Source organism: Microtus pennsylvanicus, chromosome 15, assembly GCF_037038515.1.
Source record: "Microtus pennsylvanicus isolate mMicPen1 chromosome 15, mMicPen1.hap1, whole genome shotgun sequence".
In the NCBI taxonomy this organism is placed as follows: Eukaryota; Metazoa; Chordata; class Mammalia; order Rodentia; family Cricetidae; genus Microtus; species Microtus pennsylvanicus.
In genome coordinates, this window is record NC_134593.1 from 7,950,761 (window position 1) to 8,094,939 (window position 144,179).

A 144,179-nucleotide genomic window follows, 5' to 3' on the forward strand; every position below is an offset into this window, starting at 1 on the left:
AGCCAAGTCCTCCAGAAGAGCATCTTAACCACTGAGCCAACTCACCAGTAGTCCCATTCTTTTTGTGCCTGTGGCCAATGAAATACCCAGTATTGTCTCCTACCGTGGGGGGAAGGGAGTCTCATCCTACCTGACAGAGAAAATTCAAACTGGATCCACAGATTAGAGTTGTAAACAGGAAGTTAGCCTTCAACAGTGATTTAAAGGGGAGTCAGCCGATATTTCCAGGCATAAGAGACTTCCATCGCTCCAATACTGCCTGTCCCTCTCTCAAAAGCTGGATGTCAGCAAGTAGAATTGGCCTGCATCACACACACACACACACACACACACACACACACATCCTGGGCCCTTAAAGTCTGCAAAACATTGCTCAGGGCTTTGGTACTATTTCCGCAATGTAAAGAAATGGTTTGGGTCAGAGATGTGCGCAGGCGCACCCAACCCGATGGCTAGTTCGGCAGAAGGTAGTAGGAACGCAAACTAAGGTTGAAGGAAGTCTCTCTCGGGTATTTCTCGTCCTTTATTCTCACCCAGATCCCAGACTTGTGGTGAATTCAGATAAGCTCCTGACCTTTGTGGGTGATTATCCAAAGTCAACCTTCCTGTGTCCGGGGGTCACCTGTAACTCATTAAGCTCAGCCCCGTATTGTTTTGCAGCGATGTCTGTTCCATTTAAGATAGAAAACTCCTGTGCAGATAACGTAGAGGGTTAACGCACTCACCTTTCATTCCTTGATTACTGAGTTCAAACCGAACTCAATTCTGTGTGCGTCAGGATTACATTTTGATATGTTCTCTGTCCACAGGAGCCATTTGTCTAAGGGGCTTGAAACCCTAAAAGGATGCTGCAGACGTCAGCATCCACTTCAGGGTCTATACAGAAGACGCCAAGAAACAGAATGGCCCAGAGGTTCCCGGGTCAGGACTGACCTGAGAAGAAAGGACTGGGGAATCCTGCTGAATGCAGGCTTCTGAGGGCGCTAATAGGGTTTTTAAACTCCGCGGCCAGTACTCCAGAGGAGACCGAAGCCAATAGCACTGTTCCAAGGTGACACGTTGCTTTATTGGAAACCTTCCATGGGCATACTGTACTGTACATGTGGGCCAGCGTAGAGGTGCTAGGAGTGGGCAAAAGGGGAGCAAATGGGAGGATGTCTGTCTGTTTTGTGTTGTGGGTAAAGCCTAGGGCTCCACACATGCTAACAAAGGGCTCTACCACTCAGTTGGTCCTACATCTGCAGTTTTGTTTTGGTTTTTTTTTTTTTTTTTTTGAGACAGGATTTCTCTGTGGCTTTGGAGCCTGAAACTAGCTCCAAACTGGTCTACAGGCTGGCCTTGAACTCACAGAGATCCACCTGCCTCTGCCTCCCAAGTGTTGAGATTAAAGGCAGATTTTTTTTATTCTACTTTGTTTGTTTGTTTGTTTTAAGGCTTCAAGCATCCCAGGCTGGCCTCTGACTAGGCCATGTTGTCAAGAATGACCTCAACTTTCAATTCTCCTGTCTTCACTGTCCAACTGCTCTATGTTGTACTTGCAAGAGATCTGACTCAGGTCTTTGTTTCTATCTATCTCCCCCTTCAGTTTTTTTGAGACAGGGTTTCTCTGTGTAACCCTAGCTGTTCTGGAACTCACCCTGTACACCAGGCTGGCCTTGAACTTGGAGATCCTTTTACCTCTGCCTCCCAAGTGCTGGGATTAAAGGCGTGCACCATCACTGAGGCGGCAGTACACGTTCTTAATTGGACCATCTCCTCAGCCTCTTGTTCTATTTTTAAATATACTTCTAAGCATTATTTTACTTACATTAAATTTCATTCTTTCTCCTGGCCGTGGTGGCACACACCTTTAATCCCAGCACTCAGAAGGCAAAGACACAGAGAATCCCTATTTCAAAAACCAAAACCAAACAAAAACCCCAATGAACGGGGAAAAAAAAAAGGAAATAATCTCTTAGGACTAGCAAAATTTAGTCAAAGCCTAAAATCCAAATTTGGTCCTGTGAGTTTCAAGGCTAGCCTGGTCTACAGGGAGAGTTCTCCAGGACAGACTCCAAAGCTACAAAGAGAAACTTTGCCTTGAAAGACAAAAAAACAAGCAAAATATTTCGTTTCCTCTTCCATCAGGAAATATAAACGTACACCCTCTGAGCAAGCAATCTGAAATACGGAATCTAGAAGAAATGCTAGTCAGGCTTCTGACCCGACTGGACAGACGTAAGTCTCCTAACAGAGAGCACACTAGCTCTGGATTCAGGCTGAGCTATGTTCTGAGCCTTCTGCTGGAGGCCTTAACCACTTCCAGCCTCTGTTTCAACCACTGCAAGATGGAAATACCCAAAGCACCCCCACTGAGTTATGATAAACACTAGATAAGGTGAGGGGTGCGCAGACAGTGGCTGGCACATTCCAGGCGCTCAGGAGGCATTACTTCTTTGATGCTTAATTTGTCTAATTTATGCTATAAAACCAGATGTACTAAAAACAAAACAAAACCAGAAAGCTATGTCTACCGAGGTCTGAGGACCCCTTTGTTAGCTGGAGACAGGCTGGCTCATCAGCTTCCGACCCTTTCTCCTTGGTCACCTTTCTGTCACTGTCATTCTGAGTCCCAACCAGCTGAAGTACAGGATGGCTCGAGTGAGGACAGCGTGGGTAGACTCGCCTAGTTATTTTATCCAACTCCCCGGCTGCAGTGCTGCCGATGTCTCTCCTATCAACATCAGTGTGAACTGGAGAAATCAACGCACAGGGCCAGTTTTCCTTCCTAAAGGATATATATATATACACACAGATCATCAGTGTCCATGCTCTGGCCTGTTTTTCCACCACGTTCTTGGGGTTTAAGAACCACTGACATGTGAGTTCGAGACCAGCCTGGTCTACAGAGCTAGTTCCAGGACAGGCTCCAAAGCCACAGAGAAACCCTGTCTCGAAAAAAAAAAAAGAACCACTGACAAAAGGCTTGTAGCTCTGAGGCCCGAGGCAGTATAAGAGGGTGCTCAGCAGTGGGGAAATAGAGGCAGACCAAGATCTACGGACAACAAGAATACTTGAATCACAGCACTGTGAAGTTGTGCTGATGAGTGCCTTGCACCACTAACTTGCTTTTCATTCTTCTCAAGAACTTGAGAATGACGGGAATCCTCTGTCACTGTCTGGATGGGAGGGCTGGAAGAGTTTGCCCTCACTTCCTAGCTGGAGTGAGTGCCTAGCAGAAAGGCCTAGGACAGGATGGAAGGAAGACAGGCCTGCCCTTGAGTCTGTCTGCTGTAGCTGCTAGGATTTACGGGGACTGTTTTGTAGGATTGAGAGTTTTCTTCTTTTTCTTTAAAAATAAATAAAGCTGGGTGTAGTGATTAATGCTTTTAATCCCAGCACTTAACCAAAATAAAATAAAACAATTAAGTTGTATTTATTCATTTATATTCATAGGGGTGGTGGGGCCCATGTGCTGTGGAGGTGGATTCTCTCCTTCCACCACGAGGACAGAATATGGATTTTAGGCTTTGACTGCATTTTGCTAGTCCTAAGAGATTATTTCCTTTTTTTGATGTTGTTGTTGTTGTTCATTGGGGTTTTTTGTTTGGTTTTGGTTTTGTTTCTCTGTGTAGCCCTGGCTGTCCTGGAACTCACTCTGTAGACCAGGCTGGCCTTGAACTCACAGACATCCTCCTGCCTCTGCCTCCAAAGTGCTGGGATTAAAGGCGTGTGCCACCACCACTGCCAGCCTTTTTAAAAAAAAAAAAAAACAAAACAGGAAAGGCATTTCAACCTGTTCTGTAACGTTCTTTTTAAAGACTAAGGGGAAGATAGGGTTTGAATTGATTCTCCTCAGTTTGCTTTGAAGCTTCAGACTCCATAGTCTCAACCATGTGTTTGAGGCTTTCTCCTATAGCTTGATTTCCGTCAAGAAGACCATTCCATTAACGGGCTAACAGAACTAGAATGGTACCGGGGAGAAGGAATCACATCCTGGTGTTTTCAAGGCTTCATTTTCAATTTCATCCCTTGCTTCAAATCACTGCATGCGGTAGTTGTGGAGGGCAAGTCCTCTTTCCTAATGCTCCCCTTGTCTCTAACCCCAGCTTTTTTATACGGGGCCTCCTACAGCCCAGGCTGGCCTCAAACTCACGAGTAGGCAAGGATGAACTTGAGCACATGATCCTCTTGCCGTCACGTCCAAACGCCGGCAGGGAATGCACGTCTGCCATGTGCAGCTCGGCCTCCCCCATTTGTGTCCCTATACCTCGGTCTCAATGGCTCCTTAGTGTTCCCACAGCAGACTGTGCGGTCATGCCTGAGCTTGTCTCCCTGCCTCCACACTCCTCCCTTCCTATCTTTCCTCATTAAAATGACATTTAAAAAGCTGATTAATTAAGAAAACTACACAGTTGATTCTAGTATTTAATTACACAGTTCTGTGTCCTAGCTCAAATTTTCTTTCATCCATTGCTTAGTACGCAAAGCTTCAGCAATGTGCCCTCGTCCCAGGCTGCCTTCAGATGGTGTGAGGGGAGCAGACGCTCTTCCCTGTGCTATGCTGTAAGACAGGCCCAGCCTCTGGTCTGTCATTAATACCTTTGTACACAGCAGTCTCTTGTTTCCCTACCAGGTAGTCCCCCACCATCCTTCTGTAATCAAATTCCTGTTATCTTAGAGTCTAGTTTCTCTGTTGTTTGTTTTAGACGTGGTTCTATGTAATCCAGGCTGTAGAGATGTATGTCTGCACCACACGGGTGCCTTGTTCCCACAAAGGCCAGAGAAAGGTATCGCATCCCCTGGGACTGGAGTTACAGCCGCACTGTGAGTGCTGGGGATCAAACCCAGGTCCTCTGGAGGGTGAGCAAGTTCTCTTAGTCACTGAGCTGGCTCTACAACCCTCTGACCTTGAACTTTTAGGCCAGCTTGGTGGCACAAGCCTTCAATCCCAGCACTGAGAAGGTGGAGACACCGGGCGGGTGAAGATAGGGGCAGGTGGATTTCTATGAACTCCAGGCCAGCCTGGTCTACAAGAGCTAGCTCCAGGACAGGCTCCAAAGCTACAGAGAAACCTCGCCTCGGAAAAAACAAAACAAACAAACAAACAAAAAACCAAAAACAAGAACAACAAAAAGAAGGCAGAGACAGGTGGATCTCTGAGTTCAAGGCCAGCCTGGGTCTAATTCCAGGATATTAAGGGCTACATAGAGACACCCTATTTCAAAAAGGAAGGGAGGGAGGAAGGAAGATCTTTCAAAAATAGTACATTATTGCTGCATTTTTTTTGTCCAAAATTTCTAAAACTTAGAAAAAGCAGTCACATGTAGACAATATCTGATGTGGCCCAAAGACCAAGTATGCTTATGTCATACAAGTCTATATCTGTGGAGAAGGAAAGGGGAGTTTCAACAAAAATGAAGAGCATCAGTGAGCTAATGCTTTGTTTGTTTCCCTGGGCTTTAAAATTTGTTTTGTTGTAGTATGGTGCATGTGTGTCTGGTGTGTGTATGTGTGCTGTGTGCATGTGTGTGTGGGTGATGTGGATGTGTGATGTATGTATGTGTGTGGTACATGCATGTGTGGGTGATGTGGATGTGTGGATGTGTGTGTGGTACATGCATGTGTGTCTGGTGTGTGGATGTGTGCTGTGTGCATGTGTGTGTGGGTGATGTGGATGTGTGATGCGTGTATGTGTGTGTGGTACATGCATGTGTGTCTGATGTGTATGCATGGGATGTGTGCACGTATGTGGCGTGTATATTTGCGTGTGTGCCGCATGTGTGTGTATCATGTGTATGCGCACTTGAATGTCTTAGATGTGGGTGTGTGCTGTGTGTGCATGTGTGTATGATGTACATGTGTGATGTGTGTGTGAATGTGGTAGGTATGAGTGCCATGACATCCCTGAGGAGGACAGAGGTCTGCTTGTGGGAGTCAGTTCTCTCCTTTAACCCTGTGGGCTCCTGAGAACTCAGACCACCTGCCTGAGACCAGTGCTTCCGCACACAGAGCCCTCTTGCTATCGTTGTTTCTCTCTTTCACAGCCAAAGCATATGAACTTTATTTTAAATCCTATTTCAAACAATTACTGAGGGAAAATTGGCAAAGCTGTGCATATTGCAGTTGTACGTGGTGATGTTTCCATGCATGTCCACATACCTTGTAAAATGACTTCACAGGACGATTAATTACCATAACAACAGCCAACCAGACTTAGCTGCTACTGGGGGTGGCACTTAAGATCCATTCTCTTGGAGATTTCTAGTGTACAGTAAAGATTGTTTTTTTTTTTAAAGACAAGGTTTCTCTATGCAATAGTCCTGAATGTTCTGGAACTTGCTCTGTAGACCAGACTGGCCTCGAGCTCAGAGATCCGCCTGTCTATGCCTCCTGAGTGCGGGGGAATTAAAGGCGTGCGCCACCACTGCCAGGCCAGTAATGAATTGCTAACTACAGTTTTCTTGCTGTTTGTATTATTCAGGGTTATCTATAGAAACATAAGTTATAGCATGGAAGGGGCGGGAGCTTACAGGCTGTGATACAGCTAGTACAATAATGGCTGTCTACCAATGGAAGGTCCAAGAATCCACAAGCTGCTCAATCTACAAGGCTGGATGTCTCAGCTGGTCTTCAGTAGATGCTGGCATCCCAGAGAAGTAGGCTCTAATGCCAGTGAAGGAATGTACTTGCTAGCAAGTCGAGAAGAAGCAGGCAAGGAGCAAACCCTTTCTTCCTCTCTGTCCTGACATAGGCCTCCAGCAGAAGATGTGGACAGATCAAAGGCCTGTGTCCTCCTAACTTAAAGGTTTAGACTAGAAGCAGGTTCACCCACTTCAAACCAAGCAGAAAACCCCTCACGGTGTGCCCCTCCCCCGTTTCTGAATTTCAGTTAATTCCAGATAGAGTCGATTAAAAACCAGAGCCATTACGTTGTACATTGGGCCTTCAGAATTTAATCAGTTTCTGAGTAGCATCTACTCCCACAGTCCATCTCCTGCCTCTAGCATCCAGCCTTTTCCCTTGTTCTCTTTTAGTGAGAAGCAGGGTACTCTTGAACTCACTCTAGTCAACGATGCTCTTGAACGTCTGATTCTCCCATCTTTGCCTCCTCAAAGCCAGGATTAAGAGCAGGTGCCATCTCATCCAGTTACGTGGTGCTAGAGATTGAACCCAGGGCACGTTAAGTACATAGTCTACCAGCTGAGCTATAGCGGCATCCCTGTTCCTACGGTGTGTGCGTGTGTGTGTGTGTGTGTGTGTGTGTGTGTGTGTGTGTGTTTCCACTGATGGACAGCTGGGCTACATTCGTACCTTGGCTACTGTGAGCGATCCTGATGTCTCTCCCATTTCCGCTGGATATACACCCCAAAGTACGATTACTACTGGGCTACCTGGTAATTCTTCCTTTTGTCTAATTCTGGAGGTCAAACTATTTTTTATTTATTTTTTATTTTTCAAGACTGTAGCTTTGGAGACTGTCCTGGAACTAGCTCTTGTAGACCAGGCTGGCCCCAAACTCACAGAGATCCGCCTGCCTCTGCCTTCCAAGCGCTGGGGTTAAAGGCCTGCACCGTCACTGCCCAGCTCACCTCTTTTCTTTTCCACAGTGGCCATCCTGTCAGCTATGAGGTGATTACTCACGCAGTTTTGACTTGTCATTTCCTGGTTAATGATGCTGACCGGCTTTTAACCTGTTAGACATTTGTTTATCTTCTTTGGAAAATACCTGTTTGGGGCTGACAAGATGGCTGAGTGGGTAAAGGTCCTTGCTGCTAGGTTTGACCACCTGAGTTCAATCCCCAGACCCTACTTAACAGTAAAGAACCAACTCTGGTTGTCCTCTGGCCTTCAGATGTACACTGTATTAAGAGCACAGATAGACATGCGGGCACACACACTTAGCTAATAAATTAAATGTAGAAAAGTTTAAGAGAGAAATATTTAGTACTTGATCCATTTCTCCTTTGAGGTATTTGGTACATAATAAATTTAAAACATATCAATAAAACAACATAAAAATTCAGAGAGCCTAGCATTTGTGAGACTGTAGGTTGGATGCCCTGCACGGAAAAGTAAAATAATAAATAAGAGTAAACAAACAAGCTCCTCCCAGATTCCAGAGCAGATCCGAATATGTTAGCTTCCTAAAAATTCTTCTAATGAGTTTTATTTTCAAGAGGTTTGCTCTATGGTATTCAAGAGCTCCTGCACTTAAGGAACTATCCCCCTCCTTCAAAAAGGAAGAAATCGGAAGGAAAGGCTCATTAACAATCAATGAACTGGTGCTGGGAAGATGGCTCAGAGGTTAAGAGCACTGCCTGCTCTTCCAGAGGACCCAGGTTCAATTCCCAGCACCCACATGTCAGCTCACAACTGTCTGTAACTCCAGTTCCAGGAGACCTAACATCCATGACAAAACACCAATGCACGCTCACCAGAAAAAAATATTAAATAAATAAAAAATAAAAATATAATCCGAGGCTGCAGAGCCCAGTGGGAAACTGCTTGTCTACAAGGTGCAGTGTCTTGGGTTCTGTCTCTAGCACTGCAGAGACTGAGGAGGGGGAGCTGGGAGAGAGAAGGAACATAAAATAACTTGCATTGTTTTGCACATTGTAGCTGGTGGAACCTATTTCAGCATCAAGCAGATGGGCGAGTCCCACTGAGCATTGCACCATTTCTGCCAATGCTGGAAATAAAAACAAACAATAAAACTAAACAAATAAGTAACGTTCCTTCCTTTACTCCTCTTGATCCAATATTTTCACTTCTAGGAATTTATGCTAAAAAATTATTTCAACCAAGTAAAGAACCATGTGCGTGAAATGTGGCACATGTGGTGCGTCTGAAAGCAGAAAGATTTCCACCCGTGGGGCTGGGCTGTATTGAGTCTAGTTATAGCTTTGCAGGTGTGAGGGCTACTTCAAACCACAGAAAACCACATTCTAGTTCTTCAGATGTGTTCGGGGCACCACAGCTCACATGTGGAGCTCGGAGGACAGTTTCAGGCAGGTGGTTATATCATTCCACCGTGGAATCTGGGCAGCAAACTCAGCCTGCCCCTCTAGAAGACATTCTTCAAATATTGAATTAATTCTAAACTATACTCCTCAACTAAGATTTTATGTCTCACGTTTCAGACCAAGGCAGGGTTTTTCTTTTTTCTTTTTTTCATTTTTGTACAAACTTTCAAAAGAAAAACAAATGCTTTCCCACAACTTGGGACAGAACAGTGGTTTCAATCATGTTCGTTCAAAATATGTACTTTTAGTTTTACATGGCGCACAGAGAGGTAATGTGTCTGTTTCATTTCCTACTCCACAAGGAGGAAAAGAAGCTTGCCTAGAATATTACACACCTTAAGGCTGGCACACGGGGGTGTCGATGTGTATCTAACAGAAGAGACATCTTTAAGGAGACACCCTTTAAAAAGGGTGTTGGCAAGCCTTGGAGTTGAGTATTGGGGTGTGAGAGAAATATGCGCACAGTTCTCGGCCCACCATACAGGCTTCCAGTGTGTTTCACCGTTGGTTTCATATCTTTCTCATCTTTTCACATTTGAGTGTGACTTTGAGTGTCAAAGAATACCTTCTCAGGCACAGGTTCTGAACCCCCTCAGTCACAACTCCCTCCACAGGTCAACACGATGCCATCGGCACTCGGGACCCTTCTGTTTCTTTCTAGATACAAACACTAAGGGCTCCTTGCACCTCAGCCACTATGCGGTTGAGGATTTTGAGACGCCGCAGATCCTTGTATCTCTTTACAAACAGAAGGATTCTTTCAACCAGGAGCTAACTAGAGCAGTAACCTGCTTGTGCAGACATATTTCAGTGTAGAAGGCGGCCTTGGACACATTAATGTTTAAATAATACTATATTCGTTGCCATGTGAGCCATGTTTTTTGGCTTTAGCTACTATAAGCTGTCAAATAAGTTTAAACTTGGATCTCTATTTGTGTTCAACGGCAAAGAAAGACATAATGCTTCAGCCAGCTCACGCTTATAACCTCAGCACTTGGAAAGCTGAGACAGGAGGATTGCTGTGAGTCTGAGGTCCATCTTAGCTAAGGCCTGTTTCAAAACAAAAGAAAAAAAAAACAAACAAACCAAAGAGAGGGCCCGCTGATGCATCTCAGTGGGCAGGGTGCTGACCTAGCAAGCGGTAAGCAGTAAGTCAGATCCACAGCGCCAACACCGCATAAAGCAGCCTAGGCTATAATCCTGCACTCAGGAAGGCGGGGGCAGAGGAAGCAGCAGGTCAAGGACGGCTTCAGAAACTCGGTGGATTTGAAGGAAACCTGGCCTATGTGAAACCCGACTGAATAAATAAATAGACGCCTCAAAGCCAGTAAACAAACAAGGGGTTGGGGTAGAGCCCTTGCTTAGCACATGGAAGTCCCTGGGACTGAGTCCCTAACACCGTGAAATAAGTAAGTAAATAAATAAATAAATAAGAATAAACCCCAGTAAACAGGAATTTACCTCCAGGCTTCATAATTAACAAGGCGTAGGGTTAAAGCCCCCTATTATGGGAAAAGGGGGTGGGAGTGCTATGCTCCTTTCGGACTAAATGGGGCATTGCAGAGCGCGCACACCCCAATACTCTCCTCTTTAAAATGAATGTCACTCAGATTACAAATTAAAATAATAACCTATTCCACCCAGGTGGATAATTGTTCGCACAGTTGTGCCTCTCATTTGGTGTTTATGGGAAGCACTTTAGAATTACTTAATATGATTTTAATGGCGGTGGGAAAAGACGTCAGAGCGCTCAAAGAAAGGAACAAAGGCAAAAGGAGGCCAGGGGCCACAGCCACTACTGCATCGACTGGCACTGAGCGCCTCTGCAGGTGCATGCGATGTGGCCAGAGGCTGGAGACAGCCCTGCATGGGCTGTGAGTCACTCTAGTGTCCTGCTTTTCAAAGGATGCAGAATGTGCCTTTCCCAAGCCCTGTGTTTAAGCTGTTTAAACAACTGCATAGACAAGACTTGCAGAAATCCGGGTAAGAAAGATCCACAAGCACTTACAGCAAACAGTCATGAAAAGTGTGAGGAGCAAGCCTGGGATTATGGTGCATGCTTGCAATCCCAATAGTTGGGAGGTGGAGGCTGGAGGATGAGGAAGGAGTTCAAGGTCATTTTCTGCAGTGCAGCAGGTTCCCCACAGGAGACTCTGCCTCAAAAACAAATAAAAAAAGTGTAAGTAACTTCATAATATACTCTAACATTAAGAAGGAGCAGGGCATGATAGCATTTGCCCCTAATGCCAGCACTTGAGAGGCAGAGGCAGGCAGGTCTCTGAGATCAAGGCCAACCTGGTCTACAGAGCTAGTTCAAGGACAGCCAAGACCACGGAGAGAAACCCTGTCTCAAAACAAAACAAAACAGAACAAGGAGGAGAAGGAGGGAGGGATCACTACCCCCAAAACACACTCATTTATTTCCATACCATTTATGCAACAGCTATTGTATGGTAGCTCTGAGCCGGATGGAAAAAGCTGGGATTATTTCAGCGAATCTATCAGTCTCTGCCTCCACAGTAGACTGTCAGACAGCTATATTGTGACGGGCAGCATCCTATGCAGTTTTGAAGCACTGGAGACATATGCAACACCTCTTCATTTTGATGGCTTCCTCATTTGGTCAGGCTAGATTTAGAAAGATCCTGCTATGAATTCAGGCACAGCCTTTGGAAGAACACACATCACTTTCTTCTTAACAAATCTAGATGACCTGCAGACTTAGTCATGTGCTCCGGAACTGGTGTTTGGGATGAGATTATACCCAAGAGCTGTCTTTCATTGCTGTTGTCTAATATGTGATCAATACTCAAAAAAATGTTTTTGTTTTCTGTTGTTCTTTGAGACAGTGTTTCTATAGGTTCCCTAAGGTAGCCTCAAGTTTCTGGGCTTGCATGATCCTCCCACACTCTAGAGTAGCTTGAATTACAGATGTACTCCATTGGCTGATCACCAAAAAGCCATTAAATTAATATTAATTAATTGATTGATTGATTCTAGAAATTTAATATGGGCCTCATGCAGTTAGACAATTATTCTACCACTGAGCTACATGCCCAACCCTTTTTATTTTGACTTTTTGTTTTGAGACAAAATCTCACTAAGTTGCCCAGTGTACCTTGAACTTGCTCTGCAGCTCAGGGAGGTTTAGAACTTACAATATTCTTGCCTCAGTCTCTTGAGTAGCTGAGGTCACAGGCCTGCACCAACAGGCCCATATTGAATGTGTTTTTTGTTAGTTTTTTTTTTTTTTTTGGTTTTTCAAGACAGGGTTTCTCTGTAGCTTTGGAGCCTGTCCTGGAACCAGCTCTTGTAGACCAGGCTGGCCTCGAACTCACAGAGATCCGCCTGCCTCTGCCTCCCGAGTGCTGGGATTAAAGGCGTGCACCACCACCGCCCGGCTTGAATGTGTTTTTTAAAAAATGAATGAACACACTTTAAGAATTACACATTCAACCCTCAGGAATGTGGCAGAGGCAGGAAGATCTCTGTGAGTTCTAGGCCAGTCTGGTCTACCAGAGTGAATTCCAGGACAGACAGAGCTCCACAGAAAAGAGAAACTCTGTCTCTCACAATAAAACAAAACAAACAAAAAGAATCACACTTTCTAGACCACTCCTTTGGGGAAAAAAAAGTTGTTTGTATGGGTGTGTTGGGGAGGTGTGTACGTGCCATAGACATCAGAGGGATTCTCTCCATCTACCTTGTAGATTGTAGGAATCAAACTCAGATCATCATGCTTGACAGCAAGCATTCTACGTACTGAGTCTCTCACAAGCCTTCTTGAACCCCTAATGTCAACCATTTTGGCATCTGGTCTGTTTTGAAGTTGCTTAATTATTTCATGTGCATGTCAAATGAAAGTAAGTTAAGCTATATACTACCATTGCAGAACACACAATAATACACAGTTGGTACAAAATCCCTCAACAAAAATTTCATAGGTGGATGCACACCCCGGTTCTCACTGAGGGCCCCTGGCATCTCCATTTCTGTGCCTGTCTGGCTTGTGTTCAGCCAATCGAATGGGGTCTCTTGACTGCACTGTGTATTCCTCTGCCCATGCCCCTGTTCCTGCTTTCTTCCTCACTGTCTTCTCTGTCCTCCACAGCCCGCCATGCTCATTTAGTTTTTACCCATTAAGGCCCAACAAAGGAGTACCTGCTTCCTAGGGGTCTTCCCTTCTAGGACAACTCTTGTCATTTGGTGTTGACATCTCTGGTATCATCCTATTTTGTGGCTAGCTTCTTTCCATGAATGCTTCAAGACAGTGTTCTGGGAATGTCTTTTGCCCTTCGAGGGCAAAATCCTTTATCCTTCTCCACTCTGCCCTGTACAGTGGGATGCTGACATTGGTAGATTCTGGGTACCCTTGCTTTCAAGTCACTGGCTGAAGTTGGTCAGTGAAAGCCACAAGCAAAGGTAACAGGATGGGAGGAAGGCTGCAGTGTTCACTCAGCTCTATGTCTGCCCAGGACGTACAGGGTCAGCCTCTAAGCATACAGCCACCGGCCCTGTCATGTGGCTTTATTCTACTGCACAGCTACAACTAGCTGGCCGTGTCTCACTTGGACTTCCATGTCTGCTCCTTCCCTTAATTTCTTCAGGGCTTTTGGATTATTTTGTATGTGTGTGTGTTGGGGTGGGTGTATCTCCCCAATGTCACCGGTTCCTTGTATTTCCCCATCCTCCATGCCTCCCTTATCCTTGCCAGCACATTTATAAGTAGCCCCTTCATTAAACTCCTTAATTGCCATGCTGGAGAGTACCATATTCCCTGCCAGGCCCCTGGCCGATGAAGGAAGCAACTGTAGGGTTGCCTCTGTGTATTCTCTCTTTGTAGCCCCCACAAATGTCTGGCTCATTGTGGGCGCTCAGCAAACTCTTGCTGAGGCAGGGACCAAAGCCAAAAGTGAGCACCAGTACCTGAATTAACATTTTATAATTAACAGGGGGTGTTTTTATGCACTCAGTTAGGAAGAAGATCCACCTTACTTGAAGTGATGGCTCATGCCTGTAATTCCAGTACTAGGACAGTATGGGGAGGGGGTTCAAGGCCATGCTGGGCTACATAGTGAAATCCCATCTTAAAACAAAGCAAGTATGTATATATGTGTGTGTGTGTGTACATATACATATATATTAGAAGAGCTATATAAGTATATGTATGGGACTATATATAACTAGATACAGGAAATAATATATAGTATATATCTAGTATATACATATACATATATTTGAAGAACTAAGTAAAAGATTTGTCTCATTGGTATTTACAAATAACCAAGTACGATACTGACCATTGCCCTATTCCCACAACAGTACTTCCTGACTTGTCTTTAAAAGGTTCATATGTATGAACACATTTGTTCTTATGGGTGAACTCAGGTAATTGGGTTTGTTGAACTGAAACTTTTGCCCCTTTCCTTGTTCTCTGTTTTCAGTGGCTTTTTAAAGGACTCTCTTTGTTGCCCCTCCTCACTCCTGGTTCTTTCTTTAGATATGGTTTTGTATATTTCAGTCTGATCGGTGACAATATCTGTTAAGTAGACAAGTGTCAGTGTCTTTGGAGATGTCTCTGTAGCTGTGTATTTACCTCCGATTCTACTGGACTTCCAGGATACTGCCTGACATTTGTCTGTCACATGTGGGCAAGAACAGAAGAGGGTTAGCACTGTGAACTTGATAAGACAGGTGTACACAGACAATACCAAGAACAGGCTAGCCAACTCCCTGAGCAGTGGCTTTTCTCAGGGATGGAGTTATCCCTACACTTCCTGCAGTGAACTCAGATACACTCTTTCCTCTGTGGGCTGCTGTAACTTTCTGCTACCCTTAGGGTAACGGGATGGCCTGTGACTGTGAAGGAAGGCTTTACCCCTTGAACGTCCTTTGCTTGAGCCACCCTGCTCTCTGGTGCCCACCCCCTTAGCATTTACTGTTTACCAAGATTGATGATGCAGTCTGTGGGTACTCACGAGTTATCCTCGAGGAAGTACTGTTTAGAAGTTAGTAGTCAATGAGGAATAACAGCAGGCCCCTGGTAGTGGGACTGGTAGCATCCTGCACACCTAAACTCCAAAGGACAGGGTGTATAGCCAGATCAACAGTCACTCCTTTGCTTTGAGGGACTGAAAAGAGGCAAATTTATTTCAGCCAAATGAGTCATCATTTTTTTTCCTTTTGTGGGGGAATTAATGAAAATATTTATAATGAATTAATCTATATATATTTATTTATTTTACATCCCGGCTGCAGCTTCCTCTCCCTCCTCTCCTTTCCTCCCTCAATGAGTCATTATTTTACTCATTCTAGAATGAGTCTGTCAGGCAGACTCAAGCATCTACCTTCCTTCACCTAAAAATTCAGAAAGAAGGGGAAAAATATGTTGAACTAGTTCTAAATGTTTTAATTTATTAAAAGAAATATGGCTAGAGAGATATCACAGTCAATACAGAGTCTGTTGTGAATGCACAAGAACTTCCAAAACAAACAAACAAACAAACAAACAAATGTAACCGATCTAGAATCTGGCAAGCTCAGGTCAACAAAAGATTCGGCAGAAAGAAAGAAAGAAAGAAAGAAAGAAAGGAAGGAAGGAAGGAAGGAAGGAAGGAAGGAAGAAAGAAAGAAATTACACCTAAGGTTGACCTCTGTCTTTTTCATGCACATATGAACGTGCACACGCACCCACACAAACATGCCTACACATACACACAGAAAGAGGAAATGTTTTATCATTAATTAATGGCAAAGAACTGCACACCGATTCATCTGGTGGTGTATGTAGTGTTGCTTCTACGTTTTCCCAGGATGAGACTGTGAGGTAAAGCCAGGTGGGTTTCTAAAGGTAAATAAAAGAACCACTGTAAAATGGAGAGGACTCTAGTCCTCTCTCCTTTCTGACTTTTATTGAGTTTTGACTATTTGGAGCTCAGATGGTCTTAGCCTTTCCACCCTCTAGAGATAAATAAATAATCAAATGGCCCAAATAAAATTTAGTCCCAGAAATAAGGGGATGGAGACGGCAAACAGAAGAGGCAGTGTGCTGCAAGGCCACCCCCTGGCTTTGTTCTTGAGGAGACAGGCTGGCTGTCTCCCTTCCGCTCCACTTTACAATCCAGCAGATGACAGCCACGCTGAAACCATGTCTTTATGACAAGCAAAACCGATAAAGAAACATTTTACAAACCGAGCAACCACAAGCAGCTCAGGTTCACCTCAGAAACGGGGAAGTGTGGGCAGGATTTCGAAGCCCTGAGGAAGTCTTTGAGTAGTGTAATTGAATTAGAGACAGCCAGCACAGTCTTAGGAAAGTAATACCTTGTGTACCTTACTAGTTGGAGTGCTTTAGAGGGCATTACTGTCTTAGGAAGAAAATGGGACACAATGGATTTCATATCATTGTTAAAAAGCCATTGGATGCTTTAACAATGAAGATTGTTGGCCGAGACCACATCTATTGTGTCAGGTAAAATAGCTTGTTGGATTAAAAAAAAAATTGTTCAAAACCTGGAAAAGTGAGCGAATGTTAATGGTAATTTTTTTTTTTTAGAGTGGTTATCAGTGAGGGTGAAATAATAGCTTTGAAAGCAAATGAGTCAAATTGGAAAAACACGCACAACTCGACCTCATTACATTGGGCTATTATGGCTTCTGCTCTAACAGCACACACCAAAGTTCCAGGTATTGTAAAGCCTATTATGTTTACTGTCTTATAATAACCCGCTTTTCTGAAGAAAAGCTGGAAAGAAAGGGAGGCATTTAACAGAACGCCACTCGGTGTGTCGGCTGGGAATACTGAAGCACAAAGCCTTGGTTGTTTCCCCTCACCCCCCAACAATTCAGCAATCACAAAATTACACATACATATTTCATCTATCTATAAAGATAGCTTGACCAGAGACTGGTGAGGTGGCCCAGCAGGTAGAGGTGCTTGTTACCAAGCCTATGGCCTGAGTTTCATCCCCAGGATCCACACGGGAGAAGCAGAGAACTGGGTCCTGCACATCGTCTCTGCCCTGCACATCGTCTCTGCCCTGCACACTGACCCGCCACAGCACAAAGAGCACACACAACAACAAGGAAACAGATAGACAAGGCGGGGGAGATTGCTCAGCACTGAGGACAAGTAAGCACTCCACTGCAGATGTCCCAAACTCAATCCCATGTCAGGCAGCTCACAACCGCCTGTAACTCCAGATCTGGTGCCCCCTGCAGCCTCTGAGGATACTTGGGATGCTCACACTCCCACACAACACATAACTAAACATGATAATAACAACAAATATTTTTAAATTTTTTTTTTTTTGGTTTTTCGAGACAGGGTTTCTCTGTGGTTTTGGAGCCTATCCTGGAACTAGCTCTTGTAGACCAGGCTGGTCTCGAACTCACAGAGATCCGCCTGCCTCTGCCTCCCGAGTGCTGGGATTAAAGGCGTGCGCCACCACCGCCCGGCAACAAATATTTTTAAAAGGAATACATTTAATGTTTAAAACTTAAAATGGCACAACCAAAAAGCAGAACTGTCTTCCCTATGTCACCTCTCGCTGTCTGTAGAAACTCTACTTGGGCCAATCACTAGCGTGTTCTATATCAGCACACATGCAGGCAGATTCTATGTTGCTCATAGGTCTGAGTCATCATGCTCTGTCACAAAGCGTCTGCATAGAATATTAGTTCCTAGCTGAAACTTGATGCAAGTGAGAACGAACAAAACTTTGTACTGTAGCCAACTCGCTGTCAAACTGAGGGAATGTCCAGATCCACATTTCTGCCCCCGAGGGTAGTGTTTTTTTGTGGATTTTGAGTATAGTTAAGGTAAAAGTAAGAGACTGTTTTTGTTGTTGCTTTGGTTCGTTTGAGACAGGGTTGCCCTGTGTAGCCCTGGCTGTCCTGTAGACCAGGCTGGCCTTGAACTCACAAAGATCCACCTGCCTCTGCCTCTCTGAGTGCTGGAATGAAAGGTGTGCTCCACCACCTGGCTTTTTTTTTTTTTTTTTTTTTGGAGACAAGATCTTACTATGTACCCTGGCTGCCCTGGAACTCACTCTGTAGAACATGTTCGCTTGAGCTAACAAATGCCCACTTGCTGCCTCTCCAGTGCTGGAATTAAAGGCAAACATTACCATGCCTGGCTCTTTTCCTAAGGAGCCTTTTTATTAAATGGTATTTATTTATTTATTTATTGAGTGCATATGTGTGTGTATACATGTGGTCAGAGGATGATTTACAGGAGTCAATTTCCTTTCCACCACGTGGATCCAGGGAATTGAATTCATCTCATCAGGCTCCAAGCCAAGCATCCTTATCTATTAAGGCATCTCTCTGGCCCTCCTGGGCAAGCCTTAAAGAAAATAAATAAATAAATAAACAAACAAACAAACAAATCTATTTATCTATCTTAACCAGGCCAGATTCCAAGCCAAATCGATGAATGAAAATACTTTGCTATATGTCTTATTGTAAATTCATGACATAGCTTAAATTAGAATTTAAAATCTTAACTCTTTAAAGTTAGGGAAAACTGTTATTCATATGGATACAACTAAGCACAAATTTCAGCTGGATGTAGTGGTTTGTGCCTTTAATCCCAGTACTTGTTAGTTTGATGGAGGAGGACCATGGGTTTGAGATCAGCCTACATTAGAGATACTGTTTTTCTGTTGTTGCTATTTATTCGTGCTTTTGCTTGCTTTCATTTGTTGCTTTGCTTTGATGTGAGGTCTTGTTATGTATCGTTGGCTGCCCTAGAACTCCCTACATAAAGGAAACTAGCCTCTAACTGATCAGCCTCCTAAGTGCTGGGATTAAAGGTATACCAACCACTCCTGGGCACATATGCATACCCTGTCTGTAAATAAACAAGCAAAATAGGCTTGCACTATTCTCTATTAATAATGAGTATTCTATTGGTAATAAGGAACTTTAAAATTCATTTGACTATAATAGGCTTGATTCAGCAACCTAAATCTTTTAAGAACAAAGTAAGTCCCTAGTTCCTTCTTGTTATCTATTTATTTATTTTTATTTCTTTCTTTTTAAGACGGGGCTTTGTATAGCCCTGACTATCCTGGAACTTGCTCTGTAGACTAGGCTGGCCACGAACTCACAGAGATCTGCCTGCCTCTGCCTTCCCAGTGCTAGGATTAGAGGCATGCACCACCACTATGCAGCTGCATAAATATTTCTTACTCCACAGTTTTCTGGTAAATGTATTCTTTTTTTTTTAAAAGATTTATTCATTTATTATGTACACAACATTCTGCCTCGATGTATGCCCGCACACCAGAGGAGGGTGCCAGATCTCAGTACAGATGGTTGTGAGCCACCATATGGTTGCTGGGAACTGAACTCAGGACCTCCGGAAGAGCAGTCAGTGCTCCCAACCTCTGAGCCATCTCTCCAGCCCTGGTAAATGTATTCTGATATTTGTTTTCGCCGAAATGAATTCATTAAACATCAAAATAAGCGGAGTTCAGTGGCAGAATGTTAAAGATAGAAAAGAAGCCAGGCGGATTTCAATTTTTCTTCTGCTTCCCTGAACATAGGCAACACTGGGTTTGAAAAAGAAACCAGAGATAAAGGGCTTAAATAAACCATGTGTCTTACTGCCTGTCTTGGTCTGCACAGGTTGCTCTAACAGAATACTACAAACTGGGTCATTTAAAAACAACAGGAAGTCCCTCCTTAGCTCTCTGGAAAGAGATTAGAAAGCCTGAGCTGAAGGCAGTCATGATGCAGTGATTGACAGCTGCTCCTGAGTGTCACTGTGTTAGCGTACACAGCCAGGCAGAAGCAGCAAAAGCCTCTTCCTTATCTCTTACAAAGCCTCTGATTTGTAGAGAGCCATTGACTGAATCACCTTAACAGCTCTTAGAACTGTCACCATTCTCCATTTTCCAGATTTCTTTTTTAACAACAAATACAGAAGAAGTCCAAGGGCTGGTTGATTCTTCAATATGCTGAGCATCTAGTTGCTCCTGTACCAGCAAAGGAAATTAGATTCAGTGTTCTTGTTTTGCAAAGAAAAAAAGAGGAAGTGTTGTGGGACAATGCTCTTGTACACTATAAAGATTTATCACTCCTATTAGTTTAATAAAATGCTGACTAGTCAGCAGCCAGGCAGGAAAGTATAGGCAGGGCAAACAGACTAAGAGAATTCTGGGAAGACGAAGGGCAGAGATTCAGTCACCAGCCAAATGCAGAGGAAGCAAGATGAGAATGCCTCACTGAGAAAAGTTACCAAGCCATATGGCTAAACACAGACAAGAATTATGGGTAATTTAAGTTGTAAGAGCTAGTTAATAATAAACCTGAGCTAATAGGCCAAACCGTCTATAATTAATATAAGCCTCTGTGTGTTTCTTTGGGACTGAATGACTGAGGGACCAGGTGGGACAGGAACTTCCATTGACACTGATTCCAAGAAAGCTACACCGTCAATCTGATCACCTCCCAAAGGTCCCAAATCCCAATACCATCATCTTGGGGATTGTGATTTCAATATGTATATTTCAGGGGGAAACACATGCATCCCATAGCATTTCACCCTAAAACTCAGTATGCACAGGTTAACACTCAGTACATCTCAGTAGTTCTGAAGGCTGTTTTGGAACTCGCTCTGTACACCAGGCTGTCCTCAGACTCAGAGATCACCCTGCCTCTGCCTCATGGGTGCTAGGATTAATGACTTGCACCCATGCCCAGAAATAATTAATAATAATAATTCATTTTTCATTTTTAAACTGAAACACAACAAATAGACAGATAAATAAGAAAATAGATAGAATAAAATAATCTTCTTTGGCTTAAAGTTTTGTTCTTTGGGCCCCTGGAAACAGTTCCTGCTGCCTTTGTTTTGTTACCCTAGTACTTTGGCTTATCTGTCCCTGTGGATCTGCTGGGCACCGACCATGCCTTAGTTCTCTTAGTTTAGGATTTACAAGCCTGTGCTGACCCCCTCAACTGTGGCTCTATGGATATGTAGTCGTAGGAGTGCCCTGTCTGTGGACACTGCCCAGTGGGGTTCTCTGTAGTAGCCCTGCTCCGTGGTTCTCCTGGCTCCATGGTTCTAATCACACCTTTATACAGACTGATGGGTTTGTTCAGTCTGCACATGTTGGACCGTGGTTTGCCGGAGCCACACTGGGATGGCTGAAGAACACAGGAATACAGGAATGCTGGAGAGAGCCAGCCATGGAAGGTGGACCTGAACATCGGCAGTCTTGTCCTTTTCTTTTTAAATCTAATTGCGTATGTGTGCGTGCATGTGTGCACATGTGTGTGATAAGTGATATGAATCATGGAGTGGAGGCCATGGGATGACTTTCTTGAGGTGACTCTTTCCTTTCGTCTTTCTACTGGGATTTCAGAGCTAGAACTCAGGTCATAGGACTTGCTTAGCAAATGCCTTTACCCACAGAGCCATTTCACTGGCCCCTTCTTTGAAATCACTCTGCCCTCCAGGTTCCTATACTCTAGATCTGTGCTGGGAGGGGTAGTACCATGACTTCTGGAGTGACTTTGGGGTCATCTCTTCCTCTCCTGAGCAACCATTCCTTGTTTCTGCCTAGATGGCTGATTAATATGTCTGCTGTGCTGACCACAGCAGCTTCCTCTGAGACACTCCAGCCCTGTGAGAGGAAAACCATGCGGCAGATGATGGCACTGCCCAAGTAAGTCTCTCTCAAGCAGGGGCTTCAACCCAGTGTAACTGCACAGTAGTACAAAGAAGGAAGACAAAGTAGAGGAAGACCAACAAACTCACACATACCAAAGCAGGCGGACTTTGAGGAAAAAGATGAAAATAAGATTTTCACTTTTCAAAGAAAGTTTGGAAAGAACGGAGAGAGAAGGAAAGGAAAGAGATTTAAAGTCTCCCAGGTAAAAGTCAGCCTCTGTGAATTTAGAGCAGATCAAGTTCCTCTAGGGGAAAGAAATGAGAGAATTCAGAGACCCAGAAAAGCTGGAAGGCAATAAGCAAGGTCCAGGATCGATCAGTCAGTATCTGCACAGCATTCAGAACGTGTGTCCCTGGCTTTTCTCCCAAAGTTCTAGTGGAAGACTCAGCCGGAGTCAAGGGAATCAGACCAGGGGATTATAGGGGGAAGGAGGGGTTGTGAGAGTTTCCAAAACCAAGCGGTGGCGAAGACTAAAGCTAGGCTCAAATAGAAAGGGGACCACAAACAAAGGGAGGAGATAGGGGTGATGTGGACCTAGAAAGCCTCACAAAGATATCACCCAAACACCCCCTCGACCCAAATGAAGTCCACAGCAGGCATTATGACTCACACCTGTAGCTCCAGCACTCAGAAGGCTTAGGCAGGAGGATTGCCATCAGTCCACAGCCAACCTCCAACTAAAGCTAACAGAACAGAGGTGATGACACACACCTTTAAACCCAGCCAAGGCAGAGGCAAGTGGATCTCTGTGAGTCCAAGGCCGGTCTGGTCTACTTAGCAAATTCCAGGATAACATAGAGCTATAGAAGAGAGAAACCCTGTCTTAGAAAGAAAACAATAAGTATCCCAGGTCTGCACACAGGTCAGGTCTAGCACCTTCAATGCCACATTTAAGAATTGCTGTCCACACAGCAAACTGCTGAGAACAAACTAAATGTTTACTTGCAGGGGCAGCGGGAAAAGCGGTCATCTACCTTAACCGTGACACGATGAAACACCATGAAGCTGTCCAAGAACAAGACAGGACTATATACATAATTAGGGACTTGCCTCCAAATTATATTATTAAACTCATTTACTTTAAAAAAAAAGATTTTCACTTTTCATACAAATAGTGACAAATAGTTGAGAGGCCACACCCTAATCCTCTCCCATGTAGACAGCCTCTATTCTTTCTAACTTGAATGTTCAAAGACTTGCCAAATTTTTGAGTTCTGTTTTTCTTTCAATCAGTCGTTTTATCTTTTAATCATCCCTTTATTGTTACATCTTAGTGCAAGCAATCAAAAGGAACCTGCTTAGAGATGTCTTGAGTCAACCAATGTTTAGTGGGCCAGTAATGGTGCACACCTTTAATCCCAGCACTCCGGGAGGCAGAGGCAGGAGGATCTCTGTGAGTTCCATGCCAGCCTGGTCTACAGAATGAGTTCCCAGACAGTCAAGGGGAAAAAAAAAGTCAGTGTTTTGCATTCATCAATCATACTTTTCACGAGACACTAGATACAACATGAATCAAACAAGTTCTCCTATCATTATTATTAATTTGTTTATTTACTTATTTTTGGGTTTTAGAGACAGGGATTCACTAAGTATCCCTGGCTGTTCTAGAACTCACATTGTAGACCAGGCTGGCCTTTAATTTACAAAGATACATCTGCTCCCTAGTGCTTGGATTAAAGACACGTGTGCCACCACACCTGTCCCATAGGCCTCTTTATAAAAGAACACTAATTTTATCTGTGAGGACACAGCCCATGGTGACATAATCATCTCTCCAAAACCTTATATTCAAATTCCATCCTAACCCTAGGATTCCACCATAAATTATGGAAAGATAGAAACATGCTAACCAGATGCCAGTGAAAGCCCACAGTTGCTCAAATAGTTATTGAAATGTACTTTATTCTATTAACTTCCATTTTCCTCTTTGTTTGGACATCTTGTTTATACTAGGTGGCTCTGCCTTCTGGCAAATTCTCCAGATCCTTGTGTCTGGCTTCATTCACTCTGTGCTGTGCCTCCCTGCGAGACACAGACCCATGGACCACTGTAACTGCCACCACATTCTCCCGAGCGGCAGGATCCACTCATTTTAACTGAAGCCAAGAGTTTTCTACTGAACAACCACATGAATACCTATTGGTTGGTTGGCTGCTTGCTTGCTAGGGTCTGCTTGCTTGGCTACTCTGGAACATGCTATGTAGACCCGATAGGTCTCGAACTCAGAGATCTGTCTGTTTCTGCCTCTAGAATGCTGAGATCAAAGGTATATGCCACCCTGGCTGACTGAAAATACCTCTTAGAAACAAAGTTAAAAACAAAAACTCTTTTTTTCTCTTTCTCTGAATTAGTATCATATTCATAAAACAAGAACGTATTAACTTAAGGCTCCTGCCAACTCATTAAGATGAAGCTAACTGTATGATTCACCAGCTGAAGTAAGGATGAAAAAGAAACCATACAAAGTAGAGTGTTGGTTAAAAAAAAAAATCAGCTCATACCTACAATCCAAGCAGTTAAAGTAGAGACAGGAGGACTGGGAATACAAAGTCAGCCTCAACTACAGTGTGAGTTCACCGTCACCCTTGACTACCTGAGATTTTGTCTCTAAAAAGAAAATCATTACACCTGATGAACAAGAACCTGAGACTAGAAAGGTCCTGGTCTAGGGGACAACCTAGCACATTATTTTGCTAAAGGAACACAGCAACAAAATGACTCGTAGTGACGCATGTACATAGATCAGTGCCTCACTCAGCCTCCATCAGAGAAGCTCCTTCTTGCATTGACACACAGACCCACAACTGGACAATGTGCAAAAAGGGAGAGACTTTTGAACCTTCTGTCCTAAAAGGGATGTTTTCATCAAATCCCTCACCTCAGAGCTCAGGGATCTATGCAGAAGAGGAGGCCCAAAGATCGAAAGAGCCAGAGGTGATGGATGACGCCCAGGAGACAGTGTCTTCCAGACACCAAGGGACTGACGCACATGGAGCTCCCAGGGACTGTGGTAGGGCACAGGAGCCTCACAGGTTCAAGTCTGACAGCATCCCAAAGCTGAGAGGGAAAGGTGGAGTGCGGTCCAGTCTCTAACCAAGATGCCGTTGGCAATTGATAGCAAGTCCACACCCAGGAATTGTTGGTTGCCAACACAAAAGGAGCACCATGTTTTTTTTGTTTCTGTTTGTTTGTTCATTTATTTATTTATTTATTTTGGTTTGTTTGTTTATAGGTGAGAGGAAGACCATAAAGTTGGGTGGGTAAGGAGATGGGAAGGGTCTGGGATGATCAAATTTGATCAGCATTAACCGGGCGGTGGTGATGCATACTTTTGATCCCAGCACTAGGGAGGCAGAGACGGCCGATCTCTGTGAGTTCAAGGACAGTCTGTTCTACAAGAGCTAGTTCCAGGATAGGCTCCAAAGCTACAGAGAAAGCCTGTATTGAAAAAACATAAACAACAACAAAAAACATGATCAAAATACATCACATGAAAAATTAATAAAAAAATAAAGAAATTCACAGCTGAGCATGATAGCGCACACCTTTAATCCCAGCACTCAAGAGGCAGAGAGAGGCGGATCTCTGAGTGTGAGGCCAACCTGGTCTATAGAGGGAGTTCCAGGACAGCCAGGGCTACATAGAGAAACCCTGCCTCAAAATACGAAAAAAAAAAAGGAAAAAACAAAATTTTAAAAGAAAACTATTACATAAAGTAACAATAATATTAATGTTTTATGCGTTGGTTGTACGATCCCAAACATGAAGAAATTTTGAAAATAAATGAATGAGGGAGGTTTTTTATCTGAATTATTGACACTATTTGTGTATTGGTTATCGTATCATTTTTCCAATATTATTAATATTTTATCTGTTATCTAGTTCCATCATCAGAGTGTCTTTGCCTTGACACTATTGTCAATTAGGCCAGCAATTCTCTGCTATGGAGAGCTTCTCCTCTGTATCACAGGCTGTGCAGCAGCCTCTCTGGTCCTTACCCAGTATATCGTAGCTGTGGCAATCAAACATACCTCCAGGCCCCGCCAACTGTCCCCAGGGAGGAAACAAAGTCACCCTGGTGGAGAAACACCATTCGCTATGAAGTTACTGCTACCCAAATATTTTGATTCTGTTTGTAACTATTGCCGACTACTCTGACGGCATTAACCATGCCATGATTCAACATGGATCACCATGATTAAAGAAATTACATATCCATTCTGGCTCTCAGGCACTTCCTGCCAGTCTATTAGGTAAAGACGGTGAATATTCAGGGGGAGAAATTCCTATAATTAGAAAAAAAAGATTACATGAAGGATATCAATTTTAGTTGTGGATGGGGATCAAATTACACTCATTTGTTGAAGTGGACAGAAGGACTCAAAGACAGTGGTTATTGTTTTCCCGCCTGCCACACAGCAGACACTAGCGTGGGCTTGGAAATGGAAATGTTCCCATTTACTTGTGCTGCGGGAGAAGAGATGCAGGGACTCGCCACACACTGATCAGCCATGATCGCTTCCCTTCCCTGTCAATAATAATTTTTTCTTACTGCCTCTAAAAAATAATCTAAAACACACATTCAGTGACACCCACCACCAAAATGTCACCGTGAAACTAAACACATATTCAGTGACACCCACCACCAAAATGTCACCGTGAAACTACCATTAAACATCTCACTTCTATTTCATCTAAATAAACACTAACAGTGGTTATATTCAATATCATAAATCATAAAGAGTTTCTGTACCACTGTTCCTCTAGAACGTGGTGATTTTTACCTCATCACCATGGATGGTAGACAGTCTTTTGTCTCTTCTGAATGTCCCTGTCCATGTGGGATAAGATAATTAAACACTACCCATAAGTAACATTAAGTTTTTAGAGGACCTACTTTTCTAAACACTCGGTCTTGATTTGTAACTCTAGTCACCAATTTTTCTTTTTAAATTTTGGAAAACAAAATGTGACTTTTTAAACTTACTTCATTTGAAATGCCTCAAAAAAAGGAAAGCAAAGAAAAGACTATGGAGGGTTGCTGGGATTGCATTCATCCCAGCATGCCCCACCACTGTTCCTTGGATGGCAATCACAGGACCCAGACATCAAGCTGTGGAAGAGACTCTTCCAAGCTACAGCATCTGGCTCTTTGGCAGACTGAACAGGCAGTTGCCCTGGTGGCTTTGGAGTTGCCTCTGGGTCTGTCACAGAGTATGGCTGCTGATGGAGGATCTGGATTCTTGTCCCCGTTTTCATTTTGCCATCTTTCTTCTATACCTTTTGGGCATCAGAAGCTTCCCGCTTTTCCATAAGCAAATGCTGCCCTCAGAAGCCTGATGGGTCTTTCCACTGACCCAGTTGTACTTGGGGAAGTATTTCCTTTCCACTTCTTACATCCCTTACAGAAGTAGAAAGATAGGCAAGCATCTTGGCATCAGTAAACCAAGCTTTCTACTTCATACCCCACCTGCAGAGAGAATCAGAAACTAATGTTCTGTTCTCAGTCCTGAAAGTCGTAAGCCTGTGTTTTCACCATCTTTACTCCCAGGAGAATGCCTTTGCCAGTTACATTTGATAAATTCGTATTTTCATTAAGAATATCTAGCTAATCTCAAGGAAATTTTCCTTGTTCATTCTGATGATTGTACAGTCTAAGCTGGTAAGGGGTTTTAAGACCATGGGGGCCTGAAGGATCCATGAGCACCTATAAGCAAGGCTCTTGGGAAAAAGCAGGCACCGTCATCAGCTCTAGAACCAAGGAGCTCTTAAGTCTCTTGGATCTGAAGGAAACTTAAGGCCAAAACTGGAAAGTAAAGAATGAGGGTTTCTGTTTTTTTGTTTTGTTTTAGCGACAAACAAACCAAACCCCCTCAGCCTTCTGATTAAATTTCATGAAGAACATTAATCAATTCCCCCCTCTGCCGCCCAAGACTATGCCTGGCTGCTGTGATCAAAAGACAGTACAGCTATGGGTAAGGACACAGCTCAAGGTTCTCCAAGATGCCCAGGGATATAGGCAAGCAAGATTGCTCTAGAAGAGGCAGAAGGCGGGCATTATAACACTGGCCACCTCTAAAGAGACGCTGCTCAAATCTGTCGCTTGACCACCATAGCCAATATCTCCTCACCTAAGGAATGATAACCATCATCATATCTGTTCTATACACAGAAAACAAGTAAAACAGGAAGGGGAAAATCTTGATAAGAAAAATTGTATCAAATGCAAGTTGTTACATGGGAAATCCTAAATTTAAAAGAAAACAAAACAAAACTCATGAGCTTCCAAAATTGCCAAGTAGTTGAAGGTAAATATGTAATAACCATTTCTAACTGAAATAGGGAATTTTAGAAATCACAGCTGTCATTATTTTGAACAATTTTTGTATTCTTTAAAAAAATAAGTCTATAATGGTGATAAGACATATATTGGACCCATAACCAACTGGTTTTAGTCCTAACTAAAAAATAAAAAAATAAAAAACTTTTGTTGAGGAGCACCCAGTCTCTCTGTACACATTCATACTCAGTTGCCCTACCTGAGGTTTTAAAAGACAACAAACTTGCAGAATAAGGGTCCCGCACTTTCCTGAACTGGGAACAACTCTACAGCTTCCCCTCACTGCAGTGAGAGAGCAGTGCCCGCCCTCCCAACCTCAAATGGGGGCGGTGATTCGTCTTGCAAGCACAAGGTCCTGGGTTCAGTTCCCGGCCCTGGAATAAAAGAACAAACAATTCTTGACAGTTGCCTAATATATAGTAGCTTTCCAATTGTGCTTACTGAATAAATGGATAAGTGTGAATTCATGTTATAATCCACTTTTTAAAAAAATGTGTGCTCTGGAGACCTCTTGGATTGATAATCACCATATTTAGATAAATTGGGGATTTCAGGGGAAATTATTGCATGCAAAAATAAATATATCCAATCTACCAAGTGAGAATAATTTTTCTATTGAGCCAAATACACAATCTCATTTAAAGACTTTTTTTTTTTTTTTGGTTTTTTCGAGACAGGGTTTCTCTGTGGTTTTGGAGCCTGTCCTGGAACTAGCTCTTGTAGACCAGGCTGGTCTCGAACTCACAGAGATCCACCTGCCTCTGCCTCCCGAGTGCTGGGATTAAAGGCGTGCGCCACCACCGCCCGGCTTTAAAGACTTTTTGGAGAGCTAGCAAGGAGGCTCAGAGGGTAAAGGTGACTGCTGCCAAGCCTGGCAACCTGAGTTTGATCCCCAGGACCCATATGATAGAAGGCGAGAACCAACTCCCACAAATTTGTCCTCTGACCTGCATGCATGGCACATACATGCCTAAGCACATGCCGCACACACACAATTTTGTAAAAGTAATAATAATCATAGTGAAGATGTAAAGTTGTGCGTAGTGTTTGCACGTGATCCTAGTACTAGGGAGACCAAGGAGAACTGTTGTGAATTCAAGGCCAACCTGGGATATATAGAAAGACCGTCTCACAAAGCCAAGAAACAAGAAAGGAACACTGCGTAGAAAATGCTGCATAGCCTAATGTTAAGCGTTTGGGTCGTCATTTGGAGTCTACAATTGACTAACACAATTACATCTACACAGTGCCAAGCACCAAAACATTTAAACATACTTCTGAAATCTTGAGCATAATGGGATTGCTTGATTTATAATAGGGGAAAGCAAGTAGTGTCCACAGATTCTCTCTTTGTTGGGGAAACTTACATCTAAGAATTTGATACTGCTGTCTAGTTGCTGAAACACTGGGAAAGGACCATGCCACATCTTCAGACCAGCCTCTTTCTTCTGTATTTCTCTGATGTGTCTTATGCATCAAGAGAGCAGAACCAAAAGGAAGCTGCTTTCCCAAGAACCATCCAAAATACAGCACCAACACTTTGTGTGACCTGTGTGTTCCTTCAGTGATGCTTCTAATGTTCAGGTGTGGGAGCTGAGACCTGGAAGCAATTTTACCTTTCACTGTTTTGTTTGTTCATTAGTTGAAGAAGCTGCCAGGAAACCGCCTTTTAGGATACGAGTTACTGTCTGTTGCTGAACTAGCTTAAATGGTATTTCAGAAATTATTTAGGAATGTCATTATTGAGTAGCTATCCAAAGTCAGTCACATATAAAGATGCTTTCTAACATCCATGGGTTAAATGGCAAGAAAATACAAGTGAGGGTTCAAACTATCCCCTAAGAGAGAAGCATTACCCACTAGTCCAGGACGCTAGTTCCCTCTTACCCAACTGATTCTCATGGTCTCCTTAAAATCAGACACTAGGGCTTCGTGGCAAGCAGCAAGTGTCAGAGGACTTTCACTTGAAGAGCATGAAAAATGAGTTTGAAAGGATGAGGGAAAGCTCTGGATACATTGTGCGTGCGGGGAGGAGAGGCTGTTCACAGACTGATGTGGGGAAGGTGGAAAGAAGGTTCCTGCGTAGTTGAACAGGCTTTCACTCAAATCTGGTGACAATGCTGAATCCCACCTGCCTGGCCTAAGAGAGGGAGCAGGGTGGCTTGGGCGGGGGAAGCTGGGAGGGAAGCCAGGCCTGATTGTCTTCAAAAGCTCTGAGAGCCTGCCTAACCCATGGCCAAAGGAAAGTCTGCAGAAAAGTGCGTGGAGAGAGAGAGCAGGACGTATTTAGAAGGAGCATTCCGGTGACGGTTCCCTTCAAGGGAAAGGAAGGGAATGTATCCTTTTGGGCCTTAGAGAATGGTCCCTGACTTCTCCAGGAGGCTGGGTGTGTACCAGTGCTTTAGGGCAGCTTCAGAAGTCTGTCTGGTCCTTTTTTTTTTCTTGGACTCACGCTCCAGGTCCCAGCTCTACACCTCTCCCCTATACTGCAAGTGACTGCTGGAAATCATAAGCCTAGGGACTGCCACCGAAGATTCAGGCTGTCCAGCAGACCCTTGATTAGGAAAATGATGGCCTGGCTGCTTCTATGGCCTGTAGCTGCTCCCTGGTCCCCATCAGGATAACAGTGGAAGGGGGGGGGCTCCACTAATGGGCGCTCCCCCTCTCATCTGCCTAAGCCCTAAGCCCGGGGTAGGAGGCTGTGCTTGAAAAGGAACTTGGGGCTGGGTTGATTCCTGTGGCTGCAGGAGGGCTCTCCAGAGAACATACATTCAGAGTCTGCCCCTCTCCCGGTTTATCCTGTGCCCGGCCCAAGGGCCAGGGGACTGGGAATACAGCTTGAGTCCCCGATTAGGAACGCTGGTGGTGGCGGTCCCAGGCCCCGGACTCAGCGTCGTGTTCATTCCACGCCAACTCGCCAGTCAGGGTTCCCTTCCTGCCCTGGCTCCGGGAGACCCGCCACCCTAGCTCCGGGTGCAAATTCTCAGTAGGCCTGCCTCCCTTCGTCCTCGAAGGCAAAGCTCAGAGCGTGCCGCCGTGCCTTACTAGCCCCGAATCCGAACGTGCCAGGGTCTAGGACAGGTCGCGACAGCCCCCTCAAGAAACCCACGCGCGACCGCGAGCGCAGAAGCAGACACAGAACCAGGTGCTCGTACACGCACACATAACACGCTTGCTTTGCTTCCCCACGCCGGGGAGCAAAACTTGCAGCTTTGCCCGGGTGACCGTGTGCGCTCAGACCTTTCTAGCCCAACGCTACCTCGGGTGGACAAGATTTCCCCCGTAACTTCTCCACTCAGAAGGCAGCCCAGCCTACTTAGTTAAACTCCTCAAAGTGCACCAGGTGGCTTTCGGGCCCCCCAAATCCAGCAGATCACCGGGCCAGCAGCCGCCCTCATCCAGCTCTGAGCGCGGGCGCGAGGTTTGCGCCACATTCGGACACCAGAGTGTCTATCCCGGAGGCGCTACCCGGTACCCAGAGGCACCGGGACAAAGTCTCTCCGCCGCCGCGCCACACAAGCTGGGGGAAAAAAAAACGCCAGACCGAAGCTGAGCCTGGGCCTTGCATCTTAAGAAACCCCAAGTAAGGGATTGGGGAAGTGGGGAAGAAGGGAGTCTGGGGAGATTGCACCGAGTGCCTCAGGTAGGAGCCCTTCTCCCGGACTCTGAAGCAACTGCATTAGAGTTAATGGCAGCCGCCTGCTTCTCATTATTAATTGTCTTTGTGTTTGGATAAAGTATGTAATCTTCTTCCCGACCACACCATTAAAATAGGTCGCCTTTTCAATTAAGGACTATTGTGAGGACAGCAGTCAGTTTTGCTAATGAAGACACATTATATTTTCCCTTAAAAAATTGAAAGGAAGAAAATCCTAGTTTTTCATTAGACGTGATTATGGATAAATACATGAAGGTTTCCCTAAAATTCGTGCAAACGTGTAGTACATTAAACGGCAGGCTTTTAAATAAATTGAAGTGTCTGCAGATAAGAGGAAAACGTGGCTAGCGAACAATTTCAAGTCCACTTCGTTCAGATTTGTAGAGGCAAATACTGTGAGTTCATTTTTTTTTCAGGTGCACTTAAAACAGATAAAACAATTTGCTATCTGAAAATACGTCTGTGCACTTTGGGGCGGGGGGGGGTGCCCTCCTAGCTTACGGATGAGCTCTGAAACCTAAGCTGCGAATACTGAGGTCTGCAGCCTTTCCATGGATACCTCAGCTCCATCACTCACTAGCAAAGTGCGTGGACTATGCCTACAATTAATTTTTGCTTCCTTCCTTCCTCGACCCCCCCCCAAAGCAAATGGAAAACTAATAACTATGATGGAACTGCTTAAAATTCTATCCTTTTGCAACAAGAAGTTCTCTGGTGTTGTAAAACATCAAAAGTGACAAAGTTCTAAGCTCAAAGTTTGAACAAAAATTGGACATCCGCCTCCACAGATGTGAGGGTAGAAAGTTTGGATCCTTGAAAAACTGAAATATGTGTGTCAGCCACTAGCTAGTCTGCAAACTGGGGACTGTACGATGGAAAGGACCTATCAAGAGTAATGTGTTCTTAGTTGGTTTTTAAAAATAGAGTTTTTTTGGTTTTTGGGTTTTGCTTGTGGAATACTGTTTCAAATAAATAAGTCTCTGCCTCATTCAATGTGAGAAGTCTGATAGGAACCACATTGAGACTAGCATTTGAAGGAGAGAGAGAAAAAAAAAACACGCCAAATTCTTCTAAGCAGAAGAAAGAAGTCCCTACGAGCAGCCGGGCTTTCCTTTGTAAGGCGACATCAGTGGTTTCTTGCACACATGATTTTTTTTTCCAGGTTTGGGGTGTTATGTCTTTTAAATATTGAACTCTCTCTCCTTTTTTAATCAACTAGCTCCTTAAAATGATCTGCAAAGAGTGGGAAATTAGATTTTCGATTAAAACCTTATCCCATCTCGAAGGATTACTTTATATTGATTCCTAAATATGGCTACAATTGATGGGCTCTAATTAAAAATCCAAAGAAAAAGTCTGCCATGCCCATATAAAAGGAGCTTTTCATATAGGGAAATAAAGCTTGAAACAGGTTACAAATAAAAGATTAGAGTTTTATCCAAACTAGTTTAAAGCTTCACTGTGCTTTTCTTTTCTTCTTTTTCTCCTTTCTTACAAAACCAGTCCTGGGTCTTTTTTCGCCCAGTTTTAAATGAAGTTTGCAAACAGGCGATATATTGGCGTGTAATGGTTATTTTGCATCAGCTCTATAGCTCAAGACTGCTGCCTGCATTAGAATTGATTTCAAGGAAACTTTAAGACTAGCAGATGAAAATTATGTAAACTGACTGCCACCATCCTTTATCAATCTATTCACACACACACACACACACACACACACACACAATCTCCCACACTCACACAAGCCACACAAGCCTTTACTCTCCCTCACCCTAACCCTGCCCTGAACACACCCTACCCTTGGTCCTCAAACTCCCTGGACAGGCGCATAGCTCCTAGCTCACACTCAGCTCATAAATGTCTCACAGCCCACACCTCCCACTTGCCACACAATCTTAATCCGTTACATTCCGGAACAACATGGCACTCTTTTCCTCTTTCTTCCTTTTCCATTTTTTTTTTGCATTTGGAGTTCGGCTTCTGCTCTTTTATCAACTGCACACACAATTCTACCTTTGAAGTCATTTCTTTTTCCTTTACCATCTTTTCTCAAGCAACCTAAGTACAGGGTCTGAATGACCCCACCCTGCCCACATTGCCAATCTTAAATCCTGTATTTTTTCTTTAAAAAAATAATCAGAATTAAGTTTGGCAAGTTTTAAAATAAAGTCACATCTAAAAAGCTAGTGAAGAATTACTCCTTTTTCATGGTGATGTTTCTCGGGCAAACTCCTTTTTCATGGTGATGTGTGGCCCCCTTCCAACTGTCCACTGAATTGTTGAAAAGATTTGAAATTAATCTTTATATTTCGGAAGTTGGTGTTCAGGGAGTCTAGCTGCCCCCCTCCAACTGTGCTCTTGTGAGATGTGGGGTTTCTTTTTTAATTAGCCGGGAAGGCTCCAGAGATGGTTTTTCTCCCCTCCCCCACCCACTCCCATAGTTAATAAACTTGGGGGAAAGTTTGGAATATTTTAAACTAGTCTGGCATTTTTGAATGAAGAAAAATAAGCCCAGTTAGCGATATACCTAAATCCAGACTTCAAAACCTGAATATCAGCCGTAATCTGGTAAGTGCATACAAGCCTCGACAAATAATTTGATTCCCCGCGCATAGCTTCTTTCCATTTAGCTTCTGAACCCCTAGATCGCATCTGTCTAGCAAGGTAATTGCACACATGGCAATTAAAACCCACCCACTTGTTAATGAGAATTACTGAAAATACAAAGCATGCCACCATTAAGTCAGATCCACAGACAAAGCTTTTGTTTTTTGCTTTTTTTAAATGTGAGAAAAGTTAGACTCTGGGTAAAGGAAATACAATGAATAGTAAGTATATTGGAGGCTCAAGAACTTACTGAACATCAAGAGACGTTTCCTTCCAAGGAGTCTTTTTCTCCCATCAAGCTTCTAAGGTTTTCTGTGAAACAGCCCAACCTCCCCCCCCCTTCCCCCAAAGCCAGTGGCTTTTGTCCTGACCTAGAATAGAGTTTGTGGCAACGGTACCTGAGCCGGGCTGTCTGCAGTTTCCAAACTGACAAGAAGAGACTGGAAGATAAAAGCGTGTTCTTACAGGTGAAGAGCAATTTCGCAACTTTTCCAGGCGACACAGGAGAAAGCTTGCCTGCTACCAACTGCTGGAGAGTCTGGGCAGAATTCCTCTAGAAAGAAAAAGAAAAGTCTTTTCCCCCTTCCCTCCCTTGTCTACATCTCTGTCTCTGGCTCTCCTCCTCTCTCTTTCTCTTCCAGATCCAGTCTTTTGAGAGCTGCAGCACATTGCTAGGCTAAAGGGAAATTCTCTTTGATAAAGCGGTGTTTCCAGCTTCGGGGTTTTAAAACCTAAATCTATATTCAAATCTGGCTGAAGGTGTGTTCTGGGATTTATGAAAGCCTCTTAAAGGGGTAAATTTACCAAACCGTGACAAAATCATCACAATCTTACTTTAGACATCTGAAGTGGATGAGAATTTTAAAGAGACCCTTGTTTATTTAACACTGTCCATTTCCAACTGGTGGTTTATTGGCCCTGTATTTCTGCAAAGTTATTAGACAGCGGGCAAGGGAAGAGCGGGGGCTGCGTGCTGCCAGTCGCTGAAGGGGAAAGCCCTCCCACGCGGCATCCAGCAGAATCCTCCGCTGGCGAGAGCACTCGGGAATTTTCAGGGAGGTTCGGCTGCTTTGGGTCGTCTCGGGCGACAGCCCAAACCTTTATTTGGAACTTGAGGTGTTCTCAGTATCTGGACTTCTACTGCAGATGGATTCCTCTTCGATTTTTTTTTTTCACTTGGAGAGACTCACAAGTCTTCCCCCTATTTCTTTACCGTACGCCACCTCCACGGTCCCCGAGGCCTTGGTCCACCTCATTCACAAGATTCGTTTTTTTTTTTTTTCGCCCTTTGATGCTTTCAACATCGTTTTTGATCAAACTGGGGAGAACTCTTTTCTCGGGTGAGAAAGAAACTCTTCTTCAAGAGATTCTTGTGAACATGCCCTTCCGTCATCCAAAGCACTGTGGCTGGGACAGAGAGCTAGGACCTGCCTTCCCACAGCCAGCGCCACGCGGGACAACCGCCTGGGACCCTTCGCCCCCCATGAAAGGCCTTAGGGACAGACGCCAGGTGTTTCAGCACAATGGGGGCGGGGTAACAGGGAAAGGTCCGTACTCACCCCCACCCCCTACAGCCTAGGCCCCCACAAAGTCGTGGCTCCAGGGTATGCGACAACCAGGAGTTTTCTTCGGGATGGACCTGCTGCGAAGTAGCCAGGAGGAGCTGGACAGGCCCGGGGGCGCTCCGGGGTTCGTGGAGCCTCCGGGACCCAAAGCTCTTAAGACACACCTGCAAGTCTGCTGCGGCAGCCGAGTGACCAGCCCCAGGCCGAGCCGGAGTCGAGCCTAGCCGGGCTGCGAGAGCTTGCCGCCTCGTGCGCACTCCCGTAATTCGCTAATTGCTGTAAATCCCAAGGACGGCCACATTTGATTACACATACAGTATAAGAACCGACAACAAAGCGACGAATTAATTACCGACTTCATTAACATAGGTCCCCAAATTAAAGGCAACGAGCTGTTTCTTTGGGCCCACTAGCAGTGGTGTCGGTGGTGATTGAGGTAGTAAGGGGGTGGTGGGGTTTGGGTGTTTTTTTTTTTTGTTGTTGTTGTTGGGTTTTTTTTTGTTGTTTTTTTCCTTCAGCGTTGGGAGTTGTGAGGGAAACCTGCTCTCTCCGCATCACTCCCCCGCCTACCCTCCATTCACACACTCTCAGCAGTGGCATTTGCCCCCATCCCCTAATACTCTGTCCAATCTCCTTCTGCACTTCTACAAAACTCAAGCGCTAGTGAAAGCTGCCGGGTTCTGGATGCGGACCTGACAAGCTGAGCTGGTTTCCTGGTCCTGACGAATCCGCGTTCCGGGGTTTGAGCCTCAGGCTCGGGCGTCTCCATCCTTGTTAGCTCCAGGCCCAGCAACAGCAGGAATTTGTTCTTATGCAGAAACTGTTTCCAGTGGGAGCTTTTGCCACCCAACTTTCACACCCGAGAGATTTGAAATAGCCCCTCTTTGGCCCACAACCAGCCTTGGGGGTAGATTTGGGAGTTGGCGATTTTTTTTCCCCATCTTGCTCTGGGCTTCTCAAACTGAAAAATCAAGCATGGAAACCCAGAGCTCCGAGACCGGGAGTTATTCGTAAGGGGTTGAAGAACACCGAGGATAGGAGGTTTTCAAATAATTAGTTCACAGCCTTGTGGATTTATCTCTGTCTTCACTGAATGTCCACACCTCAGTCCCGGCTTCCTTCCTCATAGGCTTTTCTCTCGGCGCCGTCTAGCCCTGTTTATGGGGACACAGTCGTATTTTTAAGCGTCAGCCTGAGTTTGAGGGAACCTGCTAATGTTGGAGTCAAAAATCGGTTACCTCCCCTCCCACCCTTTCCGGTTTTGATTTAAATCTTTTCATTTTCCTGTTTTACGTGGTTTTGCTGTCCTTCCCCTAAAATAAAAACGAAAAAAGAGGACAAGAAAGGGGTGTAAAGGAAAAGACCGAAGGGGAAGGCCTTCCTGTCCATCGTGCTAATTATACAATTAGTTCACATGCTCCGGCCCATAACGTATATTTTAAGGGCAGCCCAATGTTTTTAAGAACGTTCTGGTAGTGTCGGAGGCCTGGATTTGTTGCCTGCTCTTCCCCCCGTGCAGCAGCGGCCTGTTTTCCTCCCCCTGTTGTGTGTTTTTATTATTTTCCCTCTGGCTTAGATGTGTCAATCATTCTCTCCCTGCCATTGGTTGGAGAGTTTGCGTCAAAAAGTTGCCAGAGAGGCGCTTTCTCAGCAAATCTCCCTGAGAGCGGAACCTTCCTCAGCTCCAACTCAGCCTCCACTGTTATTAAAAATAAAAAATCGCTAGAGCAGCTCGGTCGCCACGTCTACTTTGTACGTATCGTAGACGGACACACGCTTGTTTACAACTCTCATTTTCTCTTCTCTAAAAAAAGGAGTACTTTTTTTTTTTTTGCTTATGTTTGACTTTTTATGGAAGGGTGAAGACTACAAGGTTTTTAACTGAATACTCTTGGTTTCTTCTAGGATAGCTGGCTATTTGGAATTTTGAAGGATAATTTGATTTTTTTTCTTTTCTCGCCTCCAATGCGGCTGTAAGGTAAGTGTCCGTCTGTCTTGTCTATGGCGCTATCTTTGTGTTCCCCAGTCTGCAGGGACTCCCCGCACCTCCAATAGACGTTCTTGTGCAACTCTGAGGATGTAAAGTTCCTCTCTAGCTGGTGTATTTTTTTTTTCTAGGAGAATTTTAAGGCGAAATAATGGCCATCAGGAAAATTTAAAGATCTGTAGAAGAGGGCGGGAGTGGGAGGGAGCGAGAGCGCGTGCTTCTGGGGGTCACCGCTGCGGCGGAACGTCGTGGAAATCCTACGAGTCTAATCTGGGGTGTTGGGGAGGGGTTTTGTTCTTATGACCACGCTATTCATGGCTTCTCCTCGCGAGCTTTGTATTTTGGCCCCTAGGTTAGCTGGAGTCCTTAGGTTTGATCCCAAGGACATTTTTAGAGTCTGCGACAAAATGATCCTTGTGCACGTACCTAGGTTGGTAAATTCAAACAATGCTAATAATGTGGGCGCTTCCGAAGGCCGGTGAGCCGGAAGCCTGGCTCCTCGGTCAGTCGGCTGGGACCTCGCGGGTTGCCTCTTGAGCCCCCAGTCAGCTGCCCGTGCCGAAATCCGAGCGGATAACCGAGGCGGGAGCGCGGGCGTCTGGTTACTCCCGCGCTGCCTGAGCTTCCTTCTTTCGTCCCCTCTTCACCTAGCCTAGAGCAGCTCGGCTCGGCGCCTCTTAAAGCTTCTAGGGCTCTTCAATTCTTACATCACTCCGTCCTTATCCCTCGGGGTGCAGCTCCCCCACCCTTGGCACTGCACACTGTGGTCGTTGTCCCCGGGACAGATCACCAGGCCGAGACCACTAGTTAGACAGGGTTTTAGATGCGACTTTGCCGGGGGTAGTTCAGGGCACGCGCGTCGCAGCCTCTGCGCGCACCTAGGACGGTCAAAAGTGGGGGTGAGCGCCTGACTGCTCCCAGTCAGCAAGACCGGAATTCCTCCTCTGAGATCTGGGCTTCTCGGTCGTTCTGGATTTGGGGTAGCGTCGTGGGCCGCTGCGCCCTCACGTAGTGCGTTCTCAAGCTCAGGGACAATAATGGGGGTCCTGGGTCAAGGCCGGCCTCTGCTCTCGGCCTGCCTATGAAGAACCATCAGAAGGTCCCCACTAACACCCGGCCTGGCCGATGACGGGTCGCGCGGCAAACTCCGAAGAAGTGGCGGTGTTTGATGCGTTCAAGTGACTATTGAAAGCTAGGGCCCGATTTCGCGACACTTTTTTCTGGAAACCCTAGAGCCCCTATCGGGACACGTCCTTTATAGAGAGAAGCAGTGTGCGGACAGAAGGCCCAGACGCGTGGACCTGCGGTGGTTGGTACACCACTTGGGGAGGGGACCCAGAGAGGAGCTTGAAACTGTGTCCTCCAACTCAGAGCTTTGGGAATGGGTCAGGATTTCGCCGGCTCACTTCGGGTCTTTTTCTGGTCACCGAAAGTTCTTAGCACAAGAGTGGAGTTGAGCAAACTCCTTCACCAAAGTAAGGTAGACTTCCAGGCCTCTCCTTCCAAACCTAGCATCCGGGCTTCTCCAAACTGTAATTAATAATCAAGACCAACCATTTTGGCACACCTCTTTCTCCTTCCCTCGCGGATGGTGAAGTAGTTGATTCCCCGAGGCCAGAAACTCTCACTCGAGTTAACCCGGCAGAGGCAAGCGCCGGCTGTTTTCCAAATGTCCGCGTACCTCTTTTCTTCCTCCCCCCAGTTCTTGGTCCTCTTCCCTGCCGCAGGCCAATCACCAGTGCACGTAGTTTTGTTTCCTCTACATCATGCAGAAAATTAATCAGCCAGGACGAGAAGCAGAGCTGAGCACGACCGCCTGTAATTAAGGGACGTGTGCCCCTCGGATTATCTCGTTAGTTTATCAAGAAAACATTTATTATAATTAATTCTCGGACGAGGTAATTATTATTGAGCGAGGAACAGCAACTGGTAGATGGGCTTCTTGGAAGAAAAAAAAAACACTAAGGAGGAGGGGGTACAGAGGGGGAAGCGACAGATTGCACGAATTGACCGTTAGATATAAGGCTGCGCAGGCCGGCGCAGGCAGTGGAGAGGGACCCTGGGCGTCAGGGCTGTTGATCTGCGGCGCTGCAGGGCAGGGACGCCGGACCTAGTCGCTTGGAGGTGAGGGCACTCGGGGACTCGCCACGCTACCGCCGTTTCCTCCTAGGTATGCGCTCTCAGAAGCCACCTCGCCTCGCGGTCACATTAAGTCTTAAGTCTTAGAAGGGCGTCCCCACCCCCACCCCTCTTTGCACTGTGCGTGGAGAGGAAGCTGGGTGGAATCCTTACCGGACTGAAAGTTAGATGGAAGGGCCCGCAGCCGTCTTCTTCCGTCTGCGTTTATTATCTAGGTTGGCTGTGAAGAAGTCCCCGCGGTTTGGGTTTTCTCTCCCCTTTTTTTTCCCCCAGGAGGAAAAGTGAGAACAGGTTACCCTGAGATTGTGAACCATTTTGACTCTCCAGGAAGGATCTCCTTTATGGTGGAACGTAGATAGGCGTTTATCAAAAGATGTGTTTAGGCATTTCTAATTGGGTGAAAGCTAGGCCTGTAAATACATTTCCCCATCTTAACATCAGATATGATTTTTGGTTCCTATACTTTTGGTTCAGAACTTTTTCAAGGGGGTAAGGATGTTTTCAAAGAACTTCCACTTTAGAGTAGAGACCATCTAAATAAGCAATGACTGTTTTTAAATAGTGTTAACTTTCACAGCCCCAAACAGCTGGCTCTTAGGAGGAGGAATATAGTGTTGTTGTTGTTTTTTAAGAGCAACTAGCTGTGCCAGTAATAATCCAGTTCTTTAAGGAGGACATTTAAGAAATCACATTTTAGGGTGGGAAAACGTGACTTGTGTTCTGAATTTAAATCAGGAAGAAGTCGCAGTTGTTGAGTTCTGTTTGAGAAACTTTTGCCTTGGTCTGTTAAGCGAGGTAAATATGAAAATCTACCGTCCTTAAATTTATTATTAGGATTTCATTATGAAGGTGAAAAAAAAGATAACTCACAATCTTGTAGCCGCCATTTTAAGGAAGTTTCTAAGAGTGTCAAAGTTTCCAAGCAGAGATTTTGGTAAAATAGGTGCTGAATTTTAGGAAAATAAAAGCCAGTCTTGGATGCTGCCTGCCTATATTAACATAGCTCTGGGGGAGGGGACTCAGCAAAGGAACAGAAATAACTTTTCCTTTTCTTTCAAGCTCTTTTTTGTGTATAATTATAGGAACCTTGGAAGGTAGAGAGAAATCTTATTAGTCTCATAGGATTTGAATGTTTATCTATTTTGAACCTAAAATGTGGGAAAGGCAGCTCCTTTTAGCAGGAATCTGGTGCAGCCTCTGAGAACCCCAAATCCCCTAAAATCTGCCTCCCCCAGGATCTGCAACTCCTTATCAAAATCAACATGGAAGCAGCTTGCCCTACCAAAGTATCCCTTCCCACTTGCAAAATGTGGGGGCCTACTGTTTTTCTGATTGGTGTCTAACTTCAACATTTCTGGCAAGCCCCATTCCAAGCCTGAAGACTTTTTTCCCCCCAGTATGTTTAAATTAAATATTTGATGGGTGTCACTTAAAAGTTAAATACTTGTTTGTTTAGCTATAGTTCTTTAGACACATATAATCAAGGTCCTACAAAACCCTAATAAATCTGTTACTTACCTCAAAATCTAATTATCCAGACTACTAATTAGGTGAAAATGGTTACTGGAAATGACTTCAAAAGTGGAATCATAATGGTCGGGCAGTTTTCTCAAGTTTGTTCTTCAGCAAGTTGGTATTTTAAATGTTAAATGAATTTACATTTTAGATTCACAGCAGTTGAAAGTGGTAATAAAAAAAGCTAAGATAATTAAAAATCTCTGCCAGGGAAAGGCAACTGTCTGGGAAGAGGTAGATTTCTTGAATTGTTTCTTTGTTTCTCACCAATGGTCTTTGTTATCAGCATTATTTATTTAGCCAAAGAGTTCTTTGTCTCTGCAAATGGCCCCAATCAAGTTTTGTTTGAGACAATTAGCTAGTGCCAGCCAATGAGTCCTATGCAAATGTTGGGATAGGAATGTAATGTGTGCATTTGGAAGCTTGGGGTTTTGTTCTTGGGGAAGGCAGATTGTAATTGCTTTCCTTGGGTCTTTTTTTTTTTAAGTTTAGGGTGGGGGTGGGGAAGACAGGTTTATCTGGTCTCGCTCCAACCCCTCTAGTTTTGGAGTTGCTGGGGGCTGGGGGGACGGCGGGGGGCGCATCTGCAACTCCTTTTAAAGCCAGTGTCTAGCGTCGCCCTGGCTCTTTTTAGTTAGTGATGGAACGCGGAGGAAGCTGCTCACTCACAAGCAGTAAACCAGCACCTCTGTTTGTTTGCTTTGCCCTCAGTTCCATCGCTTCAAACCCACCCACCAAGGACCCTGACCCTGTCCACTCCAGGCGAATCGAGACCGTCCGGCTGGGTCCCCCCAATTTGGGCCGACTTTGCACCTCCAAACAACCTTAGCATGATGTCTTATCTAAAGCAACCGCCTTACGCAGTCAATGGGCTGAGTCTGACCACTTCGGGTATGGACTTGCTACATCCCTCCGTGGGGTACCCGGGTAAGTGAGTCCCGCGGCATTCTCGACGCCCTTCCCCATGCTCGCCTCCCAGGAGCTCCGAAGTTGGAGGGCTCACTGTCCTCACTCAAGCTCCACTCTTGTTTTCCTTGTCACGAAGCAGCCGAGAGCTACCGGGCATTTACTGACCCAGGAGGGAACAAGAGGCTGGAAAGAGACGAGTCTGGGGTCCGAAGCAGTCACAGAAAATCTCACTGCTCCATTCTTAATTAGAGTGGCTTGGGGACACTCATTGGACAGGGTCGTGGAAGGTTGTTGACCTTGTCACTTGAGCATTCTCTTGCCTACTCTGCAGGCCCAGTTCCTAGCTAGTACCGCCCGGGGAGCAATCGAATTTTCTCCCCTACGGTCCTCTACAGTTCTCCAGGCCTTGCCTGGGGCTTCCGGTACCTCCAGGCCCCCCTCCCTTTAATCCTTAGAGGTGTGGCTTCCCTCCAGGTGCTAGCCATTTTCTTTCCCGGGCACATCGCCCCGCACCAAATACTCAAAAGTCTGAACTATTGTCGCATTTTAAAGATGCATGAACAAAGGTCCTTGCGGCGCTAAAATACCGTGGGAACTGGGAACTGGCTTCACTATTGCTGCGTCATTTCCAGCCGCTGGTCCTTTCAGAGCCTCTAACTTTATTAGACAGCCGTTTCTGTTGATAGTATGATCCGGCGGCTGTTTCTTGTTTGTTTGTTTCCAGAATCGGACGTGGGAGTGGGAATTGTTTTACTCAGTTTATTTTGCTAGCTCTCCAAGCGTTGATTGCAGTGTGCTGCGAGGTTCTGGGGTGGGGGTCGGGGGTCCTTGGTAGGAATGCGGTGGGAGGTGGAGGTGTGGGAGTCGTGACCCAGGCAAAAGTGCTGTGACTGAGAAACTGCTCCCCCACCCTAAAGGGCCCTGGGCTTCTTGTCCTGCAGCCACCCCCCGGAAACAGCGGCGGGAGAGGACTACATTCACCAGGGCACAGCTGGACGTGTTGGAAGCTCTATTTGCCAAGACCCGGTACCCAGACATCTTCATGCGAGAAGAGGTGGCGCTGAAAATCAACTTGCCCGAGTCCAGGGTACAGGTAGGGTAGATGTCGAGACGCTGTCTTTCCTGAGCCTGCCCTCTCTGAAGTTTGGTGTGTACTGGCTACACACTTTCAGGAACTAGTGAACTATTCTCCTTTTGCTTCCCGTCCGTGCTTAATTCTATTACCCAGGGTCTTCTGGCCTGGTTGCAAGGTAAGAGTAGCAAATTCAGCTGCAAACACCAAGTCCTAGAACCTTTGGGGTTCAGAGTCCCCTGAAGTTCCAGGTCCAGTCGAGGGCAAATTTCAAGGTTAGTCGTGTGGTCCTTGTGTGGACATCCTCTTCTTGAACTTTGTGTGTGGGAAACGGCCGTGGAGTAGAGCTCCTTAACAGTCCAAAAGAAATTTTTTTTTTAAGTACATGGAAAAACTAGCAAATGAATATGCGTGGGGTTGGCTTACTGAGGACAGGACACAGTTTCTAGCTCTGTCAATTAACAGATAAAATTTTATATTCTTACTATCTGGAAAGATATCCCCATTTCTTGCTCTAGCTCCCTCCATATTTTACTTGGAAAGGGAGAAAGATCAACTCCCTCTTGACTGGAGAGTAAGTCCTATATGGAACTCTTTGGTGTTTGGCACCTCATCTACACACACAGGACACTCTCCTTTGGGTAGGACATGTTTTTGAAATTGTCAGATGTCACTGTGAGTTCGAGACCAGCCTGGTCTACAAGAGCTAGTTCCAGGACAGGCTCCAAAATCACAGAGAAACCCTGTTTTGAAAAAACAAAAAACAAAACAAAAAAAGAAAAAGAAAAGAAATTGTCAGACGTCACTGTGAACTACAAAGCAGAAAACAGGAGTTTTCAAAGTGGGCTGGAAAAAAATTTAGCACTTTTAATTCTTGACCCAAAGCCTTCCCTGAAAACAAACTGACTCAGGGTGATTAGTGGAGCTGAGCTTGGCCTTGGGGGCACCGCAGTGACAGCAACGTGCAAATGGAGAACCCCTTCAACACAGAGTAAGCAAGGACCTGTAGCCAGTGCCATGCTTTTAATCCCAGCACAAGGGAGATAGACAAGTGGATTTCTTTGAGTCCCAGGCTAGCTTGGTCTACAGAGCAAGTTCCAGGACAACCAGCCCCCTCCCCCTCAAGGACCTTTAGCTAAGTCAAACGCCAGCAGTTTCTGTCATAAGTTCCTGCCTTGCAGAGGATGCACAAGGGTGGTAAAGGGAATTTTCAGAGTGGCAGAGTTTTTCAGGTGAACAAATCAGTGAGTCGATGTAGCGAACAGAGTGTGCCGGGTGTGAATGAAGGCACAGCCTCGAGTCTTGAAGACTCATTTTGAGGGCTGCCTTTGAGTTCAAAGCAGAAGCCACACAAGTCCTTTCATTCAGTACAAAGTGTCTTTCAGCAGACACTGGCTCAGATCTCCTCCCCAGGAGCATGTCTTCTTGGAGATTTCTTTCATGCGTCTAAGAGAGACAAAATGTTAGGTCGTGGAGCCAGCCTTCCTGTTAGCTGTTGCTTCCTGGACGGTGCAATGTATACTGATTGAACTAAAAGTCTGCTCTTGGTGGCATGTAGCACCAGACTGCTTCCTTCTGAAAGACATAGATATCGTCTATTTTGAGGTCATCCCAAAATACAATTAGGTCTCTCTCTTCTCTCTGTGCAGAAGAGGTGAAATAGGAAAGCAAGGTAGAGAAGTTTTAGCTCACAATTAAGAATGATTATCTTAAATTCTGGATGATTAGGTTGTGTTAGGTTGACTTTCCCTCAACTGGGGAGATGTAGGTGGAAGAACCTTGTGAGTCAGTGGTCTCTAACAACAAAGGAAATTGTCTGATCATTTGGCCATGCAATCTAGGACCACTCTTGACCTTATGGAGTTTTTATGACCACATTAAAGAAGTTTCTTTCTCTTTCAAGGTATGGTTTAAGAACCGAAGAGCTAAGTGCCGCCAACAACAGCAGCAGCAACAGAATGGAGGTCAAAACAAAGTGAGACCTGCCAAAAAGAAGACCTCTCCAGCTCGGGAAGTGAGTTCTGAGAGTGGAACCAGTGGCCAGTTCACTCCCCCCTCTAGTACCTCAGTCCCAACCATTGCCAGCAGCAGTGCTCCTGTGTCTATCTGGAGCCCGGCTTCCATCTCCCCACTGTCAGACCCCTTGTCCACCTCCTCCTCCTGCATGCAAAGGTCCTATCCTATGACCTATACTCAGGCTTCAGGTTATAGTCAAGGATATGCTGGCTCAACTTCCTACTTTGGGGGCATGGACTGTGGATCTTATTTGACCCCTATGCATCACCAGCTTCCTGGACCGGGGGCCACACTCAGTCCCATGGGTACCAATGCAGTTACCAGCCATCTCAATCAGTCCCCAGCTTCTCTTTCCACCCAGGGATATGGAGCTTCAAGCTTGGGTTTTAACTCAACCACTGATTGCTTGGATTATAAGGACCAAACTGCCTCCTGGAAGCTTAACTTCAATGCTGACTGCTTGGATTATAAAGACCAGACATCCTCGTGGAAATTCCAGGTTTTGTGAAGACCTGTAGAACCTATTTTTGTGGGTGATTTTTAAATATGCTGGGCTGGACATTCCAGTTTTAGCCAGGCATTGGTTAAAAGAGTTAGGTGGGATGATGCTCAGACTCCTGATCAAAGTTCCCGAGAGGCATAGAAGGAAAAATGAAGGGCCTTAGAGGGGCCTATCAACCAGCCACCTGAAATGGACAAACCAATCATAAGATTCTGTCATAGCTCTAAATCATTGGTTTTTCTGATTTGCAAATGATTGATCAAATATATTCTAGTCACATGCAACCAAACATCACTCAAAATAGAAATATCAAACCAAACTAGGTTATGAGGGAAGGGAGAGAAGGCCCAACCCTTCAAAGCCAGAGGTGTTTTAGCCAATCCTTGGTGGAATCTCAGAAATGGACAGTTCCCAGACTCATTCACGGTTCATGACCAACTGGTAGCTGGCACTGAAAACCTTTTCAGGGCTGTGTGAATTGTGCGACTGATTGTCCTAGATGCACTACTTTATTTAAAAAAAATGTTCATAAGGAGTCAATATGTAGTTTAAGAGACAATCAGTGTGTGTCTTATATAAATGGTACATCTGTGGTTTTTAATCTGTGCTAGACTTCAAAACTGTGATCTCCTGTTATTGTATGCAACCTTGAACTCCACCTATGCAGGGGTTCTTCTGTGATTAAATAGGTTATAATTGTAAGCAAAATTCAGAGCAACTGAATACTGTTGTAGAAAGATTAACTTTGGCTGGAGGTGATCTGCCCTGCTGTCTCTGGTCAAGGATCGAGGAGAAGCAAAAGGACCCTGATTCGTCCGTAATTTAACGTTGGTAAGCCTGGCAGTAAAAAGACATTGATCAATTGCTCTGACCCTGATGAATTTTAAACCGAGATCATTGTCATTTATGCTTGCAAATGTTAACTGGAAGTTATATATGCATAAACCCTTTCGCCCTGGAATTGGCAGATATGTATAATTATATTAAAATGGTTCTAGCACAACACTGGGTCTAGTTTAATTTTATACCATTGCTTATGAATGAAAAGCCTGTATTCAGCCTTGCCTTCTTCTGTGTTTATTGAAATCAGTGACTTAGTTTCCTATGCTTTCCCTTTGGCTGAACGACATGGTTTGTGAGCTGACTTCCCTCAGGATTGCTCCACATGGAAGTGGCGGCTCCCAATCACCCTGTCCTCCCTGCAGGAGCTTGAGTCATTTGGTAGGCGCTTGGTTGAGGTGTTTTTTAGATTAGTTTATGTGTGTGCGTGTCTGTATGTTTAGGGAAAAACTGGAGTATCTCAGAAAAAGAGAATGTCAAGAATTTCTTGTTTCAGTTCTCTAAGGACATTTTTTTTTTCCTTTAAAAAAAAAAGATGAGGTGAACACGAGTGTAATCAGAATCTGAAAGCAACTCAGGCAGAAATGATTTCTGAACAAAAGAGTTTCAGAAAACTTTAAAAACCCATAATTTCAGTAGTTGAACACAAGGCATCCTGGTTAGTGTGTGTGCGCCCTGGGGAAAGGGGTCCCTTTTTTTTTATTGTAGGAGTTACCAGAAAAGATAAATGGCCAATGATTGTGGTACTCCTTGGGTTAAAAAAAAAAAAAAACTATTCAATTTCATCTTAAACTTCTTACGTTCTTAAAATTTGATCAAATTCAATGACTCTTGATTGTAACTCTATAAATGAAGGTTAGCTGTTGCAACCCTTTTGTTTTCTGGTTATTTAATTTCCCATCTCCGCCTGTACTCTTAAATCTCACCTAATCTTGGCCTAAAGAGTCAAGTCGTTTTACTGCTAAATAAAACAGTATTTTGCAGCCATCATAACTGTAGAGCTGGATAGCTAGATCCTCCTGGACCTGGAGGTAATTCATCTCTGTAGTCTTCCCTGAAGTGATATTGGGGACCCAGGGTCTTTAGGTTTCCCAGATCTAGTGTTTTGTTTTTTGTTTTTTGTTTTTTTTTTAACGCTGCACGTTTTTCCGTGCAATAGTAAAGTAACTGCTAAGGAACCAATCTCTCAGATTGCCACTGGTTTTCAGGAAATCTTAGCAAGAACAGGATGAGAATCTGGCAAGCTTAGGGCTTACTCAGCAATGACTCGGTTTCTTCAGGGTCTGAACACGAAGTTAAAGGAGGTCTCTAAAACCAATTTTTCCATCACTTCTGCACAACTTCGTTTAACTGAGACCACACAGTTCAATTGCTTTGAATGAACTCGCAAAGTAGAAAGGATTTCCCACGATCAAAGGGAAACGGGAGAGAATGGGAAGCTAGCATTGGCTTAAAGATATCCAGAGTTCTGATCGCCACTCCTAATCAAGACTGGGTTTAATGAAGTTAATGAAGTCCCATACTGCTTGATATTTGGTACTGAAATGACTCGCCTCCAAATGAGTCAGGGAGTCGCTTAATCGGAAGCCAGCGGGCGATACGACCTTCATTTGGGAGGGCAGAGGTGAGGTGTGGGGGACAGACTGGCTTTTCAAACCTGTGTCCAACCTTTCTCGCTCTTACAAATATGCCTAGCCCTTTGGATTTCACCTTGGTAGTGTTCCCTTCATAGATAAGAAGAGAAATTCAATCAAGCTAATTAAGTTCTGGCTTTCGAAACCTCCAGGTTTAGAAAATGGTCGTTTCCTCAACTCCTCCGGGCTCCTAATCGCACTTCTGTGTCTGCGTGTCCCTACCCACCCCTCCACTCAAATATCCGGAAAGAACAGCTGCGGAGGCCGGGCGCAACTTCCAGAAACAGCCTGGTGCCCTGGTTGGTCGAGGCAGCCCACCGAAAGCCTCGGACCCTCTTTCTTCAGGGCTGCCCTTCCCAGCAACAGTAGCTTGCCAGGAAAATCGTCCCAGCTGTGCCCGGGGGATCAGAGTTGGGGCGGGGGCTCTGGGCTGCATTCGTCCCTGCTGGTGTTGAAGGCTCTGGCCTAGCCAAGTGGCTGTCTTTTCTCGTGGGGCTCCCGTAAGGTCCCGGACTTCACTCCAGACTAGCAGGTCCCTTCAACCCAGTCCCCATACCTGGAGAGCACGAGGCGTCGCCGCCAGGGCCAGGGGGAACGCGACCCTGCCCTGCCACGCCCGCAGCCACTGAACCCTAGTGGGGTGGGTGTCGTTGGGATATTTTAAGCCCAGTGAAGTTCAGGGGTCAAGGCAATTTCGGGGTTTGGAAAGCAATTTGGGAGGCAAGCGTTCTGCGTCCGAGCGACCTGTATTCTGCGTACCGGAGGCTGGCGAGCGGCGTTCATCAGGCCAGCACTACGGAAAGTCGGTCTGGAGGAGACCGGGGATGGCTGGCTTTGCAGGGTTCCGGGGATGGGGGTGGGGGCTGCCCTGCAGGCGACTTGGGAGAGGACAGCTGCTCCCGGAAGCTTGGGGAAAGTTGGTCGCTCGGCTTGAGGGCTCCAGTAGCGCCTCGGACCGGACCGGGGCGCCCAGCTGTGTCTGCCCTTGGGGAATTTCAAGGACAACCAGGTGTTTAGGTAGTGATTACACTGACTTCGAGCCCTCTTTTGATAGCCCCGTACTGACTCGGAAGCTTGAGAAACTCATTGGCACTCAGCCTCGTTTCCCCACGAGCGTTGGCTGGTTTGGTTTGGGATCCGGTGCGGCAGCCTAGAGGGTCAGAAGCAAGTTCTGGAATGGGGAAGCGACTCCTTTCGGTGTCATGGATGTCGCCGGGTTGCCAATTCGTCCCATTCCAGTACCTGCAGTGCAGAGGCCTCACACAAGTGCTGGTCTCCAATTAATCAGAAACCGCCAGTCGGACAAACGGAAGTTCAAAGCCGAGAACCTCACACCTGGTGAGAAACTCACTATTGTTATTAAGACAACGCTGTAACCCAAAACCAGGTATACTGATGTTAGGTGGGGTCTCTTGCAAGCAGAGGTGTGTTTTAATCATGCAAAAGACGTACACAAAGAAGACGGGCATCTCATACAAATAGAAGTAGAAAACAGGATGCAAGACGCTGTGTTCTGTTGGTCCTTGACCTGTGCCTGCATCCTTGCCTTCCTCCTAAACCATCAGGAGGACAGCAGCCCTTTTTATGCCCCTATCACAACATCTGCATACTCATATCTATGAGCAGAGCACTAAGGACCCCTGCTTTTCTAATCCTCTCTCACCCTGTCAGGGCAGGTTGCCCTGATAAACCTGATTCTCCCAGAAACCCCATTTCCACCCTTGGGTTGGTGGGGCATAAAAGTCCAAAGACCATCTGTTCTACTCCTGCAAAACCCCTAAGGAGGGCTACCCCGACATTTGGGGGGGGGATTGGCTGTGCAACTACTGACGATAGGGTTTATCTCAGAATTAACATTACTAGTAAAGCTGTTGTTCACCATGATATTGAGAAACGTGTGGAATTGCTTGGAGCTTCTCCTTCCAACTGCCTGCCAATAGCCATATGACTTGGAGAAGTGTTTTTTAAAATTGTTTTATGCTCAATTCGAACAGGATGTATACAGTATTTGGAAAAGGTAGTTTTGTCTGGTGGCTGCTTTTGGAGGAAACGGAAGCAAGTAACTTGTGTCTGCGGAAGTGGCTGGAGAGGAGGAAGCAGGTAATGCATTTGAAAAGCCTTTTGCTAAGCACCAGCCCTCCCAAATGCTAAAGAGACTCCGTCAGACTTCCCCTCCTGCCAGCACCATGTTTTATGTTTAAGACCCAACCCGCTGTTGACTGCAAACAGACAATAAAGCAGATTGAAATAAAGGAGCCCTACGAGGTCCAATCCATTTAGTCAAAGATGACTGTAGGTGCCAGGGCAGCTGCGCCACCATCTTCTGGGGAGGGCAACTTCAAAATGTGTTTTTCTTCTAGAGGGAAAGTCTGACGGCATGGGGTCTAGGACTTAACTTTTACTCCCCAACTTTGTCCACCCTCTACCTCCAGTCCTTAGTGGAAACAATGTTTGAAGAAAACAAATAAACAAGCGGAATAAAAAAGAATCCCATAGCAAACACAATGGTAAGCTAGTAAGGTCTGAACTGCCCTGTGTTGGCTCCAGGAAGGGAGGATGTTCCTGAATCAGATGGAATCCCTTGCCACCCTCCCTGTAGTGTCAGAGTCTTAACTGGCCTCTTTGCAAGGATGGGAAAGGGATTTAGCTACTGAGTCTACTTGACGTCCCTGGGGACCATTTCCACCCTGAGGGCTTCCTTAAAAACAAGGTGTCTATTCCTAGCAGGCATTGGGTGCGGTTACTTCCCTTACCCCTCCCCACACACATTGGACAGCTCGTGAAGGGACCAACAAATATTCCCTGGGAAACACTGTCCGAGAACCTTTGTTCCCACATCCTCAGGTCACCACTGAAGGGTAAGCTCTTAGCGACTGGTATTGGGTCCAGTGAATGCCCATCCCAATCTCACGACCTTAACCTCCATGTAATGTAGCCTTAGACTACATTACAACCAGATAATCAAAACTCGGAGTTATTAAAATGTTTCCAGAACTGCTGGTCACATTTTAGGATCATGAACCATTAATAAAAATCTCCTTAACATTCAAATGGCTGCAAAACGTGTTGATAGTGGATTACTGGGGCCTAATGGGTGTTATGTGGTCACCTGCTCTCGAATAGTGAGGTTGGGGAAGGGGTGTCTGACCACTACTCGATTATCAGCTTACAGCTAAATCACCCCCCCCCACACACACACACACTTGCGATGCTCTTAAGAAAAGGAATTGTTCCCAGCAAAGCCTGGGCATGTGTTCATCATTTAACCTCTGAACAACCAGTACTGTTCTGAGAAGAAGAGGGTAAACCTGACTGTGGGCATAAGGTCACCTTCAGATGTAAGGAGGTGGTTTCTGAGCCACTGTCCCTCCCTCCCCTGATTGTTTTCTTTTAATATGGAGTACTTCATGAATTTGCCTAACATCCTTGCACAGGGGCCAAACTAATCTTTTCTGTAGAGTTCCAATTTTAGTATATGTGCTGTCAAAGCGAGCACCCGTTCCCTGGGCTTAAATGGAGTTCTTTTTGAAAGACCGGTTTTGGAAGTTCCAAGCCCTTGTGGGGGTTGGGGGGGGGGAGGGACATCTGCGCTCTTGGGTCTTTCTTGGGCTAGTTAGCTTAGAGCTCAACAAGACTGCTTGCTCCTTCCCCGAGCTCTCCGGGAGGGAGCTTTTGAGCGCTGCCACGGTGCGGAAGACCTGATGGAGGAGGCGCGAAGGAGTGGGTTCCGGGGCTTTGGGGGAATATTCGGCAAAAGCACCGCTTTCCCTTTCTCCACCCCCACCTTTCACTCAACAAGCCACCTCTGGGAACAGTGCAGACCGCCAAGTCACCTCTGGCTGCAAAGTCAACACTTGCACCCTCCTGGGGACATCCCTTCTCCCCCCCCCCCCGCGCCCCTAAATGACGCTCTGGTCATTTGGAGAGTCTAGAGACCTTACCCAGGGATGGTAGAGAAATATTCAAGTGTCTGAGGGGCAGTTCTCTGGTCAGCTGCATGGTATACTAAAATTATGACCCTCCAAACCTGAGCCTCTGACTGGCACCTTTCTGAGAAAATGGCCTCAAACCGTTAGCGACCTAAACCCCTCTGGCTGCACGTGGTCTACCGGGGCGGACATTCATGATGACTCCACGGAGCAGAGTCGAGAGATACTGCCCTTGGAGGAGTCCGAGAGCAACACGAACCGGGATGATCCGGGGGTGGTGGCAGGACGGTGACACCCCCGGATGTAGTGATTTTCTCATCCTGCCACGTGGGCCCCAGTACTTTGTGCACCTTAGCACAACCCCAGGCCGGCCGGCTAAGGACAGGCTTCCTCCCTCGGCTCCCTGGGGTGAACAGATGCAGGAGCTGAACTAGGTTTGGTTTCAGGGCTCCAGGCCTGCATTGCACCTGCATCCCAGAACCAAGTATTTCAGGGAGGGAGAATACAGTCAGCAATGTCCCTAGTCCTTGCGTAAGTGCGTCCAGCCCAACACCCAGGGCATAGAGGCGCTTGGCCGTGGCTTCCGGTTCCAGTCGGTGTATGGAGCTGCCTGATATCCAGTGCCAGAGCCCATTTAGACGGCTGGTTTAACGAATTGGCTTAAAACAAAATTTGAGTTAGTGTGTTTGAACAACAATGCGCACGCAGGCCCATTGCTTCTCTCCTGATAATCCAAGTACATTTGTTCACCTTTTGTATTGCTTAGTAGTAGGAACATTTTAACACGCAAGGGAGATATCTGGGCAACAATGTGATATGTGTGGTGTTCGAGGTTATAATAAATTTCCAAGTGAGGCCACAGCTCAGTTGTGGAACATTTGCCTTGCATATGAAGTCTAGGATTGATTCCCAGTACTGCCATAAAAAAATAGGAAGGGAGGAAGGGAGGGGCAGGGAGGAAGGGAGGGAAGGAGGGAGGGAGAAAGCTACATATTTTTTTAAGTCAATGATAGTCTAGCTCTTTGGTTGATAAAATTGATTTTATTTCGAATTCTTGTCTAAGCTGTCACTTGAAGCTTTAGAGGGCTCATCTATTGGTTACTCACATTTAATAAAAGCATGAATTTTAATTAGTCTTAAAATTGTCCATGGGCTAGGTTCCTCTGATTTAGAGATAGAGGAGGAATAGGAACTTGGCACAAACAGGCATTCACATTTTCAGTTACATATAATTTAAGTTGACTAAACCACTAATTGATTTCTGATCACTTGAAATAGGCGCATAAACCAGGCATGATGGTGCTTCCCCTTTAACTCTAGAACGTGGGAGGCAAAGGAAGGTGAATCTCTGAGTTTGAGGCCAGCTTGGTCTATAAAGTGCGTTCCAGGACAGTCAGAGCTATATAAAGGAGAGAACTTATCTAAAAAATATAATAAAATGGGCACAGAGCCTCATCGATTCACCTCCTTTCCCCCTTCATGTGTATACATGAAGTTGTCGAATAGCAATGTAGACTTTAAATAAAAGATACCCAAGTGGCGAGGGAGTTGGTTTGGTGGGTAAAGATGCTTAAGATGCTTGCTGCCTGATGCCCTCAGTTCCAAGGGCATATGCAGGAAGGAGAGACATGGTTCCTGCAAGTTGTTTCCTTACCTCCATATGTATGCTTTGGCATAGACGTGTGTGTGTGTGTGTGTGTGTGTGTGTGTGTGCACGCACAAAGAATAAAATAAATGTAATTTTTTTTTCATTTTCTTCAAGACATGGCTTCTCTGTGTAGCCTTGGCTGTCCTGGAACTTGCTCTGTAGACCAGCCTGGCCTCAAACTCACAGAGATCCTCCCGCCTCTGCCTCAAGTGTGGGGAATAAAGGTGTGTGCCACCACCACTAAGCAAAAGATTCTTTTTTTTTAAATTTATTTATTTATTAAGGATTTCTGCCTCCTCCCCGCAACCGCCTTCCATTTCTCTCCCCCTTCCCCGATCAAGTCCCCCTCCCTCATCTGCTCGAAGAGCAATCAGGGTTCCCTGACCTGTGGGAAGCCCAAGGACCGCCCACCTCTATCCAGGTCTCCTAAGGTGAGCATCCAAACTGCCTAGGCTCCCCCAAAGGCAGTAAGTGCAGTAGGATCAAAAACCCACTGCGATTGTTCTTGAGTTCTCAGTATTCCTCATTGTCCTTTATGTTCAGCTAGTCCGGATTTATCCCATGCTTTTTCAGACCCAGGCCAGCTGGCCTTGGTGAGTTCCCGATAGAACATCCCCATTGTCTCAGTGTGTGGGTGCACCCCTCGCGGTCCTGAGTTCCTTGCTCGTGCTCCGTCTCCTTCTGCTCCTGATTTGGATCTTGAGATTTCTGTCCGGTGCACCAATGTGGGTCTCTGTCTCTGTCTCCTTTCATCGCCTGATGAAGGTTAATATTCATGAGGATGCCTATGTGTTTGTCTTTGGATTCACCTTCTTATTTAGCTTCTCTAGGAACATGAATTATAAGCTCAATGTCCTTTATTTATGGCTAGAAACCAAATATGAGTGAGTACATCCCATGTTCCTCTTTTTGGGTCTGGCTTACCTCACTCAGGATAGTGTTTTCTATTTCCACCCATTTGTATGCAAAATTCAAGAAGTCCTTGTTTTTTACTGCTGAGTAATACTCCAATATGTATATATTCTATACTTTCTTCATCCATTCTTCTGTTGAAGGGCATCTAGGTTGTTTCCAGGTTCTGGCTATTACAAACAATGCTGCCATGAACATAGTTGAGCATATACTTTTGTTGTATGATAGGGCCTCTCTTGGGTATATTCCCAAGAGTGATATTGCTGGATCCAGGGGTAGGTTGATCCCGAATTTCCTGAGAAACCGAAACACTTCTTTCCAGAGTGGTTGCACAAGTTTGCATTCCCACCAGCAATGGGTGAGTATACCCCTTTCTCCACAACCTCTCCAGCAAAGGCTATCATTGGTGTTTTTATTTTAGCCATTCTGACTGGTGTAAGATGGTATCTTAAAGTTGTCTTGATTTGCATTTCCCTGATCGCTAAGGAAGTTGAGCATGACCTTAAGTGTCTTTTGGCCATTTGAAGTTCTTCTGTTGAGAATTCTCTGTTCAGCTCAGTGCCCCATTTTATAATTGGGTTGATTAGCCTTTTACGGTCTAGTTTCTTGATTTCTTTATATATTTTGGAGATCAGACCTTTGTCAGTTGTGGGGTTGGTGAAAATCTTCTCCCAGTAAGTGGGTTGCCTTTTTGTCTTAGTGACAGTGTCCTTTAAGCAAAAGATTCTTAAAAACAAAACAAAAAGCACCTGATTTGATACCCTTCTCAGAGATTTTTATCCTGTGGTCAGGTACCTTTGACTACAGAATTCCTAGAATGAACAGCTTCCTTTAAGCAATTTGTGGAATATTGTTTCTGCTCATGTATGCAGTATAGGTTTTCTGGGGAGTAGATTTACCAGCTTCATCAAATTTACAGTAGGATCTATAACCATCCAGAATGAACAGCCACTTGTCTCTGTGGGTGCATGCATACTGTTACTGAACGGTGAACTTAAGAGGTGGAACCTTGCTTTTCAGCAACCACCAGACAAGATGGCAACCCTGTAAAAGGCAAATCCACACTTACTTTTTTTTTTTTCTAGACAGGGTTTCTCTGTGGTTTTGGAGCCTGTCCTGGAACTAGCTCTTGTAGACCAGGCTGGCCTCAAACTCACAGAGATCCATCTGCCTCTGCCTCCCAAGTACTGGGATTAAAGGAGTATGCCACCACTACCTGGCTACATTTAACTTCTTAAATGCTTGTTTTAGCTCCTTTGTTTTGTTTGTTTGTTTGTTTGTTTTTGTTTTAATTTTATAATTTTTTTGAGACAGGGTTTCTCTGTGTAGCCCTGGCTGTCCTGGAACTCACTCTGTAGACCAGGCTAACCTGGAACTCACAGTGGTCTGCCTCTGCCTCCTGGGTACTGAGTGCTAGGATTAAAGGTGTGTACCATCACCACCTGGCTAAAAGCTTGCTTTAGTTTTAAACAAAATATGAGAAGTTTGTTGGAAGGAGGCCCGCTTATTCGTCCCAGCTGTCTGGCTAGCTTGGCCCCAAAATAACCACACAGAAACTGTATTAATTAGATCACTGCTTGGCCCATTACCTCTAGCTTCTTATTGGCTAACTCTTACATCTTAATTTAACCCATTTTTATTCATCTGTATATCACCATGAGGTTGTGGCCTACCAACAAAGTTCCAGTATGTCTGACTCTGGCACTGCTCCATAGTATCTCCTGACTCTGCCTTCTTCCACCCAGAATTCAGTTCCATCTTCCCCGCCTACCTAAGTTCTGTCCTATCAACAGGTCAAGGCAGTTTCTTTATTCATTAACCAAGAAAAGCAACACACCAGAGAGAAGGGCCTCCCACACCAGAAGTCCCTGCATTTCTTTTTTTTATTGATATTTATTGAGCTCTACATTTTTCTCTGCTCCCCTTCCTGCCTCTGTCCTCCCTCTATTTCTTCTTTCTACTTCCCATGTAGATTATATCTGTATAAGTCTCTCCTAGTGTCTTCATTGTTGTCTAAGTTCTCTGGGATTGTGGTTTGTAGGCTGGTTTTCTTTGCTTTATGTCTAAAAACTACCTATGAGTACATGTGGTAATTGTCTTTCTGTGTCTGGGTTACCTCACTCAAAATGTTTTCTAGCTCCATCCATTTTCCTGCAAAATTCAAGCTGTTGTTAATGTTTTCTGCTGTGTAGTACTCCATTTTCTATATCCATTCTTCAGTCAAGGAGCATTTAGGTTGTTTCCAGGTTCTGGCTATGACAAACAAAGCTGCTATGAACATAGTTGAGCGCATGTCCTTGTGGCACAATTGAACATCCTTTGGATATATACCCAAAAGTGGTATTACTGGGTCTTGAGGAAGATTGTTTCCTAATTTTCTGAGAAAGCGCCACACTGATATCCAAAGGGGTTGTACCAGCTTGCATTCCCACTAGCAATGCAGAAGTAAGTGTTCTCTTTTCTGCACAACCTCTCCAGCATAAGTTGCCATCAGTGTTTTTGATTTTGGCCATTCTTATCGGTGTAAGATGGAATATCAGAGTTGTTTTGATTTGCATTTCTCTGATGACTAAAGATGTTGAACATTTTCTTAAGTGTCTTTCAGCCATTTGAGATTCCTCTGTTTAGGTCTGTACTCCATTTTTTTATTGGATTATGTGTTCTTTGGTGACCAATTTCTTGAGTTCTTTGTATATTTTGGAGATCAGACCGCTTTCTGATGTGGGGTTAGTGAAGATCTTTTCCCATTCTGTAGGCTGTTGTTTTGTCTTGTTGACCATATCCTTTACTTTACAGAAGCTTTTCAGTTTCAGGAGGTCCCATTTATTAATGGTTTCTCTCAGTGTCTGTGCTGCTGGGGTTCTATTTAGGAAGTGGTCTCCTGTGCCAATGCGTTCAAGTGTACTTCCCACTTTCTCTTCTATAAGGTTCAGTGTGGCTGGCTTTATAGTGAGGTCTTTGATCCATTTGGACTTGAGTTTTGTGAATGGTGATAGATAGGGTCTATTTTCATTTTTCTACATGTTGATATCCAGTTATGCCAGCACGACTTGTTAAATATACTTTCTTTTTTCCTCTGATGTCTTTTGCTTCTTTATCAAAGATCAAGTGTTCAAAGATGTGTCTTCTGGGTTTTCTATTCGGTTCCATTGGTCCTCCTGTCTGTTCTTATGCCAATACCAGGCTGTTTTCAGTACTGTAGCTCTGTAGTAGAGTTTGAAGTCAGGGATTGTGATGTTTCCAGGAGTTCTTTTATTGCCCAGGATTGTTTTGGCTCTCCTGGGTTTTTTTGCTTTTCTAAATGAGGTTAAGTGCCATTCTTTCGAGGTCTTTGAGGAATTTTGCTGGGATTTTGATGAGCATTGCATTGAATAAGTTCCTGCATTTTCTAAGTCTCACCTAGGTAGTCCTGGTTTGAATGGTTTTTCATGAAGCTCTTTATTTATAACAAACTTTAAATTAATAACAGGCCTGTGGTTTGAAAGAAAATGGCTCTCAAATGGAGTGGTCCTACTAGAAGGTGTGGCCTTGTTGGAGGAAATGTGTCACTATGGGGGAGACTTTGAGGTCTCTTTTGCTCAAGCTTCCCTTAATGTGACAGTCAGTTGACTTCCTGTTGCCTTCAAGATGTAGAATTCTCAGCACCAGCACCATGTCTGCCTGCATGCCACCATGTTCTCTTCCATGATGATAACGGACTGAACCTCTGAAACTGCAAGCAAGCCCCCACAATTAAATTTTTTCACTTATAAGAGTTACTCTGGTCATGGTGGCTCTTCACAGCAATAAAAACCTCAGACAGGTCAGGTGGTGGCAGCGCACTCCTTTAATCCCAGCACTTGGGAGGCAAAGGCAGGTGGATCTCTCTGAGTTCGAGGCCAGCCTGGTCTATAAGAGCTAGTTCCAGGACAGGCTCCAAAGCTACACAGAGAAACCCTATCTCGAAGAATCAAAAATAAAAACCTAAGACAGGCCTAAACAGAAGTGAATTTGGTTAATAGTTCTAAATAAAATGCAAAGAAGAAAATTTGGGCTGGGGTATAGCACAGCAGTAGAGCTCAATGTACAGTCTACCATAACCACACACATGCACACACACACACATACACACACACATATGCACACACACATACACACACACATATATACACACACACATACACACACACACATACACACACACACACACACTTGCGCATGTGAGTAGAGTATTTTCATTTAGACCATAAGGACTGTTTAAACAAAACGACCAAATAATTATTTAACCCTAATTAACAATTTAGAACATTTCAATTGAATTGTTATGTTATCTCTTGTTGACCTCTAGTGTCTTGTCTCTACCCCTCCATCCCCTCCCTCTTTCTAATCACGTGTCAGCTACCGAATCTTTCTGTTGAGATATATTTCATTTGTTTGTTTTGATTTAATTTGAAACATCTTAAGACAGTATCTCTCCATGTATCCTTACCTGGTTTAAGATTTGCTGGCCTGGAACCTGTTGTGATCCTCCTGCCTCATCTTCTTAAACATTAGGATTAGGGACATGCTTTGCTATGCCCAGCTCTTTTGAAAGTTTATTTCCTTTAAAGTTTGATGACTGTTGAAGTTGGACAAAGTGGTAGGTAAAGGATGACATCAGGAAGAAGATGTGTCTGCACTGTCGGGATGCGATGAGAGAGGCAAGGGTGGAATTAAACACGCACAGGCCCGATATTCTCCATCTACACACCCTGCCTGTCTTCCCCGACCCGAACTCCCCAGCTTACTGCTGCCCTTGTCTGAAAGGCTATCTTCCATTACTGCAAGAAGAAGTATAATCTGTAGGTTTATTTAGCATTTGATCCGTTTGCAGAGGTTTCCATTAGAGCCACCATTGCAGTCCAGATTTGGATCTGGTCCTGAAATAGTCTGAACCAGGTGACCTCAGGCAAGGAGACGCAAGATACTAGCAATTTATTTCATATCAGCTTCCAAGCCACCATCAGATGATAACAACCCTTGGACACTGTTAATCTCTGCTTGATTCAAACTGGTGACCGCAAGGTGAACGGCAAGGGTGTTATCTCTGAGTGACTCATGTGGCCTTCCATAGATTGCTGGTTAGACCCGCACAATTGAAGCCTCTTCTTCAGTGGTTACTTTAAAAAAAAATTTATATCCAAAGTCTTTGGTCTTTGTTGGACTGAAAGGTAGGAGGGCTTTATCGAAGAAAATGCCCAAGAGCTAAGATGTGGGAGTTTAGAATCCAATACAAATTTAAAAGGTTGGGAAGGCGATTGCATGTTCTCTACTCAATAAACTGTGAACAACATGTCTGTAACTAGAAAACTTCTGGACATGATTGGGTTTTGCCCCCACACTCCAACACACACACACGCATACATGCATATATACGTATGTATGTGGGTATATTTATATGTATATATGTGTGTATGCATATAGGTGTGTTTACATTTTAATGTGTATTATATATGAAGATATGTATATATATAAATGTAAATATAAAATGTAAAAAGCAAGTCTTGGAACTGGTTTTATGGCTTGATGGGGAATCTCCTTCAGCCAATGGCCTTTAAGAGGCTGGACCAGGTTGGGGCATGACTTTTGGGTACCCCAAAAGCCACAGTCCCGCCCAGCTCAGCCTCTACTTCCTGCACTCCATACTTTGAGGTTGGACCCATGTTTCTGTTCCGTGAGTTTTCTCTCTTAATAAAGAAAAACTTTAAAATGCTCTATTTGGGGTTAGCTTGGGATTATTTGACTCTCATACTCAGCATCAACTGCTTTAGAATGGTTCAATGTTTGGAAGTGGTAGGGCCATTACAGACCACCATAGACTAATCTGGCGGCAGCTCAAGGCTGAGGAAAGCAATAGAGATGAAGTAAAGGTTGTCCTAGTCAATAAGAAGTGCTCCGTGTGGTGATGCCCCAAGGAAGAAGGCCAAGTGGCTGTGGGGAAGCAGTTCTCACATATGTAGAGGAAACTGCCCCAGCCTCGTGTCCTGTGGTTCTTGGCTCTAGTTTGAAATCCTAGAAACATACTTTTATTGTTCTAAAGGAATTTTTTTTCCTCCCCTATCCCAGTGCTCTCATTAAATGGTTATTTGATTTTACAAGATTTCTCTAGAATAGTCTGATTTTATATATATATATATATATATATATATATATATATATATATATATATACACACACACACACACACACACACACACACACACATATATACACACATATATATACACACACATATGTATATATGTATACACACATATTTTATTTTTTATTTTTTTGGTTTTTTGAGACAGGGTTTCTTTGTAGCTTTGGTGCCTGTCCTGGAACTAGCTCTTGTAGACCAGGCTGGCCTCGAGCTCCCAGAGATCCGCCTGCCTCTGCCTCCGAGTGCTGGGATTAAAGGCGTGTGCCACCACCACCCGGCCACACACACACACACACACATACACACACACACACACACATATAATACACACACACACATATATATATATATACATATATAATCAGACTATTATAATTAAGGAGGTCTCAAACTAATAAAGGTATTTTAATAATATGCCTTTTTCCCCCCTTGGTTTTTCGAGACAGGGTTTCTCTGTCTAACAGTCCTGGCATGGCTGTCCTGAAACTTGCTTTGTAGACCAGACTGGCCTTGAACTCACAGAGATCCACCTGCCCTGCCTCCGAAGTGCTGGGACCAAACGTTACCACTGCCTGGCAGGCTTTAATTTTTAAAAACTTCGTTCATTCATTTGTTTGTCTGTTTGTGTGGTAGTTGCACGGAGGTAAGAGGACCACTGCAGAAGCCGTTTCTCTCCTCACACTATATAGGTCCCCAGGACTGAACTGAGGTTATGAGCACTGGCCACAAGCACCTTTACCTAATGAACCATCTTGCCAATCCTAATAATATGTTTTTCTTAAGTTTTGTGTGTTGGTGGTGGTAAAAGTAAAAATGTTAGTTAGGGTGTCTTGCAGGGTTTCAATCCCAGCCACCAGTGACAGAGAAATGGATATGCTCTCCCACAGTGCCGTGATGTCATCCCTCCAGCTTTCACATGCTGCCCTACTTTTAAAGAAATAATTGTATTTGCAATCCACTGTCTCGTGTCTTCTCCAAGGAAATGATGCTGCAAACAAATACGCACTGTAATTACTAGTGAGGAAACGGGGTAACGGCAGGGGGATATATTATATCCGGCTTTTAAAGAGACACCGCTTATGGAAAAGAAAAAGTGGTGCATTTCAGAACACTGTAATCCTTTGTATGATTTGTGGCAAAGCAGCACATGAAAGAAATATTGAAATATGCTTCTGCCCACAACGTGCTGGGATTAAAGGTGTGTGCCACCAAACCCTGGCTCACTTAAATCTTAAACTGGTAAAAATTAGACTAACTGATTTTGTCTCTCTTTCAAGACCTAGCCAGGGTCTAGAGAGATGCTCTAGTGGTTTAAGGGCACTTGATACTCTTTCAGAGGCTTTAGGTTTGGTTCCCGGCACCCACATAGGGGTGGCTCACAACCACCTGTAACCTTAGTTCCAAGGAATCCCATACCCTCTTCTAGCCTCCTCAGGTACCTGCATGGTGAGGGAGGGCCTTCTGTCTGTGTGTTGCTTTGATGGTTAATGAATAAAGAACTGCTTTGAGCCTATCGCAAGGGCAGAAAAGAATTAGGTGGAGAAAGCTAGGCTACATGCTGGGAGAAAGGAGGCAGAGTCAAAGAAAAGTCATGGAGCCACTAGAGAAAGAGGCTGGAAAGAGGCTACTAAGCCACAGCAACGTGGTGATACACAGAGTAATAAAAATGGGTTAAAGTAAGATGTGAAAGTTAGCCAATAAGAACCTAGAGCTCATCGGCCAAGCAGGGATTTCATTAGTACAGTTTCTGTGTGATTATTTCAGTTCTGGGCAGCGGGAACCAACAAGCGGCCCTCTCCTACACCTGCAAACCTGCATGTATGGTATACAAACATACATTCATCCCCACGTTCATACACACAGGTTAACATAATAAAACAAATCTGTGATCAGAGAGAGAAAGACAGGAAATGTATTGCTTCTAGCAATGGGTTTTCATTTCGTGTCTCTCTTCCATTTGTTTCATTGATCATTTGGACAGATCTGGGGACAAAGGAAGTCTCTGCTTCCCCTGTACACTCATAGTTAGCTCATTCTGAAAAATCTTATTTTTTTCTGAGTTTTGGTTAATTTTCCACAACCTCACCTGCAAACTGATTTTTTTTTTGGGGGGGAGCATCTAACCTCTAGACTCCCAAAACTGTAGAAACCTTATTATCTAACATAATTTAATAATGAGCTCTACAAGCAGGATTGGAGGCGGGGTGGTTCCTACCTGTAATCCCAGCATTTGAGGGATTTGCCAGTTTGAAGTTAACCTTGGCCACAGGGTAAATTCTAGTCTTCAAAGGATCTTGAATTACCTAGGAGACAACTGCGTTCACACCAGGAAGGATTATCTAGATTAGGTTGGCCTCTGGGCATGCTGTGAAGGATTATCTAGATTAGACCAGTCTCTGGGCAGGCCTGTGAAGGGTTACCCATTGAGTTCCGTTAAATGGAAGTGGGAAGACCCATCTCAATTTCGGGGAGAGGGACGTTGTTCCATGAGCTGGAGCCCCAGACCTAAAGAGAGGAGGTTAACAGCTAGCTAAGCCTGAGCGCTAGTCCCTCTCTGCCCCCACTGCAGACTCAGGGTGAGCAGCAGCTTGCTACTCCTGGTCTGACCATGCCCTCAACCCCTGAGCCAAAATAGACCCCTTTCCCTTGAGTCACCTTCATTGGTTATTTTATCACAACAACTAGAAAAGTAATACACAAAACACAATTTTAGTTGTATTAGAAAATGTAAAACCAATACACATATTATATTTATTATATAATAATTATCATTATTATTTAAGAGATTGGTCCTGAGTTCAACTAGGGAGTACTTTAGACCAGCAATTCAGCACTTGCCTCTAGACATGGCTGCTCTTGGTTACATCCAAGCTTCTCTATGCCATGGTAGATCTTTTAGGCTTGAGGATTAAAGAATTCAGCTCGGTGTCTAGCAAGTGGAAACTGCACCATAAAAGTTTCCTGTAAGGCCTGGGCCAGTGGTGCACTCCTTTAATCCCAGAACTCTGGGAGGCAGAGGCAGGACGCCTCTGTGAGTTCAAGGTCAGCCTGGTCTACGGAGCTAGTTTCAGGACAGTCTGGACTGTTACACAGAGAAACCCTGTCTCAAAACACAAACAAACAAGAAGGCTTCCTATCGGTATAATTAGCATTATCACTGTTGTTATCCCTGGGCGGTCAAAACAGTCAACAGCTTTGAGTTGGTACTGACTGCACTTGTTTTACCCACAGGACAGGGATATGGATGTAGTAAGAAAAATTCAAGGAAAAGCCATAAAGCATGCTGCATATATATGGGTTCAGTTTGGATTGTATTTGGGCCTCTCATGAACAGTCTATTTCTTTTCCTCAGCCATCCCTCAGAACATGGGGATTTTAATCCACAAATACGTTTGGAAAGAAAGAGGAGCGAAGATGGAGCTGGCAAGCAGGGGCCCCGTTGTCGTGAAACAAACCAGCCCTGCTGTTTTACATAGTATATTTTATCCTCGCCATCTCAGGCTTAAACTATTTCTCCAACACTGCAAGTGGTTTCTCAGCTTCAAGCATTCCAAATGCCCACCTGTGTTCACCATCTTTATGAATGGTACTGGCATCTTATTACCATATGATGTGGGTTAATTCCTCGCTAGGAAGACTGTCACAACATGGTTTTAATTTCCTTCTAACCACGGCTCGCAGAGAGCTTCCAACCCATCCACACTCCCCCTCCCCCAAACACTGGCAGCGTTTAATAGGAAAATGAGGTACATCAGTTTGGTAATAGAATAATGAAGAGCTTATGAACTGTGCTCTTGGCTTTAAAAAGAAGTAAGAAAATAACTGGGAATAGAAAAAAAAACACTTGGCAAATCAACTAGTATTGATGGTGACAGAAAGAGAAGAGAATTTGGTGGGGAACTGGTTCAAATAAATTTACTAAGGATGTCAATTTAGCTCTCTTAGGATTATCAGAGGAAATGAGTAAGCCAATAGAACAGCTGGTATCCCAAGAAAGCCTGAACAGGCAAAAAGAGCCACACCTACAAAGAGCGAAGCATTTCTCAACATATAGGTCTTGCAAGCAAGCAATTTAAGACTACATAACACCAATGTGTCTCAGGGAGAAAGTTCTTTGTGAGATCTTCCATGGAGCAAGCACCTGAAGAGACCTACCAGTGCCTAAAGAGGTTTAACCTGCCTGACAGGCAGGATTTGGCTTGGCTTGGCTTGGGTCGTGCAAAGGACTGATTTCAGTTAAAGGGCATGCAAATAAGACATCTCAGTCATGAGAGGACTGTATAAGAGACCCTCAAAGACCGCGGGAGATGCTCACTTTAAACCTTATAGGCTGGCCTGAGGAGACGGTTCATTGCCACTCAAACCTAGCACCTATCTAATATCTGGGTACAGTGGGCAGTGTCTGTAACCACAGTGTGTGGGAATTGAAAGGGTACCACAAATTCAATGCCCCTTAACACTGCAGCGAATGGAAAGAATTTCTTTCCTTTTTTAGGAGTTAAACAAGTCCTCTTAATGGAGGGGATGGGCAGAGACTGGTGAATCGTGGAGCTTACAGTGACCAACATGACAGAGGAAGATACCCAATGTCAAACTAGTGTCTGTGCGCGTGCACACACACACCCACACACTCCCCAAAACATGTAAAGTTAGGGGAGGAAGAATACTTACTCTCTATATAGCTGAGGCTAGCCTTGAACTTCTGATCCTCCCGCCTCATTTTCCCAACCACCAACACGTTGGGACAAAAGGCACACTATCACCCCCCCGCCCCCCCCCCCCCCCCCCCCCCCCCCGCTCTCAACATCATATCCAGCCCAGAGTGGCCTCAAGTTCTTGCCAATCCTTCCCCTACATTCTCAGAGGGAGGTTAAAGTGTGTGCCCTCTCTGCTTGGCAGTCATAGCTGCAGATCTGCTTTGTCCTACAGGAAATGAAGTTACTTAAGAAGAAATCCCTTGCTGGCAGTGGTGGCGCTTGCCAGCACTGGAGGAGGTGGGCAGAGGCAGGAGGATCTCTGTGAGTTCAAGGCCAGCCTGGTCTACAAGAGCTAGTTGCAGGTCAGCTAGAGCTGTTACACAGAGAAACCCTGTCTCAAAAAAAAAAAAAAGTGGAAGTCCCTTTGCCAAGTCAGCTTCTTTAGGAAAGGACAGAGGACATCAAACAAGCACATTGCCAGCTTCCTGTCTGCTGTGCTTCCCTTCAAACAGCAAACACTGGCTGTACACTAGCAATCAGCAAATTAAAACAAACAAACAAACAAACAACAACAATAACAAAAGACCCATGAGGCTTTTGTGGCCCTGGAGGTATAAGATAGAAGGGAAGGGTTATTGTTGTAAAACAAAACAACAACAACAGAAAACAAAAGCGGTGTGAGAAAAAAAGACTGGATACGGCAGAGCTCAGGTGGAAGGGTTTTTTATTGGGGGAAAGTGAATGGGAAAGGGGGAGAGGGGAGAGGGGAGAGAAGAGACTGGTCTCTGCGGACAGGAGTAGGAGAAGAGAGGAGAAAAAAGGAGAGGAGAGAGGAGGGGAGGGAAGAGAAGGGGAGGAGAGGGAAGGAGAAAAGGGTAGGGAAGGAAAAAAGTAGGGAGGGGAGGGAAAGGGAGGGGAGAAAGGGGAGGGGAAGAGAGGAGAGGAGAGGAGAGGAGAGGAGAGGAGAGGAGAGGAGAGGAGAGGAGAGGAGAGGAGAGGAGAGGAGAGGAGAGGAGAGAGACAGACAAATGGAGAAAGAGATGGGAAGTGGGCAGGGCCCATGCACAGGGCACAGGAGGTGCTCTTAGTGGTTACAGCTGAGGACGTCCACCTCAAGGTCAGGCCAGTACAAATGCCTAAATACTAACAATTATCAGGGATATAACTTACCCCAAACTAAGATTTTCTTTAAACTTTATTTTGGATTTAGGCTAGCACAATTGATAGAGTGCTTGCCTGTCACCTAAGCCAGACTCGGTAGCACATACCTGTAATCCCAGCATTCTGGAAGTGGACACAGGGGGATTAAAAGTCAGTGTTACCCTCAGCTGCACAATGAGTGTGAGGCCAGCCTGGGCTACTTGAGACCCTGTTTCACAATCCCACCCAGTAAGAGGAAGAAGAAAGGAGAAGGAGGAGGAAAGAAAGGGAAGCGGGGGCAGAAGTTACAGAGACAGCTTCAGCGGATAGTGGAGGGGTTTCTCTGCCCCCACCCGCTCCTGGATCTGGAACACAGAGCTTCTGCTTCCATACAGCTCATGTTTATAGTTAAGTGAGAAGGTGATGACAGGTGGTGGGCACAGTGGACAGTCCAGGCAAAGGATGGCACTGAGGGTCAGAAAGAGGTGGTGGGAATGGAAGGACACCAGAGTCATTGAATGGAAATTCTTTCTTTCCTTGTTTGGTTCTGGGGACTGAACACAGGGCCTCATGCTTGCTAGACAAGTGCTCTACCACGGAGCTAAATCCCTGCCCCGCCCCCAAACTCTTTCAAAACCCCTTCGAGCAGGACATTCTGCAGCACAGAAGCACCTTTTGTGGCAGTCTGGGTGTGCTGGGTGTGGAGAGAATGCATAATAGTGCTTTGCCCTGAGCATACACTCGGGTCTTAAAGCTGGTGGCCACTGAAGCTCCATATGGTGTCATGTGTCCTGGCCTTGTTGTGTGAAGGTTGCTGCCAACAAGCTTGGCTTTGGTTTGAATGTCTTTGAAACTACCCCCTTCCATACCAATTGCTTCAAACATCTCAGGGAAAGCGGGGTGGGGGTGGGGTGGAAGCTGGGGTGGTTACAGGAACTGGGCAAAGTGTAACTAAAATGGGCAAAAGCAATTAATGTTTTGGACAACGTACTGATTGTAAATTAAAGAAAGGCCCTTTTGGAAAAGACAGTCCATTAAGAAACCACTTAATGTCTAATTACAAGTGTTTGGAAATTCTGCAATCGAGCAGCCTAGCCAAATAGGTCATCAAAATCTAGGCAGACACAGTGACTGATGCAGGTTTTCTTCTGAGCGCCAGGTAGACCCAAGCAAACACAGAGACGCGTATTCTCACACTCCCAGCCGCTGGACCACGTAATTATGACTGTCCCTGTGGTGAAACGTGATCTTGGAAAATACCATAAAAGAATTCCTCCCAAGTGTCTGTTTCTTTACTCTTCCTCCTCCTCCCCAGTTTCCATTTCTTGGCTCCAGTTCTTTCTTGTAGTAGCCTTTCTCTCTCTTTCCTGCCTCAAGTGGTATTGTGAGGTTGAATTCACCAGGTGCGCAAACTTCCTCCCTCATCTGACACTTCTTTGGCAGAAAGTACAGGTAGCCCAGCAGGTATTGTCAGGGTCAAGTTAAAAAATAACAAAACCTGCCAATGTAGATTTCCTTCTAGCGGCGCCCGGCATGAATGGCTTCTCAAAAAGGCTGCTGTGGGTTGAATATTTCCCTTTTTGCAGCTGGTGTCAAATTGGCAGTCCATGCTTAGCTCACTGCCTTCCTCTTCCATGTTTGTCGGGAGCCAAGGATGGCCAAGCCATCTCCACCAGTGCAGGGAGGCGAGGGCAAGGGCAGAAGGGACAAGGTTGTATTTAGAACACATTCATTGGAAAAGGGACTGGCTTTCAGGCCCCATTTAGCCTCAGAAGTGAGCCGTCTTTGTACAATGTTGAAGGTGTTTGAGCTAGAAGAAACCGTGATGATGCAGGTAGTGGGTTATAAGGAGACAGCGAGGCTCTTACACTTCAACCTGGAAACTAGTCAGTTTTGAGAAGAAAAGGATCAGTTTTTTTTTTTCCTTTAATTTTTGTGGCCTAATAGCAAACCCTAGCAGATTCTGTTGTGCTACCAGGAAAACAATAATCCTACTAAGAAAAAAAATATGTGGAAAGAAAAGTATAGCAGGCATGCTATTGAATTTGGACGCTTTGTGTAGTTTCCCCAGCCTTCTGGACTCTGTCTCACAATGGGAGATCAAAAGGACTGGTGCTCATGACACACTGTCACATGGTAGTGAGATGGGATGCTACACATCAGCCACAATTTCCAGCTACATGTTAAAAAGTAGCGGGGGAGGGGTTTCAATTTTCCTTTCTGTTGGTTCTTGTTTTGTGACAGGGTCTCTTATATAGCCCTGACTGCCCTGGCTCTCATTCTGTAGACCTGGAATTCACAGAGATCTGCCAGCTTCTGTTTCCTGAGGGCCACCACACCCAGCTTTTTTTTTTTTTTGGTCTGTTGTTGTTCTTGTTTTGTTTGTTTTTGTTTTTCAAGATAGGGTTTCTCAGCACAGCCCTGGCAACTCACTCTGTAGATCTGGCTGACCTCAAACTCACAGAGACCCGCCTGCCTCTGCCTCCTAAACACTGGGATTAAAGGTGTGCACCATCATGCCCTGCTCATTTTTGTTTCGAGAGAGGATCTTACTTGTCTTAGACTGTCCTCAAATTCTGTGTAGCCAGCATGATTTTGACTTTCTGGTTCCTCTTGCCTTTGCCTCCCAAGGGATTACTGGCATGCACCACTATGTCTGGTTTTTGTGGTACAAGGGATGCAACCCAGGACTGCTTTCATTGTCTGAAAGCACTCTACCAATTGAACTGGAGCACCATGATGTAGCCCAGGCTGGCTTCCAGCTCACTGCAGTGCCCCCTTGCCTCGGCTTCCTCTGCTCAGCGCTGAGATTGCAAGGGTATGTCACCACACCCAGATTCTTTGCTTTAGTGTCCAAACCCTTGTTGCTGCTGCTGGGCTGCTCTGGAGCTGGCCTTAGTCACATTTGTCGCCAGTGAGGAAGGTCCTAAAGAGAGGAGAGATGCGGATGGCTGGCTGGCATCCACACAGCCTAGCATCAGAACCCAGCCAAGCTAAAGAAACCGAGGGAGAGAACAGGAACAGGAAGTGGTGGTGTGGGGTGAGGTGGTGTGGAGGGGGTTGGGATAGTTAGAATTTGAAGCTTTAAGGCTAGGTGAGAACGTGGGGATGGAGTGCTCACCTGAAACCTGCTACTCTGCAGCTATGCTGTAGTCTTCTCTGTTCCTGGGCCCCTCAGGAAGTATGAGCTGTCTCCACAGCCTAAGGTGCTATGGAGTTACTTCTGATAGTTTTCCAGTATAGCTGATACACAGCTGTGCATCATTCCAGGCTCTCAGGCCCCTGCTTGCCACTTACAGCAACAGTAAAGAAAGCACCAACAGAATACATCAGGTGGCAAGCACGACCAGGAAGGGGATCTTCTCGCAGGGAGCAAATACAATGTTCTGCCAAGAAAGAAAGCACTTGGAATATTAAATGCTACTAATTCACTGAGTCATTAAAATGTACATCAAACATCTAGCCATTATTCTCTTTAAAAGTATTCTTGTTTTGTGGGTATTCGTGTTGGTTGGCATGTGAGTCTGTTGCCATGTGCTTCCCTGGTGCCCGAGGAGGTCTGGAAAGGGTGTAATCCCAGGAGCTGGAGTTGGAGGTGATTGTGAGCCCCAATGGAGGTGCTGGGAACTGAACCCAGGTCCTGTGCCAGAGCAGCCAGTGCTCTTAAACACTGTGCCATCTCTCTAGCCCTCTGGTAAACAATTCTAATATTAATAGAGAAGAAACAGCCTCCAACCAACCTTTACTTTTTTTGTGGTATCAGGGACTGAACTCAGGGCCTGTGCATGTTAGTCAAATGCACCACTACTGATCTGTTCCCTGCACTTTCTTCCATGACACGTGGTGAAGGCTCAGTATTTTACCCTGCTGCTTGGGGTTCACAACAGTGTTTGTCAGACCTCAGCAAATGCATTAACACCTGATTGTTGACTGAGGTTTTTCTGTCCTGCCGGTCATGCAGTCATTAAGCCCCAAAGAAATACACAGAGGTCTACATTAATTATAAACTGATTGGCCTAGTACCTGAGGCTTCTTATTATCTCTTTATTTATTTATTATTATTATTATTATTATTATTGAGACAGGGTTTCTCTGTAGCTTTGAAGCTTGTCCTGGAACTAGCTCTTGTAAACCAGGCTGGCCTCGAATTCAGAAAGATCTGCCTGCCTCTGTCTCCTGAGTGCTGGGATTGAAGACCTGTGCCACCACTGCCTGACATTCATATTAACTCTTATAATTTATATTAGCCCATAACTCTTGTCTGTGTTAGCCACGTGGCTTGGTATCTTTTATGGAGAGGCAGTCACATCTTGCTTTCTCTGTATCTGGGTCACGACTGCAGACTGAAACATCCCTCTTCCCAGAATTCTCCTTGCCCCGCCTCTACTTCCTGCCTGGTCACCCTGCCTCTACTTCTTGCCTGCCTCCTGGCCAATCAGCATTTTATTAAAAATAATACAAGTGACAGGATATAAAAGATCATTGTCCCACCATGCTACTGGGAGAGAAAAGAATAAAAGGACAAAATCCTTAAAATATAAAAGAAAGAAAGAGGGTGGTTGGCTGTGGTAGCATACAACTTTAATCCCAGCACTTGGGAGGCAGAGGCAGGCAGATCTCTGTGAGTTCAAGGATAGCCTTGTCTACAGAGGGAGTTCCAGGACAGCCAAAGAAACAATGAAAAACCCAGTCTCAAAAAGCCAAAAAATTAAAAATAAAAATAAAAGAAATAGAGCTTAAAATAAAGCCACGTAAAGATGGAAAACACACAGAGAATCTGGATACTGTATATTATTATGTCCTCTTTGAATTGTTTGAATGCTGAGAAAGGAGAAAAAGCTACTAAAAGACATTTGAGTATAAATACTGCTTGATTAATCATATATATATATATATATATATATATATATATATATATATAATGCTTTGACTTTAAAATTTAAGTCCAAAGATATGTTACTTTGGAGAAGAGGTTTTGCTTTGTTTCCACAAGAAATGAGGGACTGTGGATTCATTCTGCATTAAAACAAATCAGGTTTGACCAAGGAAGATCCCCTGAGAAATCTCTGATAGGAGGAATGGCCCAGATGTCTGAGTTCTACATCCAGAACAGTTCAAAGACTGATGCCTGAAATGATCAAGCCTCACAAATACTCCAGTCAGGACTTGATCATAATTCTAAATTTCCTTTAGGTCCCCATAAGATTATCAGCACCCCAATCAGCAGGAAGTAGCCTGGAAAACTATGCCCACATTCCATAAAAACAGGACTATGGATATTTAACTTTGTTTAGAATGTTGGTTACACGTTGTTATGGATATGGTCAGGAGAAAAGCTAAACAAAAAATATTAGATTCAGAGTTGTTGTTTTTTTTTAAAGGGGGGAAGTGCTGTGGGACAATAGTCTTTTATCCTGTCACTTGTATTATTTTTAATGAAATGCTGATTGGCCAGTACCCCAGCAAGAAGTGTAGGTGGGGCGACCAGGAAGGAAGTAGAGATGGGACAACGATAATGCTGGGAAGAGGGAAGCACAGTCTGCAGTCCTGACCCAGCTTCAGAAGAAGCAAGATGTGATTGCCTCGCCAAAAAAGGTACCAAGCCACATGGCTAACATAGACAAGAATTATGGCTAATGTAAGTTATAAGAATTAGTAAATAAGAAGCCTGACAGAATTAACATAGTAAAAATGGCAATCTTACCAAAAGCAATCTACAGATTCAATGCAATGACCAGCTCCCAGCAAAATTCTTCACAGAACTTGAAAGAATGGTACTCAGCTTCATATGGAAAAGCAAAAAACTCAGGATAGCCAAAACAGTCCTGTACAATAAAAGAACTTCTGGAGACATCACAATTCCTGACTTCAAACTCTACTACAGAGCTACAGAACTGAGAACAGGCTGGTATTGGCAGGCTGGACAGGAGGACCAATGGAACCAAACAGAAGACCCAGATATAAATCCACACTTCTTCAAACACCTTATTTTTGTCAAAGAAGCAAAATATCAAATGGAAAAAAGAAAGGATATTTAACAAGTCGTGCTGGCATAACTGGATATAAATGTGTAGGAGAATAAAAATATATCCATATCTATCACCATACATAAAACTCAAGTCCAAATGGATCAAAGACCTCAACATAAAGCCAGCCACACTGAACCTCACAGAAGAGAAAGTGGGAAATATACTTGAACGCATTGGTACAGGAGACCACTTCCTAAATATAACCCCAGCAGCACAGGAACTGAGAGAAACAATAAATGGGACCTCCTGAAACTGAAAAGCTTCTGTAAAGTAAAGAACATGGTCAACAAGATAAAAGAAGGCAGCCTACAGAATGGGAAAAGATCTTCACTAACCCTACATCAGACAGAGGTCTGATCTTCAAAATATACAAAAAAAAAAAAAAAACTCAAGAAATTGGTCACAAAAAGAACACATATTCCAATAAAAAAAATGGTGTACAGACCTAAACGGAGAACTCTCAACAGAGGAATCTTAAATGGCTGAAAGATACTTAAGGAAATGTTCAACATCCTTAGCCATCAGAGAAATGCAAATCAAATCAACTCTGAGATTCCATCTTACACCTGTAAGAATGGCCAAGATCAAAAACACTGATGACAACTTATGCTGGAAAGGATGTAGGATAAAGGGAACACTTTTGTATTGCTGGTGGGAGTGCAAGCTGGAACAACCCCTTTGGATGTCAGTGTGGCGATTTCTCAGAAAATTAGGAAACAATCTTCCTCAAGACCCAGTAATACCACTTTTGGCTATGTATCCAAAGGATGCTCAATCGTGCCACAAGGACATGTGCTCAACTATGTTCATAGCAGCTTTGTTTGCCATAGCCAGAACCTGGAAACAACCTAAATGCCCCTCCATCGAAGAATGGATAAGGAAAATGTGGTACATTTACACAATGGAGTACTACACAGCAGAAAAAATTAACAACAGCTTGGATTTTGCAGGAAAATGGATGGAGCTAGAAAACATTATTTTGAGTGAGGTAACCCAGACACAGACAATGATCACATGTACTCCCTCATAGGTGGTTCTTAAACATAAAGCAATGAAAACCAGCCTACAAACCACAATCCCAGAGAATTTAGACAACAATGAAGACACTAAGAGAGACTTACATAGATCCTATCTACATGGGAAATAGAAAGTAGGAAAAGACAAGATCTCTTGAGTAAATTGGGAGCATGGGGACCTTGCAGGAGTGTTGTTGGGAGGAAGGGAGAGGCCGGGAGGGGAGCAGAGAAAAATGTAGAGCTCAATAAAAATCAATTTTTAAAAATGCCTGAGCTACTGAACCAATCAGTTTATTAATTAATGTAGACCTCTGTGTGATTTCTATGGGGTTTAATGACTGTGGGAACCGGGCGGGACAAAAACCTCTCTCGACACCTGGGAGTTTGATGAAAACAGATTCTGAACTAGTAGGACTGCGGGGAGAGTTTAAGAATTTCCATTTCTAGCAATATTGCTGGAACCACCCTTAAAGCACCATTTGTTGTTACTTTTGGTTTTGTGTTTTAATAACACTTGGCCTAGATGTTAAAGCAGTTTGGCTCCACGCCCATTTCACTCCCCAGCTCTCCCCCTACATTATAACAAAAATATCTTCTTTGGCATTTGCTGGCAGCGCTCTGCAGAGTGCTCAGCTTCACCTTCTCTTCTTTCCACGGGTGAAACCATTGTTCATCCTTCCAGACAGCTCAGATATCACCTCTCTGTGAGCCCCGTCCACCCAGCCAGCTGCCCTGCCTCCTTCTGTCTACCCCATTCTCGCAGCTTTTTGCAGGGACTGATGCTTAGCACTTATTACAAGTTATCATAATTGTTTGTTTACACGATTGTCTTTCCAGCCAGACCATGAGCTACACAGGGCAGGGGGCCAGGGTTTATCCATTTTATAATCTCAGCCCCAGTATATAACCGAGCACACAATAGTTTCTTAATAAACATTGCAGGGTTGGACTAATCTCTCAAGACCAGTCTTTTGCAGAATTCTTTCTTTTCAGTGTGGGAGTTCAAAACCAGGGCCCTACTCTGTCACTGAGCTAAATCTCTAGCCCGAGCAGAAGAATCTTAATGGCAAGTATTTTTAGATAAAAATATCTTAAGAGAAGTCTGTTCCTTCTGCCCAGTTTTATTGTGATCCTGAAACTGATCTGTCAAATAAAGCCTCTTATAAAGAATTTAACCATAATCTTGGTAGAGTTGAAATTTCAAAACTTGAAGATGTTTTGAGCACCAAAATAATGTCACAAGTGGAATATTTCATATTGTCTTCCTACATATGTGAAACAATTTTCAGACTACTGTGTATTGGGTGTAAATGAAACAAATAAATTTTGTGTTTAGACCTGAATTCTGTCCTAATATAATGTGTGTGTGCATGAAAATATTTCAAAATCTGGAAAAATCCAAGCTCTGAGATACTTCTGATGCCCAACATTTTAGGCAAGAGATAGTCAACTCATGATATACCACTTACTATAATATTACAATTATCATTAATAATATCTATACTTGTCTGGAGAATGCCTACTATATAGAGGGCACTTGTGGCGGACTTCTCGACCAGCGAGAAAGAATGACCACATCAGGATTCCACTCAGAACACGCTTTACTGGAGTGAGCGAAGGGGAAAGGTGAGAGAGAGCATAAAGCGAAGGGGCGGAGGGCACTTAGGCAGCCGCTTAAATAGGGAATTGGCACACGGGTCGCCCTGTGATTGGCTGCCACCAACAGCTGACACCAGACCGCATCGGGATAGGCTCAAGGATCCTCATCCACCGCGCATGTGGGAAGCGGGACGGACGCGCAGCTCTCAAAGGCAAAGCCAAATATGGAGTGGTTTATTTCCAACAAGACAGGATGTTGGCGCCATCTTGTAATGGCGATCCTGTCCGGCTCACTACAGGCACTTTGCTAATTAGATTTTTTTAAAGGTTCATTTAATTTTTAAAACCACTGGATGACACCTGCCTGTAACCCTAGCACTTGGAAAGCTGAGGCAGGAGGATTGCTAAGAGCTTCAGATCAGTCTGAACTACACAGTTAGATTCTGTCTCAAAATCCCGCAAAACTTCATAGCCACTTCCTTTTTCAGAGAGTGGAAGACTCAGACCTTAGAGTTAGATCTAGTATTAATCCCTTGGAAATGAAAGAGTTGGGGATCTGGAAGCTGACCCTCAGGTCCAGCCAGGATCTTAGCCCTCGTTGGATGCTGGAACAGGCCCTACTCCGTAGCGCTGTTAGAGGCACCTTCTTACCAGTGGAATTCACCAGCGAGTCACGAGCTCCCTAGCTCCTTCAGCACTATAGCATACTGTCCATGACAGTCTGGTGTGCTCTCCAGACTCTTCAGAGTTATGTTCTTAAGCCAACTGTACTGGAATATAGGAATGATAAAAGTTGCTATATATTGCCAGGCGGTGGTGGTGCACACCCAGCACTTGGGAGGCAGAGGCAGGTGGATCTCTGTGAGTTCAAGGCCAGTCTGGTCTACAAGAGCTAGTTCCAGAATAGGCTTCAAAGCTACAGAGAAAATTTGTCTCAAAAAAACAAACAAACAAAAAACCAAAAAAGTTGTCATATAGTAATAAGTGCCTTGAAGATGTTCACTTATTGTTTATTTTTGTGTATGAGTGTATGCCTGCATGAGCTTATGTATACTGCATTCAGGCAGGTGATCTTGGGAATCAAAAGAAGACACCGAGTCTCCCGAAAGTACTACTACTACTATTACTACTTCTTTTTCCTCTTCCTCCTCCTTTTTCTTTTTGAGACAGGGTCTTAGTACGTAGCCCTGGCTGTCCTGGAAATCATTCTGTACATCAGGCTGGCCTCAAACTCAGAGCCCCGCCTGCCTCTGCCTCCCAAGTGCCGGGATTAGTGGTTTGCGCCACCGCTGCTGTGCAAGAGTAGGCGTCAATCTGAAGGGTTAATCCCAATGTGCACCTTTAAACCAGCAGTTTCAATCTGAGAAATGTAAACAGCTTGTATTTTTTTTTTGAGACCAAAGTCTCTAACTCTCTAACCTCCCACGCCCTATGTAACCTTGGACTTCTGTCCTTCTTGCCCCCACTTCTCAAAGCCTCCTATTTAAAGCCCGTGTCACCACACACAGTTTAGATACTGATAGGGACTGAATTCAGGGCTCTCTGCACTGTAGGCAAGCATTCTACCAATAGTCTCATCCCCAACACCGAGTCTACACAGTATTTTAAGGTATAAGGAGCAACTGAAATATGACAAAAGTGTCTTTAATATCTCTATTCAAGACAAAACCCACATACTTTAGTGAAAACTTTGTTGTTTGTTGGGTACAGGGATACGCCTTTGCAGTCCAGTTGCTTGGGAAACCAAGGTGGGAAGATTGGGAGTTGGAGGCCAGTATGGACAATATGGTAAGTAAGACTCAAAACACAAACCAAGAGGGCTAGCAAGATGGTTCCATGGATAAAGTTCTTGCTGCCAAGTCTCATGACTTAAATTCTATACCCTAGAACCAGGAAGAAAGCTGGTTCCTTTAAGCTGTCCTCTGATCTTTTTTTTTTTTTTTTTTTTTTTTTTTTTGAGACAGGGTTTCTGGAGCCTGTCCTGGAACTCACTTTGGAAACCAGGCTGGCCTTGAACTCACAGAGATCCACCTGCCTCTGCCTCCTGAGTGCTGGGATTAAAGGCCTGTGCCACCACCGTCTTCCTCTAACCTTTTTTTTTTTTTGATTTTCGAGACAGGGTTCTCTGTAGTTTTTTTGGTGCCTGTCCTGGAACTAGCTCTTGTAGACCAGGCTGGCCTCGAACTCACAGAGATCCGTCTGCCTCTGCTGGGTGGGTGCACCACCACCGCCCGGCCTCTCCTCTAACCTTTGTAAATGAATTTTAATAAGTCTCCCACACACGTCTGTGCATACAAAGTAAATAAATAATACAATAATTAAGAAAATACATTTTTAATTTTTATATGACTATTTTGCTTGCATATGGGTGCTGGCAATTGAACTCAGATCTTCTAGAAAAGTTATTAGCACTCAGATTTTGGGATTAGCTCAGTGGTAAATTACTTGGCAAGATATACGAGGCTATAGGTTCAGTCCCCAAAACTGCAAAAATAAAACTAAAAGCAAGAAAGTAAAGAAGATACTAAAGTGTTTACCATGGAAGAAAATGCTAAATTTCTCTAACAGGTAAATGAGTTACTAATGTTTTTAATTTTTTATCCAAATTCACAGACCCCAGAATTCTGTGTGGAGAGCCTGGATGTGTGTGGGGGTTATAGACTGTAGCTGAGCACTGGGCTGCAATCCTATGCTCTTTAAAGTGAGCTTGTCTGGCTTTTATGGAGACATTGCTGGTGGGTAGAAGTCAGTCAGGTGTGCTTCATGTGACAGAAATGAACGAAGCCAGCACCAGGCGTGGCACAGAATGAAAGCACATAAAACAGGAGAAGAGGGGAAGCTGACGTTGAACTCACATAACCCTCCTACCTCAGCCTTCCCAGCGCTGGGCTACTGGGTGGGAGCCGTCATTCCCTGCAGACTATGCGTTAGGCAGAAGGGGTGTTCACAGTCTATAGAGAGAGGCTGGACTACACGGTATTGATGATACCTTCCTTCTTGAAAATCATCAGTTTCTGTCCTCCAATGATGCCCTTTTTACAGATGTCTCTGTGCTAAGGAAGCCCCTGGAGCCCCTTGCTGTACCAGTGTCTCAGAAGGTAACGGACTGGACTGCTCTCTCTCTAAGGATTCTGGTATATCTCTACAGGGTTGGTGTCTGGCACAGAACATTAGCATCCAGTAAATGATCGTTGAAAATTGAATAAATGAAGGAATGGATGTACTCCAGGTTCAACTACTACAAAACTTTGGTCCAGAGAGCTAACACTGGGAACATCATTTTGTAAAGTTGCCTTTAGTGGGAAAATCGGAATAAGAAAAAATGCGCTTTCTTGCTCTTTCTCTGTTCAGCCTCACTTATCAGAAATATAAGGGAATTAATTCAATCATAATTGAAGTCATCTTATCTGTAAAGTCAGAACATGCTTTTAGGGCAGCAGAAAAATCAAGAGACTTCAAAGTTTCATTTGCCTTTTATTTCATTAATAAAAACACAAACAGACAAAACACCAGTGGCTATGAACTGCTCCAGAGCTACCATCTAGCAACCTACCTATGGGAAAGAACAGCATGGAGTCAATTTACATAGCTTGTGAGTTGGTGGGCATCACGTGATCACGCATTCCTAGGAATCATCTGACATCCGCAGGTGGTTCTCCCAAAAGATCCAGTTTCTCACCTATGCTTTGATATTATTTGTGCACTGATTAAAACATCTGTTGTCAGTCTGCATTAAGACAGACCCGCTGAAGTTGCATGGAGCTAACACGGCCCCAGGCGGGGCATGGTCCAAAAATGGCTAAAGCTAATGGGGTCAAGAAAATTAATTTGGAAGATGTTGGTTCACCTTCAAAAATCCATGAAAAAACTTCTAATCAGCCCGTTCCTTCTGTGTGGCCCCATGTCTAAAGGCTGTGTTTTAACTTTAGCTTTATGCTGGAGTCAGTAGGGAAAGGACACTGACTTAGAGCTGAGAGCCCCCATAGAAGCCACATATCAGATATCCTGCAAATCAGATATTTACATCCCAATTTGTAACAGTAGTAAATTTACTGGATTTATGGCCGGGGGGGGGGGTTCGTTACCACAACACGAAGAACTATATGAAATGGCAGAGCACTGAGAACCACCAGCGTGGAGGAAAGAGAAGGTACACTCAAGTCAGTGTGATGGATGTTGATCAGTGTTGACCTAGAGATAACACAGCTACGGAGAGAATTATGACATCAAAGGTGACCCCTGGTGATTGATGGGAGCGATCATGAAGGAAGAAGGAGGCAGTTACTGCAAATGTAACGATTTCTCATCTTAACAACTTAATAATTGAATCTATGACTGAGCATGAAGATAAACACATCCTCGCATTAATAATGCTATATTCACAGACTGAACGGAGGTTGAGTCAGTGGTCACTTGGTTAATTTTCCATTAACAATTAATATCTCTGTGTCTAGAGTCCTGGACTGTGAATACATCACCCTTGTTGACACTACAGCGGGACCCGTCTTCTCTAAAAAAATTCACTGCAACTTGCCCTATAATAAGAGCACAAGGCTGTGTGTGTGTGGTCTGTGGAAGTGTATGCATATGTGTGTCTGTAGGCTATGCAGCCCATACAGCGTGTGCATGCGTGTTTATGTTTGAGGGATGCTGTTAACTGTGTGAGACATGGTGTGAAAAGCTCCAATTTCAGTGTACCGAGGGTTACATAAACGGAAGAACATAAACACTGCAATAGCAGCTAAAGCATTTGCCACGCTTGTGCTTAGTGGTTTTCACCAGTGAAGCCAAAACAACACCCGCTTGAGTGGAGTTTCCCTTCTCCTGCTCCTCCCCCAAGCTCTGCAGACAGAGGATAAACTTAATTCGCTCAGGGGTTTTTCCTCCGTGAATGTCTTCTTGTACATTAAGGAGTTTCAGAAAGCAGGGGAGCTTGTTTCCTCAGAAAGCAGGGGAGCTTGTTTCCTCACCTTCCTTCCTTCCTTCCAGCTTTCCTCTCCCCCTCCCTCCCTTCCTCTCTTTCCTCTTTCCTTCCTTCCTCCTGTCCTTGTACTGGCAGGCCAACCAAGGGCCTTGTACCTACACTAACTATGCTAAATCCCTAGAACTTTTAGTCTGTTTGTTTTGTATCTTTGTTTTTCCAAAATAGAGTCTGAGCCAGGCACAGGTGGATCTCTGATTTCAAGACCCAGTCTGGGCTACATAGTGAGTTCCAGGGCTACAGAGATCCTGTCTTAAAAAAAGAAAAGGCTCATGTAGTTTTGGCTGGCTTTGAACTCCCAATACTTCTTCATCTTCTGCCTACCAAGTGCTGATCAAAGGTATAAACCACCTTGTCCAGTAAACAAGAACACTCTCCCCCGAGAGAGAGAGAGAGAGACAGAGACAGAGACAGAGAAAGACAGAGAGAGAGAGGGAGAGAGAAAGAGAGACAGAGACAGAGAGAGAGAGACAGAGAGAGAGAGACAGACAGAGAGAGAGAGAGACAGACAGAGAGAGAGAGACAGACAGAGAGAGAGAAAGACAGAGAAAGACAGAGAGAGAGAGAGAGAGAGAGAGAGAGAGAGAGAGAGAGAGAAAGAGAGACAGAGAGAGAGACAGACAGACAGACAGACAGACAGACAGACAGACAGAGAGTATAGATGGCTGTGGAGGCAGAAGCATCAGCTTCCCTGAATCTGGAGTTACAGGAAGTCGTTAGCCACCTATTTTGGTGTTGGAAACTGAACTCAGGTCCTCTGCGAGAACAGTATGTACTCACTTATAACTGCTGAGCCATCTCCCCAGGCCTGTTTAGCAATATTTCTTATTGGTCATCAGTCAACTCAATGAAGCAGTTAATAGTTAAGTTGGTGAAGATATTTAATTCTGAAAACTAAGGACCAAACACAATGGAATTCTTTTTCTAATAAAATTCCCAAGATAGTTACTAATATACAAATCTAAGGTCTAATTAAGTTCATTGAAACTGCGAGTGTATGGGATAAAAAGAATAACTCTAAGGGTGTTGGGAGGTCAGTTTTCTTTGTCAACACCACACAACCTAGAATCCCATGGAAAGACAGTCTCATGGAGGAACTGTCTAGATCGGGTTTGCCCATGGCATATTTGTGTGGGATTGTCTTGAATACCTTAACTGGTATGGGAAGACCCAGCCTGAAAACGGTTGGTACCATTTTCCAGGTTCGGTCTCTGGACAGCATCAGAGCGGAGAGAGGTGGGTACTAAAGCTGTGCTCTTTACTGTAGATATGAGGAGCTGATCCAGATTCCTGCCTTGACGTCGCTATGATGATGGACACCTGAACTGTGACCTAAAATTAACCCTTCCTCCCCCAGTTGTTTCCAGCAACAGAAAGGGAACTAGGGCAGATGTGGTCCTGCCATGGTTTCCCACTCAGCTTGTGGCTGGGGCAGACAAACTGAAGCTGCTGTTCTTGAATTTATTTTTTGTGTCTGTGCCTATATTTATGTGTCTTCCACCTGAGTTTGGGTTTCCATGGAGGCCAAAGATGGTACCAGAGTTCCTGGAGCTGGAGTTATAGGCGGTTGTGAATTGACTGGAGTGAAAGCTGGGAACTGAACCAGTCTCCTCTGGAAGAACAGCGGCTGCTCTCAGCAACTCCAGCCCAAAAAGTTGTGTGTCGTACGTGTCAGGAAATACAGTCTGTGGCAACACACACGCACACACATCATCATCATCTCTTGAAGCAAATGCTTAGGGTAGACGTCTGCAGTTTTATCATTTATTCTTTAAAGGTCTGAGACAATCACATCCCAAGTAAGTCTGAAGAAATCCTGGGAAAACAACAGGTGATTGTAAACCTGCTGGAGTTGCAATATGACCCCACCCCAACATGGACTGGGAACCATCCTCAAAGCAACACTGGTGGGAGGCGGGGCTTAGTAGAGAGTGCTGAGGCCTTGAAGACGGCAGTGAACACTGGTCATAAAAATGCTGGGCTAGATGACCCAGACCAGTGAGCCCAGTGCTCAGGAAGCTGGGATGTGAGGATGAAGAGTTCAGGCCTAGACTAGTCTACACAGCAACTCTGTCTCAGGAAAAAAATGAAACAACAAATTGATCAGTGAGCGGGCTTGGGTCTGAGCCCAAGTGCTCAGTACCTTCTTTTCAGCAGGAGGCAAGGCAGGAGGATCCTTGCCAAATGCCATGCTCTCTGCCTTTCCAGCTTCCAGCTTCTGTGGATTATAAATTACTCAGGCTCGGATTTTCTGTTCCATCAGCAGAAGATGAAACTAAGCCACTTCCTTTGTAAGTAAGGATAGTGCAGAAATGATCAGAGTCCCCATAGCTAACCAGGAAGTATCTCTGAAATTACCTGGTGCGAGTGAGAAGGAAACACGGAACACACAACAAACCCGCTTAGGAGTTTATGGGGGGAGGGGTGTAGAGGCCTGGTGAAGGTTGGTGTGGGGAAAGGGAGAGAGAGAGAGGGAGAGAGGGAGGGAAGGAGGGAGGGAGGGAGGGAAGGAGGGAGGGAGCACTGAAGATGGCGTGTCCAGCTTTTAAAGGTCACCTAGTGCATGCGAACAGGGAGATGACCTGGCTGTGTCATACGCAGATGATGGAGCTCATGCATGCATGCAGGGGCTCATGCAGCTGCATCATACGTAGATGATGCAAACATGCCGCATGTCACGCCTGAGGGCTTGCTCACCTATGCGTGGCCCTGGAACTCGGAACTGTCAGCTGTATTGTAGCTGAAATCATAACACTCTCCACTTCCAAAAGCTTGACAGATTTTATGTCAACACTCAAGAACTGAGAAGTAAAGTTAAAGAAAAGGTAACTCAGTTGAAAGAATGGGGCTGAGAGCCAGGCCTGATGACACACACCTTTCTTCCCAGCACTTGGGAGGCAGAGGAGGGTGGGGCTGTGTGAGCTCCAACCAGGACCAGTAGTGATCCCTCCCTCCAAAGAGAGAGAGGGGAATAGAAGAAAAAAAATGAAGGTTTCCATGTATTTGTTTAAAGTGCAAGAAGCCTTTTAAGTTAGGAAGTTAGAACTCTAAACTAGATTGTCACAGCCTTTTTCCCCAGAATTGATTCTAGCCCTGCTCATGGTAAAAGATCAGCAGACAGAGAGAGGAAAGCAAAAATGCCTGCTGAGTTCTCTCTGGGCCATTGTTTTGTACTTCAAGAGACCAAAGCCGACTGGACCTGGCAGTACACACCTATAATTTTAGCTACGAGGCAGGAAGATCACAGGTTCAAGTCCAGCCTGTGCTACAGAGTTGAGCTCAAGGCCAACATGGGCAATTTAGTGAGAGCCTGCCACAAAATTAAAAATACAGAAAGGGCTGGAGATGTATCTCCATGAACGAGATCTAAAGCACAAGACCCTAGGCTCAGGCCTATGTATAGACAAAAAAAGAAAACCCAAAAAAAAAAAAAAGAGACTAAAATCAGAATGAAGTTTACACAGAGAGAAGGGGTTTCCTTGCTGAAATCCAAGGGGACAATGGCACCTTTAAACACTTCCTGTTTTTCAAGCAGCTGAGGGAGGTGAAACCCGCAGAGAGCTGGCGAGGGCGGCCTTAGGAAGGCCTGAGGAAGGCCCCGCAGAGTGCTTCATTAACCCGATTAAGCAGGTGGATGGAGAGGACCTCACTGATAATTTACACCTTGCTAATGAAGCGTGTGACTCTTAATCTCCTCCAAACAAGATACACTCATGAAACTCTGGTGCAAGGAAAGGGGAAATTAATTAGGTGAAGAAACTATGAGATTATAGCAGAGGGATTCCTGCAAGGCAGCTCTAACCTGGGTGGATATTCATTTCAGTCTTTCTGAAATTAATAGTTTAGTGGGGAGCAAGCAGGTTGTGGTACCTTTCGGGCTTACAGCAAATTCAAAAGTGGTGCGTTATTAGGGATTTGATTTTCACATTGCATGCGCTATCTTGGAAAATCACTCTGTGGAAATGGTTGTTCCGACTGCTGGCGAATAATTCCATCTTTGACAATAGCACAGCTATTTATAGTAACACTGAATAAAGAAGGTTCCGTTGTATGTTGCCTGTAATTAATTTAAAACATTAAACTGCAAAGTGATTTTTATATATAATACAAGGTTGAAGGAATTTTGCAACTTTGAAATTTCTTTAGATTTTTATCATCTATTTTTTTATTAATGCATAACAATTGTACAAAATAGTAGTCTGTTCTTTTTTGTTTGTTTGGTTTGGTTTGTTTCTTTTTTTTTTTTTTTCAATGTTCAGTTTCCTTTAATGACCCCCATCTCCCCTGAAGGGTAGGTGCAGGCAGCTAGGCGACGGCAAGACATGTTCACTTGAAGATCTTGCCTTGATTGGCGGCTTTGCCCACATGCTGGAAGGCCCCCTCCCAGGAAAAGTACTCTCGAACCAGGGTCTGGGTCTCCTCGCTACCAGGATCCAGTTTCCGCCATGTATATGACTCGTAGTCCACCTGCCAATCTGGACAAGGCAAGCTCTTGGCCTCGGAAGACCCAAACGCCAGAAATGGAGCTGCTGTTGTTGGTTCCAACCAGGATGACACTAGCAAAGGCATTCTTCCTCAGTTTGTCCAGTCGCTGGAACATGCCAGTGATGAGGTTGCAACTCATAAAGGTCTGGGTGAGCTCCTCAGGGAAGCGATATTCAGCATACCACAGGGACCAGCCGTCCTTATCAAAGTGCTCCCAAAAATATGGCAGCGCCACGGAGAGGGTGTCTTCATTGGAGTACTTACGCTTAAACTCATCCAACACAAAGGTACTCTTGGGCAAGTGAGCAAAGGGGTCCTCAGCAGCCAGCGCCTGCTCACACTCATCCATCTCCTCCTCAGGAGCTGGGGCAGCTGCCTTTTTCTCCTCTTTCCGTTCAGCCTGGGGCTTCTGTTTCTCTTCTCGTGATCCCTTTTCTTTCCTTGGAGTATCTTTTTTTTAGGCTGGCTCTCTGCAAACTTCTTGGCATCAAACTGGGCCATCTTCTCACACAGCTTCACCTCCCCCAAGACTGCCCTGAACTGGGGCTGGTTAATGCAGGTGAGGAACCATCGGTTGGTATTGGGGAAGGCCTGGCGAAAAGAAGGCTCTAAGACCTGCTTGTAGAGCCACAGAAGGGTACAGACAACTGTGATATCAGCCAGAGTCACTCGCTCACCCACCAAGAAAGTCCTTATCTTCAAATGAGTGTCCAGCAGCCCCAGGATTCGCCTCACCTCTTCTTTTGCATTTTCGGTGGCCTGTTTGTTATGGTGCATGATGCCCAAGGTGGGGAACACCCAGGTGCTGGCTGGAGGGACGATATCACTGTCAGCAAAGCTCACCCACTGCACCACCTGAGCTGCTGCCTCTGGAGTACTTCCCGGCAGGTCCTCGTTGCTTACATAAGGTGATGGCATTGCTCTCAAACACGCAGAATCCATCATCACCCTCAAATGCTGGAACCTTGCCAACAGGAAATTTTCTGAGAAATTCGGGGGTGCGGTTGGTTTGGCCAAAGTGGAAGTGGGGTGGTGCAAAGAGCACATGGACCTGAGCCCCACTGTGCTGAGCAGCAATGAGGGCCTTGAAGGGTCTCCAGTTTTCAGGATATGTGTACAGGGTCCCAGCCGCCTGCAGAGAAAGGGGGTCTTTTTTTAAAAAAAATATTTATTTATTATGTATACAATATTTTGTCTGTGAGCGTGCCTGAAGGCCAGAAGAGGGCACCAGACCTCCCTACAGATGGTTGTGAGCCACCATGTGGTTGCTGGGAATTGAACTCAGGACCTTTGGAAGAGCAGGCAATGCTCTTAACCACTGAGCCATCTCTCCAGCCCCTGGTTTGTTTCTTGGTTTGTTTTAGACAGGGTTTCTCTGCCTAGCCCTGGCTGTGCTGAAATTAATTTGCTCTATAGACCAGGCTGGCCTTGAATTCACAGAGATTCACCTGCCTCTGTGTCCACTCCCTGATTATTTTGGTTTTGTTTGTTTGTTTGTTTTTAAACTATTATCTGAGTTATCTGATCATCTAACCCATATTTATTTTATTTTATGCCGTTCTGTACTCTCTTTAGGCTGTGTCCTAATTGGTTGATCTCTGATTCATTCTGTGCTCCGGTCCAGGTCAGAAACCATAGACAGTTAGCATCTCCGGTGTGCGCCCAGTAGCTTTTGCACAATTAGTACAAACCCCATGCTGAGGAGGAAAGAGGGACGTAGCATTTTCTGCTGCTTGTATCTTTTGACAAACACTCAGAGAAGTGACCTCCTCTGTCTCCAGTGCTGGTAACCCCTTCAGGTAGCAGAGGGAAGTCTACTGGGGAAGGGAAGACCAGAAGCAATATGGTCACTTTTAGCCATGGGTCAGATCTTAAAGCCAGACGTGGTGTTTATTTGAAGATTTCCTGTAGTTTTGGTCAGGCGCAGAAATGTCTCTTTCACTCCTTCCCTCCCTCTCCTTCCTCCCTCTTCTTTCTCTCCCCTCTTTCTCTACCTCTTCTTCCCCTCCTTCCCTCTTACCACCTCCTTCACTTCCTCCCTCCCTCCTCTTTTTCTCCCCCCACCTTCTCCAGTCTCAAATAGACAGACTGGTTTCAAAGCTGCTAGGGTCAAGCCTGGCCTTGAACTTCTGGTCCTCTTGTGTGTTTGTATCCCAAGTGATGAGAGTTTGGTACTGTTCCACCACCCTGCATTAACTAGGTGCTGGGATTAATAACCAGAGTTCTGTCCGGGCTGGGTAAGCATTCTACCACCTGAGCTACGTCCCCACCACAGTTACAACACAGAAGCTAGATCTGGATTCAGATGAGGGGTTGTGTGCCACTGCACACACAGCGAGGTCTTGGATCCCTTACTGCCACCCTACTGCCAGCTGCCCCTTGTTCTGCACTGGTCAGCCTGCCTTGTAGCCGAGCTCCTTACAGACTGCAGTCTATTCTTTCAGAGGAGCCTCCTGTCCTTTGCCTTTATACAAACAGAGCTTGTTCCAGACTTGCAGCTCAGCTCAGCACCACCTCTCCAGGAACCCTCGGCCCCAGGGCTGGGCTTTCAGCATCTGAACTCAGTACATTCTGTTCAGAAAGTCTTCCCTCTGCTAGTCCAGATCCTACTTACCCCCTGACACCCATCTCGGTTCCCAAGCTCTTTCTTCCACCCACCTACTCTTTTACCAGGTGTGTTTAGCTGTTTTTTTTAAATTTTACATGTATGAGTGTTTTGCTGGCATGTATGTATGTACCATGTGTGTGCCTGGTACCCACAAAGGCCAGAAGAGGGTGTCGAATCCTGGAACTGGAATTACAGAAAGTTGTGAGTCACCATGTAGGTACTAGGAATCGAACTCAGGTCCTCGGGAAGAGCAGTAAGCACTCAAGCTCTCTCTTTTTCTGTTTCTGTTTTGTGTTTTGTTTTTCAAAACAGCGTTTCTTGTGTTGCTTTGGAACCCGTCCTGGAACTCGTTCTGTAGACCAGGCTGGCCCTCTCAAACTCACAGAGATCAGTGCTGGGGTTAAAAGCTGTGTGCCACCACCCCCGAATACAGTAAGCACTCTTATCGATGAGCCATCTCTCCAGTCCCATATCCAACCTTTTGACATTGGGTTATGACAATGCCATCTATTAAGTTCATGCTTGAGAACTGTGCAATGAAATTAGTCACTCACACATACATGTCCATGCTCAGGTTTCGTAATATTTTAAATAAGCTTATGGTTTTGTTTGGGGCTGCTATCCCTGGTCACATGTTTAAGTTTTAGTCCATCAGAAATATTTTGCCACCAGGAACCTAGCCTTAGACTAAACCATAAGGCTTCACTGAGACAAGACTCTAGGTCCCAGGAGCCCATTGTTTAGAAAGGGCTCTAGACATGCAATTCAACCACCCGTGCAAGAGAAGGAGCCTAGGGCCGGTGACATAGTGGTGGCTGGAGTGAGTGGTTCTTATTGCCTCGTGTTTGGATCAGATGAGAGGTGAGATGAGGGATCCCTCTTTGTTTTTTGTTTTTATTTGGGTTTTATTGTTTTTGTTTGCTTTGCTTTTGTTTGTTTTTTCTTTTTTCTTTTGTTTTTGTTTTGTTTTATTTTGTTTTGTTTTGTTTCTCTGTGAAACAGCCCTGGCTGTCCTGGAACTAGCTCCTGACCAGGCTGGCCTTGAACTCACAGAGATCTGCCTTTCTCTGTCTCCCATTGGGCACCACCACCGCCTGGCTCGAGGGATCTCTTGTAGTCTTGTAATGAGATTTGAGGATGGCAGGAGCTGATGGCAGCAGAGCCTCACAGGACCAGAGCTGGGAATTTCAGGGGCTTTGGTACTGTTCAGTTGGAAAGCTGGGCAATGCTGTAACTAGAGAGGACATGCAAGTCAGACACACAGGAGCTCTCTCCTTTGGGTGTTTGTGTGTATAGACGTGGCTATTCAGAATTGGGAACACATCAGGTCCTGACATCTATTTGTGTGTGCATGGATTTGACTGTAGGGGAGGATATAACTAGCTGAATCTGATACCTATTGTGTATGTGTGTGTGAGGATTTACCTATGGAAGGGAAAGCATTAGGAACTGACATATAACATTGTCATGTGTATGTGTGTTTTGACTGTGTCTTTATGTGTGTGGTATGTTCTTTTGACTGGCATGGAATGTTTGGCACAGGAGACATTTAATATATTAAATTGTACATGTAACCATAGTGAGGTTGAAGGGACATGCTGTCAGTTCATGATATTTTTCCCTTCATAGGTCACATACATGGATAGATATCAGATTCAACTAGTTATAGCATTCTCTAGAGTCAAATCCACATACACACACACACACACACACACACACACACAGAGAGAGAGAGAGAGAGAGAGAGAGAGAGAGAAAGAGAGAGAGAGAGAGAGAAGTAAAGGTCTAAGGGTCTACTGGGTATCCAATACTGAAGAGTTAAATTTACAGACAAACACACACAGAAGAAAAAGGGTGGGGGGAGAAAGGAGAGGAGAGATAGGAGGTAGAAATAAAAGAGTCCCCCAAAAAGGAGAGATAGAGCTCAGCCTGCTTTCTTTGTGGCTCATATTGAGCAGTGTATGTTGAGAAGCAGAGATTTACAATTTAGTTCATGTGGTATCACAGTTAGCAGATGTATACAGCTGAGACAAATCGAGAATTGCATGTGGGTTTTTGAGAGAAAGAATGGAATACACATTAACTTTTAAATATCAGGCCTTGTTGGTCCATATCTCACAATCACTCCTATATATCAAGTCTTTCTATATTCCCTTTCACTGTGTCTTGAGTCTTAGATGTACTCTTTGATGTCTGTCCTGGAAGAACACCTAGCCATTAATCTCACATTATTGCTGCAAACTAAACTATACTGCAATCCAAAATGCATTGCAAGTCATCACATTCATACTACTTAAAAACTGTGCAGTCAATTGTCTGACCAGTCACTACAAGAACACACAGACTGTTCCTTCTAACAGCATCATCACAACCACTGCTCCGCATATACTACTATTGATCAGGCCCTGCTGGGCAATCCCATGTGCCCTAGATAGATGCTAGCAGGCAGGTCCTACTTGAACTAGACAGCTCACAACTGCTGCTATAAACAGCATAAACTGCTGTGTTCATGAGACACTGAAGAACATGTCCCTGCTGCTCCCACAGAGAATCTTAGTAACAGGGCTGCCCCCACTTCCGGCCTTCTAGATGCCATCCCCCACCCACAATCTCATGCACTCATGTACTCCTTTCCCTGCCACTGTAGCCTGAAACACATTGCTTGGTTTCAGACCTTGCTGGACACTGACCTGAAGCTTGAATGCATTATTGTGTATCAAATCCTTAGGATTCCCCAGTCCTGACCTGCATATTTGGCTTGAAATCAGGCCATGTTTAATAAGTTTCTCTTTCTACACCCACACTGCTGTCCTAAAACAGTGCAAATTCTGAGTCATGCTAACACCCCTGCCACTGTCTAGTAGTGCATGTTTCAGCAGAATGCAGCTATTTTGTGTATGGCTTGATGCCTATGGATTTCTATACACACAATTTATATGACTGAAATCTGCACAAGGTAGTAATATGTGTCTGATAGGAAGAAACTTGCTGATGTCTGTGACAGCTGTGTCTACTGGAACCTTAACAATAGCAGTGCTTGTTTTCCCAGTAGTGTGTATTAGAGCTAAGGGTGTGTGTCAAACTTGGCCTCTTCCCTGGCATGTCGTGTAGGATGGAGGCTGGTGTTCAAGTGAATCTGATGTACTACATCTTATATGCTGTCTTTTAGGAAGGGGTTAATGTCCAGCAGGGCCCAGTTATAGCAGTGGATCCTGACACCCAGAACACTAGGTAGCATAGGAAGGTGTCCAGCATAACCTTAAGCCAAGCAGTGTAGGTGTGTCTTCTGCAGAAGAAGGAGGTCCAGCCAATGATAATTCCTAGCAGCTGTGCATGGTTTAACTGGCATAAAAGTTCCCAGCATGGTCTCAAAGCTGTCTATTAATGTGGGATAGGAGGTCAAAGAGAAACCAATACCTAGAAGTGTATGGGTGGTCAGAAGACTGAGGGTGTGTTCAAAGAGTTTGATGAATAACACTGTCAGAAGAGAGAGTGGAAGAATGGGATGTCAAGCCGAGCACAATACATACTAAGTATATGTTAGGTTTTGGGTGAACTGGTATCAGTCAATCAAGGTGTGATAATGCATGTGGCAATAGGTTGGCAGTGAGGGATGTGATGTCCAGGAGTGCCTGCCTTGTTAGTGTGTGTGAGCCATTTAGAATGACAGCAGAGCCTGGTACCTAGAAGTGCATTTGGGGCAGCTGCAAAGTGATGTGTGCTTCAAGGTTGTGAGTTTGTCAAGTAGAGCCTAGAACTACCAGTGTATTTTGGTAAATGACAAGAGAGTGTCCTATATGCCCTGATAAGCATCACTTAATGTGGGACTCTGTGGGTGACATTCAGTATCCAGACCTAAGAACACATGTGAAGAACGTGTGAGGGTTGCTTACAACATAAAGTTCTGGCATCTATCTCTGGTAGGGCTACATGGCTTCTTTCTGACTACCTTCTCTCTCCCAACATTCAGCTTTGTTTTCTCTGCCTAGCTCTGTTCTGCCTTGCTCTGCCATAGTCTCAAAGCAGTTTCTTTATTAACTGATGATATTCACAGCATACAGAGAGGAATTCCACATCACTTCTCCTTTTCTGTTTAAATAAAAAGAATGGTTTTAACTTTAACATAGTAAAATTACGTATAACAAATAGGTATCAAGCAAAAATTAGAGTTACAATATTTCTATCTACTTTATCTTTTATCATAACTAAGGGAAACTGTAACTATAACTACACATTCTTCAACTCCATCAAAGACTCCAGAAGGAAACATTATTACCTAAGTAATCAGAAAGTGCATTATAAGCAACTTCCAAAATTCTGGAATTGACAGAGACATTTCACTAACTGGACAGTCAGCCAATGTTCTTATGTATCATTGGACCATACATCTTCAGACTAAAGTCCTATAGTATCCAGCAGACTTTTCCACAAAGCAGGAAAATTTAAAGACAGTTCTGCCTATATTGGCAGTTTGTCAGTCTCTTTCTTTTGTGTCCTGCAGAATGTCTGGCAGAGTCATAAAGCAGGAACCCTGAAGGGTCATTTCACCTTTACACAAGTTCAACAGTCATTTCTCTGTGGGTCCTGCATGTCCAGTTCATACAGCATAGCATCAACAAGTCCAGACAAGAGCAGTTTCGTATGTAAATGGCTAGCAAACTCCATAAGGAGCCTCTTCAATGCCCATCTTCCTCGTGAAGTAGATTGGTACTGCCAGGAGCAGCTGTGTCTCATTGTCATGAAAAGTCCTAAGATCTAAAGACACTTTAAATGACATATTCTGTAGGTCTTTGAAAGATTTGAAGAATGCCTATTTAACTGAAATATATCTCTGTATATCTAAAAAACCTAACTAACATGACTACAAGTTTGACTATTATGGATGACTATCTATTAACTTATATTTCTTAAATATATACTATATTTTTAAATGAGCTAGACAAACACAATACCTTAATCAAGATCAGAAATGCATATACACAGTATAACAAAATTGACCTTAAATTTGTATCAATAAACCAAGATCCTTACCTATGAAAATATCTATATCATATCTCCATTTAAATGTAAACAAACATTTTAAACAATATTTGGGAATTTGGGCATAGTTCTCTCCAAACCGCTTCCTGCTTTTTGTTGGGTACAGTTTTTTTGGGAGTGTTCACGGTGACATTTCAGGGGGTCTATCAAACCACATTAGTCTAGAAGGAATCCACAGGTTCTTATCCTCTATGGAAACAAAAGATGAGCCTCTTTTCCAAAGTAATATATCCTTAGACCCATATTTTGAAGTCAAGAAATATTTAAGATATATATGTTGGTTGCTTAGCTTCTTCACAGTCAAAAAATTCAAAGAAAACACAATAATATTCACAATCCAGACTCTCTGTATATAGTCCATCTCTACATGGCCTATTTTTCTTTATTCCTATTACTTGTTCTACAAGTTTACTCTATCTCTCTTTTTTCTTTTTTTTTTGGTTTTTCTTTTTTTTTGGTTTTCAGAGACAGGGTTTCTCTGTGGCTTTGGAGCCTGTCCTGGAACTAGCTCTGTAGACCAGGCTGGTCTCGAACTCACAGAGATCCGCCTGCCTCTGCCTCCCGAGTGCTGGGATTAAAGGCGTGCGCCACCATCGCCCAGCTACTCTGTCTCTTTAAAGACTTTATTTTATTTTTTAAAAACCATTTACTTATACTCCTTTACTTCTCTATCCCAAGCCCATGCACATTTATCCAAAAAACGGCGACCCATTTACAGGTCTTTTATATCTGAATATGTCTTTATTTTATATCTGTAATTTATTTATTTAAGCCAGAAGCACTTCCTAAAATGCTAAGCAGCCACTAAGGCTGCTTTGTCTTGTAGCTCTGCCCAGTCTAACATGGTGGGGTGGAGGTCTGTTTATTGTGAGCCATGCTCACATCCCCATTTTTGGGCACACAGTGTGTCTATGTTGCCATTAAGCAAGTTGTAGCATTCTGCTCATAAACCTTATTTAAATGCTCCATTGCCAGACCTTGTCAGAGTTTGTACTGGCGACACAGCCCAGGAAGCTGCCATTACAAAACCATGTTTTTTGTTCTACTGCTGAATCAGGAAAACCTTTCTTATAGGATCCAAGGTGTTAAGCTGTGCATAACTCTGGTGTGTGTGTGTGTGTGTGTGTGTGTGTGTGTGTGTGTGTGTGCATGTGTGCCTAGAATTCCTTCCCAAACTCTCTCAGGTTATTAGTGGATTTTAGTTGGCCACATTGGTGCCAATTTGTAGTAAGAAGGCCACTTGTTTGTTCTCAGCTGCACAGCCCCAAACTAACCAAAGAGAAATTGTATTAATTCAATTACTGCTTGACCCATTAGTTCTGGTTTCTTACTGACTAACTCTTACATATTAATTTAATCCATTTCTATTAATCTCTGTATCACCACATGGCTGTGGCTTGCCAGCAAGTTTTGCCATGTCTATCTCTGTCAATGGTTCCATGGCTTCTTACTACTCTGCCTCCTTTCTTCCAGCATTCAGTTTAGTTTTTCCCACTTATCTATTTTTTACCCTATCAGGCCAAACCAGTTTCTTTATTCATTAACAATAAAAGCAACATATAGACAGAAGGACATCCCATACCAATCCACACCACTTCCACTCTCAAAATTCTACCTATCAGGCCCTACTTGAATATTTCTTCCTGTAACACTACTGTGTATATACATGGCCACATCCCTGAGCCTATAAGGTATACACCTAAAGACACTACACATGTCAGTCTGGATTGGCCAAATTCAGTCCACATATTGTGTAAGCTCTCAATCTCCAAGACATGGTCCAACTACCATTTATTCCAAAATATAAAATAATCTTTAGGATATACTTCACAAAATTCTCTATTCCACTTTTAAACTTGCAGGTATGAATCCCTGATACACACAACATTGATTCCACCCACATTCACCATTTCTTATCAGTTCCATTGGGTGCTGTTATCCAGCTTCTTCTAATACCACCAAATGCATTTGAGATGGTGTCAGGGGAGGCAGTGACAAGCAGTGTCAATTACTAACAAGGCTGTTTAGCACAGCAGCTGGGAGGCGACGCATCTATAGTATCTTGCCTCCTACTGGTGAGTAGGTGGTGAAAGTGAACTGTTACTTGTAATGTATATGGAGGACAATATATGAGTTTTTGGGGGTAAGAAACAGTGTCAGGTAAGGGCTGATATCTAAATGGATATGTGGTTTTGCGGCTGCGGATGTCCATTAGGGTCTGACACCTAGCTGTTTGGGGATATATGTGGGGTGTCCAGCACAGCATGGTTCCATATATTCACTGTGGGGAAGCAAGGAGGGTGTGCTCTGTATGGGTTGGGATCTAGCATTGAGAGTGGAGTAGTGCTGGGGAGTGTGCAGCTAGTTTCTCTGGCCTGTAGCACCAGCAGCATGAAGACACATTAGCTCAAGCAAATTCTATACCTTGCCTATTCTCAGTGTCCCTCTTCTAGTAGGCTGAGGTATTTGAGGTTTTTAAGAGTCAGAACAAAGTTGCCAGTCAGTGTTGGAAGTGCCCCCCCCAAATTTGGATAGTGTTCATTCAGCTTCTATACCATATCTTCATGCAGCAGCCTTGGGAACCGCATGGGTGCAAGAGTGGTGAGCAGAACACATTAGCTTTTCTGTCTGTAAATTCCATTGTTACCACCCAGCGCTGTACCACCATCTTGGCTTAGAACAGAGATCTGTTGTCTGTTGGGGTGGAGTAGAGACTAGGCTTTCTCTAGAAATCCTAGGGTATAATCTCCCCCAGACATTCTACAGCTGTGTTTCTTGGCTAATGGCTTTAGAGCTCATGTGGCCACAGTTCATCTTCTCTAGGTTGTCTCTATCTTCCAACTAAAGAGGCTGAAACTTATGTAGGTCTCCTTTGTATCTCTTATATGAACTTTGCAGAGTTTGCAACTGGGGTATATTTGAGATTGTGTTCAGTTTTCTAATGGGTCCCCTCTTGTTTGCTTTTGCATACTTGTCCTGCAGACCTTTATGGATAGACCATATTCTCTGCCTTGATTTTCACAACGCATCTGTCAAAATCAGAATCAACTTATGTAATGTAGGTGAATCTGTTGCTGTGATTTTTATTTTATTCTATGAGTGCACTCTCCATCCCTTCCCTGTCCAACTTTCTGGATCTTTGAGGCTTTGTGGGAAGTTCTGGATCCGTAAGTGCAGGGTCTGGAGAAATCACTTTTGCTCTGTCATCACTTTTAGGATTAGACCCAGGTGAATGCTACATTTGTTGTTTAGGTAGCAGAATGGCATTTTTCTGAGACTATCTGAGAAAATTTCTGTCAGTTTAACAACAATGATGGCAGCAGAGGGTTCTGAGAGTTTGTATTCCTTTGGATTCTTCTCAGAAACCATAAGTGTTCTGAATTTTAGTTAGTGTAAATTCACCTGGAATTCTATTTCAGAATTTGAGAATTGGTTTGTGTGTACACTGTTTCTATATGATACCAGTGAGAAACAGTACAAGTGGATGACCCCAAGTGCACCATTGTCATGTTACTGGAGTCCAGGAAGAGAAGGACCATGGACACTGCCTTTGCAGAAAATCCCATCCAGATGCCATACAGTGACGCACAATTGCTTACCAATGCTCTGCCGAGGCATGCTCTTTATCTGGTTGGGTAGGTTTCATGGGTGATCTCTGAGGAAAGAGAGGTATGACTGACATTTTTGAACTGTCAAAATATACACAACATCTAAATGTGGTGGAGATACAAAATTAAAACATACCCATGGAGAGTTTCAAAAGGGGTCCTCCTGTTATTCTCAGATCTTGACAAGAATTGACACAGGTTCTGAAGCTGAATGGAGGAACAGAATCTATCTCACTGCCCTGCACAAAATATCCTCCTGAAGCTGTGTAGAACTTCTGAGCTTCCTTCATCTCAGGAAATGACATTTTTCATCACTGACACCAGGACTGCGTGTGCAGGTCCCCAGGTCAGGAATCCCCTGTGCACATCTTTCAGGATATGGCCAGGCACCTTCAAGCAAAGGAATATTGTAGATCAATGAAGAAACTGGCTGAGACTTCCACATTCTCCAAGCAGAGAACCTGTGATCTTGGCAGATAATGGCAGGGTTACTTTATTGAAATTCAGGGAGTAAGGAGACAGGTATAATGCTGATTGTCTTCCAATGTGACCTTCCCTAGACCAACATCATTAGGGTCTTCTCAGGCACATCTGAAGGCAGGGAATGATTTCTCATGCCAGCCCTGGTACTTTTCAAGAATCAGGCTCTGGAAAAAAAAAAAGGAGGAAAAGCATTTTCCCACCAACATGTCTAAACATAGGCACTCTGCTTCCTGCACCTCATCTCATTTCCTCTTGTCTACATTAGACAGGATACATACTTGGTGAAAATGAGCTTCCACAAAAGATCGTGTCCCAAAAAACCTGCAGATAATAGGAGAAAAACGGTGGCCAATAAGAGATCTAGAGTTGACTTGTAGAACTCCATGGGACCCACCTTTAGTAAACTGATCATTGTGGCTGTGTAAAGAGGCCAGTGGGTGTACTTTAAGCAGTGCACCAGCCATGTTATATACAAAAGAGCACATCAAGGACTCAGCTTTGTGCTCTGTGAAGACAGCATCTGTGGAGTTTTTTTGGATAATCCTTGTGAAGATTATGCTACAAGTAGGTGATACTGACTGTCCTTGCTCCTGCTCCATCCAACAGACAGGTAGTGAAGGAGAGAGGTGACGGATGTGGGGACAGCTAGCTTCTGTTCTTTCAGGTAAAAGACTAAAGACAGCAACATGTGTTTAGTAACAGAAGCAACCAAAGTCCCCATCAGTCGAAAGGCAAACATCAGTATGAACATAAGTAACCATCACATCTGTTCATAGTGAGGTTTGCCTTTGTAGAGACCATCAGCTCAGTCTGGAGTCAATGATTCTCATGGGTTGTCTCTGCTGAGGTCCACTTACCTGTCTACAATACACAATTTCTCCTTTTCCCAGGTACTAGATTCAGGAAAGTATATGACAAATGATACTTGCCTTAGTAATCACCCATTGATGGAGAACTGGTAAGCAAGAAGTTCAGTGGGTCTTGGCTATTTTTCTTTTCAAGACTGGGTGCCACATCCTTCTTATGTTTCAACCCAGAACAGATGAAGTATCTTGCAAGATGCAGAGTGACTTCCATACAGGTATAAGAAGATGATCACCCCTTCTACAAAAATAGTTTCTCCATAACAGCTAGCGGACAGAGGGAAAGAGGGGAAAGATGTGCCACTTGCCCAAAGTTGTCTCAAGACCACTCTGAATCCATGTCTCTGATGTCTCTCACTTTTCCTTTTCTCCTCTGCATCATGAAATCATTGAACACATTCCCTGGAATTAAAAAAGGGTGGCTTTGGCAGACTCATTCTTATTTGTATGTGGACCAATATCAAGGACAAACCAGATCACAGAAACATCTCTTGTACAATGGGATAAAACTTAGCAATCTCAGTGCTACTTCAGCCATGAGACCCACAGATGAGCCCTGGCATTCTGTCCCTTCTGAGTGGCCACTCTTCATTACAGAGAGCAGTGATCTGCATGGAGGGTGTCAATGACAACATCAATGAAACTTTCACAGGAGGATCTTTGCTGGATGCTTCAAATCTACAGGCCCATGGGTCAATGTAGGTCTGACCCCTGATAAACAAAACATAATTCCAAGACTACAGACTAAGTCACGTGTCTTGGACAATCAAGCACCAGAATAATCAAACAATATCCACCATGCAATCTCGAACAGCATGTGAGTATTCCATTCACAGTGGTACCCTTTTTTTGTCCTGCTCGCGGTGACTTTCCTGTTAGGAGACAAATAACATTCTTATAAGCAATCCACATTAAGGACCCCTTCATTAACAGCGGGACTGAGTCAGTATGTGGTGGGATTGTCTCCTGTGAAAAGAGACAAATAGATACAGGCAGCATGCAAACAAAGCAGCAAGGATGTATGGGGAGGGAGGAGGAGACTCACCTTTGTCCAGTGTGAGAAAATATCTCACTTGGACCTGACCTTGAAGGGAAAGACAGAAGGATGAGTTTTGATGTGGTATGTTCATGAATACTGTTCCTTTAGGACTTCTAAGCCATGGGCATCTTTGGGGTGAATTTTGGCACAAGACTCAACACTGAGAAGAATGCTATGGAAGGCCAGCCATTGGAATATCTCCTATTAACTATGGTTTCATGTGGAGAAGGCTGTCATGCATGATGGCTTACCACCTCCTAGTCTTGATTTTTCTACTGCATTCTTAAACACACTGCCACCTTAAGTATTTTGAAATATTTAGTTCGAAGTCTTGACTCATATATCCTTTTGGACCGTCCATTTTCAGGTTGTTTATCTATTCTCACACTCATTCCTAGCCTTTGGAGTTTTCTTCCCTCAAAACCTTTGATCCTCTATAATATTTTTTCCCTTTAGTCAACACTGCATCTGTCTGCCTCTACTGCCTCTGCCACTTATCCTTTTTTGTATAATTTCAGCTGAAGCGTTGCACTTTAGTGGTGGTGGTGGTGGTACTGTGGAGTGTACTGTTTGAAATTAGATTTGCTAATTTACATAGCTCTAACCATCATGTCATCATTGCAAATAAGCATCAGAAAATATATGATTAATAAGCACAGAAGTGTATCTTGGGCACCCCATTTATCTGTGTGTGTGCACCTGCAATGCTCTCTACCTCCCAGTGCTGTCACTTCCTTCTGAGAAACATGGCTTTCTCCTGAGGGTGGCAGGCAGCAGCATAGAACTCTCACACATTCCCAATTCTTTTCTTAACCCTCTTCCAGCCTTTGGACAAATTTCTGGCAGAGACTGAATTTACAACTTTAGGAGAGACAACTTTCATGTTATTCTTGTATATTGCTTGAAGGGAAGATCTCTGAGTTCCATGGGTGCCAGTTGTGGCCACACATCCTGAGATGCCTCACTGAAATTTTTTTTTTTTTTTTTTTACAATGGATGTACTCAGAGTATGAGCTAACCTTGGGGGTGCTCATGTCCTGAGGTGCCTCACAGGACAAATACTCTATAGAAGAAATGCACTCAGAGACTGGGCATCTTGAGGAACACTCATTGCAAACCACGCTACCTACTGCCAGACTTCTGCTCAGGAGACGAGTAACCTCAGAAGCACACGTGGGTACTGGGGGGGGGGGTTCCTCCTTCAGCAGGCGGCACAAGGTGGTAGGCATGCTCAGGCTTCTGCTCCCCTGCTTGCTTGAACACTTCTCATTACGCCTCTGATGTTCAGCCAGCAGGACAAAGGTGGGAATGGCAGGCTCACTCACTCTCCTCTTAGGAGGAACGTGAGAGCACCTGCTGATGACACAGCCACACAGGCCTGCAAGAACTTAGTGGCAGATTTCATGAGTTCCTGGGGTGACTCCTGGTTTAAAATTAGGTATGTGGCCATGATATTATTGATTTTTTTTCTCACGTAGACAATCACAATGAGATCCACAAGCAAAATGTTTTGAGAGAGTGTGTAAGAAATGTAGTACTTGATATCCAGCATTTCCTCCTTCATGTCTGCATAGGTCTTTGCTTTGAATGGGAACCTGACTGTCACCATTGCATATAAAACCACTGCCATGCTGCAGATGTCAACTGCCCTTGCATCATTCTCTGTGTCAGCGAATTGGAGCACAACATTCAATCGTGCCGCAGAATCCCTTGAACCTCTGCCTGAGGTGACTTGATGTTTTATCTAGTATCTGAGACCAGTTTTGACAAAAATGCCACTTACCAGGTAGGGGACGTGGGGATTAGGAAAATAGAGAAGAGAACAAAGTCACAAATAAAATAATAAAACAGAAATCAAAGGATAGTATTGGGAGGGAGTTTCAGTGAATACTGAAATTACCCATGTTTAATTTTCCATATGCTTTGTACCTTAATACAAAAGGGGAAAGAAGGCAATAAAAGACTTCTTTAACATGATACAAAGGACAATTAGCACAGTTAATTGTTTTAACACTTTTAGCCATCAAGCTATTAATCCATTTATTAGCATTCTGTTGTTTAGGCAGTGAACCCACCCTAGAGGAAAACCATACTAGATGAGAAGACAGGTTAGGATGTTCTGCAAGGAGTTGGAAAAGAGAAACATGGTTAAAAATATATTGTATAAAAGACTTTCAATGGTAAAATGTCAAAAGAGACTGGTATGAATGTATTCATGTATGAAATCTACCTCATTTTTAAAAAGAATTAACACTAATGTTAGTCCAACCACTCAATAAGATAAAGGGGAAGCGACACTTTCCAAGATGTTATACAAAACCTCAAGCAGCTTACAACCTGACATGTTGACTTGAGCTATCCTCCCTTCATTCCAAATATTTGAAAAAAAAAAAGCACTGACTTTCACCCACAAGTTTTCCATATGTGTGTTTTGTGACACCAACAGATAAATCCACACACAACAAAATAAATGAATTCATCATATATTTATAATCCTAAATATAAAATAAACAGAAGTTATAAGCCAACTGTTTATGGACATAGACAGCACAATCTTTATTGAAAGTACCTGAACTTTAGCAACATGTTCAAAAACACATAAAGAAGGCCATGTTCATGCTCAAGATCAGTTATTTACTGAGGAAGAGAAGGGTATTTCTAACATAAGAGTTGACAAATAAAACATATGAAAAGAATACAGGTTAAACAAGCCATAGCTCTATAATGAAATTTAATTATTTTCCAGAAAACAGCTACAAGTGATCTTATTATGTGTGACTTGCCAGTCTCAAAATGTAAATTTTGAGGGAACATTAAGACAGGACACTGAGGACATGAAATAGGAGGACAACAGTCTTCCTGGGATGTTCCACAGTATTCTGGCCGAGGGCTTAGTTATCATAACCAGCACAGAATCTTTAGACAAGAGTGATGAACAGAGTCCCAGGTGGATATGTATGTAAGCTTGGACTCCTGATTCCTCAGGTAGTAGGAAGATGTGCAGGTTGCCTAGTCCCAACTCCAAAGTGGTTTTGAAAACAAAGAGAGAATTTGGGGTTCATTGAAGGCAAAATAGTCTAGGAAGAGAGCAACCAATCAGGCTATACCTGGTGTTGCTTGAATAGATCAGAAACACCTCCCCCAAATTTACAGCTTCACGCACTGTCTTTGTGCACTGTCTGTGCCACTGGTGTCCTTGTAGTGAAAGCACTGTCTCCAACATCACAGGACAGACACTATCTCTTTTTTTTTTTAAATATTTATTTATTTACTATGTATACAATATTCTGTCCGTGTGTATGTCTGCAGGCCAGAAGAGGGCACCAGACCTCATTACAGATGGTTGTGAGCCACCATGTGGTTGCTGGGAATTGAACTCAGGACCTTTGGAAGAGCAGGCAATGCTCTTAACCACTGAGCCATCTCTCCAGCCCCCAGACACTATCTCTTAATAAACTGCCTTCACTGTGTATCCTGATCTATGGCCTGATTCTTGACATAAACAGAACTGAGTCAATCAGGTTGGGTATCCAATTGGGAAGCCCTCATTGGTAAGACTGAAGTCATGTGATTTGTGTCTATTCCCTAATTCTTTGGCTCTTACCTAGACTGCGAATGGGATCCTGTGAGAAGAGGGTTAATGCAGAAGTCTTTGCTTGTTTGTGGTTTTTCTGCAGAGACATGTCCCATAGGCCATATCAAATCATACTTCTTCCCTTCCAGTGTCTCCTTTCAGTTGTGATAAAAGGCTTGATTTCTGAAGGTTGGATTTGTGTTTGATCTGTTTCTAGTCTGTCCTGAGTGAATGGGTTTTCAGGCAATATCTCTGCACTGTTGACTTGGGATTCACCCATAAAAGGGCCATCAACAGTTCCTCAGAACTACCATCTTTCAAGAAATAATATTCTGAAACAAAAATAAAGGCTATCTTAAAAATCCAGCATCATTGCCCCTAATATCTGCTGACCTTACAGAGATGGCCCCTCTCTTCCTGAATGTCAGTATTGGGTCTACGTAAAAACTTTTACTTTGTAAACTTGAAAGGTACATCATCAACTAGTCATGGCTTATTATAACTACATTGGTCATCAATAGCCTAAAATTAAAACAAAACAAAATTAAACCCATCAAACCACTATTTTCCTCACTGACATTCCTCATTCCTTGCACTACTTTTGTGATGGGTCACGTTAATCTAAAAATATTTTTCTCTCAGTTGTAGTAAGTTCCAAAATTTATCCCATTAGTGTATTTTCTTGAACTTTGAAAAACATTGTCAATCACTTGGAGAAGAGTCCTCAAATTTCTGGATGCAATTTTTCTATTTCCTCAGTATTCCTACCCAACCTGCAACCAGTTCTTTTATGACCTGTTAGACTTGATGTGTTTTTGAGAAGGACACACATAGAGACTTCATCTAAATCTCTCCTGCCACTTCCTTTTCCCCTTGTGCCTCAGCTTATCCCATGGATCCCTGCCCCAAATATGAATTCTTACATGAGTTCCATGCATGTATGTGTATGGTTTTGTGTACACCTAGGAATACATTTATTTCTAAACTGCTGAGTCCATTTAGCTTTGTCCCATGGACCACTGGACTGAATGACTTATCTGGGAGCTGGTCCTGGAAGAAAACTGGTTGTTCCTCTCTCAGTAGTGATTGACACCTGGCATTGTTGGCAAAAAGAAAACTTCACTTCTTGATCTATGAGTGATGGGATTAAAGGCGTGCGCCACCATCGCTCGGCCGACATCTCATCTTTGAAATGCTATTCACGTAGAGTTGTAGTATATACCTTTATCCTAGTACTCAGGAGGTGGCAGCAATAAAATACTAAGATTGGGGATGCTCTTTGGACACTGACCTACTATGTTTTCTATTGCTGATAGACATCATGACAAAAACAATATGGGGAAGAAAGAGTTTATATGTTCTGATCAACGTCTGTCACTTAGGGAAGTTTGGGCATGAACTCAAGCATGAGCTGAGGCAGAAACAGACAAATCTGGCTACTGTCTTGCTCTTCATGCATTGCTCAGCCGACTTATACTACTTCAGACCAATATGAAGGGGTTAAGTCACCCAGGGTGTTGGAGTTCCCCACATGATTCAACAAGAAAATGAGTCCTGTGACTGGTCACCAACTTCAAATTTGCCAGCCTACTTTCAGATTCTCAACATATTGACGTTTTTGTTAAGTGAGCCATCTTCCTAGGAAATTGCATAGACTGGGAATAGATTATAATGAGTGAGTCCAGATCCAGAGAGACAAATGCTGAAAGTTCTTCGCATAGACTGTTCTTAGCTTCTATTCTTCAGTTGTGAGTATTAAACATCGAGGAAGAGATGGGAGAAGCTACCTGGGGTGGCTGTATAATTTGACCTATATGTGTAAGTAAGATTTTGCTATAGTGGTAGGGATATTTAGTAGGAGCTGAAATTGGACTATGTATGTATTTGTAGGGCTTTGGATGTGTGGGTGGACATATGTGGTAGTTGTTAACACAGCCATGTTTTTTTTTTTAGAAGCATTTAGCATTTTATTTTTTTGAATTCAAAATTTCTGCCTCCTCCCCGCCTCCCTTTTCCCTCCCCCTCCCCGAGTCCCCATACCCCACTTCCCTTCCCCTCCCCCCACTCCCCACGCACCACTCCCTTCCCCCTCCCTCTCCAGTCCAAAGAGCAGTCAGGGTTCCCTGCCCTGTGGGCAGTCCAAGTTCCTTCCCTCTCTATCCAGGTTCTAGGAAGGTGAGCATCCAAACAGGCTAGGCTCCCACAAAGCCAGTACATGTAGTAGGATCAAAACCCAGTGCCATTGTCCTTGGCTTTTCAGCAGCCCTCATTGTCCACCATATTCAGAGAGTCTGGTTTTATTCCATGCTCTTTCAGTCCCAGTCCAGCTGGCCTTGGTGAGCTCCCAATAGATCTGTCCAATCATCCCAGTGGGTGGGCGCACCCCTCACGGTCCTGACTTCCTTGCTCATGTTCTCTCTCCTTCTGCTCCTCATTGGGACCTTGGGAGCTCAGTCCATTACAGCCATGTTTTTTAACAGGCTGTGGCATAGGAGTGGGAACACAGGGAGACCAGCATCTCAATAGCTTGGTGGGACTTTGGTTAGTTTGGAAGATACATTTGAAAATTCTCATCAAGCTGTGGGCTGAGGTAGGAGCTGTAGGTGAGTTTGAATCCAGTAGAGATTACAAGTAGCCACATTTTAGGCAGCTTTACATGCAGGGATGAATCGATCGATACAAAGAGCCAGACACACAGACATGCAGATATTTGTGATTCTTTGCCTATGAATCCCAGACTTGTGGTACGTGTGTGTGTGTGTGTGTGTGCGCGCGCGCGTGCCTGTGCATGTGTGTGTGTGTGTGAGAGAGAGAGAAAGTGAAGTATTAAGAATTTTGTCTTTGGTTTGGGATATTGATATAGGGGAAGCTAGCGGGACCGGAAACATAAGCCTGAGTGTGGGTCGTTAGCTGTAAAGAATGGGATACCTATTATACCCTGACACATAACCATCGGTGTGGATGTATGTATGCTTGTGTCTGTATGTGTGTATGTCTTTGTTTACATGTATGTATATCTAGTGTACTGCTATATGGGAGGACTATTTGCAAAATCAGACACCTTATATGTGCATGCTCTGTGTGTGTGTGTGTGTGCTCATGTATGTGCATTGTACTGTAGCTAACCCGACACTAGCTGGACCTGAACACATCTCCATATGATAAGCTGTTTTTATACGTAAAGTGATGCATGGGGGCACCTGTCACTTGGATGCAGGGGAGGGTGAACCATGCAGGACCTGCTATGCAACCATGTGTGTGTGTAGGTTTACCTGTAAGACAATAGATAGATAACAGAACCAGACATGTGCCTTGTATGAATATGCAGATATGGAGCAGGGTGGAACACCTAGTTGTGATCAGGTGTGACTTTGGTTGTAGGGAAGGGTTCTGTCCTAGGACTAGATACAAAGACTTGTATGTGTATGTTGAATTTTCACTATAAGAAAAGTGTACCTAACAGGATTAGAGAACTGAAGTGTGTAAGACACTTCTATATAAGGCAGGCAGGGAAAACCTAGCTGGTCTTGATTCCAGGTTATGTGTGCGATTTGTGTTTATGAGAAGTGGTACCTCACAGGAGGAGATAATGAGATCTGTGTGGATGTGTATGTCTCTCTGTGTTTCTCTGTGTGTGTATGTGTTGTGTCTGGAGAGAGAGAGAGAGAGAGAGAGAGAGAGAGAGAGAGAGAGAGAGAGAGAGAGAATACTAAACTATGTAAGATTAATGTGTATACAAGATTTCTGTGTAAGGGGTTAACATGAAGAATCTGATATGCTGGTCTTTTCATGCATGTGTGTGTGCGTACATGCATGCAAGTGCCTCTGTTTCTGTGTGTGTGTGTGTGTGTACATCTGTGGTGCATCTATTGTGGTGATGTGTGCTTTAGTTGTTACATAGGAAAAAAAACTCACATTACCTATCACCACCCATTTGTCTACTGTGTCAGTGGCTATAGAAGAGGGGACTCTGAGAATTATCTTGTTCCAAACCATGTATTGGGTGGTGGTGGACATACGAGTTGGCAGATCTTGGATGGCATGACACTTAGCCTGCGTGGAAGACTTTAGTTTTAAAGCAATGGTAAATGTAGCAGAACCTGACATCAGGATCTAGTGTATGTCTGGGGGGCCTTGACTATGGGTGAGGGCTTACCTACAGGGTCTGACACTAAGATCTTTTTCTATTGTTTCAAGGTTCTTTTGTTTCCCTTCTCACTACTTTTCTCCTTCTTTCTCCCCCCCTCCTCTTCTCCCCTCCTTTCTACTCCCCTCTCCTCTCCTCCACTCCTCTCTTCCCCTCTCCCCCCTTCTTCTCCCCTCCTTTCTACTCCCCTCTCCTCCCCTCCACTCCTCTCTTCCCCTCTATCCCCTCTCCTCTTCTCCCCTCCTTTCTACTCCCCTCTCCTCCCCTCCACTCCTCTCTTCCCCTCTATCCCCTCTCCTCTTCTCCCCTCCTTTCTACTCCCCTCTTTTCTCCTCCACGCCTCTCTTCCCCTCTCCCCCTCTCCTCCCCTCCACTCCTCTCTTCCCCTCTATCCCCTCTCCTCTTCTCCCCTCCTTTCTACTCCCCTCTCCTCCCCTCCCCTCCTCTCTTCCCCTCTATCTCCTCTCCTCTTCTCCCCTCCTTTCTACTCCCCTCTCCTCCCCTCCACTCCTCTCTTCCCCTCTATCCCCTCTCCTCCCCTCCACTCCTCTCTTCCCCTCTATCCCCTCTCCTCTTCTCCCTTCCTTTCTACTCCCCTCTCCTCCCCTCCCCTCCTCTCTTCCCCTCTATCTCCTCTCCTCTTCTCCCCTCCTTTCTACTCCCCTCTCCTCCCCTCCACTCCTCTCTTCCCCTCTATCCCCTCTCCTCCCCTCCACTCCTCTCTTCCCCTCTATCCCCTCTCCTCTTCTCCCCTCCTTTCTACTCTCCTCTCCTCCCCTCCACTCCTCTCTTCCCCTCTATCCCCTCTCCTCTTCTCCCCTCCTTTCTACTCTCCTCTCCTCCCCTCCACTCCTCTCTTCCCCTCTATCCCCTCTCCTCTCCTCAACTCCTCTCTTCCCCTCTATCCCCCTCTCCTTTCTTTTGAACTCTCCTCTCCTCTTCTCTTGTCCCCACCACTCTCCTTTCAACTACTCCCCTCTCCTCCACTCATATCTCCCTCCTTCTCCTCCCCTCTCCCTTTCCCCCCTTCTCCCCCTCCTCTCCTCCCCTCTTCTTTCTTCTCCTCTTTTCTCCCCTCCATTCCACTTTCCTCTCCTCCCCTATCCTTTCCTCCCTTCTCCTCAGCTCCCCCATCTTTTCATACCATCTCTTCCTCTCTTCTCTTCTCTCCTCTCCTCCAGTCCCCTCTCATCTCCTCTTCTCTTCTCTCCTGTCCTCTGCTCTCTTCCCTCCCCTCCTCTCCCTTCTCTTCTTCTCCTCTCCTCCCCTCTCCACTCCTCTCCTTTCCTCTCCCACCTCTCTCTCTCTCTCTCTCTCTCTCTCTCTCTCTCTCTCTCTCTCTCTCTCTCTCTCTCTCTCTCCAACATGTGTTTGTGTGTGTAACTTGGCTCTTCAGAATTGGGAAAACAACAGGTCCTGAATCTCTTTGCATGTGTGTTGGATTTGGATGTAGCAGAGGATATAACTAACTTAATCTGATCTGTGTCCATGTGTGTGTGTGTGAAGCTTTGCCTTTAGAGGCAAAAAAAAAAAAGCAGGAACTGTCAGATAACATCATCTTTTGTATGTGTTTCTGAGTGTAGTATGTTCTTTTACCTAGTAAGTTATGTTGGCACATGAGAATCTCAACAAATCAAAATGTCCGTGTAAGTCCAGTGATGTGGACGGACATGCTGTCAGTTCCTGCCATTTTCCCCTCCATAGGCAAAGCCTTATAAATATACATGGATAAATAGCAGATTCAGCTAGTTATAACCTCCCATATAGGCAAATCCAAACACAGACAAATAGATTAAGGGCTGGCTGGGTCCCCAATCCTGAATATTCAAATTACCCACACAAACACATTCAGGAGAGAGAGAGAGGGGAGAGAGAGAGAGAGAGAGAGAGAGAGAGAGAGAGAGAGAGAGAGAAGAGGAGAGGAGACGAGACAGAGACAGAAGGACAGAAAGACAGAGACAGAAAGACAGAGACAGAGAGACTGAGAAAGAGATTTAGTTCCTCTATGTGGGGCTTTGGATGTACGGCAGGAAGAAATAAAGGCCATGACATCTAGCCCAGTGTTTATCTTTATTCTCACAGCTTCAGCCCTCAGTTTGGTTTTAGTTTTGAGACTACTTATCAGGAACTTATATTCAGCCATAGCTGACATTCAGTGTAGGGCAGGAGATACTTAGAAGGAATAGCCACTTACCAATTTATGTAAGATTTATGTGTATGCAAGATTTCTCTGTGAGGGGATAACATGAAGTACTTGATATGAATTGGTGTATTGATGCATGCACGTTTGTGTGTGTGTGTGTGTGTGTGTGTGGAAGAGACAGGAGAGAGAGAGGGAGAGAGAGAGAGAGAGAGAGAGAGAGAGAGAGAGAGAGAGAGAGAGAGAGAGAGGAGAGAGAGAGCATACTAAATTATGTAAGATTGATGTGTATGCAAGATTTTTCTGTGAGGGGTTAACATGAAGAATCTGATATGTACTGGTGTTTACATGCATGTGTGTGTGCGTGCATGCATAACAAGTGTCTGTCTCTATGTGTCTGTGTGTATGTGTTTGTGTCTGTGGTGCATATATTGTGTTGATGTGTGCTTTAGTTTTTATGTAGGAAATACCTCACATTACCTATCACCACCCATGTGTCTACTGTGTCAGTGGCTATAGAATAGGGGATTACGAGAAGTAATCATGTATTGGGTGGTGGTGGACATACGAGTTGGCAGATCTTTCATGGGATGACACTTAGCCCTTGTAGAAGACATCAGTTGTAAGGAAATGGTAAATGTAGTAGAACCTGTAATCAGGATTTGCCATGTGTCTGTGGGGCTTGACTATGGGTGAGGGCATACCTACTGTACCTGACACCAAGATCTCTTTCTCTTGTTCCAAGGTTTTTGTTTCCCTCCTCTCCTTCCCCTTCTCTACTCTTCTGCCCTATCCTTTCCCTCCTCCCATCCTCTCTCCTCCGATCTCCTCCCCTCTCATTCCCTCTCCTCTCTTCTCCATCTATCCTCTTCACTACTACCTGCTCCTCACCTCCCATTCCCTCTCTTTTCCTCTTCTCTCCTTTCCTCCCCTCCCCTCTCTTCCCCTCTCTTCCCCTCATCTCTCCTCTCTTCTACTCTCATCTCTTCTCTTCTTCTCCATCAACCCTCTCCTCCTCTCCTTCCCCCTCCTTTCCTCACCTCTTCTATCCTTCCCTTTCCTCAAATCTTCTCCCTCTCCTTCCCTCACCTTTCTCTCCTCCCCTCTCCTCTACTCACATTTCCCCCTTTCTCCTCCCTTCAACTCTCTTCTCCTCTACTCCCCTCTCTTCCCTTCTCCTCCCCTTTCCTCTCCACTCCTGTCCTTCCCTCTCCTCCCCTCTTCTCTCCTCCTCTCTCCTTTTTACTTCCCCCCTCCACTTTTCTTCCATTTTTATCCCCTCTCTTCCCTTTCCCTTCCCTCCCCTCTCTTTTCCTCTCCTCCCTTCCCCTCCACACTCCTCTCCTCCCCTCCACTCTCTTCTCCTCTCCAACCCTCTCTTCCCCTCTCCTCTCCTCCCCTCCCATCCGCTGTCCTCCTCTCTATTCTTCTCCCCTCCTCTCCCCTCTTCTCTCCCACCCCTCTTTTTCTCTCTCACTGACATGTTTTTGTGTGTGTAACTTGGCTTTTCAGAATTGGGAACACAACAGGTCCTGAATCTCTTTGTGTGGGTGTTGGATTTGGATATAGCTGAGGATATAACTAACTTAATCTGATCTGTATCCATGTATGTGTGTGTGAAGCTTTGACTTTAGAGGCAAAAAAGGCAGGAACTGATCATAGCATATCATATTTTGCATGTTTTTTGTGTTTGTATGTGTAGTATGTTCTTTTACCTAGTAAGAATGTTGGCACAGGGGAATCTTAACACAATAAAATGTCCGTGTAAGTGCAGTGATGTGGACGGACATGCTGTCAGTTCCTGTCACTTTCCCCTCCATAGGCAAAGCCTTATATATATATACATGGATAGATACCAGATTCAGCTAGTTATAGCCTCCCCTATAGCCAAATCCACACACAGACAAATAGATTAAAGGCCGGCTGGGTCCCCAGTCCTGAATATCCAAATTAGACACACAAACACATGCAGGAGAGAGAAAGAGAGAGACAGAGACAGACAGAGAGACAGAAGAGGATATAGGAACAAAAGTTCCTGAAAACAAGAGAGACACATCTTGGCCTGATCTTGCTGTATGCTGACTGGTGTCAGGTGTGGGGAATGATCCCCTTGGGCTCATAATGAGCAGTGTGTGTTGGGAAGCATGGTGGTGGGCAGCAGGGATTCACAAATTAGTATATGTGGTATTGTAGTTAGCAGAAGCTTACCGCTGACACAAACCTAGAATTGTGTGTGGATTTTGCAAGGGAGAATGGAATACACTTGAATTTCTAGGTATCAGGCCCTGTTGGTCTATATCTCCTACACACACTGCTATATATAAAGCCTGTTTATGTGCCTTCTCTGTATTCCATGTTCAAAATGTGCAGCTTGATTTCAGTCGCTGAAGAACTCCTAACCATTCCCCCCGCTTTCACTGCTGCAAACTAAACTACCCTGTAGTCCACAATGAGTTGGAAGTTATCATCACCTTCATGCTATGTGAAAACTATGCAGGAAACTCTCTGACCAAGTGACAAGGGGGTGCACTTTTTGTCTAGTAGCACTAAAAACTGATTTGAAGGTGTGGTGGGAGCATGTTATAGTTGAATTTGATACACAGTATGTTTCGGGCTTCATGGTTGGGGTCCTGCAAGGCCAGATATGAAAGAATTCACATAGGGCAGTTTGAGAGCTGGTATTAAGCTGGTTCTAATACCACCCAATGCATTGAGATGGTGGGAGGCAGGCAATGTCAAGCAGTGTCAATTACTAGCAATGCTGTTTAGCACAGCATATGGGAGGGGACATTTGTGTAGGATCTTTACTACTACTGGTGCGGGAGTTATTGGGGGAAGGGACATCCTGAACTGCCATAGTAAAGTATATGGGTGACAATATATGAGTGTACGGGTAAGAAAAGTGTCAGGTAAGGGATGATATCTAAATGGATATGTGGATTGTGGCTGCAAATGTCCATCAGGGTCTGACAGCTAGCTCTTTTAGGATATATGTGGTTGTCAGCACAGCCTGGCTCCACGTATTCATTGTGAGGCAGCAAGGGTGGTGTGGTCTGCATGGGTTGACATTTAGCACTGAGAGTGGAGCAGTGCTGGGGAGTGTGCAGCGCTAGGCTCTCTGGCCTCCAGTAGCGGCATGGAGACTCATGAGCTCAAGCAAGTCTTACATCTGTGCTATGCTCAGCATCCCTCTTCTCCTGGGCTGGGGTGTTTGAGAGTCAAGAGTATAGTTGACTGTCAGAGGGGGGAATGAGCCCCCAGCTTTGGAGAGTCTTCATTCTGCTTCCTTATCATATCTTCATGCAGTAACGTTGAGGGTCCCATGGGTGTAAGACTGGTGAGCAGTACACATCTGGTTATCAGCCTGGACACTCCTTCCTGCTGCATAGCACTGAACCATCATCTTGTCGTAGGACAGGTATTTGTTGTCTGCTGGGCTGTGACAACAGTGTCCAGGCTTTCTCTAGATATCCTACGATACAGTCTCCCTCAGCCATGCTTCAGCTTTTGTATTTTCTTGGCTAATGTCATTAAAGCTCGTGTGGCCAGAGTTTATCTTCTGTGCTGTCTCTGTCTTCTTAAGAGGCTGAAACTTATGTGGATCTCTTCTGCATCTCTTGTGTGAATTTTGTAGTGTTTGCATGGGGGTCAGCTGTAGTAATTGAATTTGTGTTCAGTTTTCTAATGGGTTCCTTATTGTTTACTTTTGCACATTTGCAGACTTTTGTGGACAGATCATTTTCTCTGCCTTGATTTCCAAAGGTGGCCTGATAAAATCCGCTGATGCGATGTAGGTGGGTCTCTTGCTGGGATTTGTGTTTGAATCCATGTTTCCATCTCTGTTTCTTCTTTGTCCAACTCTGTGGATCTCTGAGACTTTGTGTGAAGGGCTGGAACCAGAAGTGCAGGGTCTGGATGGGTCGCTCCTGTCCTCTGCCATCACTTTTAGGATTAGACCCAGTTTGGATGTTTTGGTGCTTGGGGACCAGATTTTCAATTTCGAGTCTATCTGAGAAACGATCTTTCAGCTTAACAACAGTGACTAGAGTGGAGAAACAGGGGTCTCTGAGTGTTTATATTTCTTTGGATAAAAAATAAATGTTCTATTTGCCAACTGGTGTAAATTCAGCAGGAAATCTACTTTGGTACTTTGGTATTTGTTGTTTGTGTATTTTCTCAGTATAAGTGACTGACATCAAGTGCACCATTATCATGTGACTGGTGGCCTGAGAGAGAAGGTCCAAGGACACTGCCCTTTTCAGGAACTCCAGTTTAGAGGCTGTGCACACATGCACTCGTGTATCCCAAGGCTCTGTAATGGCATGTTCTTTCTCTGCTCAGGTAGTTTTCCAGGTCATCTCTGAAAAAAGAGAGGCATAGGTGACATTTTTACACTATCCAAAAACACACAGCATAAATCTATGCTGGAGATTTAAAGGTAACATACATTGGATGGCTTTCCTAGGGGATCCTTCTGTTATCCTCAGATCTTGATGAGAATTGGAGCAGGTTCTGTAGCTGGATGCTGGAACATGAGCCATCTCACTGCCCTGCACAGAATGTCCTCTTGAAGCTGTGTAGAACTTCTGAGTTTTCCTGAACTCAGAGATGACCTTTTTCATTGCTGACACCAGTGTTGAGTGTGCAAGTCCTCAGGTTAGGAATCCTTTGGGGACATGATTCAGGATGTGGCCAGGCACCTACAAGAGATGGAACATTGCAGATCAATGAGAAAACTGTCTGAGAGTTCCACATCCACAGGCACACGATCTGTGGTCTTGGCAGATAATGGCAGGTTTACTTTATGAAATTCAGGGACTAAAGAGGCAGATATAATGCTCATTGTCGTCCAAGGTGACATTCCCTAGGCCAACATCATTAAGGTGCGTCAGGGACCGCAGAAGGCAGGGAATAATTCCTCATTACAGCCCTGCAACTTTTCAGGAATCAGGCTCTGGAAACAAAGGAGGAAAAGCATTTTCCCACCAACATTTCTTAACATAGGCACTCTGCTTCCTGCACCTCATCTCACTTCCTCTTGTCTACATTAGACAGGATACATACTTGGTGAAAATGAGCTTCCACAAAAGATGATGTCCCAAAGAACCTGCAGATAATAGGAGAGAAAGGGTGACCAATAAGACATCTGGAGTTGACTTGGGAAACTCCATGTGACCCACCTGTACCAAACTGCTCATCACAGCTGTGTCAAGTGGCCGGTGGGTGTATTTAATCATTGTGCCAACCAAATATGTTATGCCCAGAAGAGCATCTAAGGACTCAGTCTTGTGCTCTGTGAGGAGGACACCTGTGGACAGCTTTGGGATGAAGCGTGTGGAGTTCCTCCTACAAGTGGCTGGTAATCATGGACCCTGCCCCTGCTTCATCCAACAGGGAGGTGGTAAAGGAGGGAAGTGATGGAAGTGGGGGTCTAGAACTCACCTGACTTTTGTTCTCTCAGATAAAATGCTAAAGATAGATACTTGCTTTAGTATCAGGGAAAGTCCTCGTTAGTCCAAAGGCAAATGTCAAAATAAACACCACAACTGATCATTCTGAGATTTGCCTTTGTAGAGAGTCTGTCATGTGAGTCTGGATCCCATGATTCTCATTGGTTGTATCTCCTGGGTTTCACTGACCTGGCTACAGCACCCAAGTCTCCTTTCCCATGCACTGCATTCAGTAAAGTATATCACAAATGATACTTGCCTTAGTAATCACCCACTGATACATAGCAGGTATGGCCACATAAACAAGAAGGCCTGTCACTCCAGTCTGGTTTTCCTTGCAAGACGGTGTGCGCTCTGGTTCTCATGGTTCTTCAACCCAGTAGACTAAGCATCTTGCCAGTTGCAGTGATTGTTCTTCCATACAGGGGTAAGATGATGTTCACCCGTTATACACAAACTGTTCCTCTATAACAGCTAGGGGCAGAGGGGAAAGATGAGCTACTTGCCCCAGTTTATATCAAGATCACTCTGAATCCATGACTCTGTTGTCTGTCCTCTTACCTTGTTTCCTCTGCATCTTGAGCTTAATGACCACGTCCCTGGAGTTGAAAACAGTTGACTCATGCTTATCTTTCTGTGGGTCAGTGTCAAGGATAAAACACATCACAGATACCTCTCTAATAAAACAGGATGAAAATTAGTGGTCTCAGGGCTGTCTTCAGCTATGAGACCCACAGATAAGCCCTGGTATTCAGTACTTTCTGAGTGGATACTCTTCATTACATCATTGGTTCTGCATAGAGGGTGTCCATGACAACACCAATGCAACTTTCACAAGAGGATCCTAGCAGAATGCTTCTAATCTACAGTCACGAGATTCTGTCTAGGTCTGACCCTCTGACCCGTGATGTGGGATCTAACCAAAAAGGAGTTCCAAGACTGCAGACTGAGTTGTGTGTTCACTGTTCCCCAGGATCAGGACAATCAAACAATACCCACCTTGCAAACTGGAGCAACATTCCAGAATTCCTTCTATAGTGGTAACCATTTCCTTTCTGCTTGCTGTCACTTTCCTGTTAGGAGACAAATATGGTTCTGACAAGCACCCCATAAGTAATGGCCCCTTCACCAACAGCTAGACTGAACCAGCATGCAGTGGGTGTGTCTCCCGTGAAAAGAGGGAAATGGATACAGGCTGCCTGCAAACACAACATAGGGAGGGGAAGGGAGGGAGGAGGAGACTCACTTCTGTCCAGTGTGGAAAAAAAAAATCTCTCTTGGCCTTGACCTTGAAGGGAAAGACAGATGAATTAATATTGATATTGTATGTCATGGAAGACCAGCACATTGGGACTTCTAATTCAAGAGTATTTTTGGGGAGAATTTTGGCACAGGGCTGCTCTCGGAAAATGATGCTATTGAAGGCCAGCCATTGGACATACCTCCTGTTAATAATGGTTGTCTGTGGAAAAGCCTGTGGTAGGTGCTGGACTTCTCTGTTGGAGTACACGACACTCTGTCATCTGGACTTCCTGCATGGCTCCCAATTTGCTCCCAATTTGGCTATCTCAGTCAATAGAACTGGAACCTCATCTTCTACAATGACTCAGTACATAAGATGATAATGACCTATGGAAGGCACAGTCTTAAGAACTTTGAAATATATTCTTCAGAGTCTTGATTCATATATCCTTCTGGATCATCTGTTTTCCGTTGGCTCTTCTTCTTATACACTTCGTGGTCTTTTTAGTTTTCTTCCCTCAAAGCCTCTGATGCTCTACAATTCTTTCTTCCTTTAGATAACACTACTTCTGACTGCCTCTAAAGCCTCTACTTCTCATACACTATTGTCTACTTTAGCTTAAACATTTCAGGGTAAAGGTTGTGGTGGGGTTTTGGAGCATTCCTTTTGAAATAAGATTTCCTAATTTACCTACCCTAACTATCATACGATGGTCGCAAAGGACATTAGAAAACATATAGATTAATAAACATTGAAGTGCATCTTGGGCACCCCATTTAGCTGTGTGTGTGCACCTGCGCTGCTCTCTCCTTCCAGTGGTGCCTCTTTCTTCTGAGAAACATAGCTTTTTCTTGAGAGTGGCAGACAGCAGCACAGAAATCTCACACAATTCCCAATTCTCTTCTTAACCCTCTTCCAGCCTTTGGACAGACTGCTGGCAGAGGCTGCACTTACATCTTTGGGAAGGACACCTTTTAAGCTGTTCTTGGATATTGTCTGAAGGGAAGATCTCTGAGTGACATGGATTTCAGTGGTGCTCATACCCTGAGTTGTATCCCTTTCCTTTCTTACAGAGGGTGTACTCTGAGCATCTGAGCTATTCTTTGGGGTGCTCACTTCCTGGGGTTTCTCACAGGACAAACACTGTGCAGAAGAAATGCACTCAGAGACTGGGCTTCTTGAGGACCACTCATTGCAAACCACGCTACCTACTGCCAGACTTCTGCTCAGGAGAGGAGTAACCTCAGAAGGACTTGTGGGTACTGGGTGGGGAGGATTTTCTTCCTTCAGCAGGTAGCACAGGGTGGCAGGCATGCTCAGGCTTCTGCTCCCCTGCTTGCTTGAACACTTCTCATCATGCCCCTGATATTCAGCCAGCAGGGTGAGGGTGGGAAGGGCAGGCTCACTCACTCTCCTCTTAGGAGGAAGGGACATGAGAGGATCTGCTGATGACACAGCCACACAGGCCTGCAAGGAATTAGTGATAGATTTAGTGTGGTCCTGAGGTGATCCATGGTTTAAAATGAGGTATGTGGCCATGATGTTACTGAATTTTTTCTCACGTAGACAATCACTAATAGCCTTGGGATGGTAGCCCATACCCCACATAGCCTGAACAATGCTGGGATTTGGTTTGTTATGGAATGACTCTGAGGATGATGGGAGTTTCCAAAATTCTTCCCTGTCTCTGATCCACTGGTGCTGCCTAATGTCATATATTGTGGGCCTCTGCTCAGGGTTCACAGTGAACAAGTGCACAATGAGGTGCATAAGCAAACGGTTTTGAGAGAGTGTGTAAGGAATGTAGTATATGGGATTCAGCATCACCTCCTTCATGTCTGGATAGGTTCTTGCTTTGAATGGGAAGCTCGCTGTCACCATTACATATAAAACCACTGCCATGCTCCAGATGTCAACTGCCCTTGCATCATACTCTGTGTCATCAAATAGCTCTGGAGCACAGTATTCAATAGTGCCACAGAATCCCTTGCATCTCTGCCCAGAGCTGACTCTGACGGCCATGCCAAAGTCACACAGTTTGATGTTTCCTTTGCCGTCAAGCAGGATGTTATCAAGCTTGATGTCCCTGTGGGCGATGTCATTATCGTGGCAGTAGTGCACTGCACACACAATCTGGCAGAAGATGTGTTGGGCCTGTGTCTGCTGAAGAGGACCACCCTCCTCAATGAGCGTGACTAGATCGCCATGTGCAGCAAACTCCAACACCATATAGGTGCAGTCTTTGCTGTTGATGATGTGGAAGAGCTTTATTATGTACGGGTGGTCCAACTCTTTCATGAAGTTCAGTTCTTTCCTATTATTACCGTCACTCTCCTCACCATTCGCAAGGATTTTAACTGCGACTTTCATATTTGTGAGGAGGTGGCAAGCCAGCATCACCTCAGCAAAGGCCCCTTTGCCGAGGGTATTTAGAAAGACATAGTGATCTGTAATTGTCTCCTCTTCATAGGTGCTGGCATTCAGGTCCAGCTGCATGGTCTCCTCCTCTCTGGTCTTGCTAGAAGGGTTCTTGATAATTTCCATGCCAACGCCAACTGAGAAAATCAGATTAAAAACAATGAGAAGTAAGTCAAGGGGTAAAGTTTTTAGCTTTCTGTTTCTTCATGGACAAGTGTGACAGATGCAAACAACCTTACAGTGAACTTCTGGGTCACAGAAAATAAGAATAAGCCAAACTCTAAAGAAATCCTGAGAAACGTACTGAAGATGAGAACGTAAGGAAATAGACCAGCGTGAACATTGCAATGGCATAAATGCTTAATTATTGAAAAGAACAAGCAAAACAGAAACAACCTTATCAAAAGTGATCAAAGAGGAGAAAGTTCAGTTTAAATTTATAGTCAAGTTTTGGTCTTGTTACAGTAAATATGGCTACTTCTAAAACACCATTTGGAAGACATTTTTTTTTTGACAACTAACATGGGGTTTTATTTTGGTATGGAAATGATATCCTATTCATTCTGTAAACATATCTGAACAGAAAATGAATTAAAAATTCTATGCAAACCAAGCCATTTCTGAATCAGTCTTTAGGAAAAATTTTGAGTCTTTTTTCACTGCTAAGTTCTCTTTAACCTTAACAATGAAATCATGGAATCATATACACTTGGCAAACATTCTTAGTGAAAGTAAAGTGTTCAAGTGAGAGCAGATAATCAACATTCCTGCAGAAATAACGAAAATGAGGGAGTAGAAAGAATTGTAAGGCACAATTTGCAGATCTGCTCCTATGCTGAGAGAAAGGAAATGCCATTCCTAAGAAAAACATTCTACATTACCAGAGTCTTACATAATCCTTATCAGCCTATGACATCAAATTTACCTATTTTACTCTTCGCCAATTGTATATATTGCTCTGAGATAGTTTGGTGAATATAATGATATCACACTTGTCAATACAATAATAGAAAGTGGTCTTTAAATAATGTGGAATATTATTCTGTATTAGTCACTTGCTTTCATGCAAACATAATTGATAGAACATTTTTCAGAAATCTATGGCATCAATCATATGTTTTAAATTATTTGTACATTTACAACTGCTTTTGAGATTTTAATTTTTATAATTTTGATATCATACATGATTATTGAATTTACATTATTATATTTTTCTCCTTTTTAAAGATCTGACAATGTTACTTTGAGGGCAGGTGTAAAAAGTGTGATGTTTTCTGAAAACATAATAATGGAGCCAATGTCCCAAGATTTCTCTTTTCTCTATGTAGAGATAAAACAAAAAGGCTATTTAGGAGTTAATAATGTCAACACATTTCTCATTCAAATTTCTCAAGTTTCCTAATAATATTATCATCCCATTATTTAACAGTAATGTGAAGTTTTTATTCTTCTCTCATATATTATACTCTGACCCAGGTTTCACTCTCTCCCCTGCTCCAGGCTCTCCTGCTTCTTCCCTCAGGTTTTCTGTCCCTTGATCTCCCCACAGAACAGGGCAGGCTTCCCAGAGACATCAACCAAACATGCCATAATATTTTTCTATTAAACGGTGTACATACTATCATATCAAGACTGAACTCAGATACCTAGATGAAGAAAAAGGCACCATAACTAGGCCTAAGGATTTGCAGCCACAGTCACCCACTGTTAGGAATCCCACAGTGACATCAAGCATATGGAAAACAACATATATGCACAGGATCTAGGAAAGATCCCTGTCTCACAGGCTCCCTGACTTGAGAAATTATGAGTGCCAGTCAATTGATTTTGTAGGCTGGATACCCACGGTGTCCCTGACTGCCTGGTGCTCTGATCCTTCATTTGGAAGCATTTTGGAAACCTATGGTCCCATGAATTGTGAAACTGGAGCAAATGGCAAATTTCTAAGTATATGTAATCTCTTAAAACTCAAAAGATGGCATATAAAAACCTACAAAGATTAATAATAAGAATATAGTTCAATATTCTTTGAAAAAAATCACAAGGAAAACGTTTGAGTTCAGTGACATGACTGGGTTGTTCTTCATAGCAGAAAGTCAGCCTCATGAAAACCCCAATGCTCACACCTACTGTCAAAACTCTTGCTATGATGCAACGTTACTGTTGTGTCCTCTTGCTGAATACAACACTCATAGATGTCAGCAGACATGATGTAGTAGAGCAGGTGCTTCAACAGTTAGAAGCCTCCCCAATTCTGACTGACACTCATGATACAGAAAAGTACTCTGTATTCTACTGAAGGAGAACGATAATCATCAGCATCACATAGCTCCAAACCCTAGGACAGCAGTGACTCACTAACACAAAGGACTGATGTACTATTGGCATGAGTACAATAGCAGTAACCAGTCACTTTTTGATTGGATTTAATACCCGTCCAGGAGATGGGCACCATTACTGACATTGCTCACGTGGACAAGAGTGGATACTGAGTGGATGGTTCATGGGCTACAGGAAAACCTGCTACTATTATTCAGCTACAGGAACACAGTGAACAAAATTACTTTTGATGACAGATTGTTACACAAAGAAATCAATGTCTGAAACACCCCACAGCAGTGAAGCCCTTTCTTACGGGAGATGACACTAACCCCGAGGCTCACAGCAATGGAGAGGGAGTGAGAGGTTTCATAATACGCTGTCCTAATTGGAAGTCGTCATGAAAAACCTTCCCTCAAGTTTCAGAGAGCTAGTCAGAAGAGTGGAAGGAAGATACTAAGGGCCAGAGGTAATAGATGATTCCAAAAAAACAATGAAACTGATGAATACATGAACCCACAGAGACTGCTGCAATACGCACAAGCATATACAGGTCCAAGTCAGATGGGGGCTCTGTCACTGAAGAGGGGAAACAGGGTTCCATTCCAGACCAGGAAAACATCAGCATTTGTTTCCTGATGGCAAGAAGAACCAGTTTCCTCCAATGGATTCTCACTGGGTAACTTAACCACTCCTCTTGGTAGGACCCATACCCTGGTATTGATGGCAAACACAAAATCAACTCAATAGAAATGTGGTAGACTTTTGGACTCATTGTTCTTTTGGGGGTAAATTTTATAGGTCTTAATTTTTTATTTTATTTTTCTTTTGTTTTTGTGTTTTTTATATAATAGAAAGTGTATAAAAAACACAAAAACAAGAAAGTGTGCTGGGCAGTGGTGGCGCACGCCTTTAATCCCAGCACTCGGGAGGCAGAGGCAGGCGGATCTCTGTGAGTTCGAGGCCAGCCTGGTCTACAAGAGCTAGTTCCAGGACAGGCTCCAAAACCACAGAGAAACCCTGTCTCAAAAAAAAAAAAAAAAAGAAAGTGTATAATACCATAACCATAGGTGTTATGGGAAGATAGGATGGTGTTGGAGGAAATTGGGAATGGGAAAAATGATCAAAATACATGGCATATAAGACATTCAATGATAAAATGTCAAGAAAATAAAAGACTGGTATGAATGCTCTCATGTATGGATTCTACATGACTTTCAAAAAGAATTATATAACTATTCAATGATGAAGAAGGAAAAGACACTTTCCAATATGCTCTACATAGCCTACAGGAGCCTATTACAAGACCAGGCGATTTGATCTTTTCTCCCTTGAAACAACATGTTGTTATAATACACTGACTTCCATAAGAGTGTGTTGTGGCACAGACAGATAAATACACATGTATCTAAATAAATAAATAGAAGAAAATATTGCTTAACGTAAAATAAAAAATTATAATCCAACAGTCTATGTACTTAGACATGAGAATTCATATTAAAAGTACTTGAAATTTTCCCGCAAGTTCAACAGCACATGAAAACAGCTATGTTCATGCTCAAGCTCAGTTCATTACTGAAGAACAGAAAGACAATTATAACATAAAAGATGCCAAGTCAACATATGAAGAGGATACAGTTTACAAGGCCTATAGCTCCAATAATTAAATTTAATCATCTTTCAGAAAACTGCTGCAAATGCAGATGACTTTGTTATTTGTGACGTGATAGTCTCAAAATGTAAATTTTGAGGGAACCTAAAACATGCCACTGAGTACCCATAAGAGGACATTGGTTAGTCGGGCGCAGTTCACGGTCTTGGGACCTGGGTGTCTCAGCTGGCACAGACTCTTTAGACACAGCAGTGATGAACAGAGTCCTAGGTAGCTCAGAATCCAGGCTTGGGATCCTCATTAATCAACCAGTAGGAATAAGGGCCAGTGGCCAAATCCACACCCCAAAGTTATTTTGACAAACAAAGAGAACAGTGTGGGTCCCATGAAAGCAAAAGTCTTCTTGGAAGACTACAGTCAATCAGGCTGTACCGGATGTTGTTGGAGTAGATCAGAAAGTCTTCCTCCAAGAGCGGCTTCCCACACTCTCTGTAGGTACTGCCTCTGCCACTGGTGCCCTCAAAGTGAAAGCTCCTCCTTCAGCCTTCCAGGACTAGCACCAACTGTCTGGTAGCCACTCAGCTCGTGCTATGCATCCTGATCTGTAACCTGATTGGTGACATGTCCAGAACTGAGCCAATCGAATTGGGGAGACAATCAGGACTCCCTCATTGGCCAGGTTGAAATCATGTGATGCATGTCCGCACGAGAATGCTTTGACAGCATGGGGAGTCCTGTGAGAACAGAATTAGAGCAGAAGGCTTTGTTTTTTGTGTCTTTTGTGTTGCGACGCTGGTCAGCATCACATGCACACTTCTTCCTTTCCAGGATTCCCTTTCAGTTGTGAAAATGGACTTGTGGGATTTGTGCTGGCTTTTTCTTGGCTTTCCTTAGCGAAAGGATCATCAGGCTATATTTGTGCACTGTTGTCTTGTGAACACCCATAAATGCAAGATCAACAGGATCCCAGAAATTTTTGTCTTCAAAGAAATAATAATCTATAACGAAAAGTCAGGCTCTTTTCAAAATCCAGCATCCATCTATTGAGTGCATGCAGATCTTTCCTTAAGACCAGTGTTTCGGTCTATGTAAAAGCCTTTACTGTATAAACTCTAACGTTACATTGTCAACTACTCATGCCTTGTTGTACCGACACTGGTCATTAATAGCCTAAAGTTAAAGCAGCACTAAACACAACTATATCAAACCACTCTTTTCCTTACTGACTTTCCTCGTTTTTTTCTTGGTTTTTTATTATTTTTTTTTAATGCAACCTTACCAAAACTGATCAAGTAGGAGAAAATACTGTTGAAGTCTTTAGCCACATTCGGTGCTGTTGCAGCAAAAACGGCTACAACTGCTCCCAATTTACTCAGGAGATCTTGTGCTTTTCTACTTTCTACTTTCCCTGTAGATTAGATCTATGTCAGTGTCTCTTAGTGTCCTCACTGTTGTCAAAGTTCTTTGGGATTATGGTTTGTAGGCTAGTTTCCTTGGCTTTGGACCTGAGGGGAAGGTTGAAGGGGAGAGGGGAGCAGAGAAAAATGTAGAGCTCTATAAATTTCAATAAAATAAAATGGCTATGACTAAAGAATCATTTGGAAAAATTTTTATTATTCACTAATCAGAGATTTTATTTTGCTATGTAGATGATAACATATCTATTTTGTAAACATTTCTGACGGCAAAATTTATTAATAATTTTATGAAAACAAAACCATTACTTTACAATTCTTGGGAAGAATTTTGCTTCTTTCCATTAGCTGGAACAATGGAAATTATAGAATCAGAGTCACTTAGGAAATTATAGACTACAAATAGTAACTTGTGGATCAACATCCCTGAAGATATACCTAAATCAGAGCGAACCATATGAATTATGATATGTAATTTACAAATGCTACTGTATGCTGAGGGAAAGAACTGAAATTTCTTATAAAAATATTTCCATTACCAATAATTCTTTAACAGTCTGTGCCATCAAATTTGTCTAGTTTTCAGTTATAAGATTTTATATTTTCTCTGAGATTCTTTGGTGAATATGATGATATCATTCTTTTTGATACTGAAAAGTGGTCTTTAATGTGGAATATCATTCTGTGTTAGCCACTTGCTTTCATGCAAACTTATTGATAAAATATTTTTCAGATATCTATGGTATCAATGATATGATTTAAACCATGTGCCCATTTTCAACTTGTTTCAAATTTTAATTTTTCATCTTTTAATATTCTTTTACAATTTTATACATGATTATTCAATTTACATTATTTTATACTGCCCCTCTTCACCAAGTACCCATGTTCTTTAAGGGCAGGTGTAACAGGTGTGATATTTCCTGTTAACATAAAACGTTTGAAACCAATGTCCCAAGGTTTCTCTGTTTTTTACATAGAGATAAAACAAAAAGGCTGTTAAGGAGTCAATAATGTCAACCCACTGATAATTCAAATTCCTCAAGTTTACTAGTACTTTTATCTTTCTTTTTTAATAGCCATGTAAAATACTTATTCTTATCTCATATATTCCCTCTGACCCTAGTTTTCCCTCTCTACCCCTATGCTCTCACCTCTCTTTCCCAGATTTACTTTACCACCATCTCTCCTCAGGAAAGGCAGGCCTCCCAGGCATATCAATCAAATCCAGTATAATATGATTCTATAAGACTGTGTACATGCTATCAACTTAAAACTGAACTCTGATATCAAGAAGGAGGAAAATGTTACCTTAAGTAGACAAAAGAATCAATGACTAACCTATCTATTAGGAAATGGCAAATTTTGAAATATGTGTAATATTCCAAACCTAAACAGAGAATCATAGTTCAATATTCAATTAAATTACAATTTAAAAATTGCAAGAAAAAAAATTGGGTCCAGTGACAAAGTTGGGTTTTATCATTTTCATGGCAGAAAATGGGCCCCTATGAAAGCCCCAATTCTCATCTCTACTGCCAAGTCTATTGCTAATATGCACTTTTATTGCCATGTACTATTGCTGTCATACATTCATGAAGCTTCACCCCTACTGACTGATATTCATGATACAGAAGTGTACTCAGTGTTTTGCTGAAGGAGAAAGATATTCATCAACAACCCAGCTGTAACTTAAGGACAACAGGGTCCCACTTGCAAAATGGACTGATGAAATAGTGGTACAAGCACTGTGGCAGTAATCTGCCACTTTTGATTGGATTTAAGGCCACTCCAGGAGATAGACACCATTACTGATACTGCTCACATGAAGAAGAAACTCTGTGGATAGGTCATGGGCTATGAGAAAACCTGTGACTATTATTCTGCTACAGGGATACAGTGAACAAAATTACTTTTGATGACAGACTACTACACAAAGAGATCAATGTCTCAAACAACCCACACAGTGAACCCTGTTTTTGTGGGAGACGGAATTAACACAGACATTCACAAATAATGGAGAGGGAGTGTGAGGTTTTGTGATACTCAGTCCATGTATGAAGGCTTCATGAAAACTTTCCCTCAAGTTTCAGGGAGCTAGTCAGAAGAGGATGCAGAAAGATACTAAGGGCCAGAGGTATAGATGATTCCAAGAAAACAAGGAAACTGATGAACATGAACCCACAGAGACTGCAGCAATGCATACAAGCATATACAGGTTCAAGTCAGATGGGTGTTCGCTCATTGAAAAAGGTAAGTGAAAATAGGGTTCCATCCCCAAGCAAGGACACATCTGTAATCATTTCCTGCTGTCAAAGGAAGAAATAGTTTCTTTCAATGGATTCTCTCTATGTATCTTAACCACTCCTCTTGGTAGCACTATGTACGGGAAACATTGACAAACATAAAATAAACTCAATAAAAATGTGGCAGACTGTGGGTTCTTTTACTTTGTGGGTGGAACTTTTTATAGGTCTCAATTCCTTTTTTTATCTTTTGATTTTTTTAATAGAAAGAGTGTATGACTCTAGTATAACCCTAGATGGGAGGGGAAGAAGGGAGGGTTCAGGGGGAATTGTGTAATGGGAAATATGATAAAAGTACATTGTATATGAGATTTTCGATGATGAACTGTCAATAAAATGAACAACTAGCATGAATGTATTCATGTATGGAGTCTACCCGACTTTTAAAAAGAGTTAACACTAATATTGATCCAATTATTCAATAAGGAGAAAGGAAAGAGACCCTTTCCAACATGTTCTACACAGCATGCAAACGCCTACAATAGACATGATGACTTGAGCTTTCCTCCCTTTATCTCACATAATCAAAAAAAAAACCAGCACTGACTTTGACCCACAAGTTTTCCTCTTACATATATATATATATATTATATGTGTGTGTGTGTGTGTGTGTGTGCTGTGGCACAGAAAGATTAATACACACATGAAAATAAATAAATAAAACAAAATATCTTTAAATGTATAATAAACAGAAAATGTAAATCAACAGTTTATGTACAATCCTTATTGAGAGAAATCCAAATTTTCCAGCAAGTTCAATAACGCATGAAGAAGGCCATGTTCATGTTCAAACTGAGTTCATTACTCAAGAACAGAGAGGCAATTCTAACAAAAAATGTTGACAAATAAATCATATGAAGAAGATAAAGGTTAAAAAGCCCATAGTTTCCATAATGAAATTTAAGTATTTTCCCAAAAACTAACTGCTGCAAATAAAGATGACTTTATTATGTGTGACATGCGACTCTCAAAATGTAAATTTTGAGGGAACATAAGACAGGCCACTGAGGACATGGAAGAGGACTTTAGTCAACCTAGAATGGTCCACAGTGTTCTGGGAAGAGGCCTGCATTTCACAGCAAGCGCAGACTCTAGACAAAAGAGTGATGAACAGAGTACTAGGTGGCTCAGAAACCAGACATGGGCTCCTGATTAGCCTGGTAGTAGAAAAAAAGTCGAGTGGCCTATTCCCCACTCGAAAGAGGTTTTGACAAACAGAGATAACATTTTGGGTCCCATAAAAGCAAAATGGTCCTGGAAGAGAGCAGTCAATCAGGCTGTACCTGGATTTTCTCGAGTAGATCGAATATGCCCCCTAAAATTCGCAGCTTCATACACTGTGTGAACTAGTCCTCAACCTGGATACATTTTGCACATTTCCTCAGTATTCCTGTGCAACCTGCAACTAGTTCTTTTCTCTAAAGTCTCTCAAGTTCATCTTCTTGTAAATACTTTCTATGATCACTTTCCTTAATAATATCCTAATACCAGAATTCTATTTGCCTAGAGACTGATTTATTGTCTCCATGGTATCTATCTCATCTTCAAAGTTCTATTCTAGTTAGTACTGTAGTATATACCTTCATGCCAACACTCAGGAGGTGGCAGAAATAAGATCCTAAGATTGAGGATGCTCTTGGGACACTGACCTACTATGTGTTCTCTTGCTGATTGACATCATGACGAAAACAATGTGGGGAAGAAAGAGTTTATTTGGCTTACATGTTCTGATCAATGTCTGTCACTCAGGGAAGTTTTATCATAACTCAAACAGGAGCTGAGGCAGAAAAGAGCAAATTTGGCTACTGCCTTGCTCTTTAGGGATTACTCAACTTTGTTATACAACTAAGGACTGTCTTGAAGGAGTGGAGTCTCTCACAGTGGACTGGGATCTCCCATATTAGAAATGAAAATGTGTCCTTTAACTAGTCATCAACTGCAAAGTCACAAGCCTACTTTCAGATGCTCAGCACATTAACCCTCTTTGTTAGTGAGCCACCTTCCTAGGAAAATGCATGGATTAGGAGGAGTTTATATTGGGTGAGTGAGTCCAGATCAAGAAAGAGAAATGCCGAAAGTTCTTTACATATACTGTTCTTAGCTTCCATTCTTCAGATGCGAGTAAAAACATGGAGGTGAAGAGCTACCTAGCAAGGCTGGATAATTTGTTTTTCTTTTTCTTTTTTTCTTTTTTTGGTTTTTCGAGACAGGGTTTCTCTGTAGCTTTGGAGCCTGTCCTAGAACTCCCTTTGCAGACCAGGCTGGACTCGAACTCACAGAGTTCCGCCTGCCTCTGCTTCCCTAGTGCTGGGATTAAAGGCATGCGCCACCACTGTCCGGCAAGGCTGGATAATTTGATCTGTATGTGTAAGTGGGACATTTGCTGTAGTGGAGGGATATTTAGCAGTAGGGGAAACATAACTGCATGTGGTTTGGGAGCTTTGGATACTTGAGAGGAAATATGTGGTGATCCTGACACAGCCATGTTTGTGTACAAGGCTTTGGCTACAGGAGAAGGGACACCTAATAATATTTCACATCAAGTTGTGTGGTAGGGATGTGAGTTGTGGGTGAGATTGTGCCAAGTAGACCACTCAAACAGTAGTCACATTTTGTGAATTTTTACCTATAGAGAGGAATTGACATGAAGAGCCAGACACACAGATATGCAGTGCCAATATTTGTGATGTTTTGGTTGTAATTGTGCTGTGTGTGTGTGTGTATTTATGGGTGATTTACTTGTTAGGCAGGGTATACCTCAAATGACCTATCATGTGTGGCAATAGAAGAGGATTCTGTGCAGTATATCACACCAAACCATGCATAGTGGGTTGTGGTTGTAAGGGTGGGGAGACATTGTATAAAAATGACACCTAGACTTTGTAAGGCTTTGGTTGTAAGGAATGGGAAATGTATCAGAACCTGGCACCAGGATATAGTGTGACTATGGGGGAGGAATACATATTGAACCTGATACCTATCTTCCTATCTTCTGGTCTCATGTTCTTTCTTTTCTACCCTACCTTCTCTCTCTCTCTCTCTCTCTCTCTCTCTCTCTCTCTCTCTCTCTCTCTCTCCTGGGTATGTTTGTCTCTCTCTCTCTCTCTCCTGGGTATGTTTGTGTAGGGTAGGCTATAACTATCTGAATCTGATTTCTTTCCAGGTTTTGTGTGAGGTTTTGCCTCTGAGTAGAAAAATGTCAGGAACTGATATAGCGTATACTAGTGTGTGTTTGTGTGTATGTGTGTTTGTGTGTGTGTGTGTGTGTGTTGTGATTACCATTAATGAATAAAGAACTTGCCTTGGCCTGTTGATAGGGCAGAACTTTGGTAGGTGGAGAAAACTGGACTGAATTCTGGGAGTAAGAAGGCAGAGTCAGGAGAAGTCATGGAGCCACCACTGGAGATAGAGTGCTGATATTTTGCTGGTAGGCCATGACCTCATGATGATGCACAGATTAATGGAGAGGGGTTAAATTAAGATATAAGTGTTAGCCAATAAGAAGCTATAGCTAATGGGCCAAGTAGTGTTTTAATCAATACAGTTACTATGTGGTTATTTTGCAGCTAAGCATCTGGGAACAAACGATTTGCCCTTTGCAATATGTGTATGCATGTTGTGTATGCTCTGGATAGGAAAAGTCAGGAACTGATATAGCATATACTAGTGTGTGTATGTGTGTGTGTGTATGTCTGAAGGCTTAAGTCTCAAACAATGCCACACCAGTTTGGAATTATGATTAATAGGGTGATATTTATTTAAAGGGGAAAAAAACTTACAGATAACCGTCCCAGACAACAGCCCTCTGCACAATCAGGAAGGAGTCTAGTCGCCGGAAAAGGAGCAGGAAGCAAAAAGGGGCGAGAAGGGAAGTAGCCACTTTTTTTTTTTTTTTTTGGTTTTTTGAGACAGAGTTTCTCTGTGGCTTTGGAGCCTGTCCTGGAACTAGCTCTGTAGACCAGGCTGGTCTCGAACTCACAGAGATCCGCCTGCCTCTGCCTCCCGAGTGCTGGGATTAAAGGCGTGCGCCACCACCGCCCAGCTAGTAGCCACTTTTTTAAAGGGAGAGAGACCACGCCCCAATGGGCTGGTATCTCAGAGGCTATAGGCTGGAGGAGCGGAAGGACCTCCCGCAACATATGTCTTCATCGGTGTTTGTTGACAAACTGTGGACACCTAAGATGACCTAACACCATCCCTGGGTATAAGTATGGCATTTTCTGTAGCAAAGGGTCTACCCAGTATAATGTAACCCCTAGCTATGCATTTGTTTGTGTACCTTTGCTTGAGCAGAGGTGTTATTAAGGATGAACTGACACATAGACATGTATGACGCCTTTGACAATAGGAATTTATTTCTTGGATTTCTGACAGTTTCTTGAAGTACTATGGGTCCTTTGGACATGTTGCCTAGTAGTGTATGTGTGTGTGTGTGTGAGTGAGTGTGAATGTGCAGCTGTTACTATAGAAATCTTAGTACCGAGCCAGACAAGAATCCTAGCCATATGTGTGGAGCTTTTGATATAAAGGAATAGATACTTAGCAGGACCTGGCACCTACTCTTATGTGTTTATGACTGCATGCCTGTGTGACTGTGTAATTGTGTGTGAATATATGAGTGTCTCAAAGTGTGTATTTATGTATGTGTAGAATGTTCTTTTATCTAACACTGAATGTTGAGCATAAGAGAGTCTTAATACATTCCATTGTATGTGAACTACAGTGATGTATGGGCACATGTTGTCAGTTCCTAACTTTTTCCCCTACATAGGCAAAATCACATGGACATATACATGGATAGGAAGGAATTGTTGCGGGAGGTCCTTCTGCTCCTCCAGCCAATAGCCGCTGAGATACCAGCCCATTGGGGCGTGGTCTCTCTCCCTTTAAAAAAGTGGCTACTTCCCTTCTCGCTATTTTTTGCTTCCTGCTCCGGTTCCGGCCACTAAACTTCTTCCTGATTGCGCAGAGGGTTGTTGTCTGGGACGGTGATCTGTACGTTTTTTTCCCCTTTAAATAAATACCACCCTATTAAACATAATTCCAAACTGGTGTGGGATTGTTTATGACTTACGCCTTCAAGGAATGACAGTCAATTAGCCATATCTTGCCCTGTAGATAAATATACACACATGTACACAAATAGGTGTCAGGGACTGCTGAGTTGCCAAATCTGAATAGACAAATTATGCACACAAATATGCACAGAAAAAGAGATATATTGAGTTCTTACATGTGGGACTTTGTAGGACAGGGAGAAACAGAGAGGCCATGGCACCTATCCCTGTGTATGTTTTCAGGGCTTAATACCATGGGTTTGGTTTTTTATTCAATGATACTCTTGAGGAGTTGTTACTTAGCCATAGGTGACTTTCAGTATAGGGGAGGAGATACATAGAAAGACTTACATAATTTACATAATTACAATTTATGTTTATGTAAGCTTTGTCTGTGAGGCGATAACATACAGAATCTGATACATACTATGGCATTCATGCATGTGTGTGTGAGGCATGTATGCATGCACTCTAGTGTGTGTGTCTTTATGTGTTTTAATTATTAGGGAGAAAACACATCATGTGATCTATCACCACCCATGTGTGTATTTGTGTTAGTGGCTATAGAAGAGGAGATTTTGAGAAGTACCTGACACCCAACCATACATTAGGTGGCTGTGTCTGTAAGGGTGGGAGACTCTGCAGGACAGTGTGTAAACCTAGTCTCGTGTGTAAAGTTTTGTTTTAGGGAAATGGAAAATGTAGCAGAACCTGACATCAGAGTCTAACATGTGTGTCTGAGGGGTTATATAAGAAGTAGTATATTCCAGGTACAACAGGGCCCATGAACACATGAGCTTGCAGAGACTGTAGAAGTACACAGAAGCATACAAAGGGTCAAGTGGGATTTGGTTCTGTCATTTGAAAGAGGAAGTGGAAACTGGGTTAAATCCCGAACCAAGGCCACATCTATGATTGTTTCCTGATGGCATAGGAAGAATCAGTGTCCTCTAATAGATTCTCACTGGTTATCTTAATGACTCCTATTGGTGGGATCCATGCCCTGAAATCATTGGCAATCACAGAATTAACTCAATTAAAAAATGTGGCTGACTTTTGGGCTAATTTTTGTGGGTATTTTACAGGTCTTAATTACATATTTTGATTTTTCTTTTTTATAGAAAGAGAGGGAGGCTATAATGATATACAGGATCTGAGATTAGAAGGTTCTTGGAGAAATTGAGTAATGAGGAAAATGATTGAAGTACATTGTATAAAAGACTTTTAATTATGAAATGTTAAAAAATGAAACACTAGTATGAATAAATTCATGTATGGATTCTACATGATGTTTAAAAAATTAAGACTAATATCCAATATTCAATAAGGGAGAAGAAAAAAAACACTTTCCAACATGTTCTAAATAGCATACAGGCACATACTATCAGACACGGTGACATGAGTTTTCCCTCTTGACACTACATGATAAAAAAAACAGCACTGACTTCCACCCACAAGTTTCCGCTGACTTCTATATGGGTTTTGTGGACAGATAAATAACACAGCAAAATAGATAAATAGGACACAATAACCCTAAATGTAATATAAGCAGATATTATAAACCAATACTTTATGTACCAAGATTTGACAATTTTTTTTGAAAGTAATCCAAATTTTCTATCAAGTTCAACAACACATAAAGAAGGTCATGTCCATGATTAAGCTGAGTTCGTTACTGAGGAACAGAAAGATAATTCTAATATAAATTTGACAAATATAACATATGAAGATGATACAAGGTATAAAGCCCATAGCTCCAATAATGAACTATACACATTTTCCAGAAAACAGTTGCAAAAAAAGATGACTTTGTCATGTGTGATGTGACAGTCTCAAAATGTAAATTCCAAGGGAATACAAGACAGGACACTGAGGATACGGCAGAGGAGGACAGCAGTTTCCCTGGAACTGTCCACAGTGTCTATGCCAGCACAGACTCTAGATGAGAGATTGATATACAAATCCTAGGTAGCTCATAATCCAGGCTTGGTCTCCTGATTGCTCAGCCAGTAGGAACATGAACCGTGTATCCTAATCCCTACTCAAAAGTGGTTTTTACAAACAAGGAGAATATTTTGGGTCCCATGAAAGCAAAACAGTCTTGGAAGACAGCAGCCACTCCGTGTGTACCTGGTATTGTTTGAGTAGATCAGAAACTCCTCCAAATTACAGGCTTCGGGTACTGTCTGTGAGCACTGTGTCTGTCACTGGTGTCCTTGAAGTGAAAGCTCTGCCTTCAACCTCCCAAGACTGGCACCAACTGTCTCTTAGCAAACCAATTTACATTTTGCATCCTGATCTGTGGCCTGATTGGTGACATATACAGTACTGAGCCAATCAGATTGGGTAGCCAATTGGGAAGCTCTCATTGGTCAGATTGAAGTCATGTGACTTGGTGATCATCTGGTGGGCTACTGTGAGGGCAAGGCTACAGCAGAAAGCTTTGCTTGATGTGAGTCTTTTGTGCAGGAACAGCCCAGGTAAGTTGTATCACCTCACACTTGTTCCCTTCCAGGGTCTCCTTTCAGTTGTAAAAATAGACTTGGTTTCTAAAGATCAGATTTGTGTTTGGTCTGTGTCTAGTCTGCCCTGAGTGAAAGGGTATTCAGGTAATATCTGTGCACTGTTTTTTATTTTTAAGTAAATAACCTTTTATAACCAGAAAAAACATACGAAGGCAGACCTATCAGATTTACACCTGACTTTTCAACAGAGACTCTAACATCCAGAAGGTCCTCACCGATGTGCTGCAAACTCTAAAAAAAAAAACCCAAAGATGCCACCCCAGACTACACCAGCAAAACTTTCAATCACCATAGATGGAGAGAGTAAGATATTTTATAACAAAGTCAAATTTAAATGACATCTGTTCACAAACACAGCCCTGACATCAACAATGTCCAGTCACTTAACAAGTGACAAATTCAGAGAAAGTACTCCATATCTGTCCTACCTTGGTGAGTCCAAAAGTTGTCCCTAATTCCCTTTCTAATATAACTTACATTACCAAAACTATCCTTTTATTTCTCTCAACATTATATGCACTTTACATTTTTTAAGCGAATTTTTTTTCTGAATCTGGTAATAAAGAAAACTATAACTATAAAGTTTTCAACTCCATCAGAGATCCAGAAGGAAATAACATTACATTAATAAGCAGGAAGTGCAAACAGGCAATTTCCAAAAACGTGAGAAATGACAGAAACATCTGGCTGCCTGGACAGTCACCAAAGATTCTTCTTCAGTGTTGTTTCACACATCTAGCCCTATAGGCCTAGCATATCTAATAGACTTTTTCTGTGAAGCAGAATATTCTAAGAGCTGTCCTACCTTGTCTTGGCAGAGTTCAGCGGTACTTTCTTTTGTGTCCTGTGTGTTCAATTTGTACAGCATACTTTCAGCTGTTGAGGCAAGACACTGTCTAATCCAGTGGTTAACCTTTGTCACAAAGAAAGTGGAATATTTTTGATTCCTATCATCTTTTATAAAAAAGATTAGAACTTCCAGGAGCAGATGTGTCTCACTGTCAAAAAGAAAATAACCTATGTTAATAAAACATATTAAATGTCATATTCTGTAGATCTCTGAAGTACTTGTTGACAACATATCTATCTAAAATCCATCTGTTTGACCTTGAAAAGATACCATATAGGATTACAAGTTCGATTGTAACAGGTGACTAATTGCTAACCTACATCTCCTTATTATCATAATTAAGTAGTTAGTAATATTAACTTGCAAAGGCTAGAAATTTGCATTACATTGTTAAATGTCTTGCATATGTACCATGCCTTGCATATGATTAGAAATGTATATACCGTTAGTTCTAACAAAAATAATCTCAACTTTGTATCAATATACAAAAATACAAGTTAATGCAAAATATTTCAAGCCTAGTAGTTGCTTTTTTGTTTTAAAAGTAGATACAATAATCTACCTATTAATCCTATTTCTATATTCCCCTTATTTATATTCAGAGTAGATTCAATAATATATCCTTATATACTATCATAGCTATATCCCCTGTTTTTTATTTTCACAAGAACTCTTAATCAATCTCTTTTGTTTATCTTTCTTCCTGACCATAACTAATAACAACTTAAAACAAACAAACAAACAAACAAACAATGACAAATATCCACAAATCACTGAATGAACAAAATCATTCATCCCACTTTTGGGAATGTGGGCATCATATCCTGAAATTTATTTCCTGCTGGCTGGAATCTTTTAAACTTTATGTATGTGTGTGATTGTAGATAAATTACAGATATATAGATGATAGATAGATGATATAGATATAGTATGATAGTTTGTATGCATACATACTGTACACACACACACACACATATATATATACACACACATAAACACACATATATGTATATATGGAGATCAAAGGACAGTTTGCATAAGTTGATTCTCTCTTTCACTGTGTGGGTACTTGCTCTGAGCTCAAGTCATCATGATTTGTGATTAATGCCTTCTCCATGGAACCATCTTACCAAGGCTAAATATTTTTTTAAAATTTCAAAATAGAAGTTCCGCAAGCAAAAAGTTATCATTTCTTGTTCTTTGTTTATTTATCTTACATTTTGTTAATTTTTATTTTTCATTTTTTTTTGAGCCAGTTTATTATGAAACTGAGGTTTGTTTCAGTTTTGCTTTCTGTCTGAGGGCGGCCTGGAACTTATGATCCATCTGATTTAACCTCCAAAGGTGTTGGATTAATGTCGCAGACAACTGTTTCAGTGAGTGAACCCATTATGGTCTTGACTTCTTTGCGTGTATTTTCACTACTTTCACCCTCACAGGTGGATACTAGCTATAAACAAAGAATACTGAGCCTTGTTCATGATCTTAGAGACGTTAAGTAATAAGGTAAACCCTAAGAAAAACATATATAGACCCACCTGAAATTTTGAAGCAGACAAGATTGCCCGACAAACCTGAGAGCAAGAGAGTCATTTGATCTTCTAAGAGATGCGCCATGCTGGTAGGTTGTTAGGCAGTTATGAGTGTTTCTATAGTGGATCACTGGGTCATCACCCTCTTGGCTTCTCGGACACCTTGAAGTGAGTATCATTGCTGTACCATGGGATCCTTGTCAAAAAGTAAGACTGAATCATCAAAAAGTTCCATCTCAAGACAATAAATGGCAAGTGACATTAGAGTGCATCATCTGAGAAAAAATGTACAGATACAAAATGAATGAGTATTTTTGTCACAGTGATGGAAATATAACTACAATGCTGGCCATCACTTCAAAAGCAATCCACTCCAAAAGTTTCTGTTTGCTATTAATATAGCTTCATCTTTTCAGGCTTGCTATTTTATTTTATTTTTATTTTGGCAGTTCTATTTATTTCATTCATATGGCTTGATTGTGCTTATAGTTATTGATTTAAAATTTTGTTTATTTGCTATACCGTTATGAGAAAAGACAGAAGAATTTGCCTTCACAGTTCCTACTTATAATAATTCTCAGACTTCTAAGAAATATCAGTGGAAGGTTCTCCCATAGAAAATGATAAATATGTGATAGTCAGTTTTGGGCTCTAGTTATAGGGTATCATTCAGAACCTGATACCTAATAATGTATGTGCATGTGGAGATTTGGTTGTAAGAGAATAGATTAATGGCATCACCTAACACATGTGTTGTATGAATATAGGGCTTATGGTTAAGGGTAGAGTAGAGTGTATGGAGCAAGATTTAATACCTAGTTCAAATATCCAACTTTGGTTGTAGAGAAGGGTTATGTCCCAGGATCTGATATGTAGAATTGCATGTATATATTGGGCTTTCACTGTAGGAAAAGAGTAGTTGGCAGGATCAGAGAACCGAAGTGTGCATGACACATCTATGTAAGACAGGCAGAAAATACCTAGCTGGTCTTCAAGCCAGTTATGTGTGTGTGTGATTTGTCTGCAGGAGAGAAAGTTCCTAAAGGGAGATGATACCTAGATTTGTTTTTCTTTACGTGTGTGTGTGTGTGTGTGTGTGTGTGTGTGTGTGACAGAAAGAGAGGTGAGAGACAGAGAGCGCTTATATATTTGAGGCTTTGGCTGTATGACAGGAAAAAATAAAGAGAACCTGATATCTAGCCCTATGTGTGTTTTCAGAGCTGTATACCAGGGGTTTGGTTGTGTATTTGAAGGCACTTATTAGGAACTAATACTCAATCATAGGTAAATTTTAGTGTAGGGGAAAAAGTGCAAAGAACTTGTCACCTACTAATTTATGTTTATGTAAGCTTTGTCTGTGAGGTGAAGAATCCACTACATACAAATGTATGCATGAATGCATGCCTCTGTGTGTGTGTGTGTGTGTGTGTGTGTGTCTATGCATGTGTTTGTGTGTATTATGTTTATAGATGCTTCAGTTGTTAGGTAGGGATCACTTCATGTTACCTATCACCACTCTTGTGTATATGTGTGTCAGTGGCTATAGAAGTAGGCATTCTGTGCAGGGATTCTGTGCAGTACCTCACACGAAACCATGCATGGGGTGGTTGTGGATATAAGGATGGAGAGATCTTTCATGGCATGCTACCTAGCCCTATGTGGAAGATGTTGGTTATAAGGAAATGGGAAATTTAGTAGAACATGGCATCAGCATCTGTGGGTGTATGTCTAGAGGGGTCTGACCATAGATGGGGGGATACCTACTGAACCTGACCCAAAGCTCTCTTTCTCTTGTTCTCAGGCTCTATTTCTCTCTCCCTCTCTCTGCTTTTCTCTCTCTCTCTCTCTCTCTCTCTCTCTCTCTCTCTCTCTCTCTCTCTCTCTGTGTGTGTGTGTGTGGGGGGGGGGTGTGCATGTGTGCATGTTTCCCTTTCTCCTTTGTATACAGCATGCCTAAATGCTAGCAATGACTTTCCTTACTGTCCCCTTAGGCTCTCAGGTACTAAGAAGACAGGCTTGAGCCACCATGCCTAGATTATTTGCATTTGGAGACGGTGTCTCGCTGTCTTGCTAAGTGTTCCAGGCTGGCCTCACACTTGAGGTCCTTCTGCCTCTGCTTTGCATCTGGGCTCATTCAGAAATTCGGCAGTCTGACCATGAACACATTGTAACAAAGGAGAAGCTCCATTCAGATATTGGTGCTTGAGCTCACGGCACCAGGACAGCACCCAAGATCACCCTCAAGTTGCAGTTCCAAATTACATGACTCAGGGGTTTATAAAGGCCATACTCACAAGGCTAGAATCCTCCTGCTTGCGTGTCATTGGGCACACAGCCATCTGACACAGAGTGTGCGTCGTGCCTACTTGCAGTCAGAGGCAAACAAGTTTGTCTGCAGAAGCAAAACCATACAGTTTGTTATCTTGCATGAATAAGATCAGCAGTAAAGAGCAGCAACCTGGACTTCCAGGAAGTTATCCGTCCTTGGGCAACAGGGCTTACAAGTTAGAGGCATTTTTGCTTCATAGTTCTCTTAAGCACAGCGATTCTAAACTTCTAAACATAGTGTTCACCATCCCAACCGCTGCGGTTATAGGCTTGTGCACATGGTTCTTGTCACATATTCAGACTCTATTCTCGTCCAGTGGTCTATTTCTACTTTTTCATCAAAAATTACTTTATTTATTTATTATGTATACAATATTCTGTCTGCGTGTATGCCTGAAGGCCAGAAGAGGGCACCAGACCCCATTACAGATGGTTGTGAGCCACCATGTGGTTGCTGGGAATTGAACTCAGGACCTTTGGAAGAGCAGGCAATGCTCTCAACCTCTGAGCCATCTCTCCAGCCCCCCCAAAAATTACTTTTTATGAAGGCTTTATTGCCTGTGTGAATGTTTGCAGGGTGAGCCATACTCCTTTTCCCTCATCTTTTTCATTTTCAGATCTGAATTTCTCTCATTTTTTTTCAAGTTAAAATAAGTTAAGATTTTCAAAATATCCTCCTGGAATTTTATTTGTTTTTTGTTTGTTTGTTGTTTATATATTTAGAGATAGTTTCTTGTCTCTCTGGCTGCGTAGCTCTGCTAGAACTAGGACTAGGATGGCCTTGAACTGCCAGAGATCTGCCTGTCTGGGCCTCCCAGTGCTGGGATTGAAGGAGTTTACAGCCACGCCTGCCTCCTCCTGGAGGTTTGGTTGGATTTTCAGGTTTTGATGTTTACAGATTAGCTTTATTCTACTTTACTACCCACTTTTTGGCTTCCAGGCTGTACTGATCTCCCAGAACCGCCGCAAGCCCAGGCTAGGCCAGCTCTGATATTTTTCTGTCATGGGTAATGGCTTGGGCACAGAAACTCTAAGCACACCATAGGGAAGAAGCCACCCGGCTTCTTTTTCTGAAGCCTGCTCTGGGCTGTCTGCTCTCCCTTCCGTCTTCTCCCCATGTTGATTGTCCCTGGGACACTAGAGACTTCACTTCAGTGACCCCTCGAGGGTTGGGTTTTCATACTAGTGGACAGTACCCCAAGTTGCTCTCAGCCATCTTATGGAGAATCCGACATGTTTTACTACAGTGCTTCAAATTACTTATTTATTTTTATTTCCTGTGTATGAATGTTTTGTCTACTTGTATGAATATGTACCATTTGGATGCCTAGTGCCTTCACAGGCCAGAAGAGGGTATAGCATCCCCTGGAACTGGTATTACAGATTTTATGAGAGCCACCATATGGAAGCTCAGAACCCAAGCCCAGACCTCAGCAAAAGCGGTGACTGCCCAAACCGCTAAGCCTTTTCTCCTGCCAAGAGATGCTATTATAAAAAGTCTACCTGTTTTGCCTTTTATTCTGTTCTCAAAAAGGGAGAAAGAGAAAAGAAAAAAAGGATAGAATCTCTGAAATTGATAAAGCTGCTATTATTGCTTTGGGCCTTATGAGAGTCTCCTAAAAAATGCAAACTCAGAAGAAAGTTAAGATGAAGTGAATTTCCAAACTTCATCTCTTGTTGGAGAAGCCGGTAAGGAGGAGGGAGAGACTGTGCCCAAGCGACAGCTTCCCCTCAGCACCTCAACTCTGTGTCCTTGGGAGTCAATGAGATGCTGTCTTCAGTAGCCTCAAGCCCTCTTAGTTCTCAGCATCGCAAGGTTCGGGATTCACAGAGGTGGGATACAGGATGCTTGGCGGGAATTTCAGTCTTCTGGGTTTTCTCATTCTTTTTTTTTTTTTTTTTTTTTTTTTTTTTTTTTTTTTTTGCCAAAAACACCGGTGGAAAGTGATCCGACCAAACCATTAATAGCCTGGAGGGCTGCTGGTGAGCCCTGTAATTATCAGCCACAAATATGGCTTCCGGGCAAACGGAGCGGGTTTTTACTCTAACACTGCTGCGTTTTAGTAACTGAACGGTGACGTCAGCCCTCGGGTTCAAGGTTATTGGTTCTGAGCATTAAGCCCACTCTTGGAGAAAAGGTTCCAAAAATCATGGATGAGCTTGTAAAATGGAAACAAAGCCAGAATCAACTGAGGGGCCCAGAAGACAGTGTCTTGAAAGCATCAGCAGGCACGCATGCAGGAGGAGAGGAAGTCAGGGAAGGAAGACCACTAATCAAACATTCGGAAAACTGTAACCAATCCCTGGACACCCTGAAGAGCTTAGGAAAGACCGAGAAAAATCAACATTGTGTGATACATGACGACTCAATGTATCAGATGCTACTTATCAAAAATGCAAAACTGGGGCTAGAGAGAGGGCTCAGTGGTTAAGAGCACGGGCTGCTCTTGAAGAGGACCCGGGTTCAATTTCCAACACCCACAGGGCATCTTGAAACTGTCTGTAATTCCAGTGCTGGGGATCTGACACCCTTTTTTGGCTGCTGAGGACTCATGCACACATGTGGTACACAGACGTACATGCAGACAGAGCACATATACATTAAATAATAATAATAATAATAATAATAATAATAATAATAATAATAATAATAATAATAATAATAATAATAATGACAGATTTAGTCCTGGACATTATTTTTCATACCCAGAATAGTTATATTTAGTGATACTAAGAAAAACAAGGGTGTTTTGTTTCTTTCTTTTTTGTTTGTTTGTGGTTTTGTTTTTGTTTTTGCTTTTGTTTTTTTGAGACAGGGTTTCTCTGTTTAGTCCTGGCTGTCAAGGAATTCTCTCTGTAAACCAGGTTGGCCTCGAACTCAGAGATCTGCCTCAGCAGTGCTAGGTTTAAAGGTGTGCACCACCACCACCAGGCTTATTTTGATCTCTTAACAAGATTTAGTTGGTGCAGGGTTTTTCTGTAAGTAGCCACTTCTTCAGTTCTTAACAAGAAGATTGGCACTGATACTTATCTTTTAAAAATGGCTCTGGAGTAGTTCAGAAAGAAAACACTAAGAAATAGATTCTAAACTATGACATATTAATAAAATATCCATTTTAAATAATATTTACTGGATGGTGGTGGCACATGCCTTTAATCCCAGCACTTGGGAGGCAGAGGTAGCTGGATCTCTGTGAGTTCTAGGCCAGCCTGGTCTACAGAGCAATTTCCAGGACAACCAGGACTACACAGAGAAACACTGTCTCAATTTTTTTTTTAAATTAAAGATAAATTAATAAAAACCCAAGATTCCATTGTCTGTTGACTGCCAGAAAAGAGCCAACCTGGATGTCTGCTGATGAGGTCTCTGACTCAGAGACTGTCCTGTACCTTCGAGGAGAGCGCTCTGGCTACAACTCCGAATGCAGCAGCTGCTTGAGCCTTTGAAGTGCGCTGTCCATTGCTAAACAGGAGCAGCCTTTCTCCAGTCTGGTGCTTGCATTCTGAAAGTCTCCAGAGTGAGGTTGGCACCTGCATTTGTTTGCAATGCAATTGAACAGTACGAGTAGAGGGTTTTTACAAACAGGATATGAAAAATGGCTCTGGGGTTCTGTAATTTCTCAAGAGGCAGTAGGTGGGCCTGCTCCTCCATCTGTCACCTTGGAGGGCACTAGCTACCTCTCTCACTCTCTCACCTGCTTGCTGTCCCAAAAGCACTTGCCCACAGCCACCTCGGGGTCTTTGTCCATACTGCATCTTTGCCTGGAGAATGCTGGCTCCCAGGTTTGCCCTCCCAGGTCATCTAGGGCATTTCTCCTCCTGCTGCCAGTCCTGAAGAGTCGCTTTCTCACAGGGGAACTTCTTCTGGCACCCTTGAAGGTGGAAACCTCAGTGTTTTCTCACACATTGAACCCTCACCTCAGTCCCAACACAGTGTCCTGCATGTCACAGATGCTCAAGGAATTTGGAAAGAACTAAGTACCCACTGGGATCTTCAGACTAATCATTGTTATCATTGCTGTTGACATCATCATCTTGGATTTCCAGCTTGGACTGGAAAGGATCTCAAGAAAGCATCTGCTAGCTTCCCCAGTTCTTAGATGAAGTGACGAGCAGGTTGTGTAGAACGACTTCCCTGTGAAGAAGACAGCCTGGGCGAGTGTGATGGAGAAGCCAGCTGTAAGTGGAAGTTTCTGGGCTCTTGGGCTCATCATCAATCACCTGTATCTGCTCTGGTTGTCTGAGCAGGTTGGATGTGTCTTGTCATTTTATTTCACTTTATTTTATATTTGAAACAAGGTCTCTTGTATCCTAGTCTGGATTCAACCCTTCCAACTTCATAGGTAGCCAAGAATGACCTGAACTTTTGATCCTCCTGCCTTCACATCCCCCACGCTATGGAAGTGTGTACCCTGACTGGTTTGTGTCCTGCCTGAGAGTCACTCCCATGCTCTGTGCCTGATAAGCAAGCACTCTCCCCAGCTGAGCTGTCTCCCCCGAGTTGTTTTTTTTTTTTAAGATTTATTTTTATGTGCATTTGTGTCTTTTGCTTGCGTGTGTGTGTGAGGGTGCCATATCTCTTGGAACTAGAGTTACAGGCAGTTGTGAGCTGCCATGTGGATGCTAGCAATTGAAACTAGGTCCCCTGGAAGAGCGGTCAGTGCTCTTAACCTCCGAGCCATCTCTCCAGCCCCCCAGTTTTTATTTTTTTTTGTTATTTTGTCTTTTTAATTTATTTATTTATTAAAAATTTCTGTCTCTTCCCCGCCACTGCCTCCCATTTCCCTCCCCCTCCCCCAACCAAGTCCCCCTCCCTCGTCAGCCCAAAGAGCAATCAGGGTTCCCTGCCCTGTGGGAAGTCCAAGGACCATCCACCTCCATCCAGGTCTAGTAAGGTGAGCATCCAAACTGCCTAGGCTCCCACAAAGCGAGTACGTGCAGTAGGATCAAAAACCCATTGCCATTGTTCTTGAGTTCTCAGTAGTCCTCATTGTCCGCTATGTTCAGCGAGTCCGGTTTTATCCCAGGCTTTTTCAGACCCAGGCCAGCTGGCCTTGGTGAGTTCCCGATAGAACATCCCCATTGTCTCAGTGTGTGGGTGCACCTCTCGCGGTCCTGAGTTCCTTGCTCGTGCTCTCTCTCCTTCTGCCCCTGAATTGGACCTTGAGATTTCTGTCCGGTGCTCCAATGTGGGTCTCTGTCTCTGTCTCCTTTCATCACCTGCTGAGGGTTAATATTCAGGAGGATGCCTATATGTTTTTCTTTGGGTTCTCCTTCTTATTTAGCTTCTCTAGGATCACGAATTATAGGCTCAATGTCCTTTATTTATGGCTAGAAACCAAATATGAGTGAGTACATCCCATGTTCCTCTTTTTGGGTCCAGTTTTTATTTGGTGAGAGAGAGTCTTGTAATGTAGACAAGGCTGTCTTCAGAACTCACAGCAATCGTCCCACCTTGGCCTGCTGAGTGCTGGGATATCGGAAATGCATCACGGAGCCCGGCTTTTGATTCTCTTTGCACACAGTAAGTGTATCCCAGGCACCCTTGGATTTCTGACTGGTTCTGGCGTGTGGAGCTGTGACGCCACCAGCTTATAGAAAACACGCGGCCACCCGATCCATCATTCTGAAGAGCACCCTCTGCAGTGCTGTGCTAACTGTTGGGTTACTGCGGAGGCAGAGCTGTGTGTTGCTCTAAATTCTTTCACTGCTACAAAAAAAAAGAGATCTCTTAAGAAAAGTAAGCAGACAGCCTCAGGAACGGCAGCTTTGTCAGGGATGTGCTCTTCTCAAATGGGCGTCATGAAAGCCCGTCTATGTCAGCTCTGCTTACTCTCTGACCTTGAGAGGCCTATTTTCTCCTCTTGCCAGCTCTATGAAGCTTATCAAGAGAGGATTGCTATTGCTGTCTACTACCCATAATTAATCCCGGAGACAGTGAGGATTTAGGACCACTGATTGTGGCTGACTTCAAATTAAAAAGTCACTGTTCGATGTGAAGCAGATACCATATGCTATAAGAGAATGCTTTGGATGATGCAGGATGTCAAGATAACTCACATATAAATACAGTTTTACTAGGGATAGTGTCTTTACATATCCCGCAGTCCGACTTTTCAAGTACGTTATGGACACACCAACAGAGGTGCCCAGCATTCTCCCTTCACCGTGTGCCTGGACAATGTATATGGGTCTGGTCTTGAATATAGCATGCATCTCACATTAGCAATTAGGAAAGTTATCTTTCTTCTTTGCCGTCAAGGTGGCGCGTATAAACAAAGGCAGACTCCAGTCTGATTGGTTCATGTAATCCAATTGCCGAGCTGAGCTTCTTTTCTTGCGCCTGCCATGACTAATTTGTGGTTTTACAAAGTGTTCCTGAATGTCAGACACATCAATTATCAGAGATGGGCAAAATGCTCCGGAGAGTCCCGGGGGGGAAGGGAGATGAAAATGTGTCTACGAGGACCTCAGGTTGTGACAGGAGCCAAAAGTCTTCCTGTGTGTTTTGGGGGAGAATTCTCCTATTTAAGAAAATGGCTGGCTTACTTCCC

The 144,179-nt window shown here is 43.7% G+C and overlaps 1 protein-coding gene, 1 non-coding gene and 1 pseudogene across 3 annotated transcripts; 1 reads left to right on the forward strand and 2 right to left on the reverse strand.

The window, feature by feature from the left end:
• The first annotated feature begins 37,490 nt into the window (after window positions 1-37,490).
• On the forward strand, window positions 37,491-47,705 carry Otx2 (orthodenticle homeobox 2). 2 transcript variants are annotated; one of them, XM_075949102.1, is made up of 5 exons: window positions 37,491-37,610; window positions 37,764-37,836; window positions 42,211-42,426; window positions 43,350-43,501; window positions 45,384-47,705. In XM_075949102.1, the coding sequence occupies exons 3-5, from the start codon at window positions 42,330-42,332 to the stop codon at window positions 46,002-46,004; spliced, it is 870 nt and encodes a 289-aa protein (XP_075805217.1). In that variant the 5' UTR covers window positions 37,491-37,610; window positions 37,764-37,836; window positions 42,211-42,329; the 3' UTR covers window positions 46,005-47,705. The 2 variants fall into 2 exon arrangements, with proteins under 2 accessions (XP_075805217.1, XP_075805216.1); XM_075949101.1 differs by having other exon boundaries at window positions 43,326-43,501; window positions 45,384-46,991.
• A 4,156-nt stretch (window positions 47,706-51,861) lies between these two features.
• On the reverse strand, window positions 51,862-51,968 carry LOC142836216 (U6 spliceosomal RNA). The gene has a single exon (XR_012908017.1). It is a non-coding gene; the product is annotated as a U6 spliceosomal RNA (small nuclear RNA).
• Window positions 51,969-84,810: 32,842 nt separating this feature from the next.
• LOC142836114 (elongation factor 1-gamma pseudogene) lies at window positions 84,811-117,807 on the reverse strand (annotated as a pseudogene).
• Window positions 117,808-144,179: the final 26,372 nt, after the last annotated feature.

Excerpts from the sequence above, each read along its gene's own strand:
- Otx2 (XM_075949101.1), top strand. The coding sequence starts at position 42,330 with ATGATGTCTTATCTAAAGCAACCGCCTTACGCAGTCAATGGGCTGAGT. Across the intron at positions 42,427-43,325 it reads TCCCTCCGTGGGGTACCCGG|GGCCCTGGGCTTCTTGTCCT; the intron begins GTAAGTGAGTCC and ends CCCACCCTAAAG. Across the intron at positions 43,502-45,383 it reads TGCCCGAGTCCAGGGTACAG|GTATGGTTTAAGAACCGAAG; the intron begins GTAGGGTAGATG and ends TTCTCTTTCAAG.